This window comes from Pelodiscus sinensis, chromosome 1 (assembly GCF_049634645.1).
Source record: "Pelodiscus sinensis isolate JC-2024 chromosome 1, ASM4963464v1, whole genome shotgun sequence".
In the NCBI taxonomy this organism is placed as follows: Eukaryota; Metazoa; Chordata; order Testudines; family Trionychidae; genus Pelodiscus; species Pelodiscus sinensis.
Genome location: NC_134711.1, coordinates 173,087,115 through 173,231,293, shown reverse-complemented (window position 1 = coordinate 173,231,293; position 144,179 = coordinate 173,087,115). Strand labels below are relative to the sequence as shown.

At 41.3% G+C, this 144,179-nt stretch overlaps 2 long non-coding RNA genes across 2 annotated transcripts; one reads left to right on the top strand and one right to left on the bottom strand.

The window, feature by feature from the left end:
* Positions 1 to 2,718: 2,718 nt before the first annotated feature.
* On the top strand, positions 2,719 to 5,263 carry LOC142826925 (uncharacterized). Its single transcript, XR_012901201.1, has 2 exons — positions 2,719 to 3,843; positions 4,634 to 5,263. It is a non-coding gene; the product is annotated as an uncharacterized LOC142826925 (long non-coding RNA).
* A 31,800-nt stretch (positions 5,264 to 37,063) lies between these two features.
* LOC106731784 (uncharacterized) lies at positions 37,064 to 120,046 on the bottom strand. Its single transcript, XR_001368050.3, has 5 exons — positions 114,494 to 120,046; positions 56,050 to 56,153; positions 52,632 to 52,821; positions 50,994 to 51,072; positions 37,064 to 45,700 (listed from the first exon to the last, which is right to left on the bottom strand). It is a non-coding gene; the product is annotated as an uncharacterized LOC106731784 (long non-coding RNA).
* Positions 120,047 to 144,179: the final 24,133 nt, after the last annotated feature.

The window sequence follows — 144,179 nt, the reverse complement described above, 5'->3', positions numbered from 1 at the left end:
ATGTGTGACAGAACAAAACAAATAGTAAGTGCTTATTCAGAACATTGTCTCAAAGGGGGTTACAGCATATTATGGCCTGTGGCATGCATACAATTAAAGTGAAAAGTATATCAAAAAGCTTATTTTCAATTAGGAACTATGGCCAAATTGGGGGGCAAACCTCAGCCAAAAAGCAAGCACCTGAAATGCTTTTACTTTGGTAAAATATTTGCCACAAAATACTGCAATTCTTACAGTTTTCCTTCTAAACTTTTGATAGCAATAAGTATATTTGGATTAAATGCCCAAAATGGACATTTATGTGACCTTAAATGATACCTCTGTTTGGGGCATCTACTTGTTCTGCCCTCAGGTGACTAACCTATACCATGGCCCATGCCCCACACTTCTATTTTTAGAACATTAGCTCAAGCCCAGCTCACACATATCTATCCTCCAGGTAGCAGGGTCATGCTCCCTGCTGCAGTGTAGACATAACTATAGACTCATCATTTTTGGATTCTCAAATACCAATACAGGTCAGAGGCCTTCTGCCTTAAATTGTCCAAAAAAATATACACTTCTGCCTCTCAAATGTGGATCTAATTACAATGATCCAGATATGTGCCTTCCTGAGGCTGGACTACAGCAACATGCTATACTTTGGCCTGACCCAGAAGGCCTTTCACAGACTAGAGAGAGCTACACATAGCAGCCATGTTTTCTAACCAGAATGAACTGACAACAGCACAGTGACTACCAGTTCAATCCAAGGTACAGTTCCAAAATCCTGATCCTTCTTGTCAAATCCCTAAATAAGCGAGTATTAAATTCTCTCAAAGAAATCTTTCTCTCTGTCCTTTCACTAGTAGATGTTTTCCCAAGGAATATGAAGATGAACACACAGCCCAGGTTCAGCTTCAACTGGCCAGCACCAAGGTGTCCCCTTGAGAGTGAATTTAGCTATGGGATTTGCTTACCATCTGGTATCAGGTGTTGTGTAAGTCATGCAATCTTCTTGCAAGAAGATTCATTTCTTAACAGGCATTTCTCAAAGAATTGATTTGCAATGCAGCTGCAGCTACATACTCTTGGAACAAATCAACTACAACCACATAAATAAAGAACTTCAGATTATGAGGGAGAAGAAGAGAATACCTCAACAGAAGTACTTGAAACATCGATTAAATGTACTTTAGGTACTACCGTTTCTTAGACATGCAAAGATAATAATTCATATATGCCATTTTTGGAAACACTAAAGATGTTAAAATAACCTTTCAGATTATTTGACCATAATCATTTCATTCACAGAAATTAGAAAAGAAACCTTTTTCTGTGTTTGACAACCAGAACGCAGTACCTTGAATGAATAAAACCTGCCTGTGTGATCAAACGGGCCTAGCTATTGGTTAAAAATGTGGATAATGCATTTCTGAAGTGTGCATACAGATATCTCTGACATCACTGCTGAGAAATAGGGGAATTGCATTTGATGTTGTGCAGCCCTGCTCACAGAAGGTGATTTGCTGATTGTAGTGGCTAAACACAAAAGTCTTCCTGAGAATAGAATTTGCCTTTATTATCTATGGTCCTGATTCAGCAAGGTTTTTGAGCTTGTGTTGAATTCAGTGTGACCATTCTAATGCTTGTGTGTATTGCTGGACTGAGATCTGCAGAAACACATAATAGTTTAGGACAGGAAGTAAAAAGGAGTACTTTATCCATTTTCAAATCTATGGGAGGGATTTATGTAGGTTAAATTACCCAAATTAGAGTTTAACCAAGACAGAGGTTCATTACCCACATCTTTGCAAGAGAACAAAAGTAAAAACACAATATCTTAATTGTTCTTAAGTGGTCAGGGGACCTTAGTTTAATGGTTGCTGTGAGAGCTGCCACCTTCAACTTCTTCTGTAACTGTGGGTGGACAAAAATGCAGTAAAATCTGCTATTAATTTAAAGAGGAGCATGCAAAGAGGAGTTAAAGCTTGATTTCCTTTGAGCTAGAGAGGAAGAAAAAAAAAACCCTTCTCACATCGCATATGTTTCAGCCAGAATCCACTGAGATGTTCCTGCTGTGAACTGATAACTGAGACTGATAATAAATGTAGCCTGACTCAATCAACTAAGAAGTTATCATGCTGCTTGCAGGTTTGAAGATAGCTCCTTATAAAAATTTAAAAAAAATCAAACTGGGCAAAATATGGGCCAGAGTTGGATCCTAACACCTACTTCTTAGCCTTTGACAGTTCAGTTAAAAGAAACCTATGATCAGACCACCATGACATGGGTTGTGAAACCTTAATCAAAGCTAAAGTGGTTCTGCTAAAATAAACTCAGGTGTCTTCATCCCATCTCTACTGGAGACATCTCTAGTAATACAGTATGCTAACCACAGGATTTTTTAAAAAGTACCTCTGCTAATCATACTGAAATATTTTGTTCAAAGGCCTTGAGATTTTTCTATTATGTGATTTTTATATGCACACCTTTATTTGTTATATTGTATGTGGCTTTTTGGTTCTTACCTCTCTAATCAGGCATACAAAGAATGGGTCTAATGCTGCTCTCAATTTACATAGCTGAATGAGCATGTAACAAGAGAGCCACATAAATCTGGTTGCCTATTCTAGGGAAGATTGTGTCAGTGAATAAGAGGGATTAGTCAGGAAAAGAGCTGCAACCATCCTGTGCTTTGGGATACTGCTCAGGGGTAGGAAATTGATATAAATGAGCTGCTCCACCCCAAGCAGCCATATATGTAAGCTGACCCTCTCTCCTCCCATACTGGGGTTTTCAGAGGCAGAAATCTCTTTATAGCTCCAACAAGGTGAAAGGAAAAAAAGCAACTTTTTTTTTCCAACTTAAAGCAAAGAAAAAACCCTAACCCAATTGTTCCTAAAAGGAGGGAAAGAGGACACCTGCATGCCTCTCCTTCATATCCTGGAGCTGGGTGGCATTTTAAATACTGCTCTGCACATGAGTATCTCCTGCAGCTGTGGAACAGGAGACATATGGCCATCTAAGAAGACTCACTGCCATAAGAACTGCTTTGGCACAAATGGAAAGAGTTAAAAGTAACAGAGAATGGATTAAAATTAGGGATAACTGCAGGAAATGACTAAAAAAAGAAAAGCATTATCTTACCATGGAAACTGCTCATGCTGCATATAGATAAGAGTCTGTCAGCATTTCCTTTTTAAATCCCCTATTTAGTAGGATTTATAACTCAGATGTGGAAAGTCACTCCTAGCTGAAATATGACTTCTAAGGTCTCAGGAAAGATGCTACCTCTGTATGATTAAAATGCTTTAATGCTGTAGTTTTAGGAGGAAACAGTTAAACTGGGTTAAAGAACAGAGTGAATAGTTTGACATGTTTTGACTCTTCATCTGTTTGAATCACCTGCAATCAGTTAACTGTTTTCTCTAGTTTGTTCTTTGAGACAATTTCCTGAATCTTTTCTGCAAATAATTCTTGAGCTGGAAATTGCTCACAAATTCACAATCTGAAGAGTGCTACTGCTGATTGCATAGCGGGGATCAGAGCTAGACTCCCCTGTACAGCTGCATTTTTCTTGACTGAGGAGAGAAAGAAATCAAAATTGCATCTAAGCTTCCCTTTTAATTCCCCCTTCTCCACTGCATCATGAAGCTGAATGGGGATTAGACCACTTTCCATAGCCTAAGGGCTTCTCTAATTATCTCTCAACTGCTCAAACAAGAGGATCTTCTGGCACCCAGGGATTGCTGGGATATAAGAAAATTTTGACCACGCTCACTAGGCCAAAGTGAGGAGAAGGAGGGAGTGAGATAGATGCCACCTAAGCTCATGTGTCAGACAAGGATTTTCCTCTATGAGGTAAAATGGCTGAGCACCAGATCTATTAATTTTCCAACACTTTGCCATCACCAGAGCAATACAAAATAGCCACAAAGCAGGATCGAGTATCCAGATCATGATATTGTTTCTATTCTCTGGTTGTAGGAAAGTAACTTTTCAAATCTAGGTTTTGCATATGAGTGGTCAAAGTTACAAAACTGAAATTTACTCTTTGCAAACACGCCTGCCAATAAACTCCTTTACAAGACAATTCATAGATAAAGGACATATAGAGGGCATTGTAGCTAGGCATACAACAGGAACGCATTCATTGGCAAGCATGATGTCTATATTATACTCATTATGCCCTCCCATAGGTTCCTGTTGTCTTTGGTTCACTTATCTATATGTATGCAGGTATGCTTTGTGGTTTGGGCTTCTGTTTGGTTTTGTTTGCTTACATCATGGTTTGGGGAAGAGTTATTATTTGTGGAAATACAGATATTTGTGCACAAACTTGCATATTCACAGGCAAATGTGAACATTCATTGCAGACTCAACATATGAATGTGACAAGAGAAAAATTGATGTTGAGTCCGCTATATAAGCAAGTCATGGCTATACCTTTCTCTCTCCCTGCAGCAGCATGGAACCCACATATTTTTAAATCAGGTTTTAAGTACTCAGCCAAAAATCTAATTTATTATTATAACCTATTATTATTATGTTATTAATTAATGCTTAAGAAATTTGGAATAAAGAAGGTCTATTATGGTAAAAATGACTTTCTTTTTTTCTAGTTTTTATAAATCTAATCTTTTATTGACAGATACACCAGTGAAAAGAAGCCATTTGATGTGAAATCTAGAAGATTTTGAAAGTGAATTTGTGCTATTCATTCTGTAAGGTAAAATGCTGTGAAGCAAGATGAACTACTGTTACTTAGGTCATAAGAGAAAAGTGCTTTCTGCCTGGACTGGAAGCACTGAACTTTCCATGAGTGGTTCCAATTTCAAATTGAGTTCAAACCTGTCCATTTGGACCATCTAGCTGTAGTATAATAGGTGTTCATTTCTTGATGGAGACATGCCAACGCATATGGAACTGGGAATTGTTACTTTATGCAATACATATTTTGGCACACAGTGATTCTGAACATGTCAGAGCAATTAAAAAAAGGAGGAGAAACTGCATTGAATTGGCAGATGTCACTGATTTTCTGCCTACCCTGGCAGAGATTTGCATCAGAATATGAGCTCAGGGATCAAACTCTAGCTACTGGCTCAGTGTGTCTATATAGCTCAGTGCAGACGGAAGCCAACACACAATGGAAAGAACATGGGGAGGACAAGACATGAGAACAACTATCAGCCTTTGTTAGATATATATCTTCATCCCCATTTTTTCAATCCTAATTTTGTGTTATAAATAAAGGAAAACATGAGGTTTGTGTAAGTTACTTATTTTTAAAAGTCTGTTTTTGTTCCTAAATAGCTGTCTTAAAGCTCCGATGCTATAGATTCCTCCAGAAATAAAAGTAGAATTAAAATAATGAAAAATATGATAAATTACACTTGCACACTTATATAATGTTTTTGGGTACAACTTCATTCACATTTTCAAAATTTACTTCTTGTTTCCAGGTAGCTAAGATACTGTATGTTTGTCAAAACTATCATGCTGAAGGATCTTCTTTCAGCAAAAAAGTTGCCTGACACTGTTGAAACACATAATCTGTCTTGCAGTACAAATGGGATCACGCTTTGTTTTAAGTTTGGACTTGACTTGAAGTCTGTTGAAAGATTCAGGATGAAAGATGTTTAATACACAATTGGGTCCAGACTATGTTTTAAGAACATATTTTAATGTTTTAATCATATTGAGGGAGTACCTCTTTGTAAATGGCTCTGCCTGGCCATGATAGAAATTACAGAGTTGCTAGGTAAGAAAAGTCAGCTCTTTTCAATAAATCCATTGTATCAAAACACCTAATATCCTGTGTGGTCATAGAGGAAATGGCCAGATCTAGGAGATGTTGTATAGTAGGCAGTAAAAGGTAGATACTTAGAATCTTATTATCATTATTATTAATTCTTTGTGAATTATAAGCAGCGCAGGGTATTGATATTTGTCATGAAGGTTGCCTGACACTTTCCACTATAAGATAATGTTTTCAAATTGCTTGTAACTTGGCCAAAGATGATTGGGATGAAATTTTTATATCTCAGGTTGAGTTATTTGGGGAAAGTTTTAGCTAAATCAGTTGAGCTATTTTTCAGCACAAGTTGAATAAAAATACTTCATCATGCCCACGATAAAATATCTTACAATAATTTAATTGAGAAGCTACAGAATGTTCATGCTTTGTTGCAGGGTCTTGAAATTTCGGCTACATGGACTGAATAGGATCTTCTCGGCTATTGCTCCTCAAAACTACCAGAGGGCCACTCTGGTACTGGAACTGAGAGCAGACAGACTGCCTCTCCTGTGCTCTCGGTGCTCCCAATATCAGTTGGAGAATGTGGAGGCACCTGACTTGGATTCAAAGGGATGAGGAAAGGGGGCAGCAGGGAAGAGATGCAATGCGAGGGGTGTAGTGGGATAGGATCCTGCAGTGAGGAACTGGGATTAGTACCAGGAATTGGAAGGGAATGAAGGGAAGCAGAAGATGATGGGGAGATCTAGAATAAGTGGGCAGGAAGAATAGTAGCCAGGAGTCAGGTGGGGTAAATGAGAAGCAGGAGTAGAAGCTGGGTGGAGGAGAGAAACAAGAAAGGCTGGGACCGATATCAGGGAAGATGGTGGAGGTGAGAAGTACAGAGGGGGACAGTAACACACTCTGCCCCTTCCTCAAACCTGGAACAGAACCCATAAATCCTGAGTCTCAATATTTTTTGCTCTCTGATTAATAGATGTGAAACCCATCTGATTAAATGTGTGTCTCTGCCTTCTCTAGTGGCAGGTACCCATTGAAAATTATAGCCTTTAACAGAAAACAAGGAGATGCTTCATTTATTATTCCTAAATAACAGAATGACAAAGTTTATTAAGCGAATGTTTGTGAGAAAGTCCATATCTCCTGAATTCTTCATATTTTTCTGTAGTAATGCACTGAGTTCCATTCTTGTCTCACTCACTGAGTAAGCATCAGAGTCTGTCAGGCTGTGTCTATACTGCACACTTATTTTGAAATAACTCATGTTATTTCGAAATAATAGAGTGCACATCTACACAGCTAACCCATTATTTTGAAATTTTTTCAAAATAACAGGCTTCTTATCTGGCTTCTGTAACCTTCATTTCATGAGGAGTAAGGTAAGTTGTAGGAAGAATGTTCTTTCTTCGACTTCCAGCTGTGTAGACAGCACCAAAAGCCGAGTTAAGCTACTTCGACTTAAGCTACACAATTAACATAGCTGAAGTTGTGTATCTTAACTCGATTTTAACCCAGGGGCTACGTCTACACTGGCCCCTTTTCCGAAAGGGGCATGCTAATTTTCAACTTCAGAATAGCGAAATCCGCGGGTGATTTAAATATCCCCCGCGAGATTTAAATAAAGATGTCCGCCGCTTTTTTCCGGCTTGGGGAAAAGCCGGAAAAAGCGTCTAGACTGGCCCGATCCTCCGGAATAAAGCCCTTTGAAGTAGGAATAAGAGATCCTCTGGAATAGGGCTTTATTCCGGAGGATCGGGCCAGTCTAGACGCTTTTTTCCGTCTTTTCCCCAAGCCGGAAAAAAGCGGCGGACATCTTTATTTAAATCCCGTGGGGGATATTTAAATCCCCCGCGGATTTCCCTATTCTGAAGTTGAAAATTAGCATGCCCCTTTCGGAAAAGGGGCCAGTGTAGACGTAGCCAGGGTGTGTCTAAACTACAGGGTTTTGTCGACAAAAGTGGACTTTTGTCAACAAAACTATATCTGTGTCTACACTACCGCTGAGTTCTGTCGACATAACGTCGACAGAACTCAGCAGTTTTGTCGACGGCTGTAATCCTCATTCTATGAGGAATAACGCCTTTTGTCAACAGAGTTCTTTAGACAGAAGGTGTTATTGCATCTACACTGTCCTTTGCTTTGTTGACAGAACTGGATGTAGTCTAGATGTTCTTTGTCAATAGAAGCTTTGTTGACAGTATCTGTCAACAAAACTTCTGTCGACAAAAGCCTGTAGTCTATACGTACCCTCACAGTGTAGACATACCTTCTATGATGGTTTTAAACAGCTTGTTTTTGGAAGATTTGGTACTTCTTATTTGTTTCCAAACAGCTAACAACAGAATAACTTCACAGAATCATAAAAATATAGGGATGAAAGGGACCTTAAGAAGTCACCACATCCAGCCCCTTGTACCGTGGCAGGCCAACTAAAGCCAGACTATACCTGACAGTTATTTGTTCAACTTATTTTTAAAAGATTCTAATGTTGAGGATTCCATGACTTACCATGCAGAGCTTTTTGTCCACATTTCCCAATTTGGGGTGCCCAGAATCGAACATGTACTCCATCTGGGGCCTCACTAGTGCCAGATAAAGAGGGACAATTATCTTCTGTTTCTTACATACAATACTCATTTTAATATGCCCAGGAATCATATTAGTCTTTTTTTGCAGCTGTATCACATTGATGACTCATATGCATTTTTTGCTCCATTATAATTCCCTAGATCTTTTTCAGCAATATTATCATCTCATCAGTTACTTCATATTTTATTTTTTTGCATTTGTTTTTTCATTCTAAGCACTTGTTCTTCATTTATCTTGAATTGCATTATTTAGCTCTGCAATGTAGAAATAGCCATAGTATATGTTAGTATTATTACATTTTATTGTAATTCTGTTTTTTAAAAAGGAAACAAATACTGCCAGCATCACTGACCTTGTGAACAGGATATCTAGTAAGAGGTCACAGGAATACCAAAGAAATGGAATAGGATTTGGATAAAGGCCATGTCACGGTCCACCCTCTGGTCCCGACCGTATTGTGAACAAAAACAAAACAAGGAAGGCTTTGGGGTAATGCATCGGCCGCTGCCGGCGGGGTGGGGTCAGGGCCCTCCATCACTCCCGAATCCTGGCCCAGGGCCCTAACACTAGGAGCTTGACTCCCAGTGGAAGCAGGTGGGGGCTTGCCCCTAAATTCGCCTGCTCACGGGCTTCGTGACCCTCCCTGGGCCTCACGACCTCGCCGGCGGCAGACTCAACTCTCCCTGCTCCACCCTGGCGTAAGCAACTCGGGCTCCCAGCCCGCTGGTTCCTCCCCAGCTCCGGTACCTACTCCTCCGTTCCCCTCCTGCTTCCCTCCTCCCTCTCACTGGCCCATCCGGCCCCTTTTATCCTCCCCTTGGCCATTTTTCCCCATTTCCGGGTTCCCGGCAGCCATTTTGCCCGTCACGTCGGTGACGTCAGCTGACATCATCTCTGAGCGCTGCTGCACGCCGTCTTTCCCGCCCTCGGGCCGGCCAGTTGCAGTCTTCCCCGGCCCCCGCCCGTCTTGGGGGCAGTCCAGAGGTGGGTTCCCCGGGGCTGCCGCTGCAAACTTGGTGGCTCCTGCAGCCACGGACAGTCCTTCTGCCCGCAGCTGGTGGCGGGGTTGCTCCACCCTGTCACAGACCCAGATTTCTATCTTTTACAAGAATTAGAGCAGCTTATTATTTCGCATGTTAACTGCAATAGAGAAGATTTCCTTTTTAGAATAGTTAGCAAAAGGAACACAGGGATTGTCAATTGGAAACAGCCAGTGATTGGTCTGCCACAGGATCCTCTATTGTTATATAGGATGACTTAGAAGAAGGTAAAAAACCCAAATAATCCATCTACAAAATTCCTGAGATGGAATTTCCTTGTGACCTGAGCTATCAACTTATACCCTGAAATGTAATGGTGGCTAACCTTGTTATTTTTTTTCTTTGAATCCTTCCCATTTTAAAATTTATATTGATCCCATATTATCTGTATGATAAATTCAAGCTAGGTAAATAGAGACAAATATACAATATGACAAAGACCGCTGCCACTCTTAGGGTATGCAATGGATAAAGAAAGAATGAGGGTAGCTCTGGAATAAAGAGGAAGCTATGGCTGAAATATCTCTTTTTAAAAAATATATTTGAACTGATGCATTTTTGTATTTACCTTCCCATTGTGGTAATGCTGTTTCAGCTTCAGTTTCTCTTGCAGGTGAGTGGATTTAGCTATGCAACAAAACCAATAAATGCTGCCTCACCAGGGCTTAATGGTATTGCCGCCCATGATCCCTTGGAACCCAAAGGAAGCTTCCACTGTCCCTCATAAGATCTTGCCTTGGGTTCTGGACAATAAAACTGAATCAAGTCCAACCCTCAACCTTGCTGTTTCTCCAAGAGTTGTTTCCTCTGACACAGTCCCTTTGCTAATCTTTTAGTCCTTGGCTACATGAGCTTCTCTAGCTAATGCCACCCCCTCCACTGATACTTCCAGAAACCTTATGTGAATTAGAGTACGTTTACACAGTAGCGCATACCTCAAAATTAGCTATGCAATTTGAGCTACGCAAATTGGGTAGTTTATTTTGAAATAGCTTATTTCAAAATTTGGCGCTGTTTACACAGCCCTTATTTTGAAATAAATCTCTATTCTGGTGTGTTCCTTAATCCTTGTGCAATGAGGTTTAAAGGAATCCAGAATAAGAAACCCATTATTTGGAATGTATTTCAGAGTGCATGTAGAAACATAACTGAGAGTTAGGGTATGTCTGCACACCGACGCTATTTCAGGATAACGTCAACTACTTGCAATTGACAGAACAGAGCAGGGTACCACTTTTACAAGCATCATTTTGTCTTACATGGCTCTATTTCTGTGATGTCAGATGAACCAATATTAAGTCTAGGAGATCTATGGTCCCTCTGTAACTTTTTGAATGCATCTTAAAGTTTGCTCAATCTTAAACCAGGTCACATAGGTGATAAAACAACTATGATTGTCAATGGTCATAGCTAGGTGGGGGACAAAGGGGACTCAGCAATTCACAGGGACCTGAGGCTCTTGGCCACTGCATCAATGGTGGTGGCCAGAGCCTCTGGCCCTTTAAATTGCTCCTGGAGCCCCAGGTGGCACACTGCAGAGCCCCAGGTGGTGTACTCCAGAAGGTACTGAGGGAAAGATGCCCTATCCCCACTACTTCTGCCCAAGACCCCACACTTTCAGGAAGTGTGGAGCCAGGGCCCTCCCCCATATTGACAAGCTGCACCTTAATATCCAACATGGTTGATATTGATCAAAATACCATTTACATTTTTTGTTAGTCTCTAAGGTGCTGCAGGACTATTCATTGTTTTTTAAGTTTTTTTCAGTTACAGACTAACATGGCTACCCCTCTGAAACTATTGATCAAAGCAGTTGCTGCACAAGAAATTGATGGCACTGGTAGTTGGTTCTTAACTCAGCTGAATTACTATGGAACCCTAAGAGCAATGGTACTAATAACAAAAGCCTTGATGATGGAAGATTATCCTGCTTATCAGGAGTCTACATTTGGGGGATCTGATAATCTAAATGAAACAAGACCAAAAATCCTCCTCAAGTACAACAGATGACCTGGAAACTAAGCAGTAGTGGGGTTAGGGAAGATATGAGACAGAAGCTCTGCAATATGCCAGAGAGTAACATAAAGTAGTATACAAAATAACGTTTTCCAGAATGTCATTAGGTTCCTTTGTCAGTGTCAGAAGAAAGCAACTTTTTCTGTCATTCTTTACCACTATCCAAAAAAAAAAAAGAAAAAAGTACCAAAGATTCTATGCTGACAGGAAAATGAATCTCATCCAAATGTATTTGAATGAAACAGTAATTATCTTCCAATGTATTCTTCACCACCAATATGTATCACAAAGCAAATTCATTATTTTTTTAAAATACGGAGTTGATTACAAAATGGCAAAGAAGAAATGTGCCCAATTGAACAATTCAATGATGCTTCCAGCCTTTGTGTATTTCTTCTTTGTTTCTCTAGTACTACGCCTCTAGCCCGATAACCAGCTGGAGTACATGGACTGCTAGATTTCAGTGTATTTCCAGTATTCCACCATGAGACGTTAGTTTTCCACAGTGACATAGAAAGCAGGTCAGCGATGCCTTTTGAGACATACACTCACACACACAATGCTGACTCAGGAACAGGTTTAACTCCACAGAGGTGATAACAGTGTGGGAAACTGCAGTTGGTTTAAATCATGGGGAAAGGAACTAACGACAAATAGTGGGAAACACATCCAGCCTCAACCTATTGTTTTAGAAAGTCTCACGTGAGGTGATTAGATTGAAACACAGCAGGTGTAAAAACAAAATCTGACCTTAATGACTTTTTTTTGGAAATGGAAGCTTTTGTTTTGAGTCATTTTAGTAGGGCTCCTATGCTGTTTCATGGTCAGGATATTTTCCCCCCAAGGTTATGTGTCGGGTATTGATAAGTTTGTTTAAACTTTTACATAATTAAAGCAATAAATATAATATGAACATGTCTTCAATCTGAAGCATTGCTTAATAGATATGTATAAGCAAGGCTGTGAAGAAAAGAGCATGGAATAAAACAAAGGTCAGCCAAGGTTTTGTGCTCTCAGAGATATTATCCTTTGAATCCAAACTCCCCATATCAGAGTTAAAATAGAGGGAGGATGTAGCACCACTCTGTACCAGGACAGAGGGGAGAAATCATCAGCTAGCTGCAGACATTTCTAATACTTATTGAATAGAACTGATACTTTCGGAAATTAAAAGCTGTGTGTACCCATTTTTACTCTTGCAATAAATATGTTAATTGGGTAAAACAGACATAGACCCTTGCAAAAATACAGATACAAGATTTACTGTTTAATATCCACTCAGGCAATGAACATTATTTTGTTTATTTTAAAAAGAGAAGCCAAGGAGAAAGGTCATTATGTTGTGTCTGCAGCTTTCACTCCTAATATGAGAGTCTCATTTCTCAGTAAGGGAATATTGATTTTTCCTTTAAGTTGTCTTGGATTTCAAAAAGAAAAGGATTTTACCTGATGCATGGAGATGACTTAGAATGATCACAATATATTATGCAATGTTGTTTTCACAAAGCTCTCAGATACATTTCAATAGTTTTTAATTGTATCGTTGAGTCTCATCTTTCGGCTGGCAAAGAAATGAACGTTGCAACTACTACTATGGTTAAATGGCAACTTAACCCTTTTCTTTATCAGCTTTATCTTATTTCCTTCTGTATGGTTCATCCTTAGGACTGATTAGATAAGAGACTTTACTAGCAAAGCTGGAAGATTTAAAACAGACATGGCACAAAATACTTCTGCCAGTAATAGGAGCAGGAGCTAATCATAGGAGAAGGATATTGTAGCTACTGGTTCTTAGATGCCAAAGTGATAGATGGAAATATCTAACACCAGTAGACAGATATTTTGTTTGTATTAGGGTTGAGGTTTTTTTACTATAAGGTAGATCAGTGGTCCCCAACGTTTTGGGGCTGCAGGGCGCCTGGGGGCGGGGCCGCTCACGCGCTGCACGTACGGGGGCGGGGCCACTCACAGGCCACATGACTGGAGGCTGGGCCAAGCATGCGCCGCACACCCGAGGTCGGCAACGGCATGTGCTGCGATCCCGGGCAGGGGCTGCCCAGGTTCCGCGCGGCCGGGGCCGGCGCGGGCACACACGGTGCCCCCGGGGTTGGGGCAAAGGCCAGCGCCGAGGCCGGCGCGGGCACGCGCGGTGTACCCGGGGCCAGGGCCGGCCATGCGCCTGGGGCTGGCACCTGCCGCATGCCCAGGGGCGGGGCCAGCCCAGATTGCTCCGCGGGCTCATGTAAAGGGCCCAGCGGGCACCATGGTGCCCACGGGCACCAGGTTGGGGACCACGGAGGTAGATCGTACTAGTTAGGTTACAAAGGCCAATGAACATAGAGTTATCATTATAGAAAAAGTACTCATGTCTTGTGAGGATAATATGAAAAAAGTATTTTCTGTATTTAGACCAACCATATGTAACCACCACCAGGCAGATTTGAACCTGAGACCTTTGGAGCTGAGTATAGGAGCCTCTGCGCTCTGAGCTTAAAGCCAGCTGGCTTCCAGCCCATGCTGTAGAGGGCTCTTGAGTGTAACTGTTGCTGTGGTCTAGGTACCACTTGCCTTGCTCAGTAACCACATTAGGTGTGTGGGTTACACATACACCTATGCCAATTTTATTAATGCTACTATACCTTGTGCACAAGAGATCATCCTGGGAAAAATGCAGGCTCCTAATGTAAAGAACAACAGCCACATGGATATGAATATCATGGAGCCTTCAGCATCAAAAACACAAACTCCTACTACTTCAGGTAAAGGAGTAACTCCTTTAATTGCAATAGGGAGCATGCTGCTATAGTTGCTGGAGCTAGGCATTAGCACTAAATACTACCACACAGTAAACTAATATACTGCATACTCCACTTTTAGATGTTTGAATTAGTGTCTGAGGTCCCCCATCAAGAGAGATTTTTTGTAACAAACCATAGTTACATAGATACAAATACAGCCATCAAGACCAAGGTGTCAAAGAACTTCAGCACGAAGAACGCTAATCCTAATACTAGTGCTAAACTCTAATCCAAAAAAAGCTTTTAAACACACGTTCATGTTAAACTTTAAGGATATATTTGAGAGCTTCAAAGGCCTGGGACCTAAATAAGTAACTAATTCATCTCTGAGTAAGTAGAAGTCTGCTATGTCTCTTGGGACCAGCCATAAGATCACATATAGAAAATCACACAGAAGGGGCCTGACAGATTTGCTGGGGCCTTTGGTAAGATGTGTGTGTGGAGATGTGAAGATCCTGGAAGGGGTGGGGCCTGGGATAGAATGTGTGGGCCTGAGGGCAGGCGCATGTCATGGCACCATCTCCTTTAGCCAGCCCTTTGTGCTGCCTAAGCATGCCTATGGCTTTATGGAGGTAATTTAGGGTGTGTCTAGACTACATGCCTCCTTCGACGGAGGCATGTAGATTAGCCAGATCGGAAGAGGGAAATGAAGCCGCAATTAAAATAATCGCGGCTTCATTTAAATTTAAATGGCTGCCCCGATCTGCCGATCAGCTGTTTGTCGGCAGATCGGGGGAGTCTGGACGCGATGCCCCGACAAAGAAGCCTTTCTTCATCGACACAGGTAAGCCTCGTGAAACCAGGTTTACCTGTGTCGATGAAGAAAGGCTTCTTTGTCGGGGCATCGCGTCCAGACTCCCCCGATCTGCCGACAAACAGCTGATCGGCAGATCGGGGCAGCCATTTAAATTTAAATGAAGCCGCGATTATTTTAATCGCGGCTTCATTTCCCTCTTCCGATCTGGCTAATCTACATGCCTCCGTCGAAGGAGGCATGTAGTCTAGACACACCCTTAAAGGGCTTGGAGCTCTGGCCACCACCATTCCTGCACTAGCAGCACTGGTGGCCAGGAACCTTGGGACCTTTTGAATTGCCAGGCACGGGGCAACTGCTCTCTTTGCTCCTCCCACCTCCATCGGCTAACTTGACCATAGATGAACATCTGCCCCGCCTTTGGAGAATTTCAGATCCAGATCGACATTGTGGTTTTGGACTCTATCACATTTTACTGTTCTATTTTACTCTTTTGGTACTGCAATATGCTTTTGTAACATCTATAGTGCTTGACAATTGTCTTCTATGGGAGGATGTATCTTTTCAATTTCAGTTAGTCATTACAGTTAATTTAAAATGAGGTCTAACAATATCAATTCCTCCTTAATTTTTTTTTTCTAAAATTTAACATCATGGGAAACTGTCAATTTCAATATTGCACTTTAGCCTGAACACTGTTTATCTATTATTGTTATAAGTAACATTTCTAATGAACAGATTAGAGGGAAAATCTAATTCATATTTTTCAGTTTATCTTGTACATATGATAATGCTCTGGGTGAAATTCATCTTTGTGTAGAGAGTAAGCATAAAAGAGAATTATTTTTACATATTATCATCTTTACTATATCTTTTGTATAGTCAGGTGTTCCATTGTGTTTGTGTATTATATTTTAATCAACAATAGGGAAGAAAAGATATTTTAAAATATAGAGAAATATGGATGAAAACCCACAAAGATTGGCAAAGGGATTCAAAAGCTGATCTGGTAACTGAAATTACTGTTAATTCCTTATTCCTTTATTATCTTTGGGTACATCTACACAGCAGGGCAAAAGTTGAGTTAAGATACGCAACTTCAGCTATGTCAACTGTGTAGCAGAAGTCGAAATACCTTAATTCGGCTTTTGGAACCATGTACGTAGCAGGAAGTCAAAAGAAGAATACTCTCCCTTCAACTTCCCTTACTCCTCATGAAATGAGGGTTACAGGAGTCCGAGTAAGAAGTCCTCCATCTCAACATAATTTTGAAATAACGTCTTGCTGTGTAGATACATATTTTATTTCAAAATAACACCAGTTATTCAGAATAACACTGCTGTATAGACGTACCCATTGGGCCTGATAATCAAGGAGCCCATCTACATGTGTTCATGAGACTTTGTAGACATGCAGATCTGTAAGTGCTCCCGTCCGTGCATGAACATTTTGTGCACTGTCAGCTAATATATTGATGATGGAAGTTGTAACCTACATTCAAAAGTGATAGTGCTAAAAACAACCTTATTAAAATATGGGCATGCATACAGTGTTATGGGCAGAGACGGAGGAACAGACAAGGATATCAATGCTAGGATAGGGAAAGCAACGGCTTCATTCAAGACTCTTCGTTCCATGTGGAATTCACAAATAATATCTGCAAAGATGAAACTGCGAATCTGCAATACAAATGTGAAGAGTGTGCTCTTGTATGGATGCAAGTCCTGGTGTATTAAAAAGTCTTCCAATCACAAGCAACAGACATTCATAAACAAATGTCTGAGGTACATCCTTCACATCTGTAACCCTTCTGCCAGATAGCACTGGCAGCAGCCAGAGCTGGGTTCAATATCTAGGGGTCCCTTTTCATCCATCTCACACAGAACCGGCTCAAGCCCCCACCCAGTAGCCTGGGAAATTCACACACCCCTGGGTGCTTCTGAGAAGCATTGCTTCCCCACTTGCAAGCACAAAGTCTGAGTGTAGAAAAGAAACTTTTAATGAAAGAGGGTGAGAGGTCACATGGCATTAGCTTGGGAAAATACTATGAAAAGAGTTCAACCCCCCCCACGAGTAACCATTACAGCTCAAATGGATTGAGAAATGTCCTTTGCCTCTCAGGCTCACTAGTCCAACAAGGTAAGGGTTCCATTCACTTATCCAAACTTTCTCCGTACCCCACTTCAAATGCCCCACTTAAAGCTCTGTCCAATAAGTGTGGACCCTGACACATCACCCTGATGACTCCACTCATTGAGCCTGAGGCCATACCACCTTTGTGCTGCTCCTGTGGTCTGCTTGCTCCATCAGCTGCTCCTCCTACTGGCCGCCTACTACTGCTCCTACCAGCCTCCTGCCGGTCATTCCTACTAGCCGCCCTGATGGCCGTCTGCTTCTACCGGCTGCCCACCGGTTGTTCCTGCAAGACGCTCTGCTGGCCACCTGCCGTTGCTTCTACTGGTCGCCCACACCAGCCTCTCTGCTGGCCGCAATATGTCTGGCTCCATGCCAAACCTGTGACTTCAGCTCTTAGTGATTTCAACTCTTTAGCCACCACCTAGTCTGGCAAAAGATTCCAGCTTCCACTGGAATAACAAAAAGACTCTTCATGGAGTCTGCTCTAGGTCACACTCTCAGAAAACCATCATCCAGCATAGTCCGTAAAGCTCTCACATGGAACCCACAAGGAAAACACAAAAGAGGAAGACCTTGGACAACATGGAGAAGATCTACTGAGATTGAAGGACTACAACTGGGGTAATCCTGGAGTCAGCTATAAGTTTTGTCTCATGACAGAGTAAAGTGGAGGAGACTTGTAGATGACCTATACTCCACTCAGAGTGCAAGGTTTTAAGAAGAAGAAGATACAATGTTTCATATGTAAAAAATAAATCTATGTTGAGACATCAGTGAACACCGGTATTCCTTGTGCTTTTACCTTCACTCTTTGGGATTTTACCTTTTGGGAAAAGCACAAAAATACTTAGAATACATAGTCTGTAAATATATGACAGAGGCTCAGAAGACATTGGTGTTTTAAGTGTTTATTGTTATACCTTGAAAAAAATACATAAGAAGACTTTTCTAAAGCTGAAACGTCACTAAGCATTCTCTTTAAAATAAACTTGCATATCTACTTGATAAAAGCTTCAGTATGTTTTTGTATGCTTCTCATATCCTCTTCAAGGTTATTCAGTGTTGAAAGAAAAATTAATGCAACTCAGGAAGAATTCTGACTAGCCAGAGGTCACAGTGGATATATCTAGCAAGTGACACAGAATCGCAAAAGAGATGGAACTTCTCCATACAATTTTTGGTGAAATACAATTTACATATTAAAAAATCCCTTTACATTTACAAGACATTTGGTTTTTACTTGTATGCCCTCAGTAATTTTCTATATTCTGACATTTTCTTGGACTGCAAACACTCAAGAATATATTGACAAAATAAATTACACAGATACCCATTATCTTTAGTCAAGGTTCAAATGGCTAAGAATCAAATTCTGCTACTTTCACACTGAGTAGTAGAACTCAAAGTAGCCCTCTTTGAAATCCATACTCGAAGAATAAGGCACTACTCATTATGAGTAAGTTAGGCAGCATTTACCTTTTGGAAAGAGTCTGTTCCAAGACAGCTCTTCCAACCTGCACATACTGGAGGAGAACCATTCTGAGAGAAATTAGTTTAGTGACTCTGCAGTCATTTCCTTTAGCCATGATGAAGATGAACATAAGTCTGATGGCCGAAGAATTGAACATACTATATCAATAAGAACATATATTATAAAAACATGTATTTTACCTACATTTTCCACAGTTCATTTTGGAAGCCTACCTATTATATCTGCTAGCTATGACCAAACAGTCCATGAGTCTGTTATTGAATGGTTGGATGCAATGGTCCAATACCATGCTTCATGTTATTGTGGTAAAACCCAAACCAGGTCCACAAACCACTGCTCTATGAGGAGAGCCTGTAAGGAACCTCTTCCGATTCAGATTAGAAAAATAAAGGTTACTTGAAACTTCAGCTTTGATGGTGGAACCTAATTAGCTGTGGCTATTGCGGTGCTCCCATGTCCCTTTCTGCTCCTCCCTTCATTGTTCCTGAAAGTTTTTGTAGCAAGGCTATAAACAGGGGGTATAGCATCCTAGCCAACTCAGTTCTATCTACTACCCTCTCAGAGTTCCAAGTGTATAATTAAGACTTCAAGGAATAGTGGAAGGTGGGGAAGGATTGTGAGTATATGTAGTCCCTCACAAAGAACCTCACTGATAAATAAGACTATGTCTGTACCGCACACCTTACAATGGTGTGTAAGGTACATTGTATAGTTAATCTTTATCCCTGAGAGAGAGAGATCTCCTGGCAACAAAATAAGACCACTCTGTGGGTATGTCTACACTACCCCGCTAGTTCGAACTAGCGGGGTAATGTAGGTATACTGCACTTGCAAATGAAGCCCAGGATTTGAATTTCTTGGGCTTCATTTGCATAAACTGGGCGCTGCCATTTTTAAATCCCTGCTCGTTCGAACCCCGTGCCGCGCGGCTACACGCGGCACGAACTAGGTAGTTTGGACTAGGCTTCCTAGTCTGAACTACCATTACTCCTTGTGGAATGAGGCGTAACGGTAGTTCGGACTAGGAAGCCTAGTCCGAACTACCTAGTTCGTGCCGCGTGTAGCCGCGCGGCACGGGGTTCGAACAAGCAGGGATTTAAAAATGGCAGCGCCCAGTTTATGCAAATGAAGCCCGGGAAATTCAAATCCCGGGCTTCATTTGCAAGGACGGTATGCCTACATTACCCTCCTAGTTCGAACTAGGAGGGTAGTGTAGACATACCCTGTGACACTCTGACACTTCCATATTCTTCACAGAAATATTGGGATACGAATATGACATAATTAAGGAATGCTTTATGCAAGATAACTCATGTAAGGTATCTCGTAAAGTTGATGATTTACTGAATATAATTATCCTGTTTGGATGCACATATTTTTGTGTCTGAAGTTAGGAATATTGACTATGTATCTGTATTTCAGCTATGCTACTTTGGGTGGCACCCGCTACTAACATTTCAGGTACTATAATGCAAAAGCTGGACAGGACTAATGGCCCATCAGTGAGGAAAACAAGACTGGGAAAAGGGTTGACCATATTGTCACTGACTCATGGACACTGTGATACTACAGAGTCAGGTGACCTGGTCACCTGATACTAAACTCCTTTATTGACTGCTAAGCTTTTCCATGGGGAGGTGAGGGAATCAAAGGATTCCGACCTTATGGAAATCTTATATAAGGTGGGATAGAAAATAATCAGGGTCTTCAGTTCATTTCTCCTCTGCCTCCCCAGCCAAAGATACACTGAATAACACCTGGAAACAGGAACTGAGAGGGGAAAAGAACTGCTTGACCTAGGCTGAAAACATATCTGGCCTGTGAAATGAATCTACCTAAAGCAATATTTAGGGTGAGAAATTACTAGCTGTAACAAATTTCTTTAATGAATCAAACTTAGTTTACACACTTTGTTTTATATGTTCAGTAATCCGCTTTGTTCGGTTTGCTGCTACTTTAACCACTTAAAACCCATCTTCTGTAGTTAATACACGTATTTCTTGTTTATAATAGAACCCAGTCTATGTAATTCCTAATGTGGGGGAAAGAACTTTGTCTATCTTTCTTCACATTCAGCAAGGGGTCGAATCTTATTAAACCTTTGGGTTTGTAGCCTTTAAAGGGAATGGGCACCAGAGTGCTGGGGCAAAACCTGCCCCATCCTATTTTTGTCATTACTTGAAATTTTTTGTTCAGTCCAGATTATAAGATAAACATGTTTTCACACCTAATGTGTATAATCTAGCTTCACCTTGATGTGCATGTGGTTTAAGAGAAAACATAAGTTACAGACCGATTTATATGAAAGTCAATGACTACTTTAGGACAAAATCGGAGGTCTGGACATGAAACAACTTTGTTTTTGTGAAAGTCTGTAAATGGTAGTCTGCCATCAGCTTCTTTGACTCACTCTTTTGGCTGATGTAATTGTGGCTAAGAAAGTGGTTTTAATGGAGAGATGATATAGAAAACACTCCATTGTTAGTTCTAATGGCTTTTCATTATCTGTGTAAGAACAAGGTTTAGTTCTTGTGAAGGATAATGAATATCTATAGGAAGGTAGGCCTTACTCAGATTCTCCATATATTTTTATCAGACTGCTGAGTGAATATTGACTTATCAAGTCATAAAATACAAATAACACCAACAGATGGACTTTAACTAAAGAATGTGATTGTCTTGATTCTTGAGGAAGCAGGTATTTGAGATTAAATTGAATTGTAATTGATGGGGGTGTTACCATTTCTATCTACCCACATTGAAAATTTGAGTTTATTCCTTTCTATAATTAAATTAATGTATATTAGTGACCTGTTCTCTTAATTTTTTACCACTCTGAGTCATCTGCAAATGTTATCAGAAATGATTTTATGTTTTCTTCCAGATTATTGTGAAAAATGTTAAATAGTGTAGAGTCAAGAATAGTTTTCTCTGAGACTCCACTAGAAACACATTTGCTTGCTGCTGAATCTGCATTTATAATTACATTTTAAAACCTCAGTTAGTCAGTTTTTAATCCATATGTCTCATCCTCTAAAATCCTAAAACAGTTTTAACAACAGCATAATTGTGCCAATGAAACAACTATGAGAACAAAAAAAGACTAAAACATTCTTTCCATTGTGTAAATATAAAGCTTTTACCCACTGAGCAGAGAGCCTGTCTCCTCAGAAGCTATTCTTTCATTTTATGGTTTGTAATATTTATCACCAGGATCGACTCTCTGGGGATGAGCTCCACACCTGAAAATTCAATGAGAAGTCCACACCACTTACTAGTAGGGTCTGATATTTATCTAATCTCTGCATGCCTTGCCTATTGCAGTCTGAGTAGAAAGGTACAGTATCCACCTCCTGAGCATAATAAGGACTTTCCATTGCTTTCCGATAGCTATTTGATACTCTATATGACATACTCAACTAAAACAGGTTCTCAGTTGTTAGTAATAACTCTACCTCTTCACAGAAATCTCCCTTGAATTCTCTTGAAAAGATGCTTTTAACAGCACTTATCTACTTCTGCAGTAGCACACTTGTAAACGCCAAGAACAATTTTACAGCGAATATGTGTGATACTCATAACATCACAAAGGAAGGGATTAAAGGCTAATGTAACAATGCCGATGAGAAGCAACATAATTAAGGTCAAGCTGGTGTTTCTAGCAGAAACATTGATTCTGATATACTAGTATCACAACCACTTCACTTGGCTTTGGACTGACACTAGGTATATGAATTAGTAGCGTGACATTATTTATTTTCAAAAAGGTTTTGAAAAGCTAAACATTTTAGTTAAAGCCTAGGGAAGAGAAAAGGAATATGAATGCTGGACATTTTCCAAACTAAAATGTAGGTTTTACCTTAAATAATGCATTCTCAGGCATATGGAACTGAACCACTTTAGGTTATGTGCACTCTCAACGTCTACTAAGTAAAAAAAAAAAAAAAAAAAAAAAAGAAGAAGAAAGCATTAAATCATCCAAGATACCTATATTTGAACTAGAACTCCTAAGAAAACTTAAATTACATGAGCACATTTTTTTTCAGGAAATTCATGCCTCTCAGTAAAATTTCACTCCTGTGCAGAATGCAAGTAGATGTCCTAAGCATCCTTATATGCCACATATGTTGTTAAAACAAGATTTGCTGTTGAAACCTTGTACTGGCTCTCTGCACCTGTGTGAATAAGCCTCTCAGTGCATAGGATGGACAGTCCTCAGTAAAATCATCAAGGTATGTCTCCTTGCAAACAATGCCATGTCTTCACTCTGGGGAAGATTGATGCTGCTGTGATCGAACTTCCAGAGTTTGATTTAGTGGGTGTAGTTAAGACTTGCCAAATCAAACTCAGGGGGCACTCCAATTCCTGCTTCTGTGAGGAATAAGGGAAACCAATGAGAATGTTTATGCGTGACAACCTGACAACACTCACCTGATGATCCCTCCCCGGCATCAGATGATGCCTGGAAGATGTCCAAGGCCTGGGGTACTGGCTCCAGGTTGAGGGTGACAAAGCTGCTGGTGTCCTCCTCCTCATGCCGCTGATGTCCGTCATTGTCATCCTCCTCCTCCTCCTCCAGGAGCTCAGGCCAGGTGACCACGGGTGTCTCCAAGCCTGAGTCCATCAATACTTATGGGGAAAGGGCTTGCCCACCACCCAGTATCTGGTGGAGCTCGTGTTAGCATGGGCAGGAGTGTGGTCCTGCACCAGAGCAAGAGCTGCACTCCCTGGCCTGGGCGTACCCGTGTTGGAGTTCCTTGACCTTGCTCCAGACTTGGTTGAGGGTGTAGGGGTGGTGTCCCCTGTGGGCCATCTGGCCATAAATGTCTGCATTGTGGTGCTTGGAGCTGAGATCCTTCAGGGCCTCCTCCTACCCCTCCCCCCCCCCCCCCCCCCCCCAGGAGGGACAGCATCTCTGGCCTGGTCCAGGATCTCTGGCCCGGTCCAGGAAGGTGTTTGGTGCCTCTGGGTGGGTCTGCTCCCTGAAAGGGCCAGGGGAGTCTCGAGGGGCTTGTGGCTCTGCCATCTGTTAGCAGGCCTGTGGCAGTCAGAGCCGCACGTTCAAGGTCCTGCTGCAAGGCCGGCTTCCTGCCACAAGGCTTGTCTCTGATGCTTGCAGATTTAAGAGATGTCAGGAGATAGGAACTATAGATCTGTTATTAATGTGAACGGAGTGTCCACCAAGGTAGCAGTGCTTTTTCCTGGAAACCTCTTTTTTCTCTTCCGCATCCACACACACCTTTTTCTGAAAGAGCTCTTTTGGAAAAGATGTTCTTCCCCGTAGAATGAGGTTTATCAATGTCCGGAAAACCCCTGCATTCTTTCGATTTTCTTTCGAAAGAACGTGGTTGCAGTGTGGACGTAGGTGAATTTTTTTCAGAAAAACAGTTGTTTTTCCAAAAAAACCCTGTAGTCTTGATGCAACCTTATTCTCTAAAAGCCTGACCTAACTTCCACTAAGCCCAGTGGAAGACTTTCCACTGAATTCAGTGAGCTTTGGATGAGGAATGAGGTCCAGTATTTTACTTTATGAGAAGTCATATTGGTTTTAGTGGGTGAAAATCACTTCCAGCGAAGAGATCAGCATGATATTATGTGGGACTTAAATGTTGGTCACAATTTCTTTCATTGTGTTAGAATTAGATTCACAGAGCACTGATGTATTTAACATGTTTGGAAATACTCCTTTTAATATCCCCAAAGCATTGTACTCCAAAAAAAGTTTTCCATAATTTAACATTCTGTCCTTTGTCAGTTATTACATACAAAATACTCCTTGGCTAGATTTTCTGCATGCTTAGACTGGCATGATTTTCCGCAAATGCTTTTATCGGAAAAGTTTTTCCGTTAAAAGCATTTGTGGAAAAGAGCGTCTAGATTGGTACAGACGCTTTTCCACAAAAGCACTTTTTGCGGAAAAACATCCGTGCCAATCTAGACGTGGTTTTGAGCAAGAAAGCCCCGATCGCCATTTTCGCAATACCATGTTGTCTACACTGGCCCTCTTGCGCAAAAGCATTTCCGCAAGAGGGCTTTTGCCCGAACGGGAACAGCATAGTATTTCCGCAAGAACACTGACAATCTTACATGAGATCGTCAGTGTTCTTGTGGAAATTCAAGCGGCCAGTGTAGACAGCTGGCAAGCCTAGACACAGCCCTTCAGTATAGTAACTTCACAAAGAGGGTTGGATGTTTGATGTTAAAAACATTCTTTTATTGTCTATTCATTAACATTTGTCCATAGAATCAGTCTCACTGATTAATCTAGAATATAACACCAATCTTTTATTGTGGCTCTGGAAAAAAGACTTGCTAAAAGACAGAAGCCCTTTTCTGTATTTATTTATTTCCTCATCAACCAAAACCCAGGCAGCTTGTTTGTCTCACTACTGAATGATCTAATTTAAGATATAATTGAACAATCATTTTGGTTATATATGTGTTATATATATGTTAGCAAATCTTAGCAAAAAACAGTTTATTGTACAGTATAAACAAGGAACATTTTTGTTAAATAGTCTTACATCCATCAGATCCATAATATATCTGGAAGGCAATTAAAATATTTTTCTTCAGCTAGCAATTGCTGGACTTTATGGGCAAATAACAATGAGAAATATTTTCTTCTTTGGCAGACAGTGTAATAAAGTTCAGCTATTAATATTTTAGGTTTATTTATTGTAGTTTTTCAAAGTGCAACCTTTATTTAGGTAAGGATTCCATGGACTCCAAGAGCAGTTATCATGCATAAGAATGAGTGGCTAGAATTCTAGAATTTGTATGGCAATTTTTCTTGAACTGTATGGCTCAGTCCTGCAGCTACTGAAGCCAATGGAGTTTTCTATTGACTTCAATAGTAACAGGAGTGAATCTATAATGAGCCATTAGAATAAAATGTCCTGAGCAGAATGTAATTTAATGCAATGTTTCAATACAAAGAGGATGAAGAAAGGTAATTTTTTTCCACCCCAACTTGAATTGCTCATTGATGATGCATATTCTATACCAAATATAACAACTTCAAGAATGAATATGGCTTTATCAAAACATACTTCTCATGTTTGCTTTCTAGCAAGTATGTCCCCTACATCTTTTTATTTAAGAGCTGTGTATTGTGCTCCTAAATATTGAACTTCTCCCATTCTTGCATTGAAATATCTAAAGCAATTTCTAAGTTTTCTTTTCCTTTTCCCATCATTGCGTCCAGTAAATAATGTCCGTTATGGCATTGTGGCAGTGCAAAGATCTGACATTAACAAACATTTGCAGTACTCTTTATTTCATGTTAAAAGTTGTGCATATTTTTAAAAAGCACTATTGATAGCACTTAGATGAACTACAGATTCATATTTTGTTTGAGACAATGGGCTGCCTTTTGCTGCAGTGCCCTATAATGAATCTCAGTTAAATAGATTCAGCTACTAGGGGAGAATGCACAGAAATGGTTTGGTGTTCAACCTGAAACTATATTTTTAATTAGGGCCCTATCTAGCTCCCTATAAAGTCAGTGAGTATCTTTCCATTGACTTCAGTGGGAGTTGAATCAGGTATTAGGGCCTAATTTAAAGTATATTGAAATCAATGGACATCATTCTATTGATTTCAAAGAGCTTTAGGCCAGGTCTTATTCATGGGCCGAGTTTCTCCACAGTATGTCTTTTTCTCATAATATATTTATAAGAAACACCCCCCTTAATTCCTTTGGCTATTGTGAATTCATTCTCCATTATTTGCTGTCTTATCATTGCTGACAATCTTTAGTGGAGTATGTGTTCCTGATGGGTTATATTTCCTCCTTTTCCATGTCTAGTAAAGATTTTGCTTTTTAATTTAAGCCTTAGATCTATAACCAGTTATTCAGAAAGCCACATTGGCAGCTCTGATTCCTTGCATTCTGTTTTTCAGAAGAACTGAGCTTCAGACTATCCATTGTAGATAAGGACCCAATTGTTTTAGCATTTTCTCAAACCTCTTCGGTTTACAAAACTGGGTAGGAAGTTTTGTTGGAACTACCCATCTCACTTCCAGTCCCAGTGGGAAACAGGAAATGAAAGATGACTGCAAATGGGGAGAAGAAACAGTTTTGGAAATAATAAATTTTTGTTTTGGGTTTGGTTTGAGGGATGGGCAGAGGATTAGATAGGGTCTTGCTTTGTCCAATGTCATTTGCAACAGAAGTTAAATCCACATTAAAGATTCACAGTTTGGCAATGAAGGACAGAACCATCCATTTAAATTTCATCACAGAAGTTCTTGGGATTTGGACTGTTGTAGTATTTTCTGAGAGTTTTTTCCCCCAGCATTTATTCCAAAATCTGCTTTGAATATGGGAGCAAGCTTTGCTTTATGGAATAGTTTACATCCCCTTGTGTATCATACATTGTTTTTTTCTTGGCACCAATGTATGTTTCTTAAAAACTCAGAGAAATAAAGTTAAAAACCTACAAAAGCCATTTTAGAATTATAGAGTCCTATGATTGTATATTTATATATGTGGATATGAGTCTTTTTAAAGAAAAACATCTCTCACAAACTGTAACATTATGCATCAAGTTTCAACCCAGAGCAGTTTTATATGGCTGAATTATAAGACTCTATAAAACAGAGTTTATAATGGAAATGCTGGCAAATGTTTAGATATAGCAGCATCAGTTGGAGCTACTAAAACATATGATCCAGAAATTGAAACTTGTTTTTTCAGTTGATATTTTGACATATTGATGTCTAATGCCTCTCAGTCATGATATTCTTAATCTTTCTAGTATGTGAAGTTAAAAAATACCATATGTAATAAGAAGACTTGAGGTGTACATTGATCGATAATCACTCAAATAGTGTCCAATACGATAATAATATACAGTGCTGATGTCAAGACTATAGATTCTGTTTTGAAAGTCTGGGTATACTGAATGGATATGGGATTACACACTCTGTATTCTTTCAGTATTTCATGTTCTCTCCCAGGCTTGTTTTTACACATGTCCTTCCACTTTTGCATGCATCATATTTTTTTTCTTGTAATGCTAGAAAGAAAAGATGACTTTGGTAATGAATGCTTCCAAATAACACCTTGGATTACTGGAAGGAGTCTTAGCAGAGGAAGGAAGTGAGCTAGGTTTAGCAGAGAAATGACTATAAATCTTAACACACATGTTTACCCAATTCGGGAAGAAATTCTAAGAAAATTAAACCTTGGAAAAGAAAGTGAAATTAAGAAAACTATCTTCCTCCAGCCTAACTCCCGCTGTTATTCAGATATTAAATGAGGACTCTGACAGATGGAAATATTTAGAGTGGAGCTTACAAAGAACATGTGCTATTATAAAATGGATTCTGCTCCACTTTCTTAAAGTTTCACATGCTTCCATTTTAAGGCTAAGAGCTGTGTTACACCAATGGAAAATATATTTTACATTTATAAGAGACAATGAAAACCAAAATTAAAACCTCAAAATACTATATGTGCAAAATTATAATACTGGTTTTAAGTGTGTAGTTTAAAAAAAAATCAGATTGCTTAGAATTGAACTAAATAATATCCACTGAAGCCTGAGGGTTGAAATGGAGACATCCCATTATTCTGAATTCAGGACAGATTTACTCTCCTTCTCAAAAAACTGCCAAAGGAAAACAAATCAGTAATCATAGAGACTATGAAATGGAGAGCTAAGGATGACAGGTATCACAATTCCTTGTGATGTATATTGGAAATGGAAGGAAAACTCAGAGGTTTTTAAAATTAGTTAAGTACAGGAACCTAATTTAAAACTCATATGAACTTTGCAAATGACCTTGATTATTTTTATCCCTCAAGCGCCTATCTCCAGAGTCTTTTAGAGCATTTTTCTTCCACTTAATTTCTCACTCTTAGTGCCATTGAATAGTTACATGAAAGAATGAGAAGTCTGGGTTCAATTTAAATACCATAAACCTAGGAAATTAATTGTACTAAGATAGCAACTATGGGAATTTCCTGGAAATAGATTAACAAGAAAACAAAAAAAACCCAACTAAAATACTAAAAACATCACAATTATATGCCTTACACGATGCACTTTAAATGGAAGTTTTACCTGTATGCAGTAATGGCCTTGAAATTTATTAATTCTTTCCTATCTTTCATGCATGAAGACTGAACTGGCAAAAAATCTATATCAACTGTCTCTTTCCCCCCGGAAATCTATTGTATCATAATTTTCATATGAGGTACTTATGGATCTTCTCTCATATACTGTAGAGAGTTGTAGGTAAAGTATTACAAAGTTGACTGGATTTCAGACAGTGCATCTAGAAGATGGAATAGGGTTAACTTTGCACAAAAAATGTGGTTTTAATATAAATTTTAAGATGAATAAATGCCTATTAAATACAAGAAGAGAAATAAGAATAATTATAGAGTCCTAATTATGCATGATAGCAACATATTTGGGAGGTATTTTCCAAACATTGATTAGAAAAATCAGTTTAGCACTCTGTAAAAGCTTCTATATATTTTTCTTATTGATTGCCACCTCTCTTTCTATTTCTCTTTCCAAAATTGGTAGAATATACATTAATAATAATAGCCTCCACATTTTCTCTTCTTGATATAACCAATATGCATATTGCTATTTTCCATTTTACTATATATCCCATTGTCATACACCCAAATATAAAGCAAAATATTTTATAATACACAGTGGCATCATAAGAAATACTGCAAAAGCTGCTATAGGTGATCACGCAAGGAACCAACAAAAATGGTTGTTTAACAGAGGTGGACTTAGGTGAAGGAACAAGACTTACACTTGGAGATACTTTGGTTTGCTTTCTTAAAGATAATAATGGTTTATGAGAGTGATGCCATAAATAACTCCACCCATCTTACAAAACAGTAATTCAATGTATTCCTTTGTAAGACAATTCCACTCTGACTTAACACATCCTATGGACATGAGGCTCAGGGCAGAATGAAATGCAGAATTAGAGCTGGTGATTATCTTTTCATCAACATTTTAAATGTATAATATGGCTTTTGGAACCAAATGAAATGTTTACAGAAAACTTTTGGTTCAGTAAAAATGTTCTAATTTCTCTATGTTAAAACAAACAACATAAATGTTAGGTTTGAGAGGGTTTTTTATCCTTTTTTATTTTCTTTATTTCTAGTGAAAAATATAGAGAAATAAGAGGGATTAAAAACAACATCCCAATTTTTTTGGTGTTTTAGCTTCTATGTATGATAATCATGGGCATTAGTTTCTTTTCCCAAAGCAATAACATTGGGAAAGAGAGGCACAGAGGATCTCTTTCTCTTGTTGTCAGTGAAGAAAGCTAAGGGAAGCTAGACACAGACACAAAAAAAGGGCAACAAAAATGATTAGGGTTCTGGAACAGGTCCCACATGAAGAAAGATTAAAAAATCTTGGACTTTCCAGCTTAGAAAAGAGGATTGTAAGGGGGATATGACAGAGAGCTATAAAATCATGCCTGGTGTGGAAAAAGGAAGTAAGGTAGATATTTACTTATCACCACAATATAAGAACTAGGGGCCTCCAAATGAAATTCATAGGCAGCAGGTTTAAAACAAAAAGGAAGATTTTCTTAATGCAGTGCAGTCAACCTGTGAAACTCCTTGCCAGAGGATGCTGTGAAGACTAGGACTTTAACAGGGTACAAAAAAAGAGCTAGATAAATTAATGGAGGTTAGATCCATCAATGGCTATTAGCCAGGATGGGTAGGAATGGTGTTCCTAGCCTCTGTTTGTCTGGAAATGGATAACAGGAGAGGGATCATGTGATGATTACCTGTTGTGTTCCCTCCTTCTGGGCATGGTATTGGTTACTCTAGGGTTAGATGGACCTTTGGTCTGACCCAGTATGGCTATTCTTATGTTCTTATAAGATTCTCAGGAGGAATATGTTTTAGAGGAGAAGAAATAATGGGCTAGGGAGATAGAAGAGGAGAGGCACACAAAGGACTAGTCAAGGAGGAGGAGAAGCACACTGACAGCTGAGGAGTCAGGTGGGTAGAGGTAATTGCATTAATGTCATATTTAAAGTATAAAGTCTGCGCCTGTCAAAAAAAGTCTGCCTTACTACCAATAGGCAAACTGTATTTAATCTGGACAGCATGCAGGGGAATGAAGCAGAGCTGGAGACCAAGCAGACCTTTATATGAAAGCCCACCACTTCCATGAAAACAGCACAAATAGTCAAGAGAGGAGACAGATATTTAGAAGTCAGAACCCCCCTGTCAGCTGTTTGAAGGGTAGGTTGGAGACTAACCTCTGTTTATAGTATTTCTAGTTACATTTTGTTGAGTTAAAAAAAAAACCTGATTTAAAAAAGAAACTATAATAAACACCTATGGATTTGTATGTTAAATTTCAGCTTGCAAAAGAATATTTACATCTGAGTTATAAATCTGTAAAAATAAAGATTTATATTTATAATGGAAAGACTGACAAGCTCTTTCTGTAGCTATACCAGCAGGTGGCCATGTTATAGTAAAAGGTGTTATTTTAACAAGAACACTTATTATGGCAGCATAATGTAGTTAGGAAAGAATGAACTTTACAAGGTGAGTGTAGAACTTTACACAAATACTCAAGCCAAAAAAACAGATAGCAGACCTCAAGGAGAGTCTATTAAATACACATTTGCTCATCGACCATCTGATGTCATGAACTTTTACCAAAGAGTAATGCAACCCACTAGTTCATATTTTGGAGCTCTTAAAGTCTTCACTGATTTTAAAGCTAAATGAATAGGGGTACTCTTACTCAAATTCATATTAAGAACTTGGCAACAGCATTCAAAGTATTTATAATCACATCTATGGAATATTATAATTTATTAATATAGGAATCCACTTAGACTTTCAATTCAAATTATTTCAAATCCTTCCTTGTTGTGGCAAAAAAAATATATATATTGTGGAAGGAGTTAGGGCAAAAATTCGTCCCACATCACCCATGGATTACTGAAAAGCCTAAGTAAATGGATCTTGTACAGGGAGCTAAGCAGGGCTTCAGAGAACAAAAGCCACACAGAAGATGGAGGTTGGCCAAAGATCTGCAACACAGCCCTACTGCAGCAATTACCCCAGCCTATGGATTAAAATATCAATCATTGTCGTTCAGATCCTTGTATGGATCGCTTCTACATAGCATAAATGCATGTTCAGAACCCTCTTTCCTGTTCCAACCAATATTACTCTCCAAATCGATCCATTCTGAGCTGTCATGTAGCACATCTCCCAAGTATGATGGTCCCCCCATGTGGACACTCAACATATGCCCTAAACAAGGGAAGGGGTGCTGTGGAGCTGTGGCAATGATTTATGGATTGTCTTTCCCAAAAGGCATTCCACCCCAAGTGAAGGTCTTAGTGAAGTGTTCCCTATAGTGGGATATAACTGTCAATAAATCATCAAAAGCTCTGATATTGCAAGCACTGCTTAACGTTAGTGTGAGTAGTCTCTTGAGCTTCAAAGAAACTGCTCATGTGCTTACAGTTAAACACACATATGTATTTGCAGGATCAGGAGTTGAAATACAAACTATATTGATCTTCCCTCCCCTACTACGAGGGCCTACCCTAAATCAAATGGTGCACCCAGGCAAATAATGTCTTCAGTGCACTCCCACCTTCCCAAACAGTATTTCTTTTATATTGTTGCATAGATACCTATGGCTTCTCATTACCTATGTCCTTATCAGTTGCTGCTTACACTTACAACATAAGTGCACTTCCACAATTATGCAATAAACCAAGATTTTATTTATCACTGCTGGGCTCTCACTTCACTTCACTTAGTTTTTATATCTCACTGACTGGCGACTCCCCGTCTCTTACATATTTGCAAGAGCATGGCTGTAACCATTCTAGAAGGTTCAAGGAAAATGTAGTTTTCAGAAAATTTGGAAGGTTTCATGAGATGCTACAAAGGTTCACACTATACTAAGAGGTAAGTGAAAATTCAGTCCGCATACGGAATATCTGCAGCATTTTACTTCAAATATTCAATTTTCTTTTTTATCGCTAACAATAAAAACAGTAGCTCAAGCCTGGCTCTCCCAAGCCCGGCACCCCAACCAGTTGACTTCCCCTAAATTTGGCACTACCTACTGCCCCCTCTGAAAGGATATCAGAAAATCCACCACTTATTAAACTGGCCTGAGGAAATCACTTCAAAACAAAAATAAATGACTTTTTGGGACAATCATAGAAACAATAAAGGTCTGAAAAGAATAGTTAAATGACACAACTATTTTACACTTTTAGATATTTGAGATTTTTTGTTTGCTTGTCTGTTTAAACATATGACTAAGCAAACATAAGCGTATTGCCTTCATGTTTATTTTACTTAAAAATGAGAATAAAAAGGCCTGAAATGGTAATAACTTTTCAATGTTCATTTGGGATCTTTAAAAATTTTGTTTATTTTTATAGAATAAGAAACTTAGTATAGTATATGCTCTTTGTATGAGGCATTAATCACATGCCACTTGCAGATTTCACAGTGAGAGTCAGGGGAAGGGCTCTGTTAATTTTTGTTACATTACCACTAAGACGAGGATGCTCACAATCATCTTGACATCTCATTAAAATGTAAATATAAATCAAGGTACAGCAGCTCAATAGCTTTCTGACAGGGTATAGGCAAATTTAGAGCATAAGGTTTAAGGAACAGAGACTATCATTTGTAATATGTATGTGCACTGCTGAGCAAAATAGGATTTTTATTCTTGATTGTGCCCTCAGTGAACCAGATGTTAAATAAATAATAAACATTTAATAATGACAACAGCAATAACAACACTTTTAACCACTGTTTTGGGGATACACTTAATACCCCCAAATTCATTAGTGTTTGGGCCAACAGTACATTTATTTTTGAGATGAAGTCTTGTTCAATATTAAACAGTGACACCTGAAGTAAATAAATGTTCAGCATTAATGGTATCGGAAGGGAATCCCATCAATTCCTTCTCACTGCAAGGAAACCCCATCATAAGGCTTCAAGACCAAGTAGTCTAACAGTAGGTATATTTTAAAACAACCTTTAGATTCCAGCATGAATGCAGAACTATTCAGGGAAAAACCGTCACAGTGAACACTAACTTAGTGAAAAGGAATGTGTCCCAGGGCTGATACATCCCAATGCCTTTTGGGGTGGCTGTGAAGTCTGTGGTAATCTCTGCAGCTGTGACATGTCTTGTATGGATGTCTAGATCTGGTCTCATTTGGCTGGCCTCCCAGCCTTGGAGCACAAGCAATCCACTTGCTGGAGCTTGCAGTACATCTCCTTCTTCTCCGGGCAAGACTGAGCTCCTTTCATGCCTTTTATACCCTCTTCTGCTATCAAAGATGTGCTAACCCCTAGTATACTAGTGTGAGGCTGATACACCTCACCACAGAATGGCATAAAAATAGTATTAATTGTGTAGGACTTATAAAGAATTAGTCATATTTTTGTATTAGTGTTTCTCTAGGTAGAGTATAATGAAATTCCTAACCTAAAACCATGTAGCACACGAGTGTGTTGTTAAAACTGAAGGCCTGAAACATTGTAGAAAAAGATGCAATCTGTTTAGGCTGGCAAGCACACTAACAACTTAGCAACATGATATGAACAAGTATTTGGAGAGTCATGATATCCTGAAGTATAGTTGGTTTTAACCATTGTATAGAAGATATAAGAAAAGTGTTTCAGTAATAGCATGGGATAAATCTGAAGTCAGGCATGTGTCACCTCTTAAAAAGAGAAATCTAAGATGAGGGAAGATTACTGTTGAATGAAGGATATTCTCTCAGTGAGTCTGGCCCAGAGGATGTGACACCTATTCAGTGCTTGAAGCAAGAGAGACCAGAAATCCTCCAATTCGTCCAAAAGCTAATGCATTTTCTGGGATACAATCATGAACTCACAAGAGTCCATTTGTACCTTGCTAAAGCCGTTTATGAAGTGTTTCTATGCATGTGTTTCTGTGCCTTCCTTTTCTTCAGAGTGCAATGCCAACAGCTTGAGAAATATAGATAGTAGATTGACTAGTTAACGTGCTTTGTTGTCTCATTTCCAGATGCAGTAGATCAAAAAATCACTCCCAAAGTCAAGGACCAAGAGTGAGAAGTTCTGAGCACAATCAACTCTTATTGTAATCAATGAGAGAGCCGAAATCCCAATTTCAAAGAAAGCTAAAGACATTGAACAGCAGGTCAGCAAGGTTAAGTGTTCATTTATTCAGCCCCTGTTGTTGAATGTTGGTATTGATTTTATAACAAAAGCAACTAATCCCCTTCAAAAGTCAGGTAATACTTCACCCCACAATGTTTACACAGTTTCCATTAAAATCAACAGGAGTGGTGCACATATCTTCAAGGGAAGAACTGTGTTTCTCTGTCTATGTCTAGACTGCAGGCTTGTTTCGTAAGAAGCTTTTCCGGAAGAGATCTTCCGAAAAAACTACTTCTGAAAGAGAGCGTCCATACTGCCAAAATGCATCGAAAAAGCCATCTGCTTTTTCAGAAGATAGCATCCACATTGAATGGATGCTATCTCACATTTCAGCTGTGATTACTATGGACGGAGTGGCTACCAGGGCACTTGTGCTTTTTCCTTTTTCCTCGTCTTTTGAAAGAGCTCCCTCTTCCCTGTCCACAAACTCTCTTTCGGAAAAAGGCTTCTTCCTTATAGAAAGAGGTTTACCAATGTCAGAAAAACCCCTCTGTTCTTTCGATTTTTTTTCAAGAAAACCTCTGCAGTGTAAACATAGCCCATGTGTATGTTTGCTTCTTTAAACAAACCTCTCCACCTGTGAAAATTATCAGCCTAATCCATCATGCAAATGGAAACTCCCATTGACTTCAATGGGTCTGTGAAGAGGCATATCAACCCCACACTGGCACTGAAGGAGTGAACCTGGCCCAGCTGGCTGAGAGGACTCCACCCCTACAGCCCTGTGGGCATGGGCCAACTGGAGGCTGTCTATAAAAGCCTCTGGAGCCTGCCACAGGGGAAGGAGATGCTGTGGGAGCTTCTGGGGAAGAAGTACAATAAGACCAAACAGTGGCAGCCTGGCTGAGAGGTACTGCAGTAGAAGCCTCTGGACCAGGGTGTGAAGACAGAGAGGACTTCTTATAAGAGCCAGCTTAGTCCCGGGTGGGGAATTGCTCCCAGAGAGCTCAGCATGTTGCAGCAAGATTCCCTGCTGAGTGAGCAGTGAACCGGGCCACTGCTAACGGGGCCCTGTGCTGGGACCCAGCGGAGAGGGAGGACCTGGGTTCCCCTACCCTCAGTTAGATATCCCACACGTGTGGGAGCTTTTCCTATGATATATTGACTGAGGCCACTGGGCCATAATTCCCTGAATATAGGAGACGTGCATACTAACTGAGGCCACCAGGCCATAATACCCTGATTACAGAGGGTGTGCATATTGACTGAGACCACTGTATTACTAGTTATAGGCGTCAACAGTGAAATACCAGTATTATAAGGCTAGTTAACAACTGGGCTATAATACCCTGAATACAGGGGGTATGCATACTGACTGAGGCCACTGGGCCATCCAATGTACTTATCTGTGGCTGCTGGGCCATATTATTCTGAATTTTAGGACACTCAGTCCAGAGAGGGAGTTTCAAGGGGCCTCTGAGGGTCTGTCACCACCCTCACAATCGGTCAAGCAGCCACCCCTCAACAGGATCTTATATTACACACTAGGGATGTTAAATATCGGTTAATTGAATAGTAGAGTAACCTCATGAATTCTTTTTGGTTATTCGACTATTCTATAGTCCCCAGGGGTGGGGCTGACAGCTAGTGCACTCAGGCCCCACTCCCAAGGAGCCCCCTGTCACTTTACGTTGGGATGCCATGCAGGAGCTGGTCTGCGGGGGGAGCCAGTTTAAAAACCAGCTCCCCTCATGGACTGGCAGCCTCAGTTAGTATGCACGTCTCCTATATTCAGGGAATTACGGCCCAGTGGCCTCAGTGAATATAACCCCGTGCTGCTGACTCTGGGTGGCAGGAGCTCCTGGACCCGGTGTGAGCCAGAACTGAGCCTGCGCTGCCTGCCCGCTTACCTCCTAATAACACTTTAAATGCAGAGCCACAGTGGGGGTAGGTCCCAGACCCATCACAAGCCAGGAATGAGACAGGCTGCTGGCCAGCCTGCTAAAAAAAATTCCTGGTGGAGTGGGGGAGGGAAAATGCATGTAGTCAATAGCATTAACCTATAAGCTTTTGGTTATCGGTTAATTGGTTAATCGACTACACTATTACATCCCTATTAGGCACTATGACTCTCAGTCTTTCTGTTCAGGCATAAACTTACCATTGACTGAAGTAGGAATGAGTCATATTAAATGGCTGAAGAACCACAGCTTTTTTTTAATAATTAATTAAATGGCATACAACAAAATTAACAATGAATACCGTTAAATAAAAGTTTTTATTCTGAGAAACAAATTACTGATTTATTCGTTGTGAGTATTCACATCTTTTTCTGTTCTTTGAAAAAAGGTGAGTTTAGTGCAATGAATTGCTGCATTTAAATAATAATTCACGTTGTTTTTTAAAATAAATTTAACACTCAGTTTTATTTGGGAAAAAACAAAGAAAGCATTTAACAAAGGTAAAAAGAGAATTTTATGGAATATGCTTTTAAACATTTCTAAATATTTTAATGGTTTTCAAAAACACATGGTTTGATAGAATATAAGAACCTCATTCTTCCAACACACAAAAAAGAACTTTATTGCAATAAGAAAAACAGCATGATCTTCCAACAACTTTGTCTCTCTCCCCTAATTCATTGAAGTGCTTTATTTAAATCACACCCTCCTTCACGTTGACATCCCTATCTATAGCTGTATATATCTCATTACAGACAGCTACAATTCTAGCAGCATTAGATATTTATTAGAATCCTAAAGCATCTGTTTATTTTATAACTGATATGTTTTAATCCTGTTTTATACCACCTGAATTCAGAAACTAAAAAGTACTCTAGTCCATTTTTAATATTTATTGCTTTGTCCAATCTACTTTCTAACTGGTTTCTTTTCTTCCTGTGTTCCTGTCACCTTTCTGTATTTATTATTATTTGTAAAGTTCCCTGTGGGTTTGAGAGTCTGTGTCTGTTTCCCTGGTCCTATTTTCAGAGACAGCACCGAGAACATTTATTAAAAGTAAGTCATGTTTAGATGTTAGAAGGTTGCTTAAAACCCCAAGGGGTTGTTGAGCCAAATTGCAAACTCTAGGGACTTTTTCCCTCCTTCAACAGAGCAAATTAGCAGAAAGGTCAGTAACTTTAGAAAATTGCCATGAGTAAGAGATTCAGCATGTGATAAATGTAATCCATTGCCAAAGATCCAGGGGGATTCCAACATGATAAAGTTATTTGTGGGATCATTAGACATTGCTCTTCATATCTCAGCTGTCTCCAAGTCTCCTCTCCAGTGCACAAATTTATTCACTAAAGGCTCTATTCATTTTTGTCATGGAGACAAGAACACTGAAAAACAAATGTGTACTCATCTGTCCACCCAAGCCTCTGATAAGATTCAGAAATTATTCCTGCCCAGTTATTCCTGTATAACGTGTATGGCAATCAGGTCAGAGAATTTCATTAAAATGCCCATTTTATGCCCAAACCCACAAGTTCCACTTTAAGTGTCTATTTTGTTGTTCTGGACATGGAAGACTTGTGGAATATGAATCCTTGAGCAAATGGAAGAATTTTATGCCCAGTTTGGCCACATCTTTTCCTGGTTATCCAGAGGAAGAGATCTGAAAGTGGTCCAAAAATACCATCAAGATAAATATTAATGTTGAACCCAGCTTTCTAGTCTAAGATTGTAGTGTAGTTTTTTGCAAGCTTTGACTAATACTTATCTTAATATAGATGGCAAAATCCAAATGAGTTTCAGTTCCCCATCAGTGAAATGAGGATAATAGAACTTCTCTACTTCACTGGGGTATTGTGAGGATACACACCTTAAAGGGTGTGAGTCATTCAGTTGCATAGGAATGGAACCATAAAAGTAGTTAAAGTAAATAGGTTGCTCACAAAGGAATCAAAGTGAGCAAAGTACCAATCTAATAAACCACTAAAGCACTTGCTTAAATTTTAAAATGTGAGTATGAGTAGCCCCACTGAAGTGAATGGACTTACTTAAGTGCTTAAAGTTAAGCAAGTGCCAAAGGGCTTTCTAGATTAGAACCGAAGTATTCACAGAACAACAATACTTCCCTTGAGGTCTTAAAAGACATACATGCTGGGTTGGGTGTTGGCATGTAGGACATTATTTAAGACTAATTGTTTAATTAGGTAGTGTGATAAAGTGTTCATCACATACCGCCCTTGAAGGGGATAGAATGGCTCAGATGGGGCTACTTGACAGGATGAAGTAGGTGAGGTATAAGCTCAAATATTGCCATTGGTGAACTTGATGCTCAAATGATTGAGAAGAGGAAGGGTCTGTATAAAGGTAGGGAGAGGGCCGAGGAAAGGGTCTGTAGTGGGGGAGTAGTCACTCTCAAGTTTGAGAAAAAGAAGTAGGAAGAAGCCTAGGGAAAACACAGCAAAGGTAAGATGGCATGTCCATTAGCTGCTGACTGTAGAGCCCCTAGGCTGGCATGCAGTGCAAACAACAGACCTGATGTCCCCTATCAGCCACTGGGGGAATGGCATAGATAGGGCTGTAGACTGCCTGACACAGTTGGTTTAGACAGACTTTGATAACTTGAATGATGGGAAAACCATAGTGACCTGACCAGAGGGCCAAGCTATGAAGAAAAAGCATGACCAGTTGAGGGGTAGAGGAAAAGCCACAGAGACTGAGACATGGGGCTAAGAAACTACAAGAGGAGATGTCACACCAGTGGGGATCTAATCTCCAGACAGGCCACAAAACGGCACCTTAACAGTGAGAAGAGCAACCTCCGTAACAGTAAGAATGCTTAGTTTTTCCAGGATGCCATACCAAGCAACATTTCCAAAATGATTGTGTGTGATGAAAAATTACCTCTTTAAAATCTTGCCATGTGTCTTGGTAAATTTTTTTTTATCCTTTTAAGGACTCTGAACATTCCCCATCCTTCCCTTACACCCTCTTTAAAACTCTATTCTGTACTTATCCTCACACTCACTAAGAAGAATTGATTAATCAGACATGATTAATCAGCAGAGGGATATGGAAATTGGAAGAAGGAATGGGATGTGATTACTACCAGGCTAGGTCTTCCCTCAACCCCTTTTGGCACTCCAGTGATAATTTTATTAGAAAATGTTCATGACCTCATTCCTTTCCTTGGATGATGTGTTTCTCTATTGTAAATTCTTCCTACATATTGACATTGGCAGAGACTTGAGCCAACTGGTAATGGTTTTGTTCCTGCTAAAAAAAGGATTGTGTGTCCTTGACATGTCACTGGATTATATAAATATTCGCTAAGAATAATGTGGGCCTCAATGCTGTAGCTTTTAGTTCTCAGACTAGGACAACTGGTATATCTGACAGTAAGATGTGGCTTGTTTTATAAAATTGAGGGGGGGAGGGAAGCATGACAAATGTATATATTTAGTAAAATATGTTTACAGGATACCCCAGTTTAATTTGAGAACTCTACCATCATGGAGAGCCCAAAGATATTACCCTGCACATATGACATAGCTATAGAATTCTAACAGTAGCTAAGAATTAATATTGTTAGTGTTTTAACATTGAAACCCCTGTGTACACCTATAGTGTTCCATAGATAATAAATAGCATCTGTTTTACTGACTGAAGTTATATATATTCTAATAACCATAGATTTGAATTTCTACTTTATGGGCCTGGGAATTAATAGAAAATTTATTCTTTTTGGAGCATGTTGTCATTTGATATTTGACATTCTAAGACTATTCTATCAAATGTAAAGCAGTAGCAGTAACGTTAAGACAACAGGAATGTACTAATATTTTGGGAAGGAAAGAAAGAATGTGTTTCCACTCAGGTCTATTAATCAAATTTGGTAATCTTGGTCACCTGTTTAGTTAGCTAAATAATACACCCCTATTCAAAGCAAAGAATACATGAATAAAATCCACACACAATACAAGTAGAATCAAGTCTACCACTAAAAATGCACTCCACCTTGAAACTCAGCTTTTCCCAGCTCACCATCTGTCCACTGAGAAATCTTCACCTGAAAATGCTTGGGAAAACAGATATAGCGTATCTTTTGTTTCTTTCTCTGGGTTCCTAAAACCTATTTCTTTTTCAATATATTTATATTTTCAGGATCTCCTGCTGTTTGATTTAGATGCAATATAATCATCTTCAGTAATGGAGAAATTGTTGCATGAGATCAGACAATTGGTCCATTTGTACTCTGCTTCTAGCAGAAATCAGCACTTGATGCTTCAAAATATGACAAACACATCTTTATCACACCTAATGCTGGACCTGATCCTACAAAGATGGATTCTATATAACAAGAGTAGTTCAATTAACTTCATTGGGACTAGTCACAATGTGAATTGCAGGCTTGGGGCTCAGCTGTGTGCTAGCTTATGGAAGGAAGTGTAAAAAACTCTTCCTGACTTCACACGTGCTATTCGACTATCTCATTAAGCAACCTGATTAGACTGTCACCAGAGAAAAGATCCAAGGTTAAAACTAAATCATTGAGTTTTCCAGAAAGATATTTATTGCCCAAAGTCACCATAGCTGATGGAGCAAATTTCCCTCTCCAGTTTGCAAGAGCGTTTCTACTTTGGAAGAAGAATGCCCACCTTCTGCATAACCAGACCTTACTATTCACCTTGAGCAGACATATTCTATTGAAATAAATGGCAGGAATAAAACACCAAAGCTCTGTCCCTAATTAGCATTTTATTTTTCCTGGAGTACACTGTACACTTCATATGAACTTGCAGGTTGGCAACTGTGTTTCAAGAGCTAGATTGACTGAGACACTTTTACCAAATCAAACCACCGGGGGGAGATGCTGGCACAGGACCCTGGCTCCTGGGAGTGTCTAGACCACTTTCCTCTCCGTTGGCTGCAGTGTCTCTTGGGAGGAGAACCCTGTGGATATTGATGTCTAGCCACAGATATCCACATCCATGGGTAGACGTTTGTATTCACGCAGACTCTAGCTTTAAAAGGCCTTGGAAACACCTTCATTGTGCCTCTTTCCTAATCCAGCCTCTTTCCTGCTCAAACCTCTGTCTGCACTATAGATTTATACTATAGGTTGCACTTCTAAATTCAGCATTCTCTGGTCCGGCACCATCCATGGTCCGGCATGACAAGAGATGTTCCAAGATCAGAGAGTCCCAGTGTGCTTCTGGGGAGTGGGAGCCCAGGCGCTGGCGAGCGGCTTAACTGGGCTGTGATGGGGGAGGAGGGCTGGGAGCCAGCACACAGCTCAGTTGGGCTTGGAGGTGCAGGAGCTGGCATACGGTTCATCTGGGTTGCAAGCAGGATGGATGGGAGATAGTGTATAGCTCAACTGGGCTGAGGGGGAGCCAGGAAACCATGTGATGGAGGGTAGCGGGGGGAGGAGAGGACAGGAAGGGAAGGGAAGAGGCCAGCAGCAGGGGGCCTGAAATGACTTCCCCAGTCTGGAAAAATCCCTCATCCAGAACTAGTCATGTCCAGAGGGAGCCAGACGAGGGAGGTGCAACCTGTAGCAGCATTTTAACAAAGGGACTGAGGTTCTTCCAATCATTTGGAAACAACCAGAGACATGGCTTAAGCCAGCAGTTTATTCCATCACTGATACAAGCAGTAAACCCAAAACTGCAATTATTGTATGTATTTGATTCCTTTAACCAATTTCAGCTTTCACCTTTCTTTCTATAAATAAGCTTTTAGAGTTTAGATACTGAAGGATTGGCAACAGCATGATTTTTGGGTAAGATCTGAGTTGTACATTGATCTGGGTATGCAGTTGGTCCTTTGGGATCAGAAAAACTGGTTTTGATTAGACTGGTTTTAAAGAGCCACTTGTCTTTAAATCCAGTGTTGTGGGGCGGTGGGGAGGGGGGGGGGTGTAGAAAGACTGGAATGTTTCAGGAAACTGTCTTTCTGATTTTTTATTAGTGTTGTGAGACAGAAGTTTGCTTTTTGTGACGGCTTTGATTTATCATTTGGCAAAATTACCCATCGTATTTTGGGGTGCATTTGCCTTCTTTCTGAGCAGTGTGACCTGATTCTGGTGTTCTCAGTTATGACCCACAAAAGCCTGATTCTACATGGTAATAAATTTCAGCAAAACTTTGGAACATATGCCCTAGAGGTAAGAGGCATTTATCTAAATATAAATCCATGCAATCACATTGTCCCTCAGAAATCGTTAGTTCTCAGTGTGGCCGTGGAATGGCAATTAGTACAGTAGCCTCCTTAAAGAAATAAAAACAGTGGATTTTGCAGATAAATTCAGTGAAATTTCTGAAAGTCACTGTTAAAGGCCCAGATTACACATACAGTCAAGGATTTAAAATACCTACCAAGGATCAATTCAGGACTCCAGTCTTCGGAATGAAGTGTTAAAATAGCATTGCTTGGTTATATTTGGAAGTGGAAACAACTCAGTGAGGCTGTGTCTAAGGGGCGGGGGGTTTTATTTTAGCTGAATCATGCCCTTATTGATATTGGTCTTTCATTTATGAGATGAGCTCATTCACATTATTCCCAGCAGGTGAAAAGTGAATGCACTTGCCTAGCAGCATGAAGTGGAATCTCATCAGCACACACAGCTAAAGACATTGCTATTTGCTGTTGATAAATTTATTCCTTTGAAAACAAGGAACACACTTCACATAGATCAGTGTTATTTTAAAATGGATCTCCCTTATTGAAAACTAGAGTAACCATGGAGCTACACTCACAAAACAAATAGCTTAAGAAAATGCTAATTACACAGTCTGGACTCAGTTCTGCCCTTCTTTACATTTGATTGCTTACAATACCTAATTACAATGGCTGTTGGCACCTGTGTACCAGCCAGCATAACTGGCCCTTAACTTAAAAACCTATAAATGTTGGACACTTTTTATTCAGAAGGTACAGGCTCTAGTCTTCTTTATGGTGGACTCTGAAAATAATATTTATCTTTTACATAGCACTTTCAATCCACAGGCTCAAAGCTCTTTAATTAAGGAGAGTAAATGCTGGCATTGGTATTTTTATAGATCGGTAAACAGGGCCACAGAAAGGTGAAGTGATTTGGCAAAGTTAGAGGCAGACTCTGCCCTAACAACTAGGTGATAATGAGCAAGGTGCTTTGGTGCATAGGAGGTAGAAAGGCACTGACCCAGGAAGAAGGAAAGAGAGACACAAATGTGAGAGGAAATCAAGGTTCATTCAGACTGTAAGAAAGGCAGAACACAGTAAATGAGCAATGATGTATTGGAAGAGATGGGCAGAAAAGTGGGCACAGTGAGTCTGTGCAGAGCCATAAAAGTGAAGATAGAAAACAAGTGATGGAATAGAAGAATGGGATAATATGATCAAGCCCCTAGGGGCACATCTACATAGCAGGGCAAAAGTTGAATTAAGCCATGCAACTTCTGAGATGTTTTTTCTTCATCCCTAATTTGGTTGTTAGGACATTTAAATATTTTTCCTTTTAAGCAAAGCAATCTCTATTTAATCCACATGGTACTCTATAATTATAGACACAGGTATGAAATAATTGCAATTAATTGTTAAATCTCAGACATCAAAAGTATTAAAACATATATTTAAAGTAAACAAACTAATTAACTAACTAACCAACCCTCAATTTACTGGGGATAAAGAGAAATTAACATGGTACAAAATCAAGCCTGTAAGCAGGAATTTCTGTGGGGGAGTGTAAGACATGGGAGGGACTGGTGGCTGGCTCCCCTCCCCCATGGCTCAGCGCCATCTCCAGCTTCACTCCTATGGGGTAGGGAAATCAGTCTCAGGCTTCCCCCGGCTGGCCAGAGCACTGGGGAGGGAGGCTGGGGCAACACGCCACTCTTGCCTTTCCCTAGCCATCTGGAGCACAGGTGGAAGGAGTCTGGGGTACTATGCTGCCTAAGTCTCATGCGTATTTGGAGGACCATGCGGCGAGGGGTGCATCCACACCCTTCACACACTTCCGGAGTACGGGCCTGTATATTTTCTTTTTCCATCAAATGTGCCAACCTTTTCCATATGAAGAGGTGGCCTCTCCAATTACTTGCTTCTTTGTTTAACTGAATAAAGGACAAGCTCCATATATTGCCCTTAAGGTTAACACCCATTATATGTTAAGATGCCGTGTTTATAGATCACATGGAGGTCACATTATTTTGACTTATAGTCTAAGTCTACACCATTCTACACTTCTTTGTTTAGATATCTATTATCTTTTTCATGCTCACTAGAAGCATTGCTCCAAAGGCTTTTTTATTCAGTCTCTTCTTGGCCCATGTGGCACTACGCTGTTGAATCTAAGGGTGTTGTTATATCATCTTACTTCCCACTGTTCACAAAGGTGAGTGTTCCTCATTCCTAGTGCTTTGTTTTGGCTATGCTGGGATTTTAAGGCCTAAGAACTACTACACCCTCCATTCCCATAAAAAAAAATGCTATTCTCTGTTTAGATTGTAAGCAAAATCAGCTGTATCTTCACGGGAATCAATGCCAACTACATTATAACCATTTTCTTATTTTTCTTTGAACACAACACGAAGTCAGATTTTAGATCAGAGGTAGCTACTTCATGTGGCCAAAATAAGCCTTCTTTTCAGGTTCAATATTGTATCCCCGTTGCCTTCAACTGCAAGAATTCCCTGTGGGGCGACTTCTTCCTTTTTATTGCTGTTCACAAAAGGAAAATCTTCTCTTGTCACAAATGCCTGCAAGTGCTTTTAAGACATCACCAGGTCCTCAGCAGACCTAGTTCTGGTTCACTGCTTTATTCCAGACCGATAAAATCTGCTGAGATGCAGCCCTCTTCCACACACACTAACTGTAGGCTAAAGCTGTTTCAGTGTTAAAAAATTAGGTGGTACCAGCAGATATAGTAGTCTGCTTTTAAACAGTGTTTTATATTTCGTAATGATATTATCTCCATTAGCCTGCTCAAGGAAATGTTCTTTACAGGATTCCATGTTATACAGTCTTCATCCCTGCTACCTTGAAAAATAAAAATAAAAATAACTTATGCATTCAAACATTCTACCTGCCTAACCCTAATTTGTTTTTCCTTTTTCCTGTCCCCTTCACATAATTAATTCATTATAAACTGAGCGGGGTGAATAGTGGTAAAATTTATTCACCACCAACTTTGTTAATTTCAGTTCACCAGTCAAGCCCATCTTGTCCACATCCTTGTCTGTTCTCTTTCATGAAAACATTCAGGGCTTGTCTACACTGGCAAGTTATTCGCCAACAAATCTTTTTGGCAACGAAACCTGGAGAGCATTCACATTGCAATGTGACAAAAGCTGAAAGAAATGTCTGGTTTATTGTGTAGTGGTCCTCATTGTGTCTTTTCAAGGAAAGAGGGGTGGCTGTCACTCTAAGGGTGTGTCTAGACCAAGTTGCCTTTTTTCGAAAAAACTTCACCCGTGTCTATGCTGCTACTGCATTCTTTCAAAAGTACTGTAAAATCTTGAGTATAATGCACACTTTTTTCCCATTTTTTTTAGCATCAAAGTCGGGGTGCGCATTATCCATAGGAGTTTTTTAAAAAGTTTTAAACTCACCCTCGGCAGGCACGAGCTGGGGGGGGGGGGGCAGGCACGGGCTGGGCTGGACTGGGGGGGGCGCCTGCAGGTATGATCTCAGCACGCTGGCAGCTGAGCAGGGGATGCCCCCAAGGCAAGCACGAGCTCGGCACGCCAGCAGCTGAGTGAGGGAGACCCACCCCCCAGCATGTGCAAGCTCAGTGTGCACAAGCTCAGCTGGGCAAGGGGACCCTGCGGCAGGTGTGAGCTTAGCTGTGCAGGGGGTCCTGAGGCAGGTGCGAGTCCCTTCCTTCCTATGCCTACCGTAAAATCTCGAGTATAATGGGGATGCGCATTATAGATAAGAGTTTAGTTTATTCAGGAATTCTGACCTTTAAAAGGCAGATGCGCATTATACATAGGTGCACATTATACTCGAGATTTTACGGGTAATTGAAAGAACACAGCGGTTTTGTTGACAGCAGTAAACCTAGTTTTACGAGGAAGAATGCCTTTTTCGACAGAGATCTGTCGAAAAAAAGGCATGTGTGGATGCGGGGTTTGGTTTTTTTTTTCAAAAAAACAGACCTCCAGGGAAAAGCCCTGGTGGACAAGCCATCTGCAGGAAAAACCTCTATTGTTCCTGTCTGTAGCCATGTCTTAAAGGCACAGGCACCCTGGGCAGCCATTGTGGCAGGAAGGCAGCCAGAGGAAACCACTGACCACACAGGTCTCCCTGCCTCTCTGCCAAGGAACCATGGCACAACACAAGACCCCCCAAAGATCCCAAGGACCTTCCAGGGAGCCATCCCACGACCCATTCAGGGGCATAAAGAAGCGAGCTCCAGTCTGGTCAGGGCCTGAGGTCCTGACATTATTGGAACTTTGGGGAGAGGAGGAATCCCTGCAGACTCTGTATTCCCGACACCGGAATGCAGACATCTATGCCCACATGGCTGAGGGGCTACCAGAAAAAGGCCATTACCCCAGAATCTTGGATCAAGTGTTGGTCAAGGCTAAAGAACTCAGGCAGGGCTATGCCAGGGCCCGTGAGCGCAGATCTACCTCTGGGGAAGTGCCTCACCACTGCGCATACTTCCAGGAGCTGGACAAAATTCTGGGTGGTGGGGAACCCCTTTCTGCATCAGTTCTTGTTCAGTCTAGGTTGCAGAACCTGTCCAGCATTGCCAGGAGGTGGCTGAGGACAACCCGAAGCAGCAGCTGCAGGAGGAAGAGGAGGAGGAGGACCCCAACCTGAGTCTTGTCACCCTGACCTTGGAGCTGGTCCCCCAGACTGAGGAGGCCTCGCAGGCATCTTCTGACACTGGTGAGGGAACATCAGGTGAGTGCGTTCAGGTTGCCACACACACAGAACGGAGGAGGTGGGAGCACAGGGGATGCAGGCCAATCTGGACCCTCTTTTTTTGAAAAAGCAGATCGCTTTTTCGATCTGCTTAGTGAAATCTAGACGCTCTTTTTCGAAAGATGTTTTTTCGAAAAAAGCATGTAGTCTAGACATAGCCTAAATGCTCTCCTACTTGGATCATCCCAGAACTTTTGGATCTTATCAGTGTGTGGGATAAAGAATCTGTGCAATCACAGCTCTAAGTGACCCAAAAAAACTGGAACACATCCAATCACATTTCTCAAGGCCTTTGTGTGAAGGGGTATGAAGCAATTGAGAGCCAAGATAAAGGAACTCTGACAGATATACCAGAAGACAAAGCATGGAAACAGCCAATCTGATGCTCCACCCACAACATGGTGTTTTTATAAAGAACGTGATACAATCCTTGGTGGGGACTCCATGTCCACAGCCAAGGACCCTGTGGATACTTCCCATAGCACAGTCAGAATGGGACCTAACCCAGATCCAGAAATTTTTCGTGAAGCCGTGGAAGCAGATGAGGAAGAGGGGTTCACAGCAGGGTCAACCTGTGTGCCAGGCAGCAAAAAATCATTTTCAAGTCCCCTCAGCAACTGTAAATGGAGCATGAAACAAGGGAAGAAACACAGGGTAAGTTGCTCTATTCCAGGCTAGGGTGGGGTAGGGTGGGATGGGTGGTGGCCATGCAGGACAGTAAGTTGTTCTGTTGAAGCTGGGGTTGGGATGTCAGTGGTGGCACAGGGCAAAAAATTGTGTATTGCAGCAGGGTGGGTGTGCAGTGGATAGAGACATGGGAAGTTGCTCTTGCAGCTGGGCAGGGGGTGTGCTGGTGGCATGGGGTGGCCAGAGGCAGTATTTCTGTGAGCTAGATAAGCCCTGCCTGGGTCTGCATTATGTTCAAATCTGTGCATTGATGTGCACAGAGATATCAATAGAATGTACTGGGAGATGTTTTGCTTTTTCAGTCAATGGGGGATGATTGGAAACGACGTGGTCCTGCTATGTTGACAGAGAGTGGCAGTGAAAACATGATTTGGCAACTTTCTTTTTGGCAACATTTGAATGTCGACAGTACTTTCCAATGCAAACACAGGGTACGTCTAGACTACAGGCTTTTGTCGACAGAGGCTTTGTCGACAGATACTGTCAACAAAGCTTCTGTCAACAAAGTGTGTCTAGACTACATCCAGATCTGTCGACAAAGCAAGCTGCTTTGTAGGCGTGAGAGTGTAGATGCAAAGGACAGTGTAGATGCAATAACACCTTCTATCAACAGAACGACAAAAGGAGTTATTCCTGATAGAATGAGGTTTACCACCGTCGACAAAACTACCAAGTTCTGTCGATGTTATGTATAGTTATGTACACAGGTATAGCTTTGTCAACAAAAGGCCACTTTTGTCGACAAAACCCTGTAGTCTAGACACACCCACAGTCTCAGATTATGACTTTTCCCCCAGATAAATGTTTATGGGAGGAGCTTTTTCGTTCCCATGAATGTAGGAATTTTTCTATATCTATGCCCTGTTAACCCCTTCTCCCCATTAGATTAGTTTGTATGCTTGCAAAGTGTTAGAAGGCAGGAAGAGAAAAGGGAATGAGAAATCCTGTGATTTGCAAAGTAATAACTGAGTAACTATTCATTCTGAGGAGCAGTGAGTAGAAGGGAAGACAAGTTGAAGGAGGGAGGAGGTTTGAGCAACAGAAAATCCCCCTGCTTGGAGACACTTTGTGCATATTACCTTACCAGAATATGGAGCTTGGTATGTCCAGTGTTTGCAGAGCAATATTAACACAAAGGAATTAATGTCTGAGGACAAGATCTACCCCTGATTTGGAACTTCATAGCTAGCCCTGCAACTACATGGTTATCCATCAATGTGCAAATATGTAGGAGCAATCACTGTTCTGAATGATATTACATAAACAAATGGGGGGGCATTTTTTCAATCTAGGCATGTGGTAAATACCTGAAACAGAGTGTTTTGTTGAATATAGGATTGAGAAATTTTCAAAAACCAGCTCCCTGAAACTATTGGCCAGATTCCTGGCACTCAGGAAGGCTTCATCCCAGGCCCTATATTCCCCACATCCCTTTTTCTAAGTTCCCACCTTCACTCACCACTCTCAACCAGTTCCAAGCATGCCCCACCATGACTCCTTGCGCTCCCCCACAACACCTGCTCCATGCCACAGAACAGTGACTGTTGCAGATAGGAGGCACAGGTGGGGGGTTGGAGGGATGGGGAGAAAGAGCTGGTCCATGGGGCCACCAATGGACACAAGGCATGGAGGATGGAAGGTGAAGCTGGCTGCTGGTGGATACAGTAAACTTCCGATAATCCGGCACCTTTAGGACCCAGGGGGTGCCGGATTATCAGATATGCCGGACTATCAGAAGGGGGGGCTATGAGGGTTCTGGAGTGGGGTGGGAGGGGATGCCACCCCAGACCCCTCATAGCCCCCCCTTACGATAGTCTGGCTCTGCCCCAGGCGTCCCTGATTCAGCCGCGGCTGGTCAGTTTCAGCAGCAGCTGAATCGGGGATGCCTGCAATAGAGCAGCTGGGGTGCTGCCGGGTTGGTCCTGCAGCGCCAAAGGACGGCGCTGCAGGACCAACCTGGCAGGACCCCAGCTGCTCTGCCCCAGGGGTCCCCAAGTCAGCCGCTGCTGAAACAGATCAGCAGCTGATCTGTTTCAGCAGCGGCTGAATCGGGGACCCCTGGGGCAGAGCAGCTGGGGACCACCCGGCAGCACTCCAGCTGCTCTGCCCCAGGCATCCCCAAGAGCAGCTGGGGTGCTGCCGGGTTGGTCCCGCAGCCCCGAGGGGCAGCGCTACGAGACCAACCCGGTAGCACTCCAGATGCTCTGCTCCCGGCTTCCCCGATTCAGCTGCTGGTCAGTTTCAGCAGCAGCTGAATGGGGGAAGCCTGTCTGGCTCCCCCAGCACTTCCGGGTTCCTGATGGTGCCGGACCCTCAGGAGTCCCGGAGCATTGGATGCCGGACTAATGGAGTTTTACTGTACTAAGCTTTCTTGGACAAAATAAAAGCAGCAAAGATTTCAGATATCCTAACTTGTTCCAAGGCCTGCTGATCTGCCATGTTTTGTGTCTCTAAAATGTCCCTCACTGTCTGCATGGAAGACCCAATGCTCTGATGATTATCTTTGAGAATCCACTCAGGGAACAAAACTCATATTGTGTAATTTAGGTGACTGATCACACAGTCTGTACAGATTATTCTAAATATCTAGTACTTGAATGAACTATTGCTGCAAGCAGTTCATGAAAACTCATAGACTCAAGCAGGCTTGTAAAAGCTATTTCACAAACAATTACAAACAATAATATTAATAACAATACTTGGTACTTACACCACCTAGTGCATCTTGTCCATGGGTCTCAAAGAAGGATATCATTCTTTGTCTTCAGATCACTTCTCAAGGCCCTAATCTGCCATCAAATATACAAAACAGTCGATTAACATGTAAGGGATAGACTCAGGAGCAGATGGGGAAAGTCTTGAATACTGAAATATTCAATTGCAAAATTATATCATACATTCTATATGTCTCCCTCTGTCCATCATTGTAGGGACAAATTAAGGTAATCAGGGGACCTGGACACATGCAAAATGGGGCTCTCCTTAGCTCTGTCTCCACCCCTAAATGATGTGGTGGTCCCTTTTAGCCTGAAAGTATGAGTCTGGGTACGTCTATGCTGCAAATACATACCTCTGTCTGGACTGTGTCAACTGACTTGGGCTTGAGCCACAGGGCTGTTAAAATATTGTGTAGACCTTTGTGTTGAGACTGGTGCTCAGACTCAAAGACCCTTCAAGGGAAAAAGGTCTCAGAGCCTGGCCTTCAGCCCAAGCCTGCATGGCTACCCTAGAATTTTGTGGTCCCTCAGCCCATGCCTCGTGAGCCCAAGTCAGCTGATATAGGCCAGCTGCTGGTGTTCAATGGCAGTGTAGATACACTCTCTGTGACTCTACTCGTCATGCTTTGCTACCGCCACCCAGGTCGTGAGCTGTGGGAGTGTTATTAGGGGCCTCCAGAACAATATGTTTCAGATTTAAGAATCCTGTAAAATTAATAACAGGGTTCATACATCCTGGAAGTAATGTTGTAGGCTGCCCATAGGCTTGGGCATATACCTCTGCCATGGCCTCACATAATCAAGCTTTTCTTCATATGTGTGAGGTCTTAATTTTTTTCTTCTAATAAAATCTGAGATTCTGATGCCAATTCTTGACTCCAGGAACAGGGACCTTAGACCTATTGTCACAAGTCACCCCCCTCTTTTTGGGGGTCCCCCTCCCCAACGTACTTTGGTTAACAGCTCGCCCCGGCCGAAATATCGCTTTCCCTGGTGGCGGGGTGAGGGGTCCGGGCCCACCCTCTCTCTGGACCCCGACCCAGGGCCCTAACACCAGGAACTCGATGCTCCTGATGGCAGCAGGTGGGGGCTTGCCCCTAAACTTGCCTGCTCTCTGGTTCCACGACCCGCCCTGGGTCGCTGCCAACCCCGCCAGTGGACCTACTCCACGGCCCACCTCCACCGTTGTACCGGGAACCCTCTTACCTCCTCGGCATCCCCCTCCCTCTGTGCTGTTCCTCCCTGTTGCGCTGCCTCCCTACCCCTTTTATCCTCCGCCATATCTTATGGCATGTGCTCACTTCCGGGTGCCCTGCCTCCCCCTGCCGTCGCGTTGCTGACGTCAGCGGGTATCCCGGTCGCACCCGGATGACTGTCGGCCTCTCGGCTGGCCCTACACCCCGGCGCCATCCAGGTGGCGGAATTCCCCCCCTTTGTCGACGCCCGCGTTCCCCGGCATGAAGGAGTGACGGGGTTGCCTCACCCCGTCACACGCCTCCCCCCTTCGTATGACTTTCCCTTCACCCCTGCCGTTTTCCCTCGTGTTTGTTCCCTCGGGTGGTTGTTGGTGGAGGGGTTGCTCCACCCCTCCCGCCTCTTCACCCCCGTCATTGTTTCCTATACTTGCCGACCTTTCCTGCTTCGTCTCCGGCACTCGTGATAGGCAATCTGCATTCTGGTTGTCTCTACTTGGCTTGTGCCTTATTTCAAAAGAATAGGGTTGTAGGCTTAGGTACCAGCGTAGTATTCGTGCATTGGTGTCTTTCATATTCTGGATCCACTTCAGGGGTGCGTGGTCGGTCACCAACGTGAAGTGGTTGCCTAGAAGAAAATAACGTAGGGAGTCGACAGCTCACTTAATCGCCAGTGCCTCCTTTTCTATGGTGGCGTAGTGTCTTTCCCGGGGCAATAGCTTTCTGCTTAGGTAGGCCACTGGGTGTTCGACCCCCTTTTCTTCCTGCGCTAGTACCGCCCCAAGCCTCTCCTCTGATGCATCAGTCTGCACCACAAATGGCCTTTCAAAGTCCGGTTGTTGCAGCACCGGCTCAGTTATCAAGGCCTTACGTAGCGTTTTGAAAGCTTGCGCTTCTCGGGGCCCCCATACCACCCGTTGCGGTTTACTGTTTTTAGTCAGGTCTGTCAGGGGGGCGGCCACCGAGGCAAAGTGTTCTATGAACCGCCAGTAGTAGCCAGCGAGACCCAAAAATTGCCGTACCTGTCTTTTGGTATTGGGCCGTGGATAATCTCTGATTGCCCTTACCTTATCTAGTAATGGACGTAGCTGCCCGTTCCCCACTGTGTAACCCAAATATGATACCTCCCTCTTGCCGAACTGGCATTTTCTGGGGTTAGCAGTTAGTCCTGCTTGCTGGAGCGTCTGTAAGACTTTGTCCAAATGTTGCAGGTGGTCTCCCCAAGAGTCACTGAAAATGATGACGTCGTCAATGTATGCGACTGCATAATCTTTGTGTGTGCTGAGGACCCGGTCCATTAGTTGCTGGAATGTGGCCGCCGCCCTGTGGAGCCCGAAGGGCATTGTGACGAACTGGTATAAGCCAAACGGGGTCGCGAATGCCGTTTTTTCCCTTGTTCCTGGTGCTAGCGAGATTTGCCAATAACCCTTTGTTAAATCGATGGTGGATAAGTATCTAGCTTGCCCAAGGTGCTCCAAGAGCTCGTCGATCCGCGGCATTGGGTATGCATCGAACTTGGATATTGCATTGATTTTATGAAAATCGATACAGAATCTCACTGATCCATCTTTCTTAGGGACCAACATGATTGGACTGTGCCACTCACTCCGGGACTCCTCTATGATGCCCCATTGAATCATATCACGGAGTTCCCGATGGACGGTCTCCCACAGTTTACGGGGCACGGGGCGTATGGGGTCTCGTACCTTTTGCCCAGGGTCCGTGTCTATCGAATGGCACACGAGGGTCGTCCTCCCCGGCTTGCTCATCAGCCTGGTGGCGGATCGTTCTAGCAGTTCCTGGAGTTGTCTTCGTTGCACTGGGTTCAGGTCATCTCCTAATGGGCTGGCGGTCCAGGGCACCTCCTCCTCTCTCCACGTCCCGAACTCTATCTCCGCATTTAGGGCTTCTGTCTGTGGGTTATCTCGGGGTACCCAATGTTTCAATAGGTTCACATGATAAATTTGTTTTCGACGTCTCCTATCCTCCACTTGTACCTCGTAATCCACCTCCCCCACTTTTCACAACACTCTAAACGGTCCCTGCCACCGTGCTACTAATTTGGAGTCGCCTACTGGTAGCAGGATTAACACTGGGTCTCCCGGCCTGAACTCTCTGGCTTGAGTGTCCCTATTGTAATGGCGGGCCTGTGTCTCCTGCGCCCGTCTCAAGTTGTCCCGAGCCCACCGGCCGATCGTCCGCATCCTCTCCCTTAATTTAATCACGTATTGGGTGGCTCCTAGTGCCGTCGAGATTTGTTCCTCCCACCCCTCCCGCACTAGGTCCAGAATCCCACGGGGGCGTCGCCCCTATAACAGCTCAAAGGGGGAATACCCTACTGAAGCCTGTGGTACCTCTCGTACGGCGAAGAGCAGGGGAGGGAGTAGTTTATCCCATTCGCGGGGGTCATCTTGCGCCAGCCTCCGCATCGTGGTCTTCAACGTTTGGTTGAATCTCTCCACAAGGCCATCCCTCTGGGGGTGGTATATTGACGTCCGGATTTTTTTGACCCGTAGCCACTTGCATAATTCCGTCATCAGTCGCGACACCAAATTTGGACCTAGATCGGTCAGAATCTCCTTTGGCAGGCCGACTCAGGAAAACATTCTCATTAGTTCATCTGCTATCACCGGGGTGGTGGTTTTACGGAGGGTTACCGCCTCGGGGTAGCGGGTGGCGTAATCTACTACCACCAGAATGTATTGATGGCCCCTCCGGGTTCGCTCTAGGGAGCCCATGAGGTCTAATCCCACCCGCTTGAACGGCTCTTCTACCAGGGGCATTGGTACTAGTGCAGCCCGGGGGACCTTTGCTTTAGCGGTTAGCTGACATTGAGGGCATGAGGCGCAGAAGTTCTTAACATCTTGGTATATACCTGGCCAATAAAACCGTTGGAGCACCCGCTGCTGGGTCTTCTCCTCTCCCAAGTGGCCCGCCCATGGGTTGTCATGCGCCAGTTCCATTACTCTCCATCTATAGGCGCGGGGCACCACTAATTGGGCCTCTTCTCCTTGCGGCCTCTCAGCTGGCCCTACACCCTGTCGGCCTCTCAGCTGGCCCTACACCCTGGCGCCATCCGGGTGGCGTACTTCGCCCCATTGTCAGCGCCCGCGTCCCCCGGTGTGAAGGAGTGACGGGGTTGCCTCACCCTGTCACAACCATGTTTATACCCTAATTCAACCCTGCCTCTCTCACTTGTCTTTTCAGACCATAAGCTCTTTGGTTCAGGAATGTCTACCAGTATTATTGTACAATGCCTAGAACAACAGGCCCTGATCCAGGCCCCATTAACAACATCCCCATTTAATGGATGATGACATTGAGCCTCAGAAAGGTTTGAGCAACTTTGCTGAAGGTCATGAACCAAGTTAGTGTCAGGATTTCAGCGTTAGCTTACAAGCAACATCCTATAGCCTCTCTTTGTTAGAAGCTGGGCGTGAGTAACAGGGGAGGGATCATTTGATGACTGCCTATTCTGTTCATTCCCTCTGGGGCACGTGGTATTGGCCACTGCTGGAAGACAGGATCCTGGGATAGATGTACCTTTGGTCTGACCCAGTATGGCCATTCTTACATTTGTATGTAAGTAATACCCCATTTTGAATGCATTGCCACTGTACAGTCTAGAGGTCACAAAGTTTGGATGCAATCCTGAGAGAAAGATTACAGGCTTCACCCATAAGATGCATTTGCCAGGAAGTTTGAAGGCTTAAAAACTCTCCAACATACAGTGCTGCTGCAAAACAGGAATAGCCCCATAAAACTGTCTCTCCCCACTGGGTACTCAGCACTTTGCTCAATCAAGCTCCACATGCCTTAATTGTTATATAATGAAACAGTATACTGTGATGCATACCTGCCAGGAGAGAGCTTTGGTACAGTGTTCAGTGACTCTTTCTGAAGACTGGCTCTCTAGACTCACATGTTTCCAGATAGACCAAGGACACTGCTCAAAAGTGCCTTAAAAATAAAATGGACATTTTTAACAAACATGAGCCAACCTACCAGATTATGTAATCTTACAGATAGATTTCTGGAAAGCAACAGCTAGTAGACCCTAAAGAGTATGTCTACCCAGCAAAGAAAAACCCGTGGCTGGGTGACTTGGGGTCCCAGGGCCTGGGCTGCATGGTTTTTTCATGCACTGTAGACTTCTGGGGTTGTGCTGGACCTGCAGCTGTAGCACACTCCCACCACACAGGTCCTAACCTGGACTTTAGCTCAATTCTGGAATTCTACAGTGCAGTGAAACAGCCCTGCAGCAGAGACTGACAAGCCCAAGTTTGGCCTGATGCAGGTGTGTAATTGCTGTGTAGACATGCTCTGACTGAACTGGCCTCATAAACAACGGTCCTCTTCATACTAATGTAACACTCATACCTTTGTATGTATGAATATATTTCTGTTAAACTTTATGCATCTGATGAAGTGGGCTCCAGCCCACGAAAGATTACGCCCAAATAAAATTGTTTGTCTTTAAGGTGCCACAGGACTGCTCATAGCATTAACATGGTTAGTTCTTTCTGTTCTTGATTTCTGCTCTTACCAAGAATCCAGAGAGAAAGATATTTAGGACCTGGTGGAATGGTCATTTCAGCTCAACAGGTGACACAAATAGAAGGAATTAATTTACTTTTCTGACAGTGTAAACCACTTTTGACGGACTCAGAATCCCCATAAGAACACAGCATTTTTTCTTGACAGAAGCAGGAAAATGCTACAGACAGCTTTTTGCCTGTGTTCAAACTTTCACCAGCTGAATAACCCCCAAGGTTTAATAGCTGATAAGACATCTGTAGCCAAAAGTAAGAGAAATGAGTTGATCAAGGAATAGCACCATGTTTCCAACATGTAGCAAAATGAATGCCTCTTCACCATCTGTTATGCGTGCAAGCATTTTATTATGTAAATGTCCATGCACACTGCATTCCTAACAAAGGAAAATTACTTTGACTACAATATGCAGATACTGCCAGGCTCCTGCATATGCCCTGAAAAAGAAAAAAGTGGCAGACAGAAAGTTTTGGGTTCATCTAGCCCCTCTAAAAGAAATAGAAAAGATCCAGTAGGTAGGGATTTGTTTCCTACATCTCATTAGCACATATAAAATATAGAAGCTGTTGAAGTATAAAACACTAAACTAAATCCAATGTGCTCAGATTAAGGATATGAAAAACAGATTGTGCAGTATTTCTGATACATGATGGGAATGGTGTGTGCTTCCGACATTAGGACATGGAATTTGGTACAGCTCAACATTCTTCAATCTATTTAAAACTGGGACTCTGTCCTTGAAATGAAAAAAGGGCTGCCAATGGGCCCAAACCTGCAAGGTGCTAAGCCACACAAAGCTCTCAGCACCCTCTGATTTAATTGAGAGCTGAAGGCAAAGCAGTACCTTGTAGGATTGGGTCCTTTAATTGTCTCCAACACAAAGAACATTGCTGTGGGGTAAGGGTGCAGAGGCAAGATGACATTATACTCCACATCCTGGTTCAAAAATTTCATTAAATTACCAATTTAAATAGAAATGCAATTATCATAACTGACATATTTTTGGCAGCTATGATTAAAAAATCCCTTTGCTACAGTGTACCAAGGGAAAGCCCAAAGGAGTTCTGACACTGCTTCTTAATCAAAATCAGCAGAGACACAAAAGCTTTCAGTTAATCTATGCCAAGCTATTTTGGACAGCATGGCATTGCCTGGAGCACCCTTCTGGTGGCATTTGAAACACCTGGTGCCCTTAGAAAAAATACAAGCCTGTAATTTTCCTATGCTTTTTGTACCCATCTATCTACCAAGAGTTGCTGCTTCAGTGATACGAACATAATATAAATGTATGCAAAAACAAATCCTCACTCCTAATACTTTTGGTAATTTGTTCAGTCTATAGCACCCAGGTGGCAATCTGCATGAACACACTTCCTCATTCTGTATTTCATGTGGTTTAAATCTAATTAACCTATCATTTCATTCATTGATTTAACTTAAATCTTAATTTGATAATTGGAAAAAGTGTACATTCTAAGTGTGGGAGATTAATTGATACTTCAAGTGCACTTGAACAGAAGTAATTGAAGTCAATGCCAGAGTTGACCAATTTGATGATTTAAAGGTGGTTGGTTACTTACTTTGTTGAATTTATGCAATTTTTTACAGTTAGATCTATCAGTTTTTCCTGACTTAATTATGACTAAGTGTTGAACTTTATCGATAGACAATTGCTGCTGCTCTATTGATTAACTTGTTTTTTATTAATATATTATATTTTGTTGTTATAGTTGGAACATATTTTATGGTAAAGCAGTTAATAGCTAGAGAAATCTGAACATTAAAATATCCACTAACCACAGTTCAATAGGTACTTCTCTGTTTATCATTCCATAACTTACTATCACTTTAAGGACACTTCTGAGAACTGCACATGTAGTAAAACATGCTCTTTTTTTTCTGGAAATAGGTAATGGTGTGGATAACAAAATATCAGCCACACCTTTGGATTTTTAAGGCAAGCTGGTTTTAGGCACAAGCACAGCAAATGGTATTGGCTCTTTGGGGAGCCTTACATTTTATTTAAGGACTGTAAATTCAAAGTTGCCTATTTCTTGCAGCATGACGGAGAGCCATAGGTTTATCAACCCCCTTCAAGCAATTTGATTCACTACAAATTGTAAGATCAATCCCACATGTTCGTAAGCAACTATGCTGTTAATTTGTTCCTTCATTTTAGGTGTCACATAATGTCTGAAACATATATAAAATATTATGAACAGAAACAAGATCATATTATAAACTCTCACCCATTCAGTCTATCAGAACCAACAGTTTATGCACCTTTTATCTCCTTCTCAAAAGGCTGGGAGAGCAAATAGGCTGTGCAGCATTCCCCAAAGCTCAAAATATTTTGGCCATAATTAATATATGTAGGAAAGGGAGAGAGAGAGTGGAAATGGAAGAGAGAAAAATACACAACACACATTCTTTTGTATAAAAACTTGCTTCGACAATGTCTAACATTATTTATCTGTACTCATTAGAGGACCAAAGTTCTGTGAAATGCCTGATTTTTAAAAACATTTGTGAACATTCTTAGGGGAACATTGATATTTTCATAATTATGCATAAATGGGATCTCCAGTGCAGATAAGCTTGGCAGAATCTGATTTTTATTTTTTTATAATTTGAGAAATATTGGTTTATTTCTAATTTTTTATCAATTTAAGTGCTCAGTTGTGCAAAATTAAGGATTTTAAAATTTCTAATTTGCATTGATTTAAATGGTTATAGTTCTGGAAAATTTATAATTCTATATATAATGCAAGGGGTCAGAGAATACTGCCTTAATAATAAAAGATGTTGAGATTAAAAGAGTGCATCAGAGAATGTGGAGGGACTTCGTAAAAACTATATGAATTTTAAACTGAACATTTCAGCAGCTATCAGGGTACTGATAGACAAACTACAGCTTGAGCCATCAAGCATGCAAAGATGGCCAAGGAACTCAATGCAGAGGGACACACAGAAAGTGATGTCCAGAAGTAAGTAGCTTACTGGAGCAAACTAACCAGTACTCAGTGTATGTCCCAATATACCTGTATCAACCAGTCTTACAAAATCAGATATTATAAGACCTTTTTTCCTACAAAGAGAGTGAAACACATAGAATTGGAAAGGTAATATAACACCATGAATTATGCTAGAGACATGTGTAGTGTTTCATGGTCTTAGTTAACAACAGTCATTTGTACAGTTTCAAAGCTACTTTAAAATAATTGGAGACTGTTACAAAACAAGGGCCCGCTCTAATTCTAGCAATCTTGAAAGCATATAAAGAAGCATAGACTCATAGAATACTAGGACTGGAAGGGACCTCGAGAGGTCATTGAGTCCAGTCCCTGCCCTCCTGGCAGGACCAATTTAAGTCTAGACCATCCCTGATAGACATTTATCTAACCTACTCTTAAATATCTCCACAGATGGAGATTCCACAACCCCCCTGGACAAATTTATTCCAGTGCTTGACTACCCTGACAGTTGGGAACTTTTTTCTAATGTCCAACCTAAACCTCCCTTGCTTCAGGTTAAGCCCATTGCTACTTGTTCTATCCTCAGAGACCAAGATGAACAAGTTTTCTCCCTCCTCCTTATGACCCCCTTTTAGATACCTGAAAACTGTTATCATGACCCACTTAATCTTCTCTTTTCCAAACTAAATAAACTCAGTTCTTTCAGCCTTCCTTCATAGATCGTGTTCTCTAGACCGTTAATCATTCTTGTTGCTCTTCTCTGGACCCTATCCAATTTCTCCACATCTTTCTTGAAATGCGGTGCCCAGAACTGGACACAATACTCCAACTGAGGCCTAACCAGCGCAGAATAGAGAGAAAGAATGACTTCTCGTGTCTTGCTCACAACACACCTGTTGATGCATCCCAGAATCATGTTTGCTTTTTTTGCAACAGCATCACTCTGTTGATTCATATTTAGCTTGTGGTCCACTATAACCCTTAGATCCCTTTCTACTGTACTCCTTCCTAGACAGTCGCATATACATTTCTTTAATATGTAGGTTACAAGTTTCAGAGGAGTAGCCATGTTAATCTGTTTCAGCAAAAACAACAAAGGCTATGTTTAGACTGCAGGCTTCTTTTGGAAGAATATTTTCTAGAAGAGATCTTCTGAAAATCTTCTTCTGAAAGAGAGCGTCTACACAGCAAAAGCGCATCGAAAAAGCAATCTAAAAGCAATCGCATTTAAGCTGTGATTATTATGGACAGAGTGGATACCAGGGGACCTGTGCTTTTCCCCCTTTACTCTTCTTCCGAAAGAACTCCATCTTCCCCATCCACACATGCCTTATTCCGAAAGAGCTCTTTTGAAAAAAGGCTTCTTCCTCTTAGAAAAAGGTTTACCAATGTCAGAAAAGCCCCTCTGTTCTTTTAATTTTTTTTGAAAGAACACGATTGTAGTGTGGATGTAAGTGAAGTTTTTTTTGGAAAAACAGACGTTTTTCCGAAAAAAACTGCAGTGCAGACATACCCAAATTCATTAGTCTTTAAGGTGCCACAGATCTCCTTGTTTTTGCTACTTAAGAAAATGCTTTCAGGAAGAGGTCAATTGATTTGATTTGTCATCCAAGAGAGACTCTGTGCATTACTGATTACCAGATCTTTACTCAGCTTTCAGTTCAGCGATTGTTCACAGCAGGAAATGACACTACAAACGTAAGTAGAACAAAGAAAAACATGACTATAGTATTTTACTGCTGCACTCTCCAGTGAACCAAACTGGACAGCAATAAAGTTGTTTCCATAAGAAAGGTACTTGATGTCGCCAAGAGGACTCCCACATAACTTTCCCCTGAATTTTAGTTTTCTCCTTCCCTGGTGTCTTTGGCCATGTTTTGAAGGAGACAAGCTGTTTTATCCCATTTCACATGGGTGGTCCAATTTGGTTCTTCTTCTTGAAACCAATTATATGATGAGCCAACTTCTGCCAAAAATTCAAAACGTCCAGTTAAAAAAGAGAGTTGTTTTTATCTCACAAACCAAATAGGGAATGAGACATAACTTTGGAATATTTATAGTGAGGGTTGGAATTTCTCTGAGACAATTTGCTTCAGTATGTCAAATGATTGCTGCTGGGGAGCTACCCCATTTCACTCCACATCCTGCCAAGTAAGCTGGCAAATGGTCTCTACTACTGTAGCCAGGTGTGGACAGAACTTGGTCAGAAAATGTACTATTCCTATGAAACACTGTATCCTTTTCACAACCATTAGAGCTGGCATGTCTCCGACTGGCATGATCTTGTCAGGATCTGATTTCAGACTCTCTGCTGTGAGCAGATGTCCAATGTATGTCACCACATGCTGTCTGAGTCATATTTTTACTAGGTCAAGTTATATGTTCTTGTCCCTCCATTTCTGTAGAAAAGCATTCTGTCATTGTCTCATTCAGCGTCTGTACTATTGTTCCCTTCGTCTACCCAGAGGATTATCAGCTGCAATTATTTTTACCCCACAGCCCTTCTGGTGGTTGAGTGAGACTTCTCTGGAACACCACTGGTGCTGGCCTTATGCCCATCAGCATGTTCAGCCATCTGTGCTGACCAATTGCTGTTGGAAAGTTCATCATCATGCTGGACTCTACATCCACGCTTATGTGCCAAAACCATTTTCTCACATTAGACTGCAAATATTCTGGCTTTGGAAAGTTCTGGCAGGATGCCATCATTTGTGGACGGTGGATACTGGCATCTTTTCAATGCCTGGTTCAGTGGCTGTGACAGTGCATGTCTACAGATGCATAATTAGCCTGATGGTTTCTTTACCACCATGTCCAGCCTGCTTATCTAGACTGTGCTGGCCTCTACAAGTGCTATGATGTCACTGCTCAGCAGACTTTCAAGCACCAGATGTACTAGATTGCTTAATTCCACTGAATTTGCCATTGTGGTAAGCACAGCGAGGACCACTGTAGGGTCTACATCCAGGTGCAGCTTTCCTTCAAGATATCTGTCACCTTTGAGAACATTCCCATATGTTTTTAAAAAACTGTCTCCATCATCCATGGTACTTGCCTTTTTGTTTCTTGCACTGCAGTTCTGGAATTCTGATGCTTCCCACTGAAGATGGTACATATAGTAGTGTTTCCCAAGTGGGGTTTCTGGTGCTCAGTGTCTAGCACCACAATCCTCATGTGGTATTCAATTATATTTCTGGGTAGTAACAATGAGGGTGTATTTTCCTCTGGGCTGCATTTTGATGTCATTGTACATTATTAGATTGTGCCTGTTCCTTGTAATGTACATGTTCAAGTCCAATTTATTCTGAGGAATCACATTCCAGGAGGTTCCACTATCCAGCTGAGACTGTAAAGAGCATTTTCTATTACCATTGTTGCATGTATGGAAGTTTGTATGGTATTTGATTGCTTTCCTGTCCTGACATCCTGCCCCTGATATGCTCTCTGTGTTTCATTAGCAAAGAGCGAAGCTTAGTGCAGGTTAAGCTGAAGAGGTAGAAGTTCTTAGAAAGTTGTGTACTGGTCTGTTCCAGTGGCTGAGTTGCTTCCAGCCTCAGATTAGCAACTTGCTTTACTAGTCTTCTTTTATGTTGACTCTAGCTTCACAGAGAATGATGTTTTGGGGCTAGGGAGAGCCTTGGCTGGTATAATTTAGCAGAGCTCCAGTGACTTCAATGGAGCTACATCACTTTACAGCACCTGGGGGATTGTTCCTCAATGTTCACGAAAGGTAGCTAATAGCTAATGGTAGGCATTTCCTGCATGAAACAGTCATTCATTTTCCAGATGAAAGAATCAGTGTCCCTCTTGAATTGCCCCCCAAAGCCACACTATTTTATGTGTGGACTCTGTTAGAAGCTGAAAGTCCACGGAAGCATTTCACAAATCTCTGTCGCCCAGATATTTAAAGAAAAGACCTTCTTGTTTATTTATAACCTCCTGTCCAGAAGGAATTCTGTCCATATATTCATGGATGCCTCAATGTTAAAGTACACTTTGTGGTGTTACAAGGGGTTTCGATGGAATGGCACTTCCCATTTTAGTTTTTGCATGAGCAGTTTTTTTCCTGGAGTTCTCTGAGCATTCTTTCATGTGACAAATGGATGCAGATTTTATTAGTCTCGTCCAGAAGATGTTTAATAATACTGTCATTTGTAAGAAGATCATGCAATAGCAGGTTCAGACAGCATACAAGACCCAGCATATGTATGAATTTGCCTTTTACCACTGCTCTTACAACATTCACATCTTTGTCAGGGGCAATAAAACCAGAAGAAAGACCCTGGGCAGCAAGCCATGCCTTTATTTGGTTTTAAGCTTTACAGTGATGTTGGCTGCCTTGTGATTTTTATTAATCCAGAAAAAGGCTGGCTTTTTAAAAACCATGCCAGTGACTGACACAGATGCTCTTTGAATATATCATCCAGAACACTGTGAAACCCATCCCATTGGTTGTTTGTCCCTCTATGTACATACCAGTTACATGAATATGTTTACCCTCATTCATCATCAAGAATTATTTCACCTAAAGAATGGTATATCTATTATGGCGGAGGTTGCAAAATATATTCAAAAACAGCTTGAGTATTCTCCATTGATGTTTGCACAGTGTGAGCTTGATCCAATCTGGTGGCACAATTATCGTAACAGGTCTCATATTTCTTTTTCAGTCTTTTGAACTCACCTTACCTTCTAGCTAGTAGCTGTAGCTGCTGTAAGTGCAGCCAAGCTCAGTAGTGAGCTACTCCTCGGCCAGTTAAAAAGCAGCATTATTATAACCCAAAGAGTTCTGCCCAGTTTGCTTCAGCTGAGTGGATACTTACTAAGATACAAGACTTCAAGGGAAGGAACTAGAGTAGGAAAGTGAAATCAAGGGATTTAATAAGTAAATTCAAGTAGGATTTCACTTGCTACCCTGAAAGATCCAAGTTATAATGAACAAAATACATTATTTTTATTTCTGATAATTTTGTATTAAACCTTTGCAAATATCAGATAATTGTATATATTTGCAATGTCCTGAAGTTTAAGTGTGATATAAAACACATTGTTAGTAAAATTGGTAGTAAAATTAAAACTGGGAAAGAATTAATGGATACAAATCAGATATCTGAAAAGGCAATACACAAAAACCTGTTGGAGAACACTTGAATCTGCCTAGACACTCAATAATGGATCTCCAAGTCACTGTATTGTTTCAGGCAAATTCCACAAGCCAAATACACACAGAAGGGTTGGAACTTAACTTAATTTACAAGTTTAATTCTTATACAAATGGTATGAACAGGGATATCCGTTGGTTCGCACACTATCTTCCACATTCTAATAACTTAACCAATCAACCCAACAATGAAGGTGCTAATTGTTCTTATCAGCCTCTTGTAACTATTTGAACCATCTACTCACCCTCTCTCTCTTTTCTTTACCCCTCCTTTTTTTATTCCCGCTCTTTTTTTCCTCTTTCCCTCCACCACCTTTCCTTATTTATTCTTGGATCTGGACTTCTAATATTCCAGTCATCTGAAGATGCGTCCATGAAAGCTCGTGGTGCCAACTACATGTTTTGTTAGTCTTTAAGGTGCTACTAGACTATTTGTAGTTTTTTAAGTTTTTCCTGTTACTGACTAACTTGGCTACCCCTCTGAAGCTGTTAATAAAATTGTTAGCTGTCTATTAAATAAAGAATCTATCAAGAGAAGACCTAGAAAGTTGATGCCATGGATATTAACAGCTCTGCAATAATATTCCCTAATCATAGGAATATTGTTCAACATACGTAATTTATACATTTTTAAAAACAAAACACTTTCACAGCTTTATCCAGATGAAACCAAAACACTGAATAACTTAAATGGCCAAAGTTTCTGGTCTGTCAACTGGATTCATTCAAAAAACCAGATAATTAAAGAATGTCTTATAATAAAGATAAAGGTGGAAGACTCTTTCTTAAATGAAAAATTCTATTATCTATTCAGAGAGTTTTGGATCACCAAAAACATCTTTAGTGATTCTGGAGAGAATATTTTATTAGTAAGGATTCAGGGGATCCTTCTACATGCCTCATTTTAGCCTGAATATGCATCTTCTGAATTGGAACTTAAGGATTGTCACAAAATAAGGGACATTTTAAGGCTATGGTATCATTAAAATATATTATCCTACCCTGATACTAGTTTAAATGGTTGTTAAAGTGAAGAACTTTTTCAGGTTATAGACAGAATAATTGTCACATAATACGCTTTATATCTGTGCAGCCATTAAGAAGATATTTAAACAACTGTGTGTGTGACCCTATTTGGCTTAAAGTTGCAGATGTGTCCAACAGTTCAGAATGTGTGGGAACAATCATATTGACTTCAGTGGGGTCAGAATTTCACCCATGATGTTTAGCTTACCCTTTTTGGTCTGAAAATAAGGCCAAATATCTTGTGTAATCAGGCTCTTGTATATGTTCCAATATTTTTGAGTTTTATTTTTCCAGAAAAAGAGAAAGAAGAGTCTTTTTCGTGATATTTTAGTAGTTTTGATTCCAGGCCCAGCCACAGTTAAGAAGAGCAGAGGAATTATTTTTTTTAAGGTTAACTGTCTTTTACAAACTCAAATCACCCCCACTAGCCAATGCCAAAATCCCATTACATTTTAGTTTTAACCAACAATCACTTTTATTCTACCATTTCTCCCTCTCCATTAAGTTTTTCTTTTTTCAGTCTATTTTCTTTTCTGAATCTTCTCCTTTATTTCTTTGCTCATGTGTTCTCATACTCCTCTTTTCTCATTTCTACAAACAGTATTCCTTACCTTTTTATAATTTATATTCCTTCTTTATAGCCACCCTAAATCCATAATTTCTCAACCTTATGGAGTCCAGACACACAAAAGGATCAAATTATCCTTTATTTTCATAGGTTTCCTGTTACACTGTGAATCATATTCAGATGTATTTTTGCCTCCTGTAGGCAGATCCTGAGACAATGTACATTTTCATAGCTCCACAGACTTCCATAGGCATAGGGGAACATACAGGAACTGAGGATTTGCCCACTGGTTTTTATAACTCACCATGGATGTCTTACCCAATTGTTTATTCAACTCCTCTGCTAGTTCCTTCTCCCCTTGGCTTTCTGTAATTTGTGGTTGCTCTTTTATTTATGCAGGACCAAGCACATGGAACTTTTACCCTAAACAGACTCCTCTCCTATATCTCACCTCTTAAACCTTCTTTATCCATTTAGCTTAAGATTACTGCTGCCTGCAAAACCATTTTGTTATTCTAGGCATTATAAAAATGCTATTTAAAAATAAAATGTCAACCTATTGAAACATAAGAATATTCTGATAGATACCACAGCTCATATGTTTTCTGACATAAATATATTGCCTGTAATGTTGAAATGGTTTTTAAAAGGCCTCAGTTACAGCAAAGAATAAGTCACACTCAAAAATTCCATCTGAGTTGTCTTCTCTGCTCTGTGCACAAATTTTATTCATGTAATCTAATTGTCCTGGGAGATAAGAAGGGGCTATAAACAACATTCTTGTCTCCTAATTGGTGTCATTACCTCCTTCATCCCTCCCCATCCCCTTATTCTGGAGTAAAAATAGCACCTCACTGAGAATACAGAACATAAGAATTCAGTTAATCGCTGATTCATACCAAATGGTAAAAGTTGCCTCTTTTATGTTGGATAAATATATAACACTTCTTGCAAGGCTTATTAAGGCAACTAATTCCATTTATCACTTGGCCACTGGAAAAAAATGTACTTATTTCTTTTGTCTCCTAATTGTGGATATATCAAAGGAACAGAATCTCTATTTTCCTTTTTAAAGCTCATTTCCACGTGAGAGGTAAAACTCCCTGAGTGAAGGATGTTTTTGGTTGTTATCACCTTTCCTGCCCAGTTATGTCCCGGGGAGATGTTTATCAGGGTCATTGATTTGAGTTATATGGGGGAAAGAGATGTAAGTGGAAGCAGCTAAATAAATTAATATTCAGGATTTCCACTTTCCTTTCCTCTGCCTTGCCTAATTCTGCATAGTTTATTTTGCAGTAGTAGCACTCTACTAAGGCATAGTGCCACTCAAAATCTCACAGTCTAAATGAACCAGATGGACAATAGGTGGGAGAAAAGTAGCATTAATCTCCCCCATGTTACTTATCAGGAATGAAGGCATTGAGAAAGTAAGGATATGTCCACATTGCAATAAAAAACCCAAAAACTTGTGGGGGGAGGAGGGGTTGCCCAAGCCAGATGATTTGGGCTCACGTGACTCAGGATGTGGGTCTGTTTAACTGCAATATTGACATTTATATTCAGACTGGAGCCCGGCCTTGAGCACCCTGCAAGGTGGGAGCTTAGTCCCTGGGAGGGTCCCAAGTTGCAGGCCAAATGGAACTTCTGAACTAGAGATAGATAGCACTACAGCCCAAGCTAGCAACAGGTATCTAATTATAGCATAGACATAACCTGGGCATCTTGCTTAAGGTCAACAGGAACTCTATAGTGGAGATGAGATCTGAATTTAGATCTCCACAGTCCAGTGCTTTAACCACAGGATCATGCACATCTACCTTCATTGACTGTTTTCCCTCTCAAATGCCCATTCTAAACTCTTCTTTTGTATCTTTTTCTTCACAATTGCCTCCTTGTCTCTGGACCTCCCTCTTTTTCTTTGTTCACCAAGGAACTGCTCTCTCTTTTCAAGCCCCTCTTTAAAATTATTCTTATACAAAGACTATGTGAAACTCTTCTGAAGATACTCTATCAATTTGTTTAGCATGTTCTCTTCCCAGGCCTTTGCGCTGAACGAGCTTTACCCAAGGGCTGGGAGTCATTGTTCAACACTAACCTTTTCACATGAGTCAACACCAGAGGACATGCTACATTCTGAGCCCTTGAATGTAAAGGTTTATATTTATGCAAAGTGCCTGCAGAAGGTGGCAAGAGAGAAAAAAATCTCTGTGCCTCCTTTGCCCCACGATCTTGCATCCCTTCTTGGAGCTGGACACAAAGTGGCATAGCTACGTGCATCACTCAGAGATTGAACATAGCTGGAAATCCATTGAGTACTCTCCATTTTCATACACGTGTCCAACTTCCTACAAAGATAATTGAGTCTTACATTTGTCTGAGGTGAAGCAACAGTTTCCTTATCAGGTAGAGTTGTTTCTGCCATACAACACAACTAACACCTTTGCTTCTATCCCCACTTTTCAAGCCATCGGGATGAGGCATAAACAGTAATAAAATACACTGCAGATTAGGTGGTTTTTCAATTCCGGCCCAACATATTTAAAAGTTGGGCCCACAATTTATGGAAGATGCTGCATGCAGATGGCAGTTTTAAATCAGTTTGTGTAAGTTTTAGTTACATGAGTTTCATGTCCCAAAAACTGAGTTAGCCTAAGGGTCTGGCTGCGTAAGGTAGTGAGAATGTTCAGAGGATAATTTCTCTGGGGCTATAGTTTATTATTCTGTAATTTAAGCACCGGGAGAACGTATTGTTTCTAATTAAACTGTAAGTATCACTGTCCCCCTGGTTTAAAAAAAAAAAAAAAAAGCATTTGCCAAGGTTTCAAAGAACCTTAACTAAGATTGTGGATTTCCATTAATTCCTAGATCTCATTGATGTCCAGCTTTTCAGATATTTGCAGGTATTGGGCTGGCTTCTCACCTGAATTGAGCATAGCTGAGCGTGGAAGAAAATGATGCTCACAGCCAACTTTATATTTCCCCAACCCTGGGGCTGTCTAGGAGATTTGTTATAAGATGCAGGTGTCCCACAGAGGCCACTCTGCCATCCAAGGATCAGCCTCTGTGCATTTTGACCTTGCTTAGATATACCCACAACATGTCTCTCGCCACCCTGACTTCCCCTGCCTCCCATATGTGAGGAGTGGAGAGAGTAAGTGGCATACAACTACTTATGGTAACTTTACACCATCCTGGGACTCATTTATACCATGTCAATACTCAGCCCAAATCCTTTAGGTGGCATTTCTGACTGCTTTGCAAAGCCAGAGCAGTACAAAATGACAAGAACAGAAGATGAGAATGCTACCCTGTAGAAAGGTAGATTCACTACTGATGCACCACCTTAGGACTGGTAGTACCTCTTTTTTTGTCTTGCATTTCCTGCAGATTGTCATGATGGCACACCTAGTCTTGTGACTCAATTATTCTGACTTCTATAGTGGTGGCACGGCTGCTTGGTTGTTTGGTGTCCTCTCCTCAGCTGCCTTTACTTTCTCATAATATAATACCTGACATAATTGCTGGAGATTTGTCCAGATACTTCTGGTGTTCTCTATAATTTTTCTTTTCTTTTTCATGTTGCTTACTTTTATTGGAATATTTTATCCTCACATATTTTGCTAATTTATGATCATTTTATATCTGTTGTGTGCTTTAAAGGAGGTAATTTCTGTTTCTCCTCTAATCTAATTTGTACACAAATGTATCTCAAACTGCTGAGCTTAGTATTTTCAGTTTTCTGATTTGCCACTTTTGAAAGCTGTGTCACTGCATGATCTGGCATTATTTGTAAGTTTCCTCCAATAATAAACAAAGAACTGCACTCACATTCTATATTGTCCACAGGGGCTTTCATGGGACCAATGAGACAGTGATGAGAAGAAGGCAGAGAGGGGTGAAGGTTAGTTAAAATGAGTAACCATTTCAAATAGGAAATTCCTTCTATTCTCTTTTCCAGTTAACCAAAACTGCTAATTTAAATATAGTCTGCCAAAGGCAAGTTTCATTTAGGATTTAATCCCAGATCAATTGCTATCTAGACTTATTTTCTGTTACTACCCCTATTGCCCACACTGAAAATGAAGCCATGGTATTTCATCATTGTATGCATTATTACGTTTAGAAAATGGATTGAATTACTAAGGTAAAGAAGGTTTCAAGCTAGCTGTAGTTAACAGAAAGTGAGAAAGTCAATGGTCAGCTGCAAAAAAGAGGGCCAGTAGGATTTTAAACTCCTTGAAAAACTGAATTATGAAAAGCTTCCTTGGGGATCTAGAAGCACAGCTCTCATAAAAGCTAATGGGGAAATGTGTATCTAACTCCCATAGGTGTATTTGAAAACTTCAGTCTACATTACTCTCCATGGAATTTGTCATACCACTGTGATCTTCACTTTGCCCCATCAAACCATGTTCCCTGGGTCTTCTCCTAGCTTTTTAAAACCTGGAATAGCTTTAGACATCATCTTAAAAAAACCTACCAGAGACGTAATTACTTTTGTTTTTCTCCCAGTATTAAGCCTGGAACACAGACAAGTTTAAGGCCTGATTTCTTGTGCCATTTTAGGCTTATATCCAGTTTTTTAGCCATTGGAAAGGGGAAGAGCCAGTATTAGAATTTTTGGAGATGTCTGAGAAACATTTTTGGAAATAAAATCTAAAGTAATGTAATCCTTTTCTATTCATCTTTACCGTACCATTGTGAACAGAGCCCAGCCTGAGAAGCATTAGTAAAATAATTCTCTAGGGCTACATCTACCCTACAAGGTTTTTGCACAAAACTAGCCGTTTTTGCACAAAAACCCATGGAGAGTCCACACCTCAAGCATACATTTGCACAAGAAAATCAACAGTAAAACAGCAGAATAGAGGGCTTTTTGTGGTGTACGTAAACCTCCTTCTACAAGGCATAACTACTTTTTGCGCTACAGCTGTTGCACAAAAAGGCATGTGTGGATGCTTTGCAGGGGTTTCTTGCACAAATAGAGCCTATCCAAAAAAGCACAGGTGCTCTGATGGCCATTTTGTGAAAGGCCATCAGAGCTTTCTTGAGCAAGATAGTCCATGCACTGTGGATGCTCTCCTGCACAAAAGCAATGTGCTTTGGGGGGTGGACATGCTTTTGCGCATGAAGTTTTTGTGCAAGAATTCTTCCGCAAAAGACTTTTCACAAAAACCCTGCAGTGTAGACATTGCCTAGGGGTACGTCTACACTGCATGTTTATTTTGAAATAAGCTATTCCAGAATAGTTATTTTGAAATAGCATGTCTACACTGCAAGGAAGCCTCAAAATTAGTCCGAGGCAGGCTTCCCTAATGTAGACATATTGTCTCAATTTAGAGCCCTAGGAGGCACTGAGGAGGAATAACTTAGAATGGCCATGGTGAGGGGCTATTTTGAAGTAGCAGAAGTGGAGCATCTACACACGCCTTATTTCAAAATAGCTATTTTGAAATAGGCGTTATTACTCGAAGAATGAGGTTTACAGATTTTGGAATAAGCCGTCCTATATTTTGAAATTATTTTGAAATAACAGAATGGCTGTGTAGACTCACATTGTTATTTTGAAATAACGCTAGTTATCATATATATAGTAGCCCAATGTCTGTCTCTCTGTAATGCTGAAATGCTGGTTGTTCCCTCTGGGCGGCGCTGTTGCCTCCCTGACTGTTCTCTCTGGGTGGCGCTGTTGCCTGAGTCATGTCCTTTGCCTCCCACTGTGGTGCTCAGATGACTTCTGCGCCTCTCAGCCAGGACGCCACAGGGGAGCAAGCGGCCGTTTGGGCCCTGCGCTCCCCATGCACGGTGCTGCATGGGGAGCGCAGGGCCCAAACAGCCACTTGCTCCACATGCTCCCCCGCGGCAGCCCGGCTGAGTGGCGCAGAAGTCAGCCGAGCACCATGGCGGGAGGTGAAGGGGGGGCAGGTCGGTGACGTGCGGCATGACAGCGGCTCCAGGCCCTGCCCCCTGGCCATGAACGTCACTGCCCCACCCCTCCTTGTTTGGACTGGTGCCCTTTCTTGGGGCTGGAACAGGGATGATGACTTGGAGAGTGAGGAAGGCATTGTGTGAATGGGTGGGCAGCCATTGACCCCCATGTAGTCAAGGGGAATGTATATAAATCCTATCCCTTCAATACCCAGAATTAAAGTGGACTAGGGGAAGGCTTTCTATAAACAAGGCAGGGAATGATGTCCTAAAATTTGGTAGAATATGGAGACCATAGGTGCCACCTCATGAGTGCTCCAAGGCTGGCATACCTATGGGGAAAAATTAGTGGGTGCTGAGCACCCACTGGCAGTCAAGCTTCCTCCTTCATCTGCTGGTGGCTCCACTGTCCAACCCCACCCTCCTAGCATTTTCAGTGCAGCTCAGTTAATCCACAGTGTTGAGGAAGCAGGAGGAGCAGAGACAAGGCATGCACAGAGGAGGAGGTGAAGTAGGGCAGAGACGGTGTTTGGGGATAGATCTGGAATGGGGCAGAGCAGGGGCTGGAGCAGGAGCAAGAAGAGGCAGCATGGGGGCCATTATACAATTTCAGAATTATATGCAGTACTTTTCTTTTAATTCCTTCTCTCTCCTTTCTGCTTTTCTCAGCCCTTTCTTTACCTGTTACTCACATACTTCAATCATTCCCTTCTTTCTCATATACTCTTGTCTTTGATCTTTTCATCCTACTTTTTCCTCCAAGTCTCTTAGTCACTACTTCTCTTCTGTCTTGTTTTTCAGCTCATCTTTTTCATCTTATCTTTGGCACACTACCTTCCTAGTTCCATTTTAATTCACTTTGCTTGTCAGTGATTGTCTAGAATCTGATAATACCTAGTCTTGCCTTAGGATGGGAGGGGGGGAGGATTAGCCTAGATGACCTAACAAGTTGCCTCCCAGTTCTACATTTCTATGATTCTATGGTACCACAGCCTGTGGGCTATTACCCTGTATTATACTAACCTGTTACTTCAGGAAACAGCCCTTCCTTCTCAAAGTGGCTACTAATTGTACAAACCTAAAACAAGTTGTGTTCTATTCTTTTCAGGTTCTTATACTGCACCCACTGTCATGGAACCTGAAATGTTGATTCAATTAATGAAGAAGGGAATGGACTCTGCAATAGAGGTTGGGAAAAAAATAAATTCAAGGTAATAGAATAAAGACGAAATGATTACAGGCACCGTATATGTACACATAGTCAGAGAGGGTCCCTTCCCCATAGAGCTTACACACTAACTAGGCCAGACAAACAAAGAATGGAAGACCAGAACTATTCTTTCTACTCCATAGATGAGAAAGTAACATATGAACAGTCTAGCAGCCAGATTTTCAAAAGCATGTCATGTTTCAATGGAGGCTGTTGGCTGCTGAGTGTTTCTGGAAATCCGAGCACATAAAAATAAAGAACCAGATTTTCAAAGATACAAAAGGCAGTTAGCTACTCAACTCCCACCGAAAAAAAAATCAATACAAATCAATGAGAGCATGGTGTCTAACTCCCATTCCTGACTTTGAAAATCTCTGTGAAAGAAATGAATTGCTCAAGGTCAAAAAGGAAATATGTGGTAACAGAGAATTATGCCCAGAGCTCCTGAATCCTAATCCAATCCCTTAGTTCCAACACTATGCTTCCTTCTTTCCATATTTGTCAATTTATTCCATTGTTCTTCTGTCACTGAAGAGCTTTACTTTATTCTGTTGGGAGAGTATCTTCCTCCTTCCCTTCTTCCATACTACCCAGCCTTCCTTCCCTCTCTCTCCATAGATTTAAATCTTTCCCCCAACCTATTTTTAACTCAGAAGTATTTTTAAATATTATCATGCACAACTCCCTGTTTCTTTCAATGCTATATTAGCTATTGCATCTGTTCAGAATTAGAGAGGAGAATATTTGTTCCCTGCCGTTGCCTGTCTACTCTTCCCCCCAGAGACATCCACTTATCACTTCCTTTCCTCACATAGTCCCTGGACTTATTGGGAGTCTTTCATGGGGCATAGAAGAGGAGGAGGAGCTGGCACAATATATAAAGACGAGTGCTCTCTCTCTCTGGGTATGTCTACACTACACTACACTACACTAGCCCCCTAGTTCGAATGTAGGCATTCGAAGTGGCAAATGAAGTGGAACGAGGTGTACCGGTAGTTCGAATTAGAGATCCTAATTCGAACTACCTACTCTGTGCTGCGTTTAGCCACAGGCACAGAGTTCGGACTAAGGGACATTTAAAAATGGCGGCGCCCGGAAAGATGCAAATGAAGCCTGGGATATTTAAATCCCGGGTTTCATTTGCAACTTCAAATGCCTACATTAGCCTCCCTAGTTCAAACTAGAGGGCTAGTGTAGACATACCCTCTCTCTCTCTCTCTCTCTCTCTCTCTCTCACACACACACACACGCACACGCACACACTTTCTTCCATTGATAGGGATTAGGTCTTTACAGGAGCAGGTTTGTCCAAAAATGCATTTAGTTATTGCAAACCATGTCTCAGTTATGAAAAGGTAAATCAAAAATTACTAGGGAAATACCTTTATGTTCATTTCATTTACATGTATGTGAGGCTACCTTGGACCAAATCCATCCTTTTTACAATTACTGAATTCTAACCTTACTACAAAAATATACAGAAGACTCTATTCAGGCAGATACAGAAGAAAGGAATAGTTAATAGGAAGAGGACACAATAAAAGAGGAGAAAGACAAAGGAATTTAATTAAGGTAATTGACTTGAAGATATAGAATAACTTTATCAGGCATGTATTCTTCTTTTGTTCCCACAACTACAGCAACAACAGGATAAGCATTCCTTGCCAATAATGCTGGCTTGGCTTGTGTCAAAGTATTTCATCAGTAAATTTTGTTTCCTGATACCAACAGGGATAGAAAGCTCTTTTCATGATGATGAAGTTGTTGCTCATTCACCCTGTTCCTCCTTTAATCCCCCACTGCAGGAAATTTAGCCAATTCTGAATAATAACAAGTCTTCTGTTTTTCTTCTCAAATCATACTTAAGACTTGGATAACAACAGAATAACAGGACAACAGAAATAATTAGAAAGGTATGGTTGCTGGACATTGAAATGTGTTTTGAAGTACACAAATGGCAAATAAGAGTCTGATATGTGTTGGGAGTCACTGTTACCTTGCCTATCTTGGGCTGATTTGACAAGAGCTGGGTTTCAAACTTTACATTTTCATCAGCATCTAGAATGTTGCAGTATACGCATATTGTTATTTACTTAGGTTTCATTCAGTGTGGTCTTTCAACCCCATGGAGTGCTACACATTTCCTGATACAGTTTCTTTTGGATAGAGTTCTGGAGAATGTACCAAAACAAACAGCTTTGCAAGTCTGTTGCAAGTGATGTCAATCCAAACCCTTTTTTGTTTTTTATTCTTGAAAGTATACCTCCTCTTCTTCCTCCTTTGTTTGGCTCTTTGATGGCAATGCTATGACCCTATGGCCACCATTTGGGTGCAAGCTCTCTGCATCAATAAATGCAGCAGGTGGTACAGTGTCCAGAGCATCTCCATCTCTTTTGGAGAGAATAATTATTTACCTTCAGTCTTCCTCCCATAGCTGTGATTATTATTCTTTTCCTCGATCTGGGTGGTCAAACAATGGCCTCCTCTTCAAGTGATGCCAGTGCTAATACACAAATTTGCCAGCACTTGCTCTTCTGGCACCAAGTAATCCCTTAATTTTGTACATAAGAACGGACATACTAAGTCAGACCAAAGGTCTATCTAGCCCAGTATCCTATCTGCCGACAGTAACCAATGCCAGATGTCCCAGAGTGAATGTACAGAACAGATTATCACCAGGGGCATGTCTACATTAGGAAATTATTTTGAAATAATAATTCTCAAACTAACTATTTTGAAATAGCATGTCCACACTACTGGGAAGCCTTGAAATTAGTCCAAGGCAGACTCCTTTAATATGGATGCTCTAACTTGACTTAGACCCCAAGAAGCACTAGAGAGTAATTACTCTGAATGACTCTGGGGAGTAATTATTTCAAAATAGCATCAGTGAAGCATTCATACCACTGTTATTTTGAAATAAGTATTTTGAAATAAGAGTTATTCCTTGTGGAAAGCAGAAGGTATTATTTTGAAATAACCAGCCTGTTATTTTGAAATAATGGGCTTGGTAGTGTCGATACTTTGCTTGTTATTTAAAAATAATTCCCAATTGTAGACCAGGGGCAGGTGATCCACCTCATGTAGCTGAAGTGCAACACTGCTGGACTGTGTCTAGACTGGCAAGTTTTTCTGCAAAATCATCTGCTTTTGCGGAAAAACTTGCCAGCTGCCTACACCGGTCGCTTGAATTTCCGCAAGAACACTGACGATCTCATGTAAGATCGTCAGTGTTTTTTGCGGAAATACTATGCATGCTCCCATTCGGGCAAAAGCCCTCTGCACAAATGCTTTTGCGCAAGAGAGCCAGTGTAGACAGCACGGTATTGTTTTGCGCAAAAAAGCCCGATTGCTAAAATGGCAATCGGGGCTTTTTTGTGCAAAAGCGCGTCTAGATTGGCATGGATGCTTTTCCACAAAAAGTGCTTTTGCGGAAAAGCATCTGTGCCAATCTAGACACTCTTTTCCGAAAATGCTTTTAATGGAAAACTTTTCCGTTAAAAGCATTTCCGGAAAATCATGCCAGTCTAGACGTAGCCCTGTAGTACTCCACTAATAGTAAAACATGCAAGGTAATTCCTGAAACTATATCTCCTGTATTATATAAGATATGAAAGTACTGCAAAATAGTATAAGCACATGATATAACCAACATTAGCATCATCTAAAATGAAAATCATCTGAATTTTAATTTATAAACTATGCATGCATATAAAAATGAAGGAAATTAGATGGCTCGTAGGATTTTGCAAGGGATGTTTGAATCTAGCCATGATAGACAGTGGTTATAATCATTCTGGAGAAAGATCAATAGTGATTGTTCCAAACTTCATGAAACTTGCACAACCAAAATGTGTTATAGTGTTTACCAATGGTTGGCAGACTACAAGAAATGAAATCACAGTCTTGGGGCAGTTGAGAAAAGTCTAAATCCATTGATTTTAGTGAAGTCACCCTTGGTTTGTGGCAATGAGAAGGGGGAAGAGAATCAGAATTTCAATAGTTAAAAAATGGTATAAAAGTGTCAAATAAGACTGGGAGACACAAACAGGCATTTTCTGCATTGAAGCTAAATACTGCTTGGGGTGAGTTTTTCACACATGGCTCTGGGCTAAATGGGGCTATGTGGAAACGTAAGACTGGTGTCAGCATGATTGCATGAAATGACTGATCTTTCATTCTGAGATTCTGCTACTTGCTGTGACTATACTTTCAGGTGCTAGTAGTTTCTCCAGCTATTGTTTAACCCCCTCACTGGGTTCTCTTTAGAGAAGTGTGACCTACTGTATAGAAAATTAGGATGGGACTCAGGACACCAGAGATCTGTTCCTGGCAATGGACAAGTGGGCATGTGAAGTCACCACTTCATGCCTTAGTTTCTCAAACTGTAAAATGGGGATAATTACACTATAAAGTGCTTTGAGACACCCCCCCCCCCCAATAAGTGCTCAATAAGAAATAGGCACTATTGTAATAAAGTACATTATAATTTTTCTTGCATGTTTCAGTCCTTTCTAGTTCCCAGAACTATTACTGTGTAGCACATTAATATCTCCCTTTAAATATGTACAGTATTATCAGTGTAACACTGCTAAATATTGAACCCAGAAACATTAAGTGCTAAAAAACACCAATCATTCTGTCCTAGAAATATTAATATTTATGTGCTTTGCCATAGCACCTAGGAGCTCCAGACCTATTGCATAAGGTTCAAACATATAAACAAAAAGATGGTCCATGTTTACAATCTAAGTGTAAGACAAGACAACAGCTGGATAAAATAGAAACCAATGAGACAATCAGCATGAGCAGCGGTCAAAGACAACTAGATGTCTAACCCCTATGGCATTTTCTATAAGTATTACATCAAAGGAGAGTCTGAAGGATAACGATGTGCTAACTGTGGATATTTGTGGAGAGCTTAAAAATGAGCACAAAAGGGGAATACAAAAGAGTAATATTTTTAAGGGAAATACCCTAAATTTAGCAATTCTAGCAATTCTCCCTCTGTGGATCACTGGCTGCTAGTCCCTGGAGGATTAGTCACAGCATGGAGCTAACTCCTCCCAGGGCTGTGCTTAGGGTTTTTGGTGCCCTACCAAGAACTATTTTACTGGTGACCCTATGCCCAAAGACAGTCCATGACAAATTTTTAGAGTTGTGATTTTATAATCTTCAACAACACACTAATGACATATTTTTAAAGTTAATTTTAAACTAATATCCTGTTGACTAACACAGTTAATTCAGAATAGTAATAGAGATGTAGCCGTGTTAGTCTGATCTTGCTGAAACAAAAGAGGACTATGCAGCACTTTAAAAGACTAACAAGATGGTTTATTAGGTAATGAACTTTCGTGGGCAAGACTCACTTCCTCAGATCAAATTCTGGAAGAGAATTGGCATGACCATATATACCAAAGGAATACAATGAAAAAAGTGAACACATTATAAAACGGACACATCAGATTTAGAATGGGGGGTGGGGGGAGGAGGGCTAGTATCTATGAGCTAATGATACTAAGGGTGATAATTGGGGAAGCTATCAGTTACAAGATCAATAACACATATTCCTGTTCATCACATAATTTATGCCATCATGTGCCAACAGTGTCCTTCTGCTATGAATATTGGACAAACGTCTCAGACACTTCGCCAACGAATTAATGCCCACAAATCAGACATCAGCCATCTTCACAAAGATAAACCAGTTTCTTTTCATTTCAACCAGCCTGGGCATAGTCTTAATGACCTTATTATATGTATCTTACTTCAAAGAGACTTTAACATCAGACTACAAAGGGAAACTTCAGAGCTGTCATTCATGCTTAAATTTGACACTTTACGAATGGGCCTTAATAAAGATGCTAATTACCTTACACATTACAAAGCTAGCTTCCCCAATTATCACTGCTAGTATCATTATCTCATAGATACTAGCCCTCTCCCTCACCTCCCCTCTATTCTAAATCCAATTTGTCAGTTTTATAATGTGTTGACTTTTTTTCATTGTATTCCTTTCGAATATATGGTCATGCCAATTCTCTTCCAGAATTTGATCTGAGGAAGTGGATCTGGCCCATGAAAGCTCATCACCTAATAAACCATCTTGTTAGTCTTTAAAGTGCTACATAGTCCTCTCTTTTGTTACAGTCAATTCAGAAACTGACAGTGAATATCTGGGGTTGGCAAATGCCTGTTAAATGGCTTAATTCCCACTTAAATGGCTCTTTAACAGGTTCAGTGCTTTGCTAATAGATCTGACAGGTATTTTTCACTTTTAAGGAGCTTCAGGGGGTAGCTGAATTAGTCTGTTACAAAAAACAACAACAAATGGTTTGGTAGCACTTTATAGATTAACAAAACATGTAGATGGCATGCTTTTATGGGCACAGCCCACTTCTTCAGATGACCAGAGTTATGAGTAGGAGATATAAACACTCAAAATAAATAGGAGAAGGGAAAGGGGAGAGGGGGAAGAGAATGGTGCTCTGTCTCCCATCCCCCTTCCTGTTTTTTCTTTAAGTATCTGGAGAACGGGTGCTAAACCCAAGAGGTGTCTAGACTGCATCCCTCTGTTGGCAGAAGGATGCAGATTAGGCAGGTCAACATTGCAAATGAGGCAGGGATTTAAATATCCCGTGCCTAATTTGCATAAAAATGGCCGCCACATTTTGCCGTCTCAGCACTTTGTTGGCAAAAAGCTTTCTTTCTCGACAGATCCCCCTTTAGACTGCCGCTTTTTGCAGACAAAGTGCTGAGTCAGCATGGTGGCCATTTTACTGCAAATTAGGCACGGGATATTTAAATCCCTGCCTCATTTGCAATGTTGACCTGCCTAATCTGCATCCCTCTGTCAACAGAAGGATGCAGTCTAGACATACCCAAGCAGTTAAAGATCAAAGTCAATAGATAGATTGCTAAGACAGGAAGGATACCACTCAGAAAGTTGTTAGCACCTGAAGGAAATGTGTTGTTAGCATGGGAAATACATACAAAGTCCTGATTCTCCATTGGTTTAAATCTTGTGAGATTCTGATTAGTAGCATTCTACATTCATTTCATAAAATTGTAAATGGCTTCACAGCATAAAAAGGCAGTAGAGAATCAGACCAAGGTTTATACAATAAGTGTTTAAGAAGGAACCAATTTCCTAACAATAAAATCCAGGAAATGGTTCTTAGAACTTGGCATTCCCTCATCTCCAAATAGATACTTAAGTAGTGTGGACAGCAGAATTAGTGGAATTGACAGTGCTGCAATGAACTAGAGAGAATGGTTTCTGAGCCACTGATACATTGAAGAAAATGATCTTGAATGCTTATGGCTCAATGTCATAACAAATAAAACACAAGATGTGGTACTAGCTGGTGTCCGCTGTGGACAAACTCCTGCTATGGAACAGGATGGCTGGCTTCTGACTCCCCTATCTATAATGTGCATATGGGGAAACAACTATGTAATCATGGGGGACTTCAAATTGAGTGAAAAATGCTCGAGGTCCTAAAATATCATTGGAATTTCTAAGTTTCTGATTTCTAGCTGCCAATATCCTAATTCAAAATGTGTTGCAACCAACAAGGTTGATGTTATATTAGACCTTGTTTTGATAGATAAAAAATAACTCTCTCAGAACTTAAAATTAATGATAGTTTAGGTACAAGTGATTATGACTTATCACATTTGTAATGTGCAAACAGAATAAAGTCAAAACCAGTAATCTACATTCTTGGTGCTTTGAAAGGGCCAATTTCCCAAAGCAGAAAATAATTATGAACTAAATCAACAGGGAGGAAGTATTTAATCAGAAAAGTGTGTGTTATAATTGGGAATTGTTTAAGGAGACTTTATATATAAGAAATAGAGGACAGGGTAATTGTATACTAACACATATAAATGTTAACCTAGGAATTGTAGAAATCGTAATCTAGGCAATGTAGGGAAGGGAAGAGACTGGGAGAAATTACTGAGCATCAGAGTTATGGACAATAAGGATTTTAAAAAGAATAATAGGAACAAAATAAACTTTGACTAAGGTATTTGTCCATTAGTAGATAGAAATGGTAGAATTATCAATAACTCATAAAAGGTAGAAGTGTTCAATAAATATTTCGGCTCTGCATTTGGGAAAAATATATAATCTCATCATATGATAAACACTCTTTCTACTCCACAAATATCAGAAGGTTGTTAAAGAATGGCTACTAAAGTTATACATTTTAAAATCAGCAGGTCCAGACAATGTGCATCTGAGAGTTTTAAAACAGAAGGCTGAGAAGCTTGCTAAAAAGCTGGTAAAGTTGATTTTCAATCAGGCCTATAATGCCTGGGAAGTTCCAGAAGACTTGAACTAATATTTAAAAAGGGTAAAGAGGATGATAAGTGTAATACAGGCTTGTCAGTCTGAAGATGATGAAGGGGCTGATAAGAGATTCAAAGGAGAGTAATATAATTAATGCTAATCAACAGGGGAAAATAGGTCCTGTCGAATAGTACTAATTTGATGAGATTACAAATTTGGTTGATAAAGGTAATAGAATTGATGTAATATAATAAAATTTCTGTAAGCAGGTTGACTTAGTATTGCATGACATTTTGACTGAAAACAAAAATGTAAAATGAATATGGCATACTTTGAATGAATTATAGGGTGAGTAACCGATAAGTGTAAAAAATGTAAGTAAATACAGAGAACTAGCACTGAGTAAGTGTGTTTTAAAGTGCAGTTCAGCAGGATGGGTTCTTAATGTTATCATATTTACAATTTTTATCAATGACCTGCAAGAAAAAATAAAATCATCACTGATGAAATTTACATACAACATAAAATTTGAAGGATTGGAAAAATAATGAAGAGGATTGGTCACTAATAAAAAACAACTTGGATCACTTTGTAAGTTGTGTAAAAGCCAATACTCATTTTATTGCAGTTAAATGAAAGTATGGCATACTCACAGCATGAGGGACTCTGTACTAGGAAGCAGTGACTCTGAATAGGATTTGGAGGTCACGGTGGATAAGGAGATGCACATGAGCACCTGGTATAATGCTGTGTCCAAAAGAATTAATGTAACCCTTGGGCTCTCAAGCGGAATCTGAAGAAGGAGAGAAATTATTTTACCTGTCTGTGACAGTGGTATGACTACTGCTGGAATACTGTGTCCAGCTCTAATGTCCACATCTAAAAAAGGAATGTTGATACATTGGAGAGAGTTCAGAGAAGAGCCATGAGAATGCTTAAAGAATTAGAAACCTTGCCTGATAGTGATAGGCAGATGATATTCAATCTATTTATCTTAATGAAGACAAGTGACTTGACTACCATCTATAAATACCTACATGGAGAACAACTATTTAATAATGGGCTCATCAATCTAGCAAAGAACCATAAGCACAATTCAATGGCTGGAATTTGAAGCCAAACTCACACTGGAGATAAGCCATAAATTGTTAACAGCACAATGAACCATTGGAACAATTTATCGTGGTGAGTCTCCCTCACTGAACAATATTTAGATCAAGATTGGATGTTTTTCTATAAATTATTTTGGGGAAGTTCTATATCCTGGGTTGTACAGAAAGTCAGACCACATAATCACAACTGTCCCTTCTGTCCTTAAAATCTGTGAGCTTATAGTGTTCTGCACAGAAGCAATATTTCCATACTTCTTCTCACTGGGGAAAGTCAGCAAAGCTCTAGCAAAAATTTCAGACATAACAACACATTAAGAAAAATATTGCCAAAACATTCCAGCATGCCTTTCTACGTATAATTATAAGCATGACTACTGTTAACTATTTGTCAGGTTAGGATGCTGGTGAATTTCTACATTTTTTGCCAAAAGAAATTGTAATCAGAAAGCTGCAAAGAAGCAGATTTATAGAGAGATGTTACACATCAATTCTGACTTCCTATTCCTCCTAGTAAAGCCTAATAGTGGGATGTGAGATACAGATTTCCAGTTCAAATTTTCCTTACCATAGGAAAATTGTAATCACGTGAAGAAGGAATATTACTCACACCTTGTAAATATATCTAGTTTTATACATGTTTGAGAGAGTGAGGCTGGGGGTGGCTTGCATGGTGTAGCACAATGGGCACATGCTTTTAGAAAAGCTTTGAGACTATTGTAGCCAAATCTACCAATAGACACTAAGTAATTACGGGCTTGTCTCTGGCCTTTCCTTATGATTGGTGTTCTAGGACTCTCGCAGTCTGGAAGTACTGACCAGATGTTTCAGTTTAAAACCTACTTTTCCTTTTATCCACAAAGAAGTTCCATTAACCTTGAGCTTGTGATGTCAAGCAGTAATGGGGAGAATATGCAGTTTACATGCCTTTTTGCACTTCCAAAAACATTTAGCAAAAATATAGCTGAAAGCAATTTGTGGAAAGTGTAAGGGCAGATAATGGAAAATAAATATGAAAGATCAACACATGATTTTAAAACAGCCCATTTAGCTGCCAACATTGTTGTCTCGATTCCATTTTATGGAATTTATGAAAACGAAAATCAAATTTCAGAAAGGAGAGCTCTATTTTATAAATGAGTCTGTAAATATGATTTAATACAGGATCATCTCACATTTTAATAGAAGTGTTTTAGACAGTATTTTTATGCTTCCCATGAATTATACATCTGCAGTTCATACAATTTATAAATGATGTTGCCTTTAAGGAATTTGGCAATGGATTGATCTAAGACCAACAGGAAGTTCTCTAGAACACTAGCAGGAATAAACATCAGTCTGAAAAAATGGTATTTCAGACATTTTAAAAATGAAATATCAATTGTATCAGATAAACATCTATCTCATTCCAATACAACTCTCAATTTCTGATCATTTTCTATTACAGATCGTAAGGTAGGTAAGGAATCAATACCCCTGCCTTTGCTATCCTATGCAGTCCACTAACTTCAACAAGATGACATTGGTGTAACAAAAGACAGAATTTAGTTCACTGCCTTCAGACATAATGTGTAAAAAAGCTCTGTGTAAGCTTGAAAACTTGTCTGTTTCACCAATAGCTGGGCTAGTAAAATATATTAGCTCACCCACCTAGTCTCTCTAGCTTCCACAGAATGTATAAGTTCTGCAGTCACCTTTTCATACTTCCTTAACATTTTGATGGAGTAATTAGTGATAGCAGCACTCCAAGGAAATCAGAAGCCACATACAACACCACAACCTTAAAAGTATCTTCGTAATCAGCAACCTAATATATGATCAGAGATCACATAGGGTATGTCTATACTACAGCGTTATTTCGAAATATCTTTTTTTGAAATAGTTAATTCGAAATAAATTATTTCAAAATAATGTGTCTACACACAAAATGCATTTTGAAATAATGTTTTGCTATTTTGAAATAGCACGTCCACACTGAGTGGACGCTGAATCGCATTTAAGGCCAGCCGGAACCAGGTCCGGCAGGGCATCAGGTCAGGAGTTACTTTGTGTGGCTGCTGTCTAGGGCTATCTGAGGCCTGTGCTTAAAGGGACCCCCCTGCACAGCTGGTTCTCAGCTTTCCCTGCTTGCTTGCCTACCTCGATGAGGGACAGCAAAGCATTTTGTCTCTGTGTGCTCTGATTGCCCTCACTCGGGACATCACAGCACTCTGCAACATGGAGCCAGAGCTGCCCCTGGGCACTTTGGTGCTTCTTGTGAACTCGTTGCTGAGAGCCTGGCTCCACTTTCTGCAGGTTGCCATCTGGGAGGTGCACTGGAGGGCTGTCAGTATCCAGGATGCCCTGCGGGAGAGCTTTCACCCTGAGGAGCACTAAGAGCTTCCCTGGTCTGCCTCACTGGGGGCTTGTGCCTCATTCCTCCCTCACGTCCTTCCACTTACCCCTCCCTAACCCCCCTTCCTGACGTCAAATAAAATACATGTATTTTCATGAACACAAACTCTCTTTATTTAACAAAACTGGGGAGAGGAATCAAACTCTGTTGAGACTAGGGAAAGGAGGCAGGAGAGGAGAGGGGGAAACCTGGGAGGAGGGAGCTAGAAGGGGGAAGTAAGGGGAAGAAGGGGGAAGGGAAGCTTAGGGCTCAGGGTTGGGGGTCTCGCCAGACCAACTTGATTGTCATGCAAGCCTGCTCCTAGGTTCACATGTGGCCTTTGGTGGCCAGGCTGGCAGCTATCCTAACATAGATGGCTGCGTTCCTCCATCTAGTGCAGAGATCATGGATGTTGGGGACATCCCCCCCAAACCTGCATAAGGTACCTGGCAGGCTCCTGGATGCTGGCAGACTGCTCCTGAGGAGCGGTGGAGGGCTGGCTGCCAGTGGCTTGCTTGCTCATGTTTTGGGGCCACTGGATCAGGGGCAGTGACTGCTGGCAGGCTTGGCTCTGGCACAGGCACTGTGGCCAGAGTCAACCCCTTTAAGGGCTCCAGGGAGGAGGGGAAGGAGAGAAGTGTTCTTGGTTGAGGCTGGAGTGGCCACCAGGGTACCCTGGGAAGTCTGGAGGCTCTCTATTTCGAAATGTGTCTACACAGCACTTATTTCGGAATAGCTATTTCGAATTTGGCATTATTCCTTGTGGAATGATGTTTACCAAATTCAAAATAAGTGCTCCGCTATTTCAAATTAATTTCAAAATAGTGGTTTGGCTGTGTAGACACCAGTAAAGTTATTTTGAAATAGCGGCTGTTATTTAGAAATAACTTTGCTGTGTAGACATACCCTTATTTATGAAGGGGAACATCTTTCCAGGATCACATGATGTCAAGTATTTTGGGATCTGGACTGACAATCCATTCGATACCAGCTAAAATTTTGGTGCTAGTTTTGACCCATAAAAGAAAACAGCAGGAGGAAGCATGGGTTCTATGTGATCTGGGACAACTGATGTCACCGTCACAAGGAGGAAGGAGAAAATTTGTTCCTCTTGGTTTCTGAGGACAGGACAAGGAGTAATGGGCTTAAAGTGCAGCAGGGGAGGTTTAGATTGGACATTAGGAAAAAATTCCTAACTGTCAGGGTGGTCAAATATTGGAATAAATTGCCAAGGGAGGTGGTGGAATCTCCCTCTCTGGAGATATTTAAGAACAGGTTAGATAGACATCTGTCAGGGATGGTGTAGACGGAGCTTGATCCTGCCTTGAGGGCGGGGGGCTGGACTCGATGACCTCTCGAGGTCCCTTCCAGTCCTATTATTCTATGATTCTATGATTCTATGATTATGTGCTGGTGTCTTTTCCCAGCCTTTGTTTATTTAGGTTGTAAACTCTTCAGGGCAGGGACTGTCTCTTACTGTGCTTGCACAATGCCTAGCACAGTGGGACCTAGATCTCAACTAGAGAATCTGGAGCAAAATGCAGGACTATGTAGCACTTTAAAGACTAACAAGATGGTTTATTAGGTGATGAGCTTTCGTGGGCCAGACCCACTTCCTCAGATCAAATAGTGGAAGAAAATAGTCACAACCATATATACCAAAGGATACAATTAAAAAAAATGAACACATAAAAAAGGACAAATCACATTGCAGAACAGGAGGGAGATGCGGGGGGGGGGGGGGGGGGAGGAAGGAAGGTAAGTGTCTGTGAATTGATGATATTAGAGGTGGGGAGAGTGGGATGTTTGTGAGCTAATGGTATTAGAGGTGATAATTGGGGAAGCTATCTTGGTAATGGGTAAGATAGTTTGAGTGTTTGTTCATTCCTTCTTGGAGAGTGTCAAATTTTAACATGAATGACAGTTCAGAGGATTCCCTTTCAAGTGCCGATGTAAAAGGTCTTTGTAGCAGAATGCAGGTGGTTAAGTCATTGAGAGAGTGTCCTTTCTGGTTAAAATGGCAAGAAACTGTTTTTTCTTTGTGATCTTGTCTGATATCTGTTTTGTGGGCATTAATCCTTTGGCGAAGAGAATCTGGATGTTATCATGATACAAATAACAACAAACCAAATAGCTTGGGGCTTCTTTATCTGAAATGCCACAGTAGCAGTACCGAGGCTGGAGGCTTGTTTGTATAAAAGGGTGGTGGGGTCTCTGGAAGGCTTTGGAACTCATTCCCCCCTCCTTTCTGAAATAGTCCTACTCTGTTGGCATTCAGAACAGGCTACAATGCACATATGTTTTCATAAGCTGAGAGAAACTGGGAGGACTCGTATGGGAGGTGGGTCAGAGAAATCTGATTTTAGCTACTAGGTTGTGATTATGTTGTGTTTGGGTAATGAGCGTTTTTTGCTATATAACTTTTTTTAAATGGGTCAAAAGGGTCTGGGGAAAGGCATGGGCACTCCCTTTTATGGAATGTATATGCAAAGCTAAACAGTTGAATACATTCCTACCTTAACATCGTGATATTGCAGCACTGCTATCTAACATCTCACACTCTTGGATCAATGCTCTACATATTGGCCTTTGGATGCTGAGAGGCATACTTTCCCTGCTTTACCTTCAGGCCCAGTTTACATTCTACTTCACCATGCCATGAAACTGTTTAAACAAGATTTAAAAACATAAATAAAATCAGCATACTTTTCAGGAGTTCCAGGGCTCCCAAACCATATGACTATGCCCCCCTCTGGGTATGTCTACACTACCCCCCTAGTTCGAACTAGGGGGGTAATGTATGCATACCGAACTTGCTAATGAAACCCGGGATTTGAATTTCCCGGGCTTCATTAGCATAAAGCCGGCGCCGCCATTTTTAAAAGCCGGCTAGTGCTAACCCCGTTCCACGAGGCGTACAGATAGTTCGGATTAGAAGCCTAATCCGAACTATCTAGTCCGTGCCACGTGTAGCCGCGCGGCACGGGGTTCGCACTAGCCGGCTTTTAAAAATGGCGGCGCCGGCTTTATGCTAATGAAGCCCGGGAAATTCAAATCCCGGGCTTCATTAGCAAGTTCGGTATGCATACATTACCCCCCTAGTTCGAACTAGGGGGGTAGTGTAGACATACCGTCTGTAGTCATATGCTCCCATACAATTGCATTATGTCCTTGGTCCCCCTCAGTAAAATTAGATGTGGAAAGTAATGCACTATACATCAGAAGTGAGAGATGGTGCAAAGCAGGTAAATATCCTCTGACCAAGTGTCTTAAGACAAAGCATGGGAGTCACATAGCAGTGGCTTACAGTCTCAATAAACATACCAAGAACTGACATTTAGGATCAAGAGATCCCAAGTGCTCTCCAAAATTTGGAATTTAATCTAATAAAAATGAGACAACATTGAGACCCCATTTATATAAACAGCAATGTTGCAAATATTACTAAATGGATCAGGATAGAAAATATAGGCCAATAAATAGAGAATTCCGCAATACTTCACACCTAGCCCTCATCTGAGACTAGATTTTGAGTTGGACAGTGCACCCATGAAAGGGAATAAGAGGTAGTAACCCCCACCACCATTGGAAGAGATTATAAAGGGATACAACTTTTCTGTCTTTTAGAGTCTTTAAATAAACTCATTGTCTTTTAGAAGTTATGCTTTTGTTCAGCCTCAAGTTTTTAGGTTTAGTGACATTTTACAACCTCTGTTATGCAGAAGGTCAGTCTAGGAGGTCATAATGGTCCTTTCTGACCTTAAAGTATAAATCACTGCATTGTCTACAGGTCCAGACACACAGATATAAGCAAGTGTACCAACTGAATGAACTCCAGTTATAAACTTTTATTTCCTATCTCTGGGCACAGCAGATTGGTCGTGAGGGGGTGGAACACCACTTCCCAACATACTGGTCAGCACAGTCGAGCTAGTACAATGGGCAATTTTGTAATCACCAACAATTACATATTGTATTGGTTATCAGAAAATTACAAAACCTCAGGGGTAAGGTAGAAGGTACGCGTCTGAAGCACAGCACCCCATGGGCACTACGGGTTGTATCCCATACTCTGGGCAGCATAGACCATCCTACAGTGCCTTCATTTCAATAATCCTAAAGCAGAGTGAACTCTCATTCATAAATTAAGCCATATGACACCACTTAATTGTTTAAGACTCACAATATGCCTGTGAGGTAGAGATTGTTCTCATTTTAAAGTTGAGAAAACTGAGGCATAGAAAGACTAAACAACATGCCCAGCCACAGCAATTATATCTGTGGCATAGCTGGAAATACTATAAACCCAGGTTCCTTGATTCCTACACTGATCCTGTGCATCCACTAGCCCATGATTCCTCAGTTCCTTGTACTATTAGGTGAACAACAAGCAATAGACAGAAAGCCCCATGCACTGAAAAGTTCAAAATGGCTGCAGTACAATATTAAACTCATTTTGAAATTCAGAAAGGGCAGTGTCAGGCTTTAGAGATAATTAAGAGTTTTAAACGTTATTTTTAGTTTTCACCATTATGCAATAAAAATTCAAGTGACAGCCCAGCCCAATCCATTTAAGCTGCTACAGTTGCTGATGGTAACAGTAGCCTATGCTTATGCATACAGTGTTCATCAGGGATATTATGCAGCAGCCTTTTAGTTTGTGTTCAGTTACGGTTTTGATCTGCAGCTTTCAGGGATGAGCAGTTCCTTTCAAGATATTTGCAAGCCTTGTCAGAGTCTGATTGCAGCATGACATTGACATCAGACTGATTATTGCTTGTCTCAGGAAATGCTGCATCTGTGAACACACTGGCTTCCATGCTAATATCTAGCTTGATATTAGCATATAGTACAAATGGCAGCAGCTCCACGACAAAATCGTGGTAATGTTGGCAGAAAAGAACAAGATTCAGTCTCCCCAAAAGCGCTGGATACCTGCCAAGGAAATTTCAGAACAACTTTATTTGTCAGGCCAATTTCTTGCAGGATCCAAAGAAACTATAATATATTCCAGCTCTGAGTTCACATCCAAAATATGGCTTCATCTAGCCAAGGGTTAGAACAACTCTGACTTTTACCAGCTAGAGTATGTAATATAATATAAAATAAGTAACAACAACAACATGATAGTAATGTGTTTTCAGCAATTATATAGCAATTGTCAGCCTTGGAACTTAAAGCACTTTGGAGGAGTGGGTAAATATTATTATTCCCAGTCTGCAGGTGAGAACAACAATGTGCAGAGAGGTTAACCAATTCAACCAGGATCACATGGTGGGATAATATGAAGTTGGGAAGAGAACTGATGTTGCTCAACCTCCGATCTGGTCACTCTGGTACTCTTTGGACCTTCAAACTAGAGTCAATTTTCAAATTATTGGGTGGGGCTTTACCAATAAAGGTTTTATAATGGAGGGAGGTTGATGTTCCTTTCAACATTTGTTCTATGTGCTATGTCAGCAAATTTATTTTGTGTGCTACTAACAGGTAATGTAGGATACTGCCTGTCTCCATAGATGGAGTACTCAGCAGGTAATTCTTCAGGTATTAAGAGCAGACTGACCCTTTATATGCATTCTGTAGAGATTACATCTTACATGTTATCTCTTGGAAAACATTATCTTTGATGAATGGATTTCAGAGTTAGAATAGGGACTGAATTCCTGTGGTTGTCTTGAAATTTTTTAGCTCATTGGTTCCAGGACATGAAGTTCAAGGGAGTATAGCGGTCAGGGTCACCAATGTAATAGTTCAGGACAGCGATGCGGTGAATTCAGAGTTTACTGGGGGTGTGTCCTGTCAGGTTTTCTCCTCCATCAGTGTTGATAAATGTTTGGCTGTGTGTGTTTTCATATGCCTGAGTCAGGTTTATTGTTAAATGAAGTACAGTAATAGTTAGTAGCCACTGAGCCAGCCACTGAGCCAATACACATATATACCAATAGCAACGGACATAGCTTAGTCAATAATATATATTCCGCTTTTTCCCCCCTGGGCTGGCAAAAGAGTTAAGTTGAGGTACCGTTATATTTATAGATGGAAACAAACAATTTATCATACACGCCTTACGTATCATCTTATGCATAAATGGCACATTTGGTATCTCTCCTTGTATTTTCCTCCTGACTTTCCAGACAAGCATTTCTATTCATCACCTGTTGTTGTGTTTTCACCCCTGATGTTTCAGACAAAATACCACTATTCATCACTTTTGTCAAACTATTTTATCGTGTGTTAGGTTGGGTGTCATTGTTCTGTCCAGATGAAATACATTTACATGTTCCATGTATTTTAGCACCGCTAGCAATACCAATGGTGAGTTCATATCCTGGACACTGACTTGCAGCAAACATCTGCTTTTGACAAGACCTGCCTCTTACTCAGAGCGTACTTCTTGCTTACTTTGGTTCAGATCTCAGGCCTTATATCAGGCCCATGCTTCAGGCTCTTTCTTTCTTCTACAGGGAGTATGAGATAAATAGAGGATATCGATTCAACATTTATGTTCATATATTATCTGTTTTTAACTAAGTATCTATACATCCATATGAATCCAGTGGGAGATGTGGGTGTTGAGTAGCTTTGAAAATACAGGCCAAACTTTTGATGCATTTGATAAAATTTCACTTATTGTCATTTTAGCTCTTTTACTTTGGTAACTTGAAGTTAGGTGTCTTCAGGTCACCAGGGCATGGTGAAATGCACCCTAAAATACTCAAGGATCTGATAGAGGAGGTATCTGAGCCTTTAGCTATCATCTTTGAAAAATCATGGAAGTTGGGAGAGATTCCAGAAGATTGGAAAAGAGAAACTATAGTGCCCATCTATAAAAAGGGAAATAGAAACAACCCAGGACACTACGACCAGTCAGCTTAACTTCTATGCCAGGAAATATGGAGCAAATAGTTAAGGAATTCATTTGCAAATATTTGGAGAATAATAAGGTGATAGGTAACAGCCAGCATGGATTTGTAAAGAACAAATCATGTCAAACCAATCTGATAGTTTTCTTTGATAGGATAACAAGTCTTGTGGATAAGGAGGAAGTGGTGGATGTGGTACATTAGATTTTAGTAAAGCATTTGATACAGTCTCGCATGACTTTCTTACCAATGCATTAGGGAAATACAACCTGGATGGGGCTACTAAAAGGTGGGTGCATAACTGTCTGGATAACCATTCTCAGAGAATAATTATTAATGGTTCACAGTCATGCTGGAAGGACATAACAAGTGAGGTTCTGCAGGAGTCAGTTTTGGGACCAATTCTGTTTGATATCTTCATCAATGATTTAGACATTGGCATAGAGAGTACGCTTATTAAGTCTGCAGATGATACCAAACTGGGAGAGGTTGCAAGTGCTTTGGAGGATAGGGTCAAAATTCAAAATGACCTGGAAAAACTGGAGGAATAGTCTGAAGTAACTAGGTTAAAGTTTAATGAGGACAAATGCAAAGTAATCCACTTAGGAAGAAATAATCAGTTTCACACATACAGAATGGGAAGTGTTTGTCTGGGAAGCAGCACTTCAGAAGGAGATATAGGGGGCGACATGAACCACAAGTTAAATATGAGTCAACAATGTGAGACTGTTGCAAAAACAAACAAACAAAAATCCCTAAACAAAAAAAACAAACAAACATGATTCTGGGATGTATTAATAGGAGTGTTCTGAGCAAGCCATGAGAAGTAATTCTTCCACTCTCCTCTGCATTGATTAGGTCTCAGTTGGAGTATTGTGTCCAGTTCTGGGCACCACATTTCAAGAAAAATGTAGAGAAACTGGAAAGGGTCCAGAGAAGAGTAACAAGAATGATTAAAAATCTAAAAAACATAACCTATGAGGGAAGTCTGAAAGAACTGGTTTTGTTTAGTTTGGAAAAGAAAAAATCTAAGAGGGGACATGATAGTAGTTTTTGAGTACCTAAAAGAGTGTTACAAGAAGCAGGGAGAACAATTGTTCTCCTTGACCTCCGATGATAGACAAGAAGAAACGAGCTTGAAATTGCAGCAAGGAAAGTTTAGGTTGGACATTAGGAAAAACTTCCTAACTGTCAGGGTGGTTAAACACTGGAATACGTTGCTTATGGAGATTGTGGAATCTCCAACACTGGTGATACTTAAGAGCAGGTAAGATAGTCATTTATCAGGGATGATCTAGATGATACTTGGTCCTGCCGGGAGGGCAGGAGACCGGACTTGATGATTTCTAAGGCCCCTTCCAGTTCTAGTATTGTATGATTTTAAGCTGTCTGCACTTCCTTTGAAGCACAGTGATAAAAATAAAACACACCTACATTTCAAGGAGAGTTCAGCTCTCCGCAGAAGTATCTAGCACCATGCAAAAATCATTTCTGTCTCAGCATATAGGCATCTTTATTAGAAATCTAATGCAAAAAAGCTTTTGGAGTTTTGTACTCCAGACATACTTGCATTCTTTAGTCATGCCAATTTATTTGGTGGTTGCCCCATTTCAGATTACTAGAATGAAAGCAAGAGATTGGAGGGGACCCAGGACTCTCCACTATCTAATTAAATGTTGGCAGATCTTCAGTTTTTCCAACAAGCAAAGTAATGTCAAATAAGCTCATCTAACAGGTCCCCTGGGAGCTGATGGGAAAGTTCTTTTTACCTGAATTGGAGCAACTGGGCTAACAGAGTAAGCAATCATTTTCACTAAGTACATTGTTACAAATCTCTTACTTTCTCATCATCAGAGTTATCAGTAGAACTTTGGGGGTTATGCTCCACCAATGCTGCACATGTCTAACTCCCAATAGAAGTAATGGACTTGAGCATGAAAATGAGAATGCTTTTATTAATGAACAGACTGTTGGGCTCCTTCCTCAGGGCAATAAGCAGTTACTCATGTGAGTTGTCCTATTAATGTTAATGGATTACTCATGAAAGTGGAAATTGAACAGAGTGACTAAGGATACTAAGTCTGGGTATGTCTACACTACAAAGTTAATTCGAACTAATGGACGTTAGTTCTAATTAACTTTGATAGGCGCTACACTAGGGCTCCGCTACTTCGAACTTAATTCGAACTAGCGGAGCGCTTAGTTCGAACTAGGTAAACCTCATTTTACGAGGACTAAGCCTAGTTCGAACTTACAAGTTCGAATTAAGGGGTGTGTAGCCCCTTAATTCGAACTACTGGGAGGCTAGCCCTCCCCAGCTTTCCCTGGTGGCCTCTCCGGCCAACACCAGGGAAACTCTATTGTCCCCCTCCCGGCCCCGGACCCCTTAAAGGGGCACGGGCTGGCTACGGTGCCCGTGCCAGGTGCAAGCCTGCCAGCACCCAGCCAGCAGACCCTGCACCTGGCACGGCTTGAGCCAGCCACCCGATGCCCCCCAGCCCTCCCCCTCTTCCCGGGACCATGCTGGCAGCTCCCGGGAGCTTGCCCAGGACCACAAGAGGCGGGCACCCGCCTGGTCCAGTGCAGACTTCGTGGACCTCGTCCACGACCTCCGCACTAGGCACAGGAAAGCGGCCGTCTAGGGCAGGATAGCTGCCAGCCTGGCCACCCAGGAGCTGGGGAACTGAGGTAAGCAATTATTGTGGGAGCTAAAGCTAATGGCAATGACTAAGCCCACGGCCTAAAGCCGGGTGTCCCCCTCCCAGAAGCCAGATTCGGCCTGGTGTTACGTATCTGATCACCGTTGGATTGGGTAACCACAAATCAGGCTAGACCAATGTTTAGGGCCAAACCATATATTTTGAACAGTAGAACATACACCAACAACAACAGTGTAAACCCACCCTATCCCAGAAGAAAAGAAGATAGTTAAGTCCCAGACACAACAAAGGGGAATATACTTTACAAATCAGAGGCAGATGGCGATTGATGCCTGCGACCTTCTACCCTGTGGCTAGTGTAAAGCCTTAGGGGAGGACAGCAGGGAGTCCCTCGCTGACAGGGAAAGGTAGTCCTGTTGAACAGCCCTCCTGCAGGTGGATCTCTGCCTCCAGTGAGTCGGGTAGATTCCCTCTGGGATCGGCGCTTGGTAGCCCTTCGACTTCCAGTCCAATCCAGCGGGCAAGGATGATGGTAACTGAGTTCAAGTCCATGTGGCAGAAGCCAATAATCCTTGAGTGGGGCGTTCCCACACTCGCGAGGCTCTCTCTCCCACACTCGAACAAATCCTTATACCAGAACCCACAAACTAAAATGGATCACCACGGGAGACGAACAGACACTGACAGGACTTGGGACAGCAGACAGTGACTGACAGGCTACAATACAGACGGACAATGGCGAACCCGAACCCTTCTTTGGTCAGGGCTTATAAGCCCTTCAAGGCGGGAAAAGGGTGGTAAGGGTGGTGTGCAGCTCATTTTAGTGCCTAGTGCACAGTTTTGGGCTGAGTGCACACAATAGTGTGGGGTGCACCGAGCAGGTGACTGTGTGCACTTAGGTTTTGGCGGGAAAAGGGTAACACAGGGAGAGGAAGGGAAACAAGATGGAATCTAAAGAGGCTCCATTTTGAACACCATAGCTTTAAATGACTTTTCCCTGGCAACAGCATGAAAATGAAGGTGGTCCACTGAGACCCCCGACCCTGAGCCCTGAGCTTAGAATGGCCGTCCTGGGACAGACCAACGGTCCATCTAGCCCAGTAGCCTGTCTGCCGACAGCGGCCAACACTAGGGACCCTGGAGGAGATGGTCGAAAGACAGTGACCAAGCCATTTGTCTCGTGCCATCCTTCTCCAGCCTTCCACAAACTTCGGGCAGGGACACCACTCCTATCCCCTGGATAATACCACTCCATGGACCCAACCTCCATGAATTGATCTCACTTCTCTTTAAACTCTGTTCTAGTTCTAGCCTTCACAGCCTCCTGCAGCAAGGAGTTCCACAGGTTGACTATTTGCTTTGTGAAGAAGAACTTTCTGTTATTAGTTTGAAGCCTGCTACCCATTCCTTTTCTTTGGTGTCCTCTAGTCCTTCTATTATGGGAACTAAAGAAGAACTTTTCTTTTTGTTCAATAAAGAGAGATTCTATTTTTGAACACAATTGTCCTTTATTTTGTACATCAGGAAGGGGGGCTAGGGAAGGGTAAGTGGAAGGAGGTGAGGGAGGAATGGGGAGGACTGGGCTGGCTCTGCGGGCTTCTGGGGGTGGAAGCTCTCCTGCAGCCCCCCAATTGCCCCCTCTCCCCAGATGGCAGCCTGTGGCAAGTGCAGCCGGTCTGATGGCCGAGTGCTGTGATGTGCCCAGTGTGGGTACTCTGGGCAATCCAAGCCAGGACTGCTTTGCAAGCGGGGCACCCCTGAGAACTGTCTGTCTGGGGTGGGGGTCGGGTCCCTTTAAGCACAGCCCTCGGCTAGCCTGGGACAGCAGCTCCACACTCTAAGTCCTAACCTGATGCCCTGCCGGCACTTCTTCCGGCCATCCTTAACCCTGGTTCAGGGTCCACTCTGTGTGGACATGCTAGTTCGAATTAGCAAAATGCTAATTCGAACTAGTTTTTTAGTCTGGATGCGTTAGTTTGAATTAGTTTAGTTCAAATTAACTAATTTGAACTAAGTTAGTTCGAATTAGCGCTGTAGTGTAGACATACCCTCTGTGCCTAAGTATCCTTCATAATTCTTGACAAATGTGATCCTGATACAGAGTAGCTATTTTGGGGGCAGACTTCTGATAGCTGTGCTAGGTTGCTACTGCCATGCAAACAGAATAATAATGACATCTAGCTGTTATTTAGTGCCTTTCATCAGTAGGTCACAAAGCACTTTACCAGAGTTGTCAATACCATTATTCCCCTTATATAGATGGGAAAACTGTGACACAGAAACAGATCTGGGAACCAAGTCAAGGTCTTCTGACTTCCAGTCCACTGTCCACTAGACCATACTGCCTCTTCCTCATAATAATAAAGGTGAAGTTTGAAGCTATTGTTTTAGGAGATCAAATTCAAATTAAAAACAAGAATTTTAATCTAGGGTGAAAAGAAAAAAAAGGATTACCATTATATTTGAAACATCTGTGATTGTAGGACAAATTTTTGCTACATCTATTGAAGCAAAAATTATGAATAGGAAGTTCACCTAAAATAACTAAAGCTCTACACTTCTACATGTGAATAAGTTTATAGTCTAATAGGCCTCACTGGTCACTATGTCAGACTATTTCTGTCCCAGTGTAACACTGCTAAAATCAATAGCTGTACCATCATAAAACTGGGGGAATAAGATCCACTTAATGCAGTGGGACTACTCACATCCACTCATGAAAGAACAGGGTCTAATTAAAATGTAGAGGATTGGAAACATTAAAGGAAAAGGCATTGCTGCTATCCAATGAGCTTTTAAATTCTCTCCATCCTCTTCATTAAAAATACATAGTCATATTTCTGAGATGCCAAGATAACTGCCTAATTTCAGCCTTCTGCTGCTTATGCTCCAATTGTGCTAAATAAATAGCACCCAAAAAATAAAAGAACAGCTCACTTCTGATTTGGATGATATAATCTCAAACTCAGTCTTCTCAGAGACTTTGAGTTGGAAAAAAGACAGCGAGGTCTGGAGTGATTAAATAAGGAAAAATGGAGTTGGAAAAATGAACATGATGGGCTTCTCCTGCTTAGCAAGTATCCTGAGACAAAACTCATTATTACCAACACAATCTTCATGTATGCTGATACAATATAAAACTTTGTGGGATGCACCCAAGGACAAAGCAGTGGGACTTGAGTGACAATGTCAGACAACAAAGAGACAATAGGTACCAGAAGATCAGCAGAGAAATGTGACGAGTAAACTTATTGGACTGACCACAGAATGATCAGACTCATTGACCATTTACAGTCTGGTACCTTCCAATGAAGCAACGATGAACAAATAAAATCAACATTGAATACAGCAAAGTTGAGATATCCAAAATCTAAGGGAAAGACTGACAGAAAAAAATTGGTAGCATTTCAACATCACCTAATAACACACTTGAAAAAGGGAATCCATACAAATCATCCATTCTACAGGCCTCAGGAGAAACTCTAGGCAAAATTTAAAAAGAAAAATGTTTGATAAAAATGATGATGAAACCAAAAGGACCCTCAAGTAGAAGAACAATGTATTTATGTCTTAACAAAATGACAAAGAATCAGCCTCAAAGAAAGATAAATTCAAGTGCCTGAAAGCCTGACTACATCAATGACTCCGAATCTTTTTGAGATTACGGATCCCTTTCCAAGCTATTAAAATTTTATGGAGCCCCTCCATAACTGTGCCTGCAGCCTGCACGTCCCTCAGTTCACACTGCTCCCCAAGCCACATCACTCAGTCCACTCGGGAAGCATCATGGGCTCAGGAACTTACATGCTGGCTGCTGGCACGGAACCTCTTAGCTCCCAACTTTCTGCACACTCCTTCCAGTACCATCGCAGACTCCCAGGAGTCTGCAGACCACAGGTTGGAATCCACTGCTCTACATGGTAACTGGTAGGAAAAGAAAGCAGAATTTCAGCATTAAGCTGATACCAACAATACAAAATTGTTGTATGACTCCTTGAAAGCCATTTAGGGCCCATCAAAACTGGGACCAGTTCCACTAAAGAGTTTGGATGGACAAAAGAAGCATCTCTGAAAGATAGGTGTAGCACTTCACTGAGATACTCAATCATCCCATAGATGCTAGACAAAAACACAGCGCCACACACACAAAGAAATTGCCCTGCTACCTACTGTAGAAGAAGTGCAAAAAGGTATCAAATGTGTGAGCTACAGCTTATCCTTGATAGTGACCCAGAAGCAATGAAACAGTTGTGAATCATCATTAAGCCGGCAAAAACCGAAGTCCGCTTTTAATCACTATCTCTATCCCAAACATTACTATTGACATTACAAAGTTAAAGAATGTCAATCATGTTATATACTCAGCAGCACCATCTCAGGTGGTGGTTCCTTAGATCAAAAATATCACTCATAATATGAAAGGCAAGACAGGCTTTTGGAAGACTTTGGCATAGAATACTCAATCAGCATACCATCTAACTGTCAACAAAACTGATGATGTACCATGCAGTGGTGATAGCATTCTTTCTATACAGATTGAAACATAAACAGTAAACCACAGGAACATCAAAAAACTGGAGAAATTCCCATGTTCTGTTTTTGCTCTCTCCTGAAAATCTACTGTCAATACAGAGCATCAAACATTGATTTCCTTGAAAGAGGAAAACCAACCAACTTTGAGGCACTCATTGTCAAAGCTCAGCTTACAAAGACAGGTCATGTTATCAAAGTGGGTGATGATAAGAACCCCAGAAAAGACTTCTATGGTGAGCTGATACTCAAAAGGTGCAAAAATCGTGGACGATGATTCAGAGACACACATAAGCAGAATCACAGCGCACGTGGCATCAATACCAATAACTGTAAAGAAACAACCAAGGACAGAACTAAATGGAAAGAAACTTCCAATAAAGTCCATAAACATTATGAGAAACACAGGCACACAAACTGATTGAAAAAAGAGCCAAACATCTTCAGGGGAGCCTATATAGTTCTATTCAGTGGCCCGCAGTTAAGGATGCATGTCGTAAGTGTGCCTTTTTTTTACCTGTATTACCTTCCCAGATCTTACTTTAAAAGCTAGTATTTCAGCGAAAGGACTCTTTGCCAGTACCCTACTGTCCTTAAACCCTAGTTATCTGATTTCCCAAACACAGGACAGCAAATGAATACATGAACACTATTTTTTCTTATGGAGAGGTCTAGAATAAAAAAAGATACACAAACTCACATCACCCATTTGTTCTGGTGTCTTCATCTATGTTGTCATCAGTAACAATCTAGTGGTAACTAGGGCATGAAATCTAATGTATTCAAAGCATAAGGTCCTATGCTGGCTTTTTCACGTTGATTGTTATCACATCACCACTCTCCACCTTCTCCAGTCCTCCAGCGTCAGTGCCACTTGCTGGTCTCTCTCACAGTTATCTCTATGCATTCTTGCATGCTGACCCTTATGTCAAGCATTATCACTATGTCTAGAATATATTTCCTGTATTGAATCAGAAGCCCAGTTCCCTTCAATCCTAGTTAGGTTCTGAGTCCATAACCATGGTATTTTCTTGAAATATATCTTCCAGCATACTCAGAGCAATCCATGACTCAAAGCAGGAACCAGCTAATTACTGATGGTTATTGGAGGGGCAGCTGGAATGGCTGACATATTATCTGTTCATAATATTATTTTAATTATCATTATAATTATTCTAAAACCCTTTATTTAGAAATACTTGCCGTTATACCAAAATAATAATAAATGGGAATGTTCTAAATTTATTTTCTTGTGAAAATATCCCTCAGGTCACTGAGATTTCATGAGACCTACTAGATACTTTGCTATTGATTTTATGGGAAGATACTCAGACTTTAAAACAATGGATGGCAGTATGAAATTAAAAAATGGACACTATACGATACAATAGACCTATTTACTGGCATCAAAACTAAATTAGGGATAAGGGGCTCAATTCAGGCCTGACATAGGCAGGTGTATTTTTCTCTGGTTTCAATGCAAGTAGCACCCCCTGGCCTGAAATTTTTCTAAAGAGTATAAAAATTACTTTTTCTTGCTACAGAGGAAGAAAAAATTGCTATTTGTTGAGTATTGTCGATGTCTTTGCAGCTGAACAATATAGGACAGGGCACATACAGAGGAGTATAAGGAAAGGTTCTGTGCCATGGGCCATGTATGGTGTCTAGATATCTGTGAGGCAAAGCAGCATCCCTGCAGGTTTATCTTATTCCTGAGGTACCAGTGCAGAGTCAGAATTTTCTCTCTCTCTTAGAGAGCAGAAAGCTCCTCCACTTAGCTAAAGTCTTTAAAGCTAAGGGTGGAAAAAATCCTTGTGTGAAATTTTGGCCCCACTGAAGTTAATGAAGGTTCTGCCATTGACTTCAATGGGACTGAGAGTTCACTCCTTAGGTCCTAGTGTGTAGGAATAAATCTGACTCTTGCCCACTTACTCCTTTCCCAGAGCAGGTGAATGGGAATCAGGCAGAGTGAGTGGAGCTTTTTTTCCACCCCTTTACTCACAGATCCTGTGTAAGAGGGAGGGGATGACATGGAAAAGGGATGTCCTAAGCTATTGTTGTTATGGAGTAAGTTATAAGACTTCCCATCTTCCGCAAGGAGGAATCAGGAGGAATTATGACTCAGAAGGGGTCTTTGAGTCATCATACCTCCTGGGTTATTCATGGGGTGGAGCAGTTTATAAGTCATCCTTTGCTCAAGGCTGTTCTTAAAGTTACAATACACTGAATGGGGGAAGGGCAAGGCGAGTGAGAATATTTTTGCAAAAGAATCCATTTTTTATTGTTAACTTATATCTGCCTTGTCTACTATTTAACTTGGTTAATTTTCATGATAGGAAATCATGAAATAAGAATAAGACCAATACATTTTTCATAAATTCCATAAATTCCATTGCAATTAAAAGTACATTGTGGTATATTAAATAAAAGTCAGACTATAGGTTTATAGGGCAAGCACAGAACTGATACATGCAAATGCTAACCGGGAAATGTTGTAGTACCAAAAGGAGAGAGATAAAATGCAACTCTTTGCTGTATTCCCCTGTTCTACCAACTGATTGCAGTGGGGAACTGTTTTTAAAAGGACTAGATGAATGAGTTTGAATCAGTCATGTACAGTGGTAACTGTTAAAACCTTTATAATTTTGTTTTGTGTTTAATTTATACCACACTAATCCCCAGACTTAGAACAGTGGTAACATGAATGATGTGCAAACAGTAATTGTAAAGAGTTTAAGGAAACCATTGAACAGTACATAAAATGAAATAAAATAAGAAAATAGACTTGATGCTTCTCTTGTAGCTGTACAAATCTGCCCTAAAGTTTACACCCTTCCAGTAATGGGCTTAAAATAATAACCATTAAAAAAAGGCACTGTGATTATCTTTGGTATTCTTCCCCTCAGCTGCTTTTGTTTTCTCTTTGGATAATTAATAAATCCTTCATGTGCAATCTAGTTGAGGAGCAGCAGGTCTTCAACTCAACAAGAAACTATCTACACCTTTGGTTTCTCCTTCTGGGAGGTGCTGAGCATCTACAGCTCCTAATAAAGTCTATAGGCTTGAGTGCCAAGCACCTATAATATCTGTTTGTTTCTGCTTCTGTACCATTGCCATAGGGTGTAGATATTCTGACTATTTTAATGTATGCGAGTTGGAAAATATAGATACATAAGGCCAGATCACCCTTAATTCCACTGATGAGTAATTTCTTGCATGAGTAGTCCCACTAGCTTCCATGGGACTACTTGCATGAATGTATGGTTGTTTCTTTGATTCCCCCCTTCCTGAAGATGATACTATGGCTGCACAACAGCTTTTTGGAATTCCCATTGACTTCCATAGTTAACATCAGCAGGCTCCTTTGAAGCACTGTACTGGACATTAGTAATGTAAGATTTATAATGTGTTGAAAATCCATCCTCACTGGAAATAAAATGTTTCTTGCATAATTATTGCCTGAGAGCATAAGCTCACAGATAAACTTTATCTTCAACAGGCTACATAAATGATGTTAATGGAAAAATTAACATCTTAAAGTCTTCTAAAACAAAATGACATCCATGGTTAAAACTGTCACTGAATCTAAACTCCTCCTTCTGGAAACTGGTGCTGCAGCTGCACATATCCCAAATCCCTTGCAGTACTTAGATAAAGTAGGATAGATTGATCACGGAATGTCTGTTTTAGCTCTGAATTTGTTTGCATTTCTTAGGTTTAATTGTGTGAAACATATTTTGTATAGAAACTGATTTGGTTCCTTTTCTTGCTGCTAAAATGTTCTTGGTTTTTGACAGGATTGCCACAAAAATAATTTATTGGCAAATATAAAAACAAACAAAAAAAAACCCAGTAATATTTGAATAAAAGTCAGACAGTATATGATTTTAAACATAAAGTATTGTAATTGACATTGCAAAGAAGCACAGCTTGCAGCTTTGTATTATGCTCCAGAGAAGTTCATTATATAGCCAGGCTATTACTACTTAGATCTAGTAGCATTTTTGGAAGTACTATGCTTCAGAGAATTGAGAATGGAAATCTTGTATATAGTGAGAAGTATGATTCACAGAAACAATTGACAGAAAAAGGGGGTCAGCATATGAAGTAAGTTGTGCATACTGTACTGCTCCTTGGCTTCTTAAAATCTTGGCAAGAATCCCGTAGAAACCTTCAGAGTAGGACAAATAATGAACTGGCAATGCTTCATAGTAAGCAGCAAGTCATTATTGCTTCTCTTGGCATTTATTTTAAAAACGTACTAAATTCTTTTGGTATTCATGTGGTTGTGATAGGTATGCCTGCAGGAATTTTGCATAATAAAATAGGAGGGGGAAATAGTTGGAAAAAGAGTTGGATGCCCCTACATGAATCCCTGACATACTTACACGCACCACACATAAGTCATATAATGGAAAAAATGTTCAGTAAGTGATATTACTAAATTAAAACCAGGTGATGTTTGTAATGACTCCAGATAATTATGACAGAATTCCGCTGAGACAACTAGCTTCGGCTGTTGCTGGATCATGCGACAGAACAGCTGCTTCAAACCCACAGAGAAGCTAGACTGAGGCATTGTCTTTGCCCTGCTATTCTTTCCCAAACTTTGTTTCTATTAAAATTCCCAGAAAGAGGATTGCTTTCATACACACACAAACATGCACATACTCCACTGTGATTGCGAGCAACTATTAATTTTTTATAAGAAATCTGAGGAAAGAGGCAGTTTCCACAATAAAAAAGGGGATTTGCAGTGTCAGTTTTGCCTGAGCAAGACCAAGTAGGACTGGGATCACACAGGGAAAAATGCTAAGCTGAAATATGTGTATTTTTATTATATGTTCTGCAGTAGCCCACACAGACCTCAAGAGAGATTAGAGTCTTTTGTAGGAACTGTACAAACATTATGGGAAAGTCCCTGACCTGGACATCTTAGAATCTAAACAGAAGAAGCAAAGAATGAGAGTGAAAATGGAGGCACAGAAAGGGGAAGTGACACGCTCAGGATCATATGTTAAGGCACTAGAAGAGCTCTATATAGATTTTGGCCCAGATCCAGTCCCCATGCATTTCACAATATACATAATGATGCCTGATGAGGGTTTTATAAGCATGTCTGATATGAGTGCATTATGTGCTCACATGTTCTGTTTGTGACACACAGTTTTTTTTCTCACAGACCATTTTAGAGGGGTTGAGAAATTTTGTAATTGTTTTATGGGTACTATTTTTCATCTTTCTCTATACCAAGAGAGACTACCTTAGTCAACTGACTTCTGTACAGTCTTCAGAGGGAGAATAAAATGTTAGAAATTGCTAATGAGATGGTAACTGGTCCAGAATGGAGACTTCCAACTAGGGCCACAGGCAAGTAAAAAGGGTGGGACGTCCCTCCCCCATAATTTGTGATCAGGAATTCTACTACAAGTTGGAACTCTCCTGTCTGGCACCTTCGGGACCTGAGCTATCCCAGACTAGGGAATTTGCCAGATCGGGGAGATCAGTGTTCCCTTGCTGGCTACTCCAGGGTTTCTGTTCTTGGGGCTCTCTGCCCTATTGCTGGCTCTGCTAATGATGTCCCAGTAGGGCTTCCCACCCTGCTGCCTGCCTGTTGTTGCAGGGCTTTCAGGGGCTCCTCGTGGAGACCGCTTGGCAGCTGCCCATCCTGCTGACACAGCATGTGCCTCAGAGGTCCCGAATGGGGCCGCCCAGCCACCCTATCCTGCTGCAAAGGCCTCCTTGCTGCTACTGGGGATTCCGTGGGTCCCCAGCTGAGGATGCCCTCCTCTTCCAGCCCCATTGCCATCAGGGGTTTCCTGGGTTCCTGGCTGGGGCCTCCCATTCACCAACAGCTCCACTGCAGTAGGGGCTTCCCCAATGGGTGCAGGGACTCTCCTGCTGCTGCCTGGCCCTGCTGATGCTGTGGGTTCTCTGGCTGGTATGGGAGTACCCCAGTTGCCACCTGGCCCTGCCACTGCTGACACTCCCCGGCCACCACCTGGCCCCATTGATGCTGGGGGTTCCCTGGCCAAGCCACGGGCTCCCCAGATGTTGCCTGTCCCAGATGGGGCTCCCAGACCCTGCATTGTCTCAGCTGGCTCTAGGGCTCTTTGGTTTGGCAACATCTGTGGCTCTGTCAGACCAGGGATGTTGTTGGACCGGAGAATTCCTATATTACGTGGTTTTAGCTTTTTAAAAATAACCTAAAAATGTAACACTACTAACAAATGATAGTCAAGATGTTTATTTATATAACCAAAAAAAAAAAAAGACTTTATTTCTAGTTGGGTTTGTGCAGATTTGTAGTCTTCTCATGATAAAAATCCAAGCCTTTGAATACTGCACTAGTTAAAATTACAATGTCAGTTTTAATTATGATCTAGTAAGTAATCCTGCTGAGCATTAATACAGTATTTGTGATTAATCATCTAAATAGAATGAGAGTTTCGGTAGTTTTTATAATTAATGTGCAGATTTGATGTAAGCAACAAATTCTACAAGACAATCAGGGCAAGTCTATTTTCCATTCCATTTAGCCATGTGTGCAGTATATGAAATGTGCAGTATACAGATGCAATGTCTGTTTATTACATTCTGGGTTAGAGAATGCTATCTAAGGAAAAATGCAGAGCAGTGCTGACCGAGAAAAGCCAGAGACACTCAGGTAGGGCACTAGTTCGTAAGAAGGGAGCAGATTGCTCTCCCACTGTACTGGTCCCATATGGCATTCTTAGGACCGGAGCTGTCTTGGACTAGGGAATTTGCTGGATCTGGGGAAATTAGTGCTGGTGATTGGTGCACCCGAGTTTATAAGAGCTTCATAAAAATATCATTAGTAATATGTCTGAAATCTATTTAATTTGTATTTGCAATAAGCTGATGAAGGCAGAGCCAAGGGTCATGATCCAAAGCCCACTGAAATCACTGGAACGAGTCCATTTGCCTTCATTGGGCTTTGGAGCACAAGCCAGAAGGACATAGCTCCAGCAATTAACTCCACTGTGAAGAAAACAGTTCACTGTAACTTCTCTGTATGATTATTCTACATTCCTGCAGTATTTCTTAAACTTACATTGTCCACAGAGCTATTCAGTATGCACACACGATGTTTGTTGGAAGCAAATATTAGTTAGCACTTTCCTGGAATGTCAATTACTGTACATGAAATATTCCACACGAATATATGATAGAATTTTTTATGACCTTCAGCAAATGAAGGTAAAATTCTTTTTGGTCATTTATCCAGGAGAATCCTAGGGTATGTCTACACTACAGAGTTAGTTCGAACTAACGGACATTAGTTCGAACTAAATTTAATAGGCGCTACACTAGCGCTCCGCTAGTTCGAACTTAATTCGAACTAGCGGAGCGCTTAGTTCGAACTAGGTAAACCTCATTGTACGAGGACTAAGCCTAGTTCGAACTAGCAAGTTCGAATTAAGGGCTGTGTCGACCCTTAATTCGAACTAGTGGGGGGCTAAGGCTTCCCAGGTTTTCCTGGTGGCCACTCTGGCCAACACCAGGGAAACTCTATTGTCCCCCTCCCGGCCCCAGACCCCTTAAAGGGGCACGGGCTGGCTATGGTGCCCGTGCCAGGTGCAAGCCTGCCAGCACCCAGCCAGCAGACCCTGCACCTGGCACGGATCGAGCCACCCACCCGATGCCCACCAGCCCTCCCCCTCTTCCCGGGACCAGGCTGGTGGCTCCCGGGAGCTTGCCCGGGACCGCAAGAGGCGGGCACCCGCCTGGGCTAGTGCGGACATCGTGGACCTCGTCCACGATCTCTGCACTAGGCACAGGAAGGTGGCCGTCTAGGGCAGGAGAGCTGCCAGCCTGGCCACCCAGGAGCAGGAGTGCATGAAAATCAAGGTGGTCCACTGAGACCCCCGACCCTGAGCCCTGAGCTTACAATGGCCGTCCTGGGTCAGACCAAAGGTCCATCTAGCCCAGAAGCCTGTCTGCCGACAGCGGCCAACCCTAGGGACCCTGGAGGGGATGGACCGAAGACAGTGACCAAGCCATTTGTCTCATGCCATCCCTCTCCAGCCTTCCACAAACTTTGGGCAGGGACACCACTCCTACCCCTTAACTAATACCACTCCATGGACCCAACCTCTATCACTTTATCTCACTTCTCTTTAAACTCTGTTCTAGTTCTAGCCTTCACAGCCTCCTGCAGCAAGGAGTTCCACAGGTTGACTCTTTGCTTTGTGAAGAACAACTTTCTGTTACTAGTTTGAAGCCTGCTACCCATTCCTTTCCTTTGGTGTCCTCTAGTCCTTCTTTATGGGAACTAATGAAGAACTTTTCTGTATGCACCCTCTCCACCCAACTCCTGCTTTTAGAGACCTCAATCCTGTCCCCCCTCCGTCTCCTCTTTTCTAAGCTGAGAAGTCCCAGTCTCTTTAGCCTCTCTTCATATGGGACCTGTTCCCAACCCCTGATCATTTTAGTTGCCCTCCCCTCTCCCAGCCTCTCTCTTCCCCTCTCCCACCTCCTTTTCCCAGTCTCCCCCAGTTTTGTTCAATAAAGAGAGATTCCATTTTTGAACACAATTGTCCTTTATATTGTACATCAAGAAAAGGGGCTAGGGAAGGGTAAGTGGATGGAGGTGAGGGAGGAATGGGGCACGAGCCCCCGATGGGGAGGACTGGGCTGGCTCTGCGGGCTTCTGGGGTTGGGACCCTTTAAGCACAGCCCTCGGCTAGCCTGAGACAGCATCTCCACGCTCTAAGTCCTCCTCTGATGCCCTGCCGGCACTGCTTCCGGCCATCCTCAAGCCTGGTTCAGGGTCCACTTAATGTGGACGCGCTAGTTCGAATTAGCAAAACGCTAATTCAAACTAGTTTTTAGTTCTAGACGCGTTAGTTCGAATTAGCTTAGTTCGAATTAACTAATTCGAACTAAGTTAGTTCGAATTAGCGCTGTAGTGTAGACATACCCCTAATGTGTTTTAAAACTATGGGAAAAATTCACCATGGTCTATTCCTGAGTAAACCCAGCTAATGAATATTCTGTTGGGGGAGCAACTGTGGTGCTGCAAAGTGCCTGCAAACTCAGTTACAGGTAATGAGAGCAGGTGGACTGCTGCAGTTTCAAAAGTGAGCATGGCCTAACAGGGGGTAGCCAGTTTAGTTGGGAGCCTGATTCTGCAAAGAATCTTCTAGCGATGGCCTCTTCAGAGCAAAAAAATCATATTCTCTTATATGTTTGAAAAATACCAAGAGCAATGGAGGCTCGATCCTGTCTGGGCTCTTTAGGTGGCTACTGAATTAAGCATCTCCTTTATGTTAAAAATACTATGCTGTCTCTCGGCCTTCTTGATCCACAGTACACATCAGCACAGAAGTCAGTGGAGTTTCATACAGGTGCTGGAGTCTGCCCACCCAGAGCAGTATGCAGAATCAGGACCCTTGTTTGCATGATGATGAGTGTCTCTGTTGTGGGAAGCCAATATTCAGCAACTTGGGATGTGTCTAGACTACATGCCTCTGTCGTCAGAGGCATGTAGATTAGACACATAGGCAAAGGCAAATGAAGCCACGATTTAAATGATCGCGGCTTCATTTAAATGTACATGGCTGCCGCGCTGAGCCGACAAACAGTTGATCAGCTGTTTTTCCGCTCAGCGCGCTAGTCTGGACACTCCCCTGCCGACATCAAAGCCCTTTGTCGGCAGCCCCGTTATTCCTCCTGGGATGAGGTTTACCGGGCCTGCCGACAAAGCGCTTTGATGTCAGCAGGGGAGCGTCCAGACTAGCGCGCTAAGCGGACAAACAGCTGATCAGCTGTTTGCTGGCTCAGCGCGGCAGCCATGTAAATTTAAATGAAGCCGCGATCTTTTAAATCGCGGCTTCATTTGCCTTTGCCAAAACAACAAATCTACATGGCTCCGTCGACGGAGCCATGTAGTTTAGACGTACCCTTGATGTCTATAACAGAGAGTTCTTTTTTTTTCCTCGAGGGATGAATGCAATATTAAATTTGAATTCACAATGCAGGTTATATGATAATACAGCTGGAAATGCCCATAAAGTTATTACACGAGATTCTTCACCAAGGAATAAATATGCACATAATCTGAACAGGGTAAAGGAAAAAAAGTTTACATAATCACCACAGTAGAGGAGAACCATGTATCACATTCTCCATAAGGTAACATAAGAAATAAATTGACAAAAAATTACACAGATTACCTCTGCAACAAACAGCCATACAAGATTTATGACATCAACTAAAATAACACATAGCTACATTTTTCACCATTTTCTCCACTAGAACACAGTATAGACATATTATATCCAAGGATTGCTCTGACCCATTGTCTCACCAGTATGTTTGGCCTTGTAACTTTCCAGTGTAGATGCCAAAGGATAGCCCAGGTCTCTCACTAAGGAAAAGTAAGCTCTCATGTGCACAGGTGGATTTTCTTGTTTATGTATATCTACATCTATATCATCTAATCAAATACTTAATTACTGCCCTTTATTCCAACATACCAGAAACAGAACATAAAGTCTAATATAGAGAAGCTATACTCTGACAAATATCTAAGCATAGTGCCTTCTTACCTCTATCCACTAGTTCTTTAATAATGTCTTGTTATCCCCATTCTCCATGACACCCCCCCAACCCATACATGCTTACTAGTCAGAAAACCTGCATACTACCCAGCATTTTGATTTTACCACTTTCCACTTCTGTTTCTCAGTTATTTAAGGAGCCAGTATGACCAAACCTTTCTCAAACCTGCCAACATCTTGATTTGTATGTGTAGTCTACCGGAACCTCACAATAGATTTTCCACCTACTGAAAAGCAACTTGGTAATAGTGGAAGACTACTAACTTGAGAAAAAGACTATTTAAGTCAGCCTTTCTGTGTCTAAATTTTCCTTACAAGAAAGATGTAAAGTTTATTTAATTAATAGAGATGGTCAAAAAATGGGAGTTATTTTTCACACAATTTTTTTGTAAGATATGCTCCTTTTTTATTTGAATTTTCAAAAATTGGAAGGGTTTGACTCCTCATAAAATGATTTTCTATAATGGTTACAGAGTGCTTTGAGATCTTTCTGTACAAAGAAGTATAAATATAAATATTGCTTATTTCTATTTTTCAACCAAAAAATAAAACCTCAGAAAATAAAAAAACCTTTTTTGCAGAGCCAAGAAAAACTAAAAATCTAGCAGCTGATGGTACCATTTGTGCTCAACAAATTCCAACTAAAACAATCTCCTTTCCAAAAGTAGGGATGCTTATCTGAACTACTTTGGTCTGAAAACTGAAATGGAAATCTTCCAAAAAAGTTAAGCTTTCTTATGATATTCAAATAGTACTTGGTTTCTGCTGGTTAAGAATATCACACAGGTTTTATTGTTATATTTTTGCCCTCCTACATCTAGACATATCCAGGAAGTGCAGAGATGCAAAAGAAAAAAAACCTATTTTTTTCCCATTTTTAAAATTGGTTTTGTTTTCAGACTTAGGTGAAAGTTCAGGCTGGTTCTTATTTAATCCAAACCCATTCCTCAGAAATAACAGAACTAAGAATAAGAAACGATAGATACAAAATTATTGATGTATATTCTGCTTTCATAATATGGTCAGGCCACAAAGGTGATTTCTAAAATATTTTAGTGATATAGGAAGTGGCAATGAATATTCAGGAAATGCTGCTCTTTGTCCTTAAATCATGTGATGTTATTTAGATGCAGTAACAAGGAAGAATAGTATTTGCAGAGCTGCTTTTCTTCAGATGAGATATAAAATGACTCTTAATAATTTAATCTATGTCTACACAGCAGTGTTATTCTGAAATAACATAGTGCCCATCTACACTACAAACATTTATTTAGAAATAATGGCAAGCTGGAGGACTTCTTACTCCAACTCCTGTAACTCTCATTTTACGAGGAGTAAGGGAAGTTGGAGGAAAAGTGTTCTTCCTTTGACTTCCTGCTATATAGACAGTGCCAAAAGCCAAAGTAAGCTATTTTGACCTAAGCCATGCAATTGACATAGCTCAAGTTATGTAGTTTATTTCGGCTTTACATATCTCTGCTATGTAGACATGCTCTTATGGTCATAAGAAATCCCATGTTTGCACACAGCCACTGGCAGTGAAGAGCACTTTCTCTTCATTTCTTGTTTTCATCACAATGATGATCAGACGTCCCTGCAAAAATGTTCTCTTCTAGAGAAACTGAATGTAAGGAACCTCACAGATGAATGCAGCATCCCCACATCTTCCTGGTCTCTGACTGACTCTCAAGCTGAGAGAAGGATATTAGTATACAAGCAGCAAAGAGGGGCAGTGGAGAACAGACACAACTCCTAGGTTTGTACCCCTTGCAAAAGTCCTATTGTCCAATCAGATGCTAGCAAGCAGGAATACAGCTAACCAATTGTTCCTGTAAGCCACTCATGTTCAACAAATGGGCCCCCCAACAGCCTTCTCCAGTTACACCTCCCCTCTCCCAGACCTCTGAAGTAACCAGCAAATGGAGCACTTAGAAAAAAGGGGTGATGATCAATGTTCCCTCTAATCTTTTTCATCCATGTACGGATTTTTTATACATGTGTGGAACACATTTTATGTGCACCTAATGCCAGTAGAAACACAAAACCTAACTGTGGGCTCTGCTAATCAGCTGAGCAGCATTTGAATCTCTCCTGAATGGCCACAGAAGCTCTCAGTCTACAGGGAACACTGATAGTGATGGGAGAGTAATAAAGAGAAAGTCAATGTGGAAGAATTTCCAAGGTAAAGGAGATGGCGTGGGCAGAAACCAAGTTGAAATTGGAAGGAGTTCAGATGCTGATTCTGGGTTAGGAAATTACAGTGTGCTGGATTAGGAAAGGGTGATCACAGAGAGATGGAGTCTAGTTTGTGGTGAGTAGAACTTCTTGTCTGGGGATTATGGATTTAGAGGCTGCATGGAGGACTAGGGTATTTGCAGGACAGTAAATAGAGCCAAAGGAAGCTTGATAAGTGTATGATAGCAGTCAAATGGATACCAATTCCTATGGCTTATATTTTCCCTATTGTCCTTGCCAAACTCCCATTTAGGTACATTCTATCTATGGGAATTCCTCCTGTATTTCTACTCAGGTAAGGTATATGTCACTTCCAAGACTGAACTGCTGTGTCATGTTGCAGTGCACTATTTAACAGCTATTGTTTTTCAGCAGGGACTGCATTTTAGTGATGGATGAGCATCTGCCTGTATATAAGGCATGATCCTGCAAGGTGCTTAGCCATTGTCTGGAAGTGTTCAGTACCTTGCAAGAATGGGTTCAACCTTTGCAAAGTACTTTGGAATTCTCGGTGAAATATAAGCTCAAATTATGATTAATAAATAATAATAATAATAATAATAAATGTATCTTGATGCTGACATGTATTGTTACATCCTAGAGGAAAAAAAAAAAACCTCTGACACTGAGGCATCTGGTTATTTATTGTGGAGCCTTCACTACCCAGACTTTTGCTTAATTGCTGCTTTTCTTTCATTTGGAACGTTACATGCATACAGGAGTCAGAGTAGCTACATAGTAATTGAAGCATAGGTAGCACGTGAAAAATACAAAGTGCCTGCTTTTTCCTCTGTGTTACAGTATCTATCCCCTCCTAGTGATAACACATTCTTTTCTTTCAGGCTCTCTTTAGCATTTAAGCACAGAATTCATTGGTAGAGGGAAGCAAGTGGGTAAGTCACTTTGACAGGCAGCTGAAGTGGTGACTCAGCATCTGCGCCAAAACTGTAGCTGTATACGGAGGCAAATGCCCTGATTAACTATTCAAATTATTTTCTGGTAGCTCTGGGCATCTAGTATATGTTATATTCTTTCCTCTGAATGTTTCTGTCTTAGTAACTGCATCTATTTATATTTTTGTCTACCCATAATTTTGCATATAGATCTTTAGATGGATATTCACAGATTAAAGTAATGATGAACAAAACTCCATCTCCCCCTACTTTGGTATTCTGTGACATTCTCATCTCAGCAGACTGTGTCTGGCGTCGCACAATGAAGCACTGCATGTGTCAGGGAGATGGATTATATCTGCAGTGTCTGAATTTCAACTCTGCCTATACGAGCTCCTGTTTAACCTTACCTCAGGGATACTGGATTTTGTGTCATTGAATTAGAACAGAAAAAAAATCCTGCTTATACCATGTTTCTAGTGTTTAATATAGTACAAAATAACAAAAAAAGAACTATATATATAATATATTGTGATTCTTATGTGGAGTACACTATCTTTATCCTTGATACTAGACTGTAAAGCTCTTTAAGTCTAAGAAATGAACTGTGCTGCATGCTCTGCCTGTTGTTTTTAATGCTTTCTTTAATTCATTTTCAATGTCTCTAAATAGGTCAAATGGAAAAGAGAAATAAATGGATTAATGCACCACTCTTTCACTAACAGAAGCATATGAATAAATTCTTATAGGTCCATGGTGAAATAATTGATTAGTCTCAACTGCTATCAGACACGTTCCTAAATATGAGTGTGCAAATTACTGTTTTAGCTGCAATCCAGAGCTAATCTGTATTAAATGATGTTGACAATATATAACACTCCAGTCAAGTCTCAGATACTGATGGGATGGTGCTGACAAACTCACACCAACAGGACACACATTGTTACTTACTGTGTGAATAACTATGAAACTTATATCTTCGTTGTCATAAATCTGGGTTGGACAATGAGAAAAATAGATAATTGAGGTATTTAGGATTAAATTCTACAGTTTCTATAGGCATTTCCATAGGGAATCAAATTCATACTTTGCATAACTTCATTATGTCAAATTAATTTGCTCCATTTGTAAATTATTAACCTAAATATTGCCTCATAAACCCTCAAGTCTTTACAATAAAATCTATTAAGTGTTGATTGCTGTGAATATACTTACAGTGGCAAGGTCAGGGTTCGGGGCGTGCCCTTAGCCCCCCCTCTTGTTCTGCCTCTGTCCCCCTTTGGTCACTTTTGTGTGCCCCATCCCCCAGTCACTGCAAGTTTGTACCTGGTTGTGAGTAGCAGTCTGGGCTCCTTCGAATCCTCCTCCCATCTGACTCCTTTGCCTTGGTCGTGGAAACTCCATCTCAGTCCTGTCTGCCCCTCCATGCTGAATGCTTTCTCTGGGCTTCCTGTGGGAGATAGCACAACCAGCCCCTGCTCTCCAGTGCCCCCTCCCTTTTGAACTCCTCGCATTGCACTGCCCGGCATCTCCACTCTGAGGACATCTGGTGGCCTCAGGGTTCAAGGGCCATTGCACTCAGAGAGGAGCACTTCTGCACATGTGCAGCAGGCTCAGCGTCTGCCAGCCTGTGCGCACCAAAAAGCCCCTCTCGAGTGGCCAACGGCGCAGGGGTCTGAACCCCCACCACACACCTCCCTCCTTAGTGACCCGCTATTCTCTACATCCCCCCTCCCATTTACACACCGAGACAGGAAATCTGCTTTCCCATGAGTCAGCCCCGGCCTATGCAAAACTTGAAATTTATATTGTTGTAAAAATAAATGCCACCTCATTATGCGTGGGATGGTCTCTTTCATGGTTTGGATCCACTTTAACGGTGCATGGTTGGTTACAACTGGAAGGAATTCCCCAGCAGGAAGTACCAGAGGGATTCTACTGCCCATTTGACCACTAAAGCTTCCTTTTCTATAGTGGAATAGAGCTGTTCCCATGGCATTAGTTTGTGGCTTATATATAAAACGGAGTGCTCCCTCCCCCTTGTTCCTGGGATAACACGGCTCCACCATTCGCTTCGTGACTCCCAGATCACCCCCATCTGCATCATCTTTTGGATTTCCTCCTGCACTGGGTCCCACAGTTTCCTTGGTAAGGGTTGGAGGGGTTCACATACCTTTTGTCCAGGAGCCATTTTAATATGGTGGTTCAGAAGGGGTGTCGTCCCCGGTTGTGTCGAGAGGACAGTTGTAAATTTCTGTAGAAGGGCTCTCACCTCCTCCTTCTGCTGGGCTGTCAGGTCTGCTTCTTGGGAGACCTCTCCCAGTGCCTGCAGGCCCCCTCCCCTTTGTCCTAGTTTGGGCTCGGAAGGTTGTAGTGTTATCAACATGTCCTCTCGCGGCTTCCATTTTTAAAATAAATTCACATGGTAGCTCTGTGTGTTTTTCTGTCTACCTGTTAATTTAATTTTGTAGTCCATGGGTCCCACCTGTCTGAGGACCTCATATGGGCCTTGCCATTTTGCCATCAGCTTTGATTCGGTGGAGGGTAAGACTTTATCTCCCAGTGCAAATGTACAGAGTTTCATACCCCAGTTATAATATTGGGCCCATAACAGGTTTCCTTTAGCTAACTCTCCCACCACCCGCAACTTTTTTCTGAGATCCAGGATGTACGGGATCATCCCTTTTACCTGCGAATCTTGCCCCTTCCAATTAGTAGATCCAGGATTTCCTGGGGCTGTCTCCCATATAATAACTCAAAGGGGGAGAAGCCAGTGGATGCTTCAGGTACTTCCCTAACTGCAAACAGGAGGGCAGGTAGAAAGATGTCCCAGTCTCTCGGATCTATGCCCACACATTTTCTTAACATAGCCTGTAAGGTTCTATTAACCTCAGAATGCAGGGCTGTTGCTGCACAGCTGTTACCACCCTAGCTCCTGAGTGAGAGGCCTGTCCATTAGGACTCAGACCTTTCAGCTGCAGGTGTTGCCTGCAGCCATTATCAGGGGCGGCCTTAAAGCCAGGAGGCCGCCCCTGGCGGCGGGCTGCTGCCAGCGGGCCGCCCTGAAAGGGCAGTCCAAAGGGGGCTGCCCTTTTGGGGGAGCCTTTCGGATGTGGACTAAGGGCAAAGGTGTGTGCTGTTATGGTAGATTATAATTGAGTGTGTGTTTATGTGTGTTTGTGTGTGCAGCACACTTGGTTGTGTGGTGGCCTATTCAGTCCCTGGTGAGAGTAGGGAGAGGGAGGGCAGGCGAGGGTTCTTGGTGAGAGGAAATTCCCTTTAGCTACCCAAACTGAAGGTGTGTGTTTGTTCTGCTCCCCACCGTGCCCCCCCCCTGCCACTATGTGATTTGGCACAGATGGAGTGCCTAAGGAGGAGGGCTCAGATGGCATCATGGAAGTTGTGACAGGCAGGGGAAGATATGGAAGTATGATCTGGACTGGCCAGCCAAGGGGAATGAGGTTTAGACAGTTGTGTGCTATTCCTTTTTCTGGTCCTGTTCCCAGCCTTACAAATTTTGGGAACTTTAATACCTGGCCATCAGCCCTGAGGGTGCTGTTGCTGAATACCAGGTCAGTATCCCAGAAGACAGCTGTCATCCATGCTTTAATTCTGAGTGAAGGGGCTGACCTGGCTTGTATCACTGAGACCTGGCTGAGAGTGGAGGGAGGTGTCGACCTTTCCCAGTTGTGCCCAGCTGGGTTCTCAGTACAGCATCAGCCGCAGCTTAATGGTTGGGGGGGAGAGGTGGTAATTGTCTATCAAGATATTATCTCACTGGCTAGGGATGTGGTCCAACAAAGTGTCAGATTCGAGTGTCTGTACTTGATGTTGGGTGTCCGGGATAGGTTGGGTATGCTGCTTGTGTACTATCCACCTCGCTATATGGCAGATACTCTGCTCGAGCTGGCCATCGTGGTGTTGGACATGGCATTGAGGATGCCGAGGCTTTTGGTCTTGGGGGACTTTAATATCCACACTGAGGCTGTTCTGTCTGGTCCGGCCTGAGATTTTATGGATACCATGACCACACTAGAATTATCCCAAGAAATAACTGACCCAATACATGTTGCAGGTCATACACTCGATTTGGTTTTTTGGACTAAGGGTGATAGACTTCTTGGGATAAGGGTTGTGGCTACACTCCCTTTGTTATGGACTGATCACTACCTGGTCAAGTTTAGACTATCTGCTGACCTTCACCTCCACTGAGGCAGAGGACCAATTAAGATGATCCACCCTCAGAGGCTGATGGATCCGGAGGGTTTTCTGAGGTCCCTGAGGGATTGTTCAGCCATTATGGCAAATGGTCCTGTAGATACCCTAGTTGATACATGGAACACCAACAAACCCGGGCAGTTGATATGATTGCTCCTAAGTGCCCTCTTCAGACCAGTCAAGCCAGGTTTGCTCCCTGGTTTTCTGGGGAGCTGATGGGAGCAAAACAGTCTGTGTGATGGCTAGAACACCGCTGGAGGAGAACTAGAGCTGAGTCTGATCGACTGCGGTTAGAGGTGAACTGCGAGCTTACCCTGTGGCGGTGCTGACAGTGAAGAAAAGCTTCTTCTCCACCCATATCCCATCCGCACAATGCTGTCCAGCGGAATTGTTTTGAGTAGTGCGGGGCCTGTTGCAGTCTGGCACTCATGATGAAATAGAGGAACTTTTGGCCTCCCACTGCGATCGTTTTGCAAAGCATTTTGCAAATAAGATCACCCGTATCCTGTTGGATCTGTACTATGGTTGCTGTGTAAGTGGGGCACAGATTGTTTTGAGTGCACCACCCAGTCTTTTTTCTCTGGATCTATTTCAGCTACTGCAGATTGAGGATGTGGACAAGGTGCTTGGAGGAGTGTGACCAACCACATGCTCACTTGACCCCTGCCTTTCATGGCTTATTAAATCTAGCTGGGAAAGGATGACTGGCTGGGTCCAGGAGATTATTAATGTGTCTTTTAGATCTGGTATGGTTCCTGCTGCTTTGAAAGAAGCAGTGATAAAACCGTTACTCAAGAAGACTTCCCTGGACCCACATGACTTAAACAACTATCGCCCAATTGCTAATATTCCCTTCTTGGGCAAGGTATTTGAGTGTGTGGTGGGGCTACAACTCCAAGATTTCTTGGAAGAAACAGACTACTTAGATCCATTTCAGTCTGGCTTTAGGCCTGGTTTTGAAACTGAAAAAGCGTTGGTTGCCCTGGTAGATAATTTATGCCGGAAGATAAACAAGGGGAGTGCATCCCTGTTGATTCTTCTAGACCTCTCAGTGGCTTTTGATACCATTGACCATGGTATCCTTCTGGGACGCCTGGCGGAGTTGGGTATTGGAGGCACTGTTTTGCAATGGTTCTGGTTCTACCTGTCGGGATGCTTTCAGAAGGTGGAGCTAGGGGGTTGCTATTCGACTCATCTTTACCAGTCTAAGAGGCAGTGCCAGGGCCAAGCCCATCCCCAGTCCTTCCAGAGGCGCCCCTGCCGGACCTGCTCCTGAGGCCCCAGCCCACTGCTTTGACCACCATCCCTGCTGTCTCTGCTGATGTTCCATCAGCTCTCGTACCAACTGCTGTTGCTCTCTCTGTTGGCTGGTCATTTGTTGGAGCAGCTGGGTCTGCTGTTTTTGCTGCTGCTGCTGCTGACTCTCAGCCAGCCATTCCAGCAGCTTCCCTGTATCCATCTTTGCCCTCTTTCCCTCTCTGCACCACTGGGTTTTTGGGTTTTTTTATATATGTGCCCACATTCTCCACCAGTGTGGCAAAGTCAGGGTTTGAGGCATGCCCTTAGGCCCCCCCTTGCTCTGCCTCTGTCCTCCTTTGGTCACTTTTAAGTGTGTCCTGTCCCCCAGTCACTGCAAGTTCATGCTTGGTTGCAAGTAGCAGTCCGGGCTCTTTCGAGTCCTCCTCCCATCTGACTCCTTTGCCTCAGTCCTGGAAACTCCATCTCAGTCCTGTCTGCCCTTAGGAGTGGCCCTAGATGAGCTGCTGGCAACTGGCACCCTAGGAGAAACACGAGATTGGCGTGCAGGAGGGGGCTTGAGGTAGCTCAGTTTCCTTCTATGTCCCTCAGGGTATGTCTACACTACCACCCTAGTTCGAACTAGGGTGGTTAAGGTAGTCATACGAACTTGCAAATGAAGCCCGGGATTTGAATTTCCCGGGCTTCATTTGCATGATGACAGGCGCCGCCATTTTTAAATGTCCGCTAGTGCAGACTCCGTGCCCGCGGCTACACGTGGCACGAACTAGATAGTTCGGACTAGGCTTCCTATTCCAAACTATCTGTACACCTCGTTCCACAAAGTAGCAGAAATCCATTTTTCAGTAGAGGCCAAATCCTGTGAAATGTTGAATGCTGGTCCCAATTCAGCAAAGCAAATGCTGCCAAAGCAGCCACGCCATCATAGTTATGCAACTCCATTGGATCTGATTGCTTATTCTGTAAAGTGCTGAAACATCAGGTGAGTACCTCCACATTCAGTGCTAGTTGGGCAAGTTCAGACCATCTCTAGTTGCTACTCCTTTATTTTCAATTGATGTACCAAATAAATATTTCTAATGCAGACTTGCAAAGTGTGTTAAGAGGAGTTTTTTTGTGATCTGGGACATCTGGGGCATGGCAAATGAGAAGGCTGATTCTCTTATAATCAATTTTAAAAAGCAGGAACACTACTCCCCTCGCTACAACGTAATTAACAGAATACTTTCTGAATTAGAAATGCCATCTCTTTCTTATGATAATGCAAATTTTTTTTGGAGAAGGTCAGAAGGATAGCATGAAGAAAAGAAATAAGACATAGCCATCAACCCAGTTTCAATATACTCTAAGGGTGTGTATAGTTTTGAAGACAAAACTATACCAGCGTCTACACTACCACTGAGTTCTGTCGACATAACGTCGACAGAACTCAGCAGTTTTGTCAACGCTGGTATACCTCATTTTACGAGGCATAACACCTTCTGGTCAACAGAAGGTGTTATTGCCTGTAGGGTTGCGTCTAGACTACAGGGTTCTGTCGACAAAGCAGCTTGCTTTGTCGAACTCAATATGTCTGGACGCTCTTTGTTGACAGAAGTTTTGTCGACAGATACTGTCGACAATACTTCTGTCGACAAAACGCGGTAGTCTAGATGTACCCTAAGGGTATGTCTATACTGCCACTGTAGTTCGAACTAGGGTGGCTAACGTAGGCATTCCAACTTGCAAATGAAGCCCGGGATTTAATTATCCGGGGCTTCATTTGCATGTTTCCGGGCGCCACCATTTTTAAATGCCCTGTAGTTTGAACTACCTGCCTGCGGCTACACACGGCACGGACTAGGTAGTTTGAATTAAAGCTCCTAATCTGAACTACCGTTATTCTTCCTGCAAGAGCTCATTGTTGAAGTTATTCAGTGACTTTGGAATATAAGAATATCTGTTGAGAATCACAGAGCCTGAGTAGAGGGGCTAAACTATTAGCATATGTTTTAAAATGGATTTTGTTTTACTCCTCAAGGCTATGTTCATGTTTTTGTGGAAATTCTGATCTTGATTTTACCCTTCAAGGTCCAGTGAAGTAACTAAGGGTGCATGTACATAACAGGGAACAGAACTGGAAGATCCAAGAGGTAACAGCTAAGCTGAGTGATATTTTTTTACAAAAATATTTTCATTAAACAATACAGGGGGGAAAAGTCTTCAGCAGCTCGCCTTTGCCAGAGCCTTTCCTCATAGGTGAAACCTTTCCCTGTACTGGGAAATGTTTCCAGCACCTGGAAGGCAGCAAATTATTACACAGCTAAAAATACAGTAGACCAGAAGACACAGTTTAGGCAAGTAGAGAGCATGCATTTAGGTACACTCCCAGAACCTTCATATGCTACACTTTGTAGATAAAAGTGTCCAGTATGTAGCCTTAGGCTATGTCTACACTACAGGGTTTTTTCAGAAAAAACGGCTGTTTTTCTGAAAAAAACTCACTTACGTCCACACTACAATCGTGTTCTTTCGAAAAAAATCTAAAGAACAGAAGGGGTTTTCTGACATTGGTAAACCTCTTTCTATGAGAAAGACACCTTTTTCTGAAAGAGCTCTTGTATGGACAGGGAAGAGGAAGTTCTTTCAAAAGAATATGAAAGAGGAAAAAGCACAGGTGCCCTGGTTGCCACTCTGTCCATAGTAATCACAGCTGAAATGCAAAATAGTGTCCGTTAAGTGTGGAGTCTAGCTTTTGAAAAAGCAGATAATTTTTTCAATGTGCTTTTGCTGTATAGATGCTCTCTTTCAGAAGAAGTTTTTTCGGAAGATCTCTTCCAGAAAAGCTTTTTCCAAAAGAAGCCTGCAGTCTAGATGTTACCTTAGTCATGTGGTATTGGAAGGTGCTCAGAAAATAAGGTGATTAATGTGGCTTAAGAACCCATGTAATAAAATAGAATGGGAATAGTTATTGCTGAACTCAAGTTGAGTCAATTATGATGCAATTATTCACTTAAATTAATTGATTGGTTAATATTATGGCTGGTTCAAAACTGTGAATTCTTTTCCACTGAAAATTGTTGAATGAAACAATATTCATTTCACCTGAAATCTTCTTTGAAATTTTGGATTATTTTTTGATGCAACAGGTTGAAATGACACTTCATTTGGAATGCATTTGAAATGAAATTCTTCTGAGTCAAATAGAATTGAAACATACACATACTCAGATAGTTTGAGGGTGGGATTCATCCTTTCTCTCTGTAAAAGAATTTTGGCTTTCTTCATGCCCTTTTTTATATCACTTAACCACTGTTTCTTGGTTGCCCTGTACATAAAATAGGGATGATATTTCTTGCTAACCTACGTTTTTTAAAGATCATTTTTCTTTCAAAGGGAATTCGGTCCCTACATCTTCTATGAACCTTTAAAAATTCAACCTTAAACACTTTAGAGAAATATTACTAATGAGCAAGTGAAAATGTGACTGAAGATACTTCCTGTTCATTTCTCCTCATGTTTTTATCAGCGGCTTATTGAAAAATGTATTGAGTCCATTTCCCTCCTCTCCCCCCTTCCCCCCGTGTGTCCTTTCCTTATTCCCTATCAGATAAGTTGGGTTATTTTACTTATTTTATAATATGACTTAGAAAGACACAGTGTCATAAAGAAAATTGAATTATAAAATTGCATGAAAATAATATAAATTGTCTATGTTTAATGTATTAACCCAAGGAAATTTAAACTTAAGCCTCTCCTGACTAAAATGTATCTAGATATTGCAGTATATGTGGTATATATTATTACCACTAAAAGACAGGATCATATTAGTTTCAGTATATTGCATGAGGGGAGAGTTAAAGCTGGAACATCAGCTTTATCTTTCAAAGTTCTTACTTTCAAGGTTAAGTCAGATACAAGTGCCGCAAGTGCTAACACACATTTTGTACTTGATACTATTTAAACTAATAGAAATTTTAAAAGGAAACCATCAGAAGCAGGAAGCCTGCCAAATGATCTTGGGATGAGCAGGATACTCACGGCACACTCCAGGAAGAGAAGGCAGTTGTGGAGAAGCTAAATTAATTCTTTGCATCTGCTTTCACTGCAGAAAATGAGGGAGATTCCCTAACCTGAGTCATTTTTAAAGTTGACAGTTCTGAGTAACTGTTAGAGCTGCCTATTTTGGTTGGACATATTCCTGGCGGTTTCATCACATGACATTATCTTTAATTAAAATTAATCTTTAGTGCCTGGATACTCCAGGATAGTCCTGGAAGGTAAGCAACCATCGGCTAGGTCTAGACTGCAGCATTTTTGTGGAAAAAGCTATGCAAAATGCGCTCCACATTTTGCGTAACTTTTTCCACTTTTATTTTCAGAAGAGGCTTTTCTGCCATTTGGCCCTGTCTAGATGGGGCCAAATGGCAGAAAAGCCTCCTCTTTCAGGGGAGCCCTTATGCCTTGTGAAACGAGGTATTCAGGGCTTCCCAAAAGAGTGCGTTTGCTCTTCCACAAAAAAAAGCAGAAGAGCAAACACATTCCTTGGACACGGCTTGGTTTTTGTGGTATCCTGCAAAAACCCCATAGCCTAGATGTAGCCATTGAGCCTGTCCCAGATTGAGATGTCAGTAGAGTAGGTTTTGGAGAAAAAAAAATTAAACAGCAGTAAGTGACCCAAGAGATTTGAAGGAACTCTAATATGAAATTGCAGAATACTTTTAACTTAAATCAACTTCTGTATCAGATAACCAAAGGATGTGATTTTTTTTAAAAAAAGGCTTCACAGACAGCATTGGCAATTATAGGCTGGGTAAGCCTAACTTCAGAACCAGGAAAATTGTTTGAAACTATAGTAAGAATAGAATTATCAGACACATAGATGAATGTGATTTGTTGAGGAAGAGTTAATATAGTTTTTATAAGGGGACATCATGCCACATCAATCTTAGAATTCTTCAAGCTGGTCAACAAACATGTAGACAAAGGTTATAGTGTTCATGGACTTTCAGAAAGCAACAATGGGGTAAAAAGAAGATCCTCTCATGGATGAGTAACTGGTTAAAAGGTAGAAGAGAGAAAGTAGGAATAACTTGTCAGTTTTCACAATGGAGAGTGGTAAACAGTAGTGTTCCCCAGAGAGCTATACTGGGCCTGATGCTGTTCAACATATTCATAAATACTCACACAATGTACAGTCAACCTGTGGAACTCATTGCCAGAGGATATTTAAAGAACCAAAATTATAACTGGGTTAAAAAATAGATAAGTTCATGGAGGAAAAGACCATCAATTGTTGTTAGCCATGCAGTAGGCATTCCTAGCCTGACTGCCAGACCAACTGGGCTTGAACAACAGCGGACAGACCTCTAGAAAAGTGACCTGTTCTGTGCATTCCTTCTGAAGTGCCTGGCATTCAATGCTGCTGGAAGACAGGATACTAAGCTAGATATGCCATGATGTGACCAGTGTTCCCTATAAGCTACTCAGGAGAGATTCAAATGCTACCCATCTGACTAGTAGAGCACCCACAGCTGGGTTTTGTTTCTACTGGTGGCGCACCTTCACACATGCCTCTGTGCATGTAAAAATATATCTCACCTGCAAGAGGCTTTCACAGACATGTGTTGCTATATACCACAGTGTGGATGCAGCCTGCTTTTCGCTACATGTGGTTGCACATATCCTGGGGTGTAGAGTAGACATAGCCTAATATCTGTTACACATACGTGTGCAGTGGTATGTTTTGGTTTTGATTTTTTAAATTCTCTCTTACACACACACACACTCCCATATACACAGGTTTATGTTAGGCAAAGCAAGATCAGAGAAATGCACTTGGCGTGGAAAGTGGTGGAAAGCTTTGTGAATGTCCTAGTTTCTCTGGGAGTTCATTCTTGTGTTTTGAACCATCTCCTGAGAAAATGCTATCTTGCTGTATTTCTTTTTTCTTTAATGAGCCAATTAGATGACATATGCAAATCTGTCTTGCAACTGGCATTTTTAGAGGTGAGTTGCAGTTTTCTGCTTCTGGATCTCTAACTCTCAAATTTCATCTTCCTTCTTTACAATATTAGTTGTGAGAGAGGGTCATAATGAATAAATTTCTAGATATATCTATTGAAAAAAAATTCCAAGTGTATTAAAATACACAGATTGACTTCACATTTCAGTGAACATCACAATTTATTGACCCTTGAGGTAAGTATTAATCTCAGCTTTGACTCAATCAATATTTAACACTTGGTTCAATAAATCTTGATGTTCATTTCAATGGAATTCAATATCTGCTTGATATGCAACAAAGTTTATTACACAGTTACAAGCTTCCCACATACTACTAATATCTCAAACAAATCTTAATGGATTTTAAACTTACTTTTAAAATGGTATTTAGGTTGAAGATTATTTACCAAGTGTAAACTGATATATTTTCATCACGCCAAAACTATAATATGGCACTACAGAAAACAGAATAATTAACCCTAAATAAGGAGTATTTAGCCTTATACAGAGGACTTAGGAAGTAAATAACTTGACATCAATAATAATTTGGCTTAAGTAAGGCATTCTGGAGTAAGTCCAGGAAGGTTAAGACCAAGATTTCAGTTACACACAAAAATAGAAAGCTTTCATATATTATATGTCTTCTGTGGAGGGGGGTGAGGTGGTTAACTGAAACTTTTGTTTTAGGTTTTTCTAAAGGCTTCTATTAGGCTTCTAAGAAGTCATTATTATACAATTTTTAGTTTTTACAATTTTCAAGGGAATAGAAATTATGTACAAATTGTTAAAGTTAGAAAAATTATTCTGTTTATCATTTGGGAATACTCAGGATGTGGATATGGAGTCCCCAAGCTAACAAAACTTGAAGTGTCCCAATAGGGATTTCTAACAAATAGTTTTAAAACCCTGTCCATTAACAGATAGCTCTGAGAAATACAGAACTTGCTACAGCTGTCAAGGGAAAATCCTACTGTCAGATTCGCACAAAGCTCCATTAATCTCTGCAAAGTGACTATGTGAGCAATGTCGACTGAAGTGTGTAACGTTCACTGTTCTTTGTTTTCATGTCTCCCATAGTTAATTTCCTTGATTCACAAAACCAGAATTGATAGAGCTTAGTAGAGTGTATCACTCGCTCACTTTATTGATTACTCTTCTTTTGCAACACAGTAGCACCTAATGCTCCCATCTGAAGTAGGGCCCCATTGTGCTAGATGAGTGATTGGCAACCAAGACTACTGAGTGGGCCACATGAGTGGCCCTCCTTTGTCTCAGTGGGCTGCATGATTGCCAGTGGTGAGCAACCTGCAACCCACTGGTATTTCACTTATGGCCTGTGCACCTCCTCTTCCACATGCCTCTCATGCACAAGGGCACTGGAGCCTTGCACTTGCTACTCCTTCCCCTCTCCCAGAGCTTTCGAAGTACAGGTACTACAAATCTGCTGATCTGTGGACTGTCCCTGCTCCTCTCTCTCGCTGACAGAGCTTGAACAGCTGCAAACAGCTGATTCATGGCATTCCAGCTCTGCATTGCCCACCACTGTGTTAGATGCTGTTCAAACAAGACTGCATTTTTATCCCCATTTTACAGATTGTAGAATGGAACAGAGAGAATAAGTGACTTACCCAAGGTCACCAAGACGTCTGTAACAAAGCTTTGAATTTCTTCCAGAATCCATATCCAGTGCCCATTGTAATTCACTATTCCCCTTTCTTTCTGTTCTCTGAACAATACTTAACTCAGCATTCTCTATATTGCCAAGAGGGAGAAGGCTGGCAACTTGTCTTGTTCCATATATGTTAGATATGTACTTTATACAGTAGGCTGCAATCGTCCCTAAAGTAAGCTGAAATCATTCAATGCTGAACAATAATTGTCAAAATCCTCTCTCAGTTCATTCATGCAGAAAAGCATTTCTGGACCTCTGAAATGTCATATTATGGGTATGAAATAAATGGCTAACATTTACCATTGAATAGCACAAAACATATAGAAGCAAGATAAAATGACAGTGTTTATCAAGACAAAACCATCCAGCTGCTATTCCAGGAATACAAAACTATTCTGAGTTCTGAAGTCTGCAATTTTCTTTAGAATAAGAGAATTTTCTATTGCAAAGTCACCTACTTGGATATCCTTATCACTCTGTATAAAACAAAGAAAGTTTCCAGGCAGTGACAGAAATCAAAACTGTGTGTACAGAGCACACTTCTACTTAACCATTGCCTAAGCTGACTAAAATTACGTCTATACTTCACCTCTCTTCCGCAAAATCTTATTCAAATGAAGCACGTATTAGCATATTACCGCACTTCATTTGCATAATTAATTAAGGACAGTTTTTGTGCAAGACGCTTTTGCGCAAGAGCCGTTCGTCCTCATTTTTTCAGGAAGACCATCTCTTGCACAAGAGGGGAATTTTGCACAAAAAGGAGCCAGTTCCTTTTTGCACAAAAGCCTCTTGTGCAGAAACGGATGCTAATTAATTATGCAAATGAAGCACAGCAATATGCTAATCCATGCTTCATTTGCATAAGCTTTTTCAGAAGAGAAGTGCAGTATAGATGTAGTCCCCGATTGCATTTACACCTCATTGTAACTTGAAAGAAGATATGCAATTTGAGCTACATAAATTGCGTATTTTATTTTGATGCAGTTTCGAAATAGCTTATTTTATCATTTTGCGCTATCTACACAGCACCAGATTTCGAATAAAGCATTATCCCAAAAAGCATTATCCCTTACTCCTTGTAGATTGAGGTTTACAGAGGTGTTGGAATAGTGAGCCAAGGATAGTTATTTCATGATACTCCTGTATCCCGAAATAGTGTTGCAGTGTAGACGTACCCTAAGAATCTAAAGTCAACATATTCAAACTTGGCTAAAACTGTAAGCACCTAAATAAAGCTTTTTAATTAACTCAGATACAGAGATAATGAACCCCTTAATTACTAGATTCATGTTACAGTTTAAATGTACCCTTGGAATCTTGCTAACACTTGATTGTCTCTATTAAAAAATCAAGTCACTTTTATAGATGCCAAATACAACAAAAATATATGGTTTGTGGTATAAGTTTGGGCACTCAAGTGTTAAAAATTGTGTGATTTACTTCTTACTGTGCTACACTATCCTATAAAGCATTATATAATGCAGTAAATGACCCAGCGTTGCCATGTACTAGACCACCTGACTAGTCTTCTACATCTCCTTTTTTTAGCACTGTATGAGGAGGAGCAAACAGGACCCACATTTTCCATTCAAAGTTCATAAATGTGTTGCACCTTGTGACATGTGGCTTACCTCTCAGCAAAAGGCAATATGTCATATATCATAGATTGCACCATGCCAAATGCAATACAAGCCCACTGTTGCTTTTTAAAGTCAATCATCTTGCTTACTATAAATATAATTTCACAGAGTGTACAGGAGCAACACGATCGCTGGATGCTTTGTGACATATTGTGGAAGAATGATGAAAGAATTGTCAAAAAAACTCAAATTGAACAATGTGGGCCAGAACATGTTAACAAATGTGTTTTCAGGTAATGAAAGTATAGAACAGTCCCTGTGCACACGGAAGTCAGAATATTACATCATAATAGAGTCAACACAATTTTAATTAGTATAAATATGGAGCTAGATTGTTGGGTGAATGTTGGCTTTGCGTTCTGGCAGAGTAGATTTCCAGACTCTTGGAAGCCAGATCGATCCATGCACTGGAAATATACAATTGTGATACGAAAGAAACTCATAAGAGTCATCACTCACTGGATCAGTCTGATGTACAGTAAATCTGAAGCTAAGCAAAAAGATTTCCCCAGAAAGAAGAATTCTGTCATTTGGTTAAATGTCTGTCAAGGGCAAAGACGTCACTAGATACTTAAAAAGAGCACATAAGTAAAATAATCCAAAAGTCCTCTTTAAAATAGGCATCAGCAATTTGGTGATTAAGATAATCCTTACTAGGGCTTTATTACTGATAAGTAAAAAAAAAAGAGAGAGAGAGAAAGAAAAGAAAGCTCTTCAAGCATCAGATTCACTTGTTATATTTTAAATATGAGGAATGAAGATTCAAATAAATATTTTTAGATATTTAAAGCCATCTAGGAATATTTATTCAAGTAGCTTTAGATAGGATTTTACAGAGTAATGCAAAAATACAATACAAAACAAAACACCAAGTCATTTCTTTGAAAGATGTTTGTGGAAAGGATTTTTCATAAACAGAATGAGTCTAACTGAAATATATAGACTTGGAGGGCAAAAATATATATATAGATTTGGAGGGCAGGGGGAAAGAGAGGGAAAGAAATACACAAGGTCATTCACACTGAAGTCAGATGGAAACTGTAAAGATGTTTTTGTCACATGTGTAATGACTGTGACTTCTCCTCATTCTTTTCAGATAATTCTGTGGCACTGCATCAAAGTAATTCTGTAGCACAGGCTAAATCCTGAGATGTGTCAAGTCTTTAAAACCCAACAAACTTCAGTGGGTTTAAGCTAATCCCCACCTGCCAGTACTTGGATCTAAATAACTAAAGAGATGGCTATAGGTTCTTACACTCATGGTGAGTTTCTTCCATTCAAAGGAAGTATGTAACTCCTTGGTCAGCATGTGTAACATGTTCCCCTTTGTGCCCAATCCACAGGAGATACGATTCTGCTGTAATTTTCAGAGAATGGAGCCATGCCCTCTTTCAGCAAGTGTTTGAGCATGCATTTGTCTGCTTTGCAGAATTGGGAGCTCTTAGCTATAGCGATCACTGGGTTCGGTCCCTGTTGATGACCAAGATAATAATGTGACCAATATTGCAGCCACATGCCATATATCTGGGGAACATATTGTATTAAGTATGTGAAGAGTTTAGGCACCACTGCGGATTAGAGATTACATGTAATTGAGATGTACCACCCCCTGTGGAATGTTGGCATATATCTATAGATATTGATATATAGAGAGAGATATCCTGGTTCAAATTGGATTTTCCTGAGATCAACAGACAAAGAAAGAACTTTTGGGTTAAAGAGGCTGCAGTTAAATTGGCTCAGGCCTTTCGAATCTAGCAAATGAACAAGAGCTTCTATCCAAGGATTTCAAGCCTTGTAGTAGTGTCTCAAAGACTTTGGCCTACTAAGGGCCCCATGAGACTTATGAGTAAACTCTGGTAAGCAATTAGAATAAGTATAGAAAGCAGGTGCAGGAATTTCCCCACTCATGAAGACGGTATGACATGTTAGTCAGATTCTCAGAGCAGAAGCTTGCTGTGGCCAAAGATGAAACTCCTGAATGCTCTGGGAATTAATTCCAAGGATCTCTCAAAAGAAAAATTCAGGCATCTTTACAGGATGGGTTACTGAAGAGTAGGTCAACCAGCTAAAGACTTCTGCACTCTAAGTCCAGCCCATTCAACAGTTGTTTTTTTCTTACAAGTTTAAAACAGCAAAAATACTGAACCTTGAATATTGAAAATTACTGGAAGGGTCAATGAGCAGTCACAGCAGGATAATAGACCTCTAGCTACAAGAGCTCCTTTAATGGCTGAATATTGTTGTGAGCCTTTGGATAAATATATTGCTGCTACTGACCTTCCACTGAATCAATAACTCTGATAAATTCGGAAATAATATAAATACACAGTAAGACAGATTTACTGGGCTCAGTAATTTTATAAGCCATATTTGTTGCTTGTCATAGGGAAAACACCTAAATGTTTTCCTAATTCTTGCATTATTACTTGTATTATTAATTTGTTTTCTTAGTTATCCGCTTCCTGAGATTTAGCTTTCCTAAAACGTGTATTGAAATTTCTTTACAAATGAAAGATTGTTGAGCAGGCATGTGTGGTAAAACATCTGAAAGGTTTGATTCTACACTCAATTGCAAGTCATCTCTCATGAATCATAGTGTAGACAGAAAAGGGCCAGGAAGCATTTCTGTCTTCATTTTATAGCACTGAAAATTTGACCAGGGACATTATGGTATTTTTATGCCTCTGCAAGAGATGAGGCTTTCCCCCACTGGAAGAGCCAAGAAATGAGTTAGCCATCTAATATTTAGCATGGCAATTCCGTTATAAACTTAGATATGTCAATATACATTTCTGTATGTTTTGTAGAATAGACAACTTTGTTCACTGTCACAGCCAGGTCATGAGCAAGCAGTCCTAGAGTTCAGAGCCATAGTACAGCATTACAAGACAGGAGCCAGTTAGGTGAGGAGAGTGGGAGACAAACTGGAGATCAGAATCACAAGTTGGTAACCAGAATCTGCAAGGTCAGGCTACTTCGGGCACAAAATAAGGTCAGGCTATTTTGGGCACAAAAAGACAAACTGCAGATCAGACCCATACATCAGGCCAGATCAGGATGCCCAAGGGTCATAAGCAGACAAAACGGAGGTCAGAAATTGAGCCACATCAGGATGCCAGCAGGGGCGACAGAATAATGTGTATAATGAGAGCCATTGAAACACACTGTAAACCCTGTATGGAATGTAAATCATTTCAAGCTGTGGTGTGTGTATGTGCAGGTCCCAAGCCTGACTTCCCTAGAATCAATGGGAAATTTCCAACAACTTCCAGGGAAGTAGGAGCAAGGCCTAGTTCCAGCATCTGTGGATGTATTAAGGGAACAGAGTGGAAATCAGATGTTCAGATTCCTGCTCCTGCTACTGCTGTAAGTCAGGCCAATGGGCTAATCTGTTGCTCTGGGATTCTGCCAATCAGACCTCAGGGATAGAATCATATAACACTACAACTGGAAAGGACCTCGAGAGGTCATAGAGTCCAGTCTCCTGTCCTCATGGCAGGACCCAGTACTGTCTCCATCCTTGATAGATGTCTGTCCAACCTCCTCTTAAATATCTCCAGAGATGGAGATTCCACAACCTCCCTAGGCAACTTATTCTAGTGTTTAACCATCCAGACAGTTAGGAGGCTCATGCTGGAGCTGAAATCTATGTTTCCTAGTTAAGTCAACCTCAGAAGGCTTCCAAGTGGAAGGCTGTAGTTAGGTTGTTCCCATGACGACTGAAGACCTTTGAGACCTATGGGTCATACCATGTGGGCACATATAAGAAATGGATTATGCTATCAAGGAGGTGACTTAAGAGAGACAAGGAGTTGTTAAAGGTTATTGTATACAGATCTGGAAAAAGAAGGCAAAGGTGTCTTTTTTACAATATTTTTCTCCTTGGTCCTAGGCTAGCACAGGACTGAGTTGATTCTACAGTTAAAAAAAAGTAGCTGGAAAGAAGCCTGTGATTGCCAAGTTAGAGGAACAAACCAAGTTGAAGCAAGCAAATTCAGATTAGAAATAAAGAACCATTTGTAATAAGGAGAGCAATTAATCATTAAAACAATCCCCAAGGATTGTTGGGAATTCTCTGTCACTGGAAATGTTCAAATCAAGATAAGACTTATTTTTCTAAAAAAATATCCTCCAGTAGTTCATTCAGGAATCAATTCAGGAAAGTCCAAACACAGGAGGTCAGACTAGATTACTACAATCATCTCTTCTAGCCTTATACTGTATGGGTACATCTACACAGCAGGGCTCAAGTCAAAATAAGCTACGCAACTTGAGCTACATCAATTGCGTAGTGTAAGTCAAAATAGCTTAATTCGGCTTTTGGTGCTGTCTATATGACAGAAAGTCCGAGAAAGAGCACTCTTTCTCTGACTTCTCTTACTCCTCATAAAATGAGGGTTACAGAAGTTGGAGTAAGACGTCATCCAGCTCAATATTATTTTGACATTATGTCGAAATAACTGCTTATAGTGTAGACGCAGACTATGTTATTTCGGAATAATGTCAATGTACAGAACTAAATGCAGGAACAAAGATAATTTTTGGCACCTTCTGGTGAAGAACTAGGATTGCCAGCCAGCCAAACTCCTATAGAGTGGGATGGTAAACATCTAATCCCAGCACAAGTAGATAGAAATAAAATTACACACTGGTCATTTGCACTGCTTGCTCATGGGCAGTCATCTACATTAAAGTTTTGCAACTGCCAAGACTGGTAGAAACTAGTTTAACAAATTTTACAGAAAAAAATTAAATTGACAACCATTTGAGCATCCGAGGTGCTTTATGTAGAAATAGGGTTATATACTTTGATATACGTAGTCATTATTGTGATGACATTCATAGAATGCTAGTGATTATCCATTTGGGGGCTGGAAATGAATTTTATCACATGGTACAGTCTGGGACATTTTAAAATATTTCATTTTCCTCTGGAGAAGATGTAAGGATTACAACTTAGAATCAGATGAAACAATTTCTTATGTGTTAGAACAGAATTGTAAGACAGCATTCCCACCTATTTTTTAATGACTCTGTTATTTTATAGACAGTAGCTCGCTTTTCAGTTATTGTTCTATTTTCATGGTTTCCAATATTTACAGAAAACTGCAGAACGGGAGGGTGACATGCCTCTAAGGTCTTCTTCATTTTCACCAGAAGGGGAGCAATGTCAACAGTAACATCAAACCTTTTGTCTCATTGTTCCATCTGCAGTTTGGCCTTAAACTTCCCCAAAGCTAAAAATATCATCCAGAGCTGCTGAGTCTTGTTTTTCAGGTTTTAATTTTATTCTCTCAAAAGTATTTTTCCCTAGTTAAAACATCAAATCCTATAGCTTAGCCTAAACAGTTATTTCCTTACATGTCCCTTTTGTTTCTTCTGTATGGCAAAGCATGGCTCTTCATGCTGTGAGATAGGTGAAGCAGACAAACAAAGGAAATAAATATTTCCTAGGTAGACTTCAAGTAGGAAACATATTCTCAAGCCCCACTGCACACCTAACTGTGCTGGTAGCTGTTTCATTGTTCCACATTGTGTCTCCTTGCTTCACTTCACACTGACAAAGCTGAGGGAAACACCACCGAAAAATAAAAATCCCATCCTATGAAAATGCCATTCGACTTAACAGCAATGCTGGATGGAGGGAATATAAATAACGGGGGTAAATGGCTACTCTGCCTCAGATGACTGGATTAGCTGAGCCCTTCTGGAAATGTGGCATGCTTTCAAGAAAAACACTGAAGAACTTTAAGTTACCTAAAACCACATTGTACTTCCAATTTCCTTACACAGTGGACACACGCCCTCACACAGAAGGGCAGGAATCAACTGTCCCATTCCCAGGACTGAGATTGGATCTGGCTGCAGGTGTGGAAACTGACCTGCAAGCAAAGCTATTCATGTCCAACCTCTTCATTCTTCCACCACCACTTGCTCTACACTGATACTAGTTTTCCCACTGGTAATAGAATCTACAGGTTGCATTAGCTTTCCTGCTATGCTAGTTTCCTTCATGAGGAACCTTCTTCAAGAGGAGTTCTTAAGGTCAGGTGAGGCTATGGAGGGTTCCTTGTAATATAAGGGAGCAGGATAAGACATGAGGAGTCAGAGCTTTTGGGAAGTCACTGATCTCTACTGACCAGGTGGATCTGCTACTCATTCTTTTAGGGCAAAGCCATCTCCAGATGAATCATCAGAAGTGGATGTCAGGTCCATGAGGAGAACCTCAGGGAAGTAACATCTCTCTTGCTGTCTTTACTGACAGAGGAAACTATCTAACCTTGAGATGGTCCCCATTTGTTCTTTTGTTTTTAAGAAAAAAAGAGTTCCACACTATTGTGTGATGGTCTGTGACTGGGGCAATATCTGAATATTTTAAGCTTCTCAGAGGACTGAGGCCTGAAAGGTGACAAGTGTCCTTGATAAGTATTGATTTGATGGACATTATGAACTATCAACACCTCAAATAAGGTTCCTCTCTGAGTATTGTATAGGGGATACGGTTTTGGATCCATCAGGAGACAACTTTCCCTTAGACATTATTTTTGTTGCCTCACTTATTTTGAAGCTAACACAATTGGGGTATGTCTACACTACAAAGTTAATTCGAACTAATGGACGTTAGTTCGAATTAACTTTGATAGGCGCTACACTAGCGCTCCGCTAGTTCGAACTTAATTCGAACTAACGGAGCGCTTAGTTCGAACTAGGTAATCCTCATTCCACGAGGACTAAGCCTAGTTCGAACTAACTAGTTTGAATTAAGGGCTGTGTAGCCCCTTAATTCGAACTACTGGGAGGCTAGCCCTCCCCAGCTTTCCCTGGTGGCCACTCTGGCCAACACCAGGGAAACTCTATTGCCCCCCTCCCGGCCCCGGACCCCTTAAATGGGCACGGGCTGACTACGATGCCCGTGACAGGTGCAAGCCTGCCAGCACCCAGCCAGCAGACCCTGCACCTGGCACGGATCAAGCCAGCCACCCGATGCCCCCCAGCCCTCCCCCTCTTCCCGGGACCAGGCTGGCAGCTCCCGGGAGCCCAGGACCGCAAGTGGCGGGCACCCGCCTGGTACAGTGCAGACATCGTGGACCTCATCCGTGACCTCCGCACTAGGCACAGGAAAGTGGCCGTCTAGGGCAGGAGAGCTGCCAGCCTGGCCACCCAGGAGCAGGTTTGCATGAAAATCAAGGTGGTCCACTGAGACCCCCGACCCTGAGCCTACAATGGCCGTACTGGGTCAGACCAAGGGTCCATCTAGCCCAGTAGCCTGTCTGCCGACAGCGGCCAACACTAGGGACCCTGGAGGGGATGGATTGAAGACAGTGACCAAGCCATTTGTCTCGTGCCATCCATCTCCAGCCTTCCACAAACTTCGGGCAGGGACACCACTCCTACCCCCTGGCTAATACCACTCCATGGACCCAACCTCCATGAATTGATCTCACTTCTCTTTAAACTCTGTTCTAGTTCTAGCCTTCACAGCCTCCTGCAGCAAGGAGTTCCACAGGTTGACTATTTGCTTTGTGAAGAAGAACTTTCTGTTATTAGATTGAAGCCTGCTACCCATTCCTTTCCTTTGGTGTCCTCTAGTCCTTCTATAATGGGAACTAATGAAGAACTTTTCTGTATGCACCCTCTCCACCCCACTCGTGCTTTTAAAGACCTCTATCATATCCCCCCCTCCATCTCCTCTTTTCTAAGCTGAAAAGTCCCAGTCTCTTTAGCCTCTCTTCATATGGGACCTGTTCCAAACCCCGCATCATTGTAGTTGCCCTCCCCTCTCCCACCCTCTCTCTTCCCCTCTCCCACCTCCTTTTCCCAGTCTCCCCCAGTTTTGTTCAATAAAGAGAGATTCTATTTTTTAACACAATTGTCCTTTATTTTGTACATCAGGAAGGGGGGCTAGGGAGGGGTAAGTGGAAGGAGGTGAGGGAGGAATGGGGTACAAGCTTCCGATGGGGAGGACTGGGGTGGCTCTGCGGGCTTCTGGGGGTGGAAGCTCTCCTGCAGCCCCCCAATTGCTCCCTCTCTCCAGATGGCAGCCTGCGGCAAGTGCAGCCGGTCTGATGGCCGAGTGCTGTGATGTGCCCAGTGTGGGTACTCCGGGCACTCCAAGCCAGGACTGCTTTTCAAGCGGGGCACCCCTGAGAATTGTCTGTCCGGGGTGGGGGTCGGGTCCCTTTAAGCACAGCCCTCGGCTAGCCTGAGACAGCAGCTCCACGCTCTAAGTCCTCATCTGATGCCCTGCCGGCACTGCTTCCGGCCATCCTTAACCCCTGTTCAGGGTCCACTCTGTGTGGACATGCTAGTTCGAATTGGCAAAACGCTAATTCAAACTAGTTTTTTAGTCTGGATGCGTTAGTTCGAATTAGCTTAGTTCGAATTAACTAATTCGAACTAAGTTAGTTCGAATTAGCGCTGTAGTGTAGACATACCCTTGCTTCCTGAACCAATGGGCCAGATTCACCACCACAGAAAATGGAGAGCAGACCAGGCCCACCAACCAGGGAATGAGGAGGAAAGGAGGGCAGTTGCTCCAGGGTCCAGAGACAGCAGTGTCAGTGGACTGCTGGAGCGCAGTGCCGTATGCTCCGGTCAACACTGAGGGCTGTGGTGGGGGGATGCACCGTGCTCTAGGCAGCAGTAAGAGCTGGTTGCCCTCAGCCACTCCCCTTCCATCCTTGGCCTGACCCCTTCCAGGAGTATGGATCAGCTCCCACCCCTACAGAGGCCCGTGGAGCAGATCCCATCCCCCAATGAACTTACCATGTAGCAAGGCTGCCACAAGGATGCATCACCGTAGGAGGGCAGGACTCTCTTCTGGAACGTCCACCACAGAAGATCTGCCTTATTTTATTCAGTAGAGGATTTCTGAGGGATACTCTGACATTATCCCTCTGCCTTGGCCAAGTCCACCCCCTTGTTAGAACAGTCAGCTCTAACAACAAGCACCCACAACCTCAATTAATAAGGGTTGCCCACAGCTTATGCCCTTCTTAAGTCTTCTGAGGGGTCTGTTTTCTGTTAGGATTGACCGAAATACTTCAAGTAAGTACCTGAGGATATAATCAATATTAAATGATGACTGAGGATTCCTGCATGCTCCACTCTCTTATTGACCGTATTAATTTTGCTATCCAGTGGCTGAAATGCATTTTTTAAAAAGAGCATCTTTGAAATATAGTAAACAGTTTATCCCCTCTACTCAGGGCACAGGTGAGCAAAACACTTATCCACATGTTTAAAGGCAAACATGTGCCTAAGTCCTTTACTGAATTGGGCTGGTTTCCTAAGCAAGGGCCCTGGAGCAAACGTGAGCAGGATGTTACATTAGGGCCCAAGCCTGACCTCTCTGGAATCAATGGGAAATTTCCAGAAGACTTCCATAAGAACAGGAGCAAGGCCTTTGTAGCAAGAAAAATCAATTCTGTTTCAAGATGAATATACAGGCCCTTTCTTCTTAACTTTCTGCAACAAGCTGCTGTGCAAGTCCCTCTGGGCTCTCTAAGAAAATTTCACAGAGTCAATGCTGCTCACCCATTAGGATGAGGATAAAAAAAGCAAGTCCGAGAGCTGCCAATAGTTATCTATTTATATTTGGAAATTCAATAGTTTTATCTGAGTGCAAGGGCATTTGGGGGAAAGAGTTCACAAGCACCAAATGAAAGGCTTATTTTTAACTAGCCGGCTATGTCTACACTGGCCCCTTTTCCGGAAGGGGCATGTAAATTTCAGCAGTCGTCGTAGGGAAATCCGCGGGGGATTTAAATATCCCCCGCGGCATTTAAATAAAAATGTCCGCCGCTTTTTTCCGGCTTTTAAAAAAGCCGGAAAAGAGCGTCTAGACTGGCCCCGATCCTCCGGAAAAAGTGTCCTTTTCCGGAGGCTCTTATTCTTACTTTGAAGTAAGAATAAGAGCCTCCGGAAAAGGGCACTTTTTCCGGAGGATCGGGGCCAGTCTAGACGCTCTTTTCCGGCTTTTTTAAAAGCCGGAAAAAAGCGGCGGACATTTTTATTTAAATGCCGCGGGGGATATTTAAATCCCCCGCGGATTTCCCTACGACGACTGCTGAAATTTACATGCCCCTTCCGGAAAAGGGGCCAGTGTAGACGTAGCCACCATGTTTAAATGTTCAACGTCTCGGTCTTTGCTCTCTGTTTAGATTTCTCCTTTTGACTTAGTTTAATTAATATCTCCCTAGACTCACAAGTTTGTGAGAGGAGGCCGTTGTTGTTTAAGCAAAGGAAATTGGTCTTCAGGCAGGTTTTTACAAATGGTCGTGGCTCTGCTCTTTACTTAAAAACAGGGCCTTTGAAGCAAAGCATTGTGGGAAGGTTTAGCACAGATTTGAAATTTCTAACATCATCCCCATGGGTGTTCCAAGTTAGAGGGTTTTGAAGCCAAAACCTCAGATGCTATTTTCATACTATCATAGATGTGAGGAGAAGCAAGTATGTTTGGAACTTGATACTTGAGTCACTTTCACCATCAAGGATACGAAAGGGTCACGTCATCCTCTCCGTATTGTTAACAGAGGCAATTGTGACACCAGTTGAATGTGTATATGCGTATGTGTGAATAATATATTTACATTCAAGCGTGAAATCTTGTTTCACTGTTTAACTTACTGCCCCATATTTCTGCCTCTACATTTGTTTTTTCAAGGTTAAGTTGTTCAGAAGGCACTTTTGATAATATGGACTGAAAACCAACTCTTCACTTCTCTGGCAAAGTAATTTATTCCAAAACACATGAGAAACATTTTCCAGTGAGTATTAGAAAGCCTCAGCAAATGAGCACTCAGAAGGCATAACAAGGAAATGCCACTTGTTGTTATGTTTGCACCATCCAGGCTGCACTGGGAGCTGGTGAAGAAGCATTTTAAAATGTAAGGGGATGTGTTAGAGAGCAGGGAATCAGTTTCATTGAAGTGAAGAACCCAACAAGTAGAATCACCACCTAAAGCTGGAAATAAACCCCAACCAACATACTTATAATTTAGATCATTTTCTCCTCCGCCTCACAATAACTAATTATTTTCCCAGATCCAGAAGCCAAAGTAAAATATACTGTTCAGATCCTCTCCAGGCTGTAGTCAGGTGAGCTCTGAGCACCTCTGAAAAAAAGGCCACTGAAGTTAGCGGAGCTCTGTATGGCTACATCTAGACTGCAAGCCTCTTTCGAAAAAGAGCATCTAGACTACAACCAGTACTTCTGAAAAAGACACCATCACCTTCAGTTCCATGCACAGGCTTGGTAGTGTGAACACTTGCCTTATTAATTCAGAATAACATGCCCTTTGATTTTACTCAAGTTGAGAGATGGGTTTGATTTCTGGCTCCTGATTTCTAGCACATATCGATGAAACTTAAGATAATGAACAGCCTCAGAGTTATTTTGACCCAGTCAGGGTATGTCTACATTAGCTCGGTAGTTACTCGTGGAACGAGGTGTACCGGTAGTTCAAATTAGAGATTCAAATTAGAGATTTGCGGGCACGGAGTTCGGACTAAGGGGGATTTAAAAATGGCAGCACCCGGGAAGATGCAAATGAAGCCCGGGATATTTAAATCCCGGCCTTCATTTGCCTACCTAGCTTGAACTACCGAGCTAGTGTAGACATACCCTCAGATCTTAACAGCATGGGACAGGGCTTAGGGTACTTAGAATTCAGAATCACCTTATGACTCCCAGCTTCCAATGAAAGAGAAAGACTTCTCTGTGCTTAACTGGATGCCATTCCAGTAGACAGTTAGCTGCCCAATTTCCCATGGGCTATGCCCACTATTACTTTGCTTTGCAGGGTAACCATAGGATTATCTCAGGCCTCAACCTGCTTTTAACATTTCCCCTGCAGTGTGGAGCCCCTTCTCCACTGAATAATCCTTTGCTATCCCCAAGGGAATGGCGTGCACATTAGCTAGAACAATTCAACTCAAAGTCAGTTCTTCGTTCAGTATCACAGCATTCAGTTCTATCTGCAGTGAACTGAAATCATCAGTTTTCTATCAAAGGTTAAAAGACCCAAAGAATAATAGAAACAGAAAGGTTAGATGTAAAACAAAATTGTAACATGGTTTCTAGAGATTAAATTTAATTTACCAGGTTAATCTCCTGCCTAAGGAAAACTATCTCAGACATAAGTCCTTTTAGTATGTGTCTATACTGCACCATAGGTTGAAATAAGATATGCAATTTCAGATATGCAAATTGCATAACTTATTTCGAGGTTATTTCGAAATAGCTTATATCAAAATTTGATACTTGCTACACAGCACTTATTTCAAAATAACTTGGTATTCTGAAACGTCCCTTACTCCTCATGGAATGAGGTTTATAAGGATGTTGGAATACCAAGCCTATTATAATTTGACATAATAGGCGTGCTCAAAAGACATGGAACAGCTATTTTGGGATACCTTCTGTGCAGTGTAAATGCACTCTCACAGAGTTTATAACCAGGCCAGGTTGGGCTCCCATTTTCATGACTACAATTGCACTGTCAAATTATTTCCTCAGATGCAGGAGAAAGTGGTGTCTTCTCCTTAGAGCCCCCATAGTTCATTGTTTGTACCTCATAGTCAGTAGGCCATCCTGTATCTCATTCTCTGGTATGCTTCTTTCCAGTTGACTGTGTAACTAACTGGGTATTTCGTTCGGTGGACTTATGATACTTTATTCACATTTTGACATGGATATACATCTTATATCCTGGATGGAAGAAACCTGTGTTTTTCTTTGGTTGGTGACATACGTTAAAACCTTTTATTATATATACATACGTACACACACATACATACACCTCCTTATATATCGCTCATATCAACATCTCACAATAAGTACGAGGATCAGTATTACATGTCAAAATTAGAGCCTTCTCATGGCATCACTGATGGATTAAATACTCTAAAAGTGATGTGCTGAATTTGTCAGGCCTGTTAAGAGTTGCTGTTTCCCAACAGTGAACCAGTCAATATTGAGTGGTTCAGACATTTGCTTTCTTCTCTTCACCAAACACAGACTCTGGAACACTATAAAGCAATCTGAAATTCTAAACCCCTCCTTGGAATGGCAGCAGGTTTTAGAGTTAAGATCAGTGGTACAGGTCACCATTCTTGGTGCTATTGTTTCAAGCTGCATGAATTAAACTCAGATCATATTTTCAAGCCTTTTTTGCATATGTGAGGGCTAGCAACATTTTTAAAATGAGATCTCTTGTGAGTCCAGGAGTTGGGGCCATGGGCATGGGCCTGTGATACTCGTGACTTAACCTGGGCAAAGCTGGATTATCTTGTCTCATTTCCTTTTCCTATTGCTTTTGACTGAGCCTTGTTCATTCTTACAGGAACAATCTAGATAGTTATGGAGGAGGGGCTCATCATTGTGACATCTTATTTGTTTCTTTAAGAAATGCAGCAGACACTAGTTCCTTTACCTGGGAACTTCTGAAAATGCTAAGGTGCTAACCTTGTCACTGGTGTTTAAAGTGTATTGCAACAGAAGGTGGAGCTATTCCCTCACCTGTCCAATAAAAGGGGGAGCTGTGGTTGAGCCTCACGTACCAAAGCTATAGCGACAAGGGACTTTTACCACAGGAGATAGAACTCCATGGTTCCACCGCCTGCTTACTTTACATTTGTTTCTTATTGTCAGGGATGTAGCAGTGTCCATGGAAGGGTACCCTGGGCTTGGAATCAAGGGATATGGATTCTTGTCCCAGCTCTACCACTTACTTTTTGTGTGTATCCTCAGGCAAGTCATTTAACTTCTCAGTAATTCAGTTTCCCATCTGCTTGCTGTAGATAATGATACTTGCTATCCATTGCAAAGTGCTAGAGGAGAAAAGAATAATTAGTGTTCAGAAAGTGCCAATTTATTTATTTATTCATATGCATAGAGAGAAGGGAGGTTGAAGAAAATGCATTTGTTAAAAAAGCCCTGTCACAAACAAAACAAGTAATGTGTATGAAGACCTAACGAACAGCAGCATGCATTTTTCTACTGCTGGAGTATAAAAAATATGTACAGTATGACTTTAACTGCTGCTCCACTTCACCAGCTGTCCTCACACAACCTTTGATTGCTTAGTGCATGGCCAGTGAAGGATGAATGTATTACTGGGACAAAAAATGTATGCCATTTGCTACTCCTGTAATTTGTTTTCTCTCACCAAGAATAGCTTGAAATCAAGATTTGTTCAATCTAGTGATGGATGCATACTGTACTTCCTTTTTCTTATGATTGTTTTAGTCCCAGATCTTTGATAAGTTTAGATGTTGTTTAGCTCTTGCTACCAGGAGGTAGAACATGAGAAATTATTGTAGGTTGATTGTCTCTTCAGAAGAGACCAGACTGAGATGTGTGGTTGCAGTAATCTCAGGGAGGAACTCAGGAGAATTGTTTAAAAAATTAACCATTTCCTCGGAAATTACATAATAAAAAGACTATCTTCAACAGGAAGTCCCTTACAGAAATTCTGAAGCCAGATTATTCAAGCACACAAAAATGGTATAGATGTACATACAGCTGGAATGTAACTTATATCAAATATATTTAATTCCATTTCATAGGCATCGATTGCCTCGGTTCGGTTTTTATATTACCAAAGTATGCCACCCGCCACACACTTGTGCCTCTTGAAAATAAAAGCAAAGCATCAGTTGGAACAGCAAATTGGTGCTCGACAAATTGAGCTAAATGCTCTCACTACACACTGTTCTTCCACTAAGATATTAGGCAAGGATATTCTTGTCATAACATTTATAATTTTTTTCTGCCATAAATACTGCCATATTCAAGCCAGCAATAAAATTGTGTAATGCCTTGGATTCCGGATCATGTAGACAAACCAACTTCCACTGAATGTGTTTCAGAATATGCATCAGAGTTGCAATTCTTCCACTGGAAGGAGGATTAAAGGACACAAGGCTCTTAGCATTGCAGTACCCCTGCATATGAAAGGTCCATGTATCGAGCAGCTGCACTGAAAAACTGGGCTCCATGCTGACTCAATATAAGCCATAGTGGGAGGAGTTCATTAGGTCCACGTTTATATGACTGAATGGCCAGAAGTCCCAAGAGAAAGCAGACAAGAAGCAATTGCATGATGATGAGGGGAAGTTTGAATGTCACCCTACAGTATATACCTGTACTTAAAAACACTAGTTATTTGTCAAAGGAGGACCCTGCCACAAAAACTGCTCCCTCTGAGATTACCTGTCAGCACTGTGTTTAATGAAGAATGACTTAGATTCAAAGTTCCACACTAAGTTAATGCAAAATAAATGAAAACCGCACTGTCGAAGTTTAATCCTGGGGGCAGAGGAGGAAGCAATAGATAAGAAGCTGCTCAATGCCCATCTTCACCACACTGTAAATGGAAACCTCTCATAGGAATAGGCTTTTTCAGAAGGTTGGTTTTTAATTTACTGGTGAGGTATGTGGTGTATGTATAACTAGGCCTTTGAAAAGGAAGTGTGCCATTCAATTTTCCACGTGCTGAACCTTTACAGATAAAAGGATTCTACCTGCTGAAGAGGGAGCTGCCATTTTATTTCATAGATGCAAAGTGTTAGAGTGAGTCACTATGCTCCATCTGATAAAGCCTTAATATGTATTCTGTCTTTCTCATTTTTTCCTTAAGATACACTGAGTGATGCACTTCAGCACTGCTCTTAACTTTGCTCCAATGGGTCTCTGTAGAACTGGCTCAGGGAGTGAATCAAATCTGGGTATTGTCTATTGGATAAAAGGACACTAATCACAAGGCCATAGAACCAAAACCCAGTACTATCTCCATTGCTTTGCTCATTCATATTCTCCATGTTTTAGTCTGTCGATCTTTTATTTTCACCCCTCATATTCACCTCTCTGACTCCATTCTTCCCTCCCTGCTCAAACCTGCTGACCTCCGATGTTCCTTCCATTCTCTGTGCACATGCACTTGTGCTCAAACACACACCCATGAACACACGCACACATACACACTCACTTGCTCAGGGATAGACACTCTCATTAGTTCCCATACTATATTTGAAATTCTGCCCTCTCAAACTTCCAGACTAGCATACCTGTAGAACTTATTCATTTCATTGATGCTTTCTTTAAAGTATGATCATGTGGAGGTCAATTTTAATTAAAAGACTAAGGTCATGTCTTCACATACAGCACTGCAGCAACACAACAGTAGCAATGCAGTTGTGACATTGCAGTACATATGGTAAGGATGCTCTA